General features: G+C 39.8%; 2 protein-coding genes across 6 annotated transcripts; both read right to left on the bottom strand.

Moving 5' to 3' along the window:
• Positions 1-18969: 18969 nt before the first annotated feature.
• Positions 18970-86353, bottom strand: LOC131246225 (uncharacterized). Of its 5 annotated transcripts, XR_009171252.1 has the most exons (11): positions 86125-86353; positions 55932-55957; positions 55705-55789; positions 55386-55595; positions 42670-42792; positions 42533-42590; positions 42124-42197; positions 41236-41324; positions 41082-41154; positions 27574-27638; positions 18970-19511 (listed from the first exon to the last, which is right to left on the bottom strand). XR_009171252.1 is itself a non-coding variant. In XM_058246140.1 (10 exons), exons 1-9 carry the CDS (start codon positions 86215-86217, stop codon positions 41085-41087), a joined length of 828 nt encoding a protein of 275 aa, XP_058102123.1. In that variant the 5' UTR covers positions 86218-86353; the 3' UTR covers positions 37063-37736; positions 41082-41084. The 5 variants fall into 5 exon arrangements, 4 of the variants coding, with proteins under 4 accessions (XP_058102123.1, XP_058102122.1, XP_058102124.1 ...); XM_058246140.1 differs by lacking the exons at positions 18970-19511; positions 27574-27638 and adding an exon at positions 37063-37736; XM_058246139.1 differs by lacking the exons at positions 18970-19511; positions 27574-27638 and adding an exon at positions 37063-37708.
• Positions 86354-96564: 10211 nt separating this feature from the next.
• On the bottom strand, positions 96565-100871 carry LOC131246224 (E3 ubiquitin-protein ligase AIRP2-like). The gene is made up of 6 exons (XM_058246137.1): positions 100732-100871; positions 100456-100630; positions 99956-100118; positions 99703-99769; positions 97998-98232; positions 96565-97184 (listed from the first exon to the last, which is right to left on the bottom strand). Exons 2-6 carry the CDS (start codon positions 100536-100538, stop codon positions 96977-96979), a joined length of 756 nt encoding a protein of 251 aa, XP_058102120.1. The 5' UTR covers positions 100539-100630; positions 100732-100871; the 3' UTR covers positions 96565-96976.
• Between the last annotated feature and the right edge of the window lie 21627 nt (positions 100872-122498).

Below are 122498 nucleotides of genomic sequence, written 5' to 3'. Positions count from 1 at the left end.
GCAAGGAAGATCACTTAGGCCCCGTTTGTTAAATCTGAAGTCTAAAGCCTAAAATGAAATCTGAAGTTGAATCTGAAATCTGAAGTTAAAAAACTTGTTTGGTAATTATGGCTGAAGTCTGAAAATCAAGTACTGAATTTGAAACAACCTGTTTGTTAACAAACGTATGAATTGTCTGAAATATATTAATTTGAGACATTTGCCCCTTTCTCTTATTTGGAAATATTTTACATTATAAAGAAATTATTTTCTATTAAATGAAAATAAAATTATTCTATTTAATTCAAATAAACTATAAAATACTTAATAGAAAATTAAAATGATATGTAAAAAATGAATGAACTAAATGGATGAAACACATACATCATGGGGCCTCACAGCACTGACCATCACCCACCAGGTTGGTGGCGAGGGAGTAGCCAATCCGTTGATACGTGGATATGTGTCGTGCGAAGACGCTCCTCGCTTGTATGAAGGTTTCAAAGCGGATTAAAGTTACATGGGCCCTACAATAATGTATTTATTATATCCGCACGGTTCATAAAATTTTCAAGATTATTTTAGAGCATTGTCCAAAAAATTAATCATATCCAAAACTCAAATGGACCACAACAAAAATAGCAGTGGGATAATGATTTTCATCGTTAAAAAACTCGCAGGGCCCACTATAACATCTATTTCCATCTAATGTATTCATAAGGTCAAAAATATTTGGATGAAGAGGAAAAACAAATTTCATATTGATCCGAAACTTCTATGACCCCAAAAGGGTTTCAACGGTACACGTTCAATCTCCTACTGCTTTTTGCAGTGTGGTCCAGTTTATCTTTATATATGTCTTATTTTTCAGCTCAAGTCCTATGACTAGTTCGTAAAATGGATGGACGGTTTAGATATAACAAATACATCATGATGGGACCCACAGAACTTGTTTACGTCAATACACCAGCCAATCCACTTCCCAATCCCGTCCCTGGCTCGGACCGGGATTCCTCGCGGAAGGCTTTCGCATGATGTTCCTGCGCTTGGAACTTAGGTGAGGCCTAACGTGATGTTTGTGAGAAATCCACTCCATTTATCCGTTTGTGAGTTCATTTTAGAACATAAAGACAAAAATGAACCGTATCTGATACTCAGGTGAGACAAAAATGTGAGTATTAAACGTCAACAGTTGAAATATTTGTGTGGCCACAAAAGCTTTGAATCAGGATAATATTTTTGTTTTCATTTCATTCCAGTATGAATGACATTATAAACGGTATAGATGGCATATAAACATCACTGTCTACGCCAGGAACGTTTCAACGGCAAGAATTTCCCTGTACACGTTTTCCTTTATCACGGCCCATTTGAGTCTTGGATCCTTCTCAATTTTTCTCTCAAGTCCTAAAATGATCTCAAAATATGGATGGATGGGGTGGATTTCTCACATACATCACGGTAGGCCCCACCTAAGTTTCCAGCGCAGGAACTTCCAGCTAAAGCCTTTCGCAGGAAATCCACGTCACCCTGACTCGAGACGGATTGGCTACTCCCTGGGCGGTGCTATTTTAGCCCCTCCATGATGTATGTGTTTCATCCATTCCTTTCATCCATTTTTACTGATCATTCTAGTGCTTCTTCCCAAAAATTATAGGAAAATAAATCTCAGATGGACCACACCATAGGAAAACAATAATGATTGGATATGCATCATTAAAATCCTCCTAAGGCCCAATGTACTGTTTATTTGACATCCAATATTTTAATTAGGTCATACAGGCCCAGATGAAGGGGAAAAACAAAGATCAGCTTGATCCAAAACTTTTATGGTCCCCAAAAGGTTTTTAATGGTTGACGCTATTCAACACTGTTTCCTGTAATGTGGCCCACTTAAGATTTTGATATATCTAGTTTTTTTTCCTATACCATGAAATGATCTAAAAAAATATATGGATGGCATGGATGAAACACATACATCATGGTAGGGCCCACAGAGCACCGACCATCAGCCACTGGCCGGTGGCAGTGGGAGTAGCCAGTTCGTTCCCGTAACGGAATAGGATTTCCGGCGAAAGTCTTTAGCAGGAAGTTCCCGCGCTGGGAATGCATGTGGGGGCCACCGTGATGTTTATGAGAAATCTAACCCATCCATCCGTTTTTCTAGCTCATTTTAGTATGTGTGACTGAAAATTAGGAGGATATAAGACTCAAGTGGGCCATACGAGATGAAACAGTGGGAAAGGAATGTCCACCGCTGAAACCTTCCTAGGCTCCACCTTGATGTTTATATTCCATCCAAGCCGTTTATAAGGTCATTTTCACTGGGATGAAGTGAAAATATAAAAAATTAGACTGAGACAAAACCTTCGTGGCCATATAAATGTTTCAACGGTGGTCACTAAATCTCCACTGTTTCCTCTCGTGTGGTCGATTTGAGTTTTGAATATACCTTATTTTTGGCTGCATATCCTAAAATGATGTTTAAAATTGGATGGACGGTGTGGCTTTCTCAAAAACATCTCAGTGGGCCCCATCCAGATTCCCTAAGCAGGAGCTTCCTGCAAAGGCTTTCGCAGGAAATCCGCGTCCGTGTTTAACGAGGACGTGGATTGCGTACTAGTGTACTACCCCCGCCCATACCTGGCTCCGAACGGGCAGTTCCGTGGGTGGGTCCACCGTGATGTATATGTACATCCAAACTGTCAATCCCTTTTCTCACATTATTTTAAGGCATGAACATAAAAATGAGGTAGATCCAACCCTCAAGTGGACCACACCAAACAATAATCTTGGTTGCATTAAAATGCACCAGTTGCATTAAATGCAAGAGTCATCTGTGATGTGGTCCATTTGATCGTTGGATTTGACTCATTTTTGTTTTGGTGCTTTTAAATAATATGAGAAAAGGGATAGACGGTTTGGATGTACAGATACATCACGGTGGGCCCACCCACAGAACTGCCCGTTCGAAGCTAGGGACGGGCCGGGGGGTAGTATGCAATCTGCCTCCCAACGGTTCAAAGAGATCAAGGTTACATGGGCCACTTTGATGTTTTTTTTACCATCCAACCTATTCATTAGGTCATGTAGACATGGATGAAGTGAAAACACAAATATCAGCTTGATCTGAAACTTCTCCAACTCTCAAGAAGTTTTTAACGGTGGACGTTCAATTCCCACCTTATGGTCCAATTAATCATCGAACCTGCTTCTTTTATTGGATCACATGTTAAATTATCTGAAAAAGTTGATGGACAGTGTGGATCAAACACATAAATCATGGTGGGGCATAAAGAACTTTCAGTTGATTTTGTATTGCGCAAACAATTGAAAAGAAAAACTTTACGTAGTAACTTGAAAATGGGTACTTTTGGAAGGAAAAAAAATTTTGTTTAATGAAAAATCACGGAGCACATTCTGCGTTCACCATTAAGCCAGACTCCTATCACTGAAAGAATTCAGTGAAAAACCACTTAGCGCTTTCCGTCTTTCGCGTTAACAACGCATTAACAAACACCACTAAACACGGAATATTTCCCCATTCCGCGTTAAGTGCAAAAATTCAGCGTTAACAAACACGACCTTAGTATTGAATGAAAGGCTGTGTGGCTTTCCTGCTTCGTGCTAGGTGATTTCGTTAGCCATCTCGTTACGAAGTTTGATCAACACCAAACGATGAACCGATAGTCGAATCGCAACTGTGTCGCCATGTGCTTGGTTCCCACTAATTCTACGAATAGATTGTCACCCCACTAACTATCTTGCTATGAAGCTCAGTTTTTAACCGAGTGATGAATAAATTGTTAAAGTCCATCCTTCATCAGCCATCTTAGCACTTAATTTAGTTTTTTATTCAGTAATGAACAAATGACTATCCTGCACCTCATGATCGTCTTGCTATGAAGCTCAGTCCACAATTAGGTGACAAATGAATTGTCATCCCTTAAAGCTAATCGTGAGTGTTCATATTGTAAAACTTGTAATAAAATACTTTCAGCTTTTGTATATATTTTTTTATTGTTCTGTCATTGAATTACGACTGTAATCATGTGGATATTCTACAATCTTAGCACATCTATGCTTTTCTATAGCTGATATCAACACCATAATTTGTAAAAATCTCATGCACAATATCTCTTGGTCTACATTTCAACAACGACCTAAGATGACTAACATCATGCTCACTATTTATCTTACTGCTTTGCGACAAGCTCTACCCCTCCCCTCAGAAGTTGATTGGCCATGACCTGACCCCTCATAAGACAAGTTGCAAGTGTGTTTAGACTTGTATTTCTTTATTTTGAAAATTCCAGTGCCGTCTACTCTCAATGCGTGGACCCTTAAACCGTAATTTTCATGGAGACACTTAACCATGTATCTCTGCTTGTTTAAATACAAGATCTTGTATTGAAAGTGGTTTCACATCACATACTTGCTAAGAATATTCTATAGCTAGCTCTTTTCTTTGCACATTAGACTGAGAAATATTTCATTGGGGTTGTATACCACCTCCTGATATTTCAAAAGATTCACATTAACATATGCATCATCATCTAAAGCTATATGTTGATTATTGGTTAGAAAGATAGAAGATAATGTGACTACGATTTCTAGTAGAGTATGTCTAAGTGGAGAAGTTAATGAGTTGGGGATATCTTCATATTCGTGTTTGCTTAGCTGATCATGTCTCGATTGAGAGGAAGATGACACAATGAAATCAATCGATGGATCATGTCTCCTTTGAGATTATGAAGGCACAATGAAGTTGACTGATGGATAATGTCTTGGTAGAGAGGATCGATGACACAATGAAGTTGACTGATGGATTATGTCTTGGTTGAGAGGATAATGTTGCAATGAAGTCGACTGACGGATCATGTCTCGGCTGAAAGGAAGATGACCCAATAAAGTCAACTGATGGATCATGTCTCAATCGAGAGGATGATATCGTAATGAAGTCGACTGATAGATCATGTCTTGATCGAGAGAAAGATGACACAATAAAGTCTACCGATGGATCATGTGTCTATCAAGATGATAATGCTGCAATGGAGTTGATTGATCGATTATATCTCGGTAGGGAAGATCATGGTGCAATAAAGTCAACTGATGAATCATGTCTCGATGAGAGGTTAGGATCTCATCTTATATGGTGGGATCTGGCCAATCTTGACTATCTAACTAGTAAAAAGTTATAATTTTATCTTGTGAGGTGGCGTAAGCAAATTCAAGCCCCCAGATTAGTATTCACTGTTAGTGACTACTCATTCAACCTTAAGAACATGGGTTTATGAATGGAAATAAGTTTAGGGGTAGTCTGATGAACAGACTCGGTAACTCAATGCATAGTGTTATAGTGACGATACATGTGGTAGAAGGGTGTGCTCCTCTATTGGACAATAGTTACACACACCTCACATTCTCTATAAATAATGGCATAATAATATTTGAAATCTGCCTGCCAAAATTGACAAATGTCAAGATATTTTCGTCATTATTGGTTAGAGGGAGTGATTTGCAACTATGCCAAGAGCATCGACCTTGATTCTGACATCATATTCCTACGGTGGTCTTCATGATATTGTGCATTTTAGATATGTGCTCTTCGTATTTAATTACATTACTCACAACGACACATTTTGAGTTCCCACCCTTATATGAGTATTTGTCATTTTCATGTACCCAATTCCAATAATAAAAGTATAGGAGGGTTTTGATAGACATGATATGTAAAAATGAAAATAAATAAAAAATAAGTTTATTAATTATAAAAAAACAAAAAAAGAAGAACGGATAAAGTAAAATATGAATCACGGTTTGAACATGTGAGAGATCGTGGCTCGAACAAGAGGGCGATTGTTGTTTGTATGAGTGGATGATCACAATTATAACGTTAGGATGATCGCTGTTTATATGAGTGGGTGATCGTTTTTCTAACCACCGAGGGATCATTGTTTATACGATTGGGTAATCGTTGTTTATAGTTAAGCAATTGTTGCAGAAAATTATGTCACAATTTAATGATTTTTTCATTATTTTCATAACATCTACTAAAACAAACTACAACTACATATATTCTTACCTGTTTATACATATAGAGTAGTTATGTTTGCCGGTGAGTAGTCAGACTGAGTACAAAGTAGCCTACTGGTCTTTCTGAGAAATATGATACCACAAAAGAAAATTGAGGAGTGTAAGTCTGCGGAAGAATTGTGATTGGACTTATTATGCCAAAAAGGGTAGTCTAAATTGTAGCTAAGGCAAATCGAGAGAGCTTTGATGAAGATCTCAGAGCGTTTTCCTTCCTCAAAGTAAAAAAATTCAATTTTCTAGATTCGGTCACTATCCATGGGGCCTGCTAGACCTATTTAGTCATTAGGATGTGTAGCCTACTATTGAGGTATGTATCAAATCTACATCATCCATCTGTTTTGGCTTTTAAAGTTAAGACATGGGGCAAAAAGGAGGGGAGGGGGGAGTTCAAATCTAACTTATAGCTGGCCCCACACCACAAGAAACAATATGGATTTAACAACTGTTGTTGAGGTCTTCTTGGGAGCTAAGGAGGGTCTAGAGCAAGCTTAAATTTGAGTATTTCCACCATTAAAGTCTGTGGGACCTTCTAAACAGTTTGGATGACATCATACATGGACCACATGAAGGTTTCAACAACACAGTAATGTATGATGTGGCCCCAACAAATCATCTCTATTGATGCTTAAATCTGGTTGATCCTGCCTCACCTCCTGCAAGCCATTGAGTACTTATAATTTAATGGGGAATAAGAGAATACACTGGGAGCACCGGTTAAGGCCAAAGCCCCTCCGATGCCTAAGTCAGGCGTATGGACTCGCAGTAGGTGTAGTAGAATCGGTATATTTGTGTACCTTGTTCCATGGCAGGGGGCGATTTATGAGATCTCTTGATCACTTATATGCAGTGTTCGAGTTGTCAGTATTGTTACAAGTTTCGTTGGCCGGAGATAAAGATATAATATCGTTATCGTCGATAACCGGAAATGCAGGGAAAAATGGAGAAAATTTTCAGTAAAACTTCAGGACATGCCTAAATAAATATATTTACATATTCAGGAATAAAAAAATTTCAAAAAGAATGCATTAAATTAGAAGTTTCCATTTAATGGGGGCCAAAAGGCATGCGTTGTCATAAGAAATCACTCAAATAGTAACCAAAATGAGTTTATATAATAAAAATGCAAGCTTACAACAATTAAAATATGCAAAAGTAAATGAATTAAAAAAATATACATTTCTGGCCATATTTCATCCCCACAGAGTGACGAGGTGGCTCGTAATTATTGTCCGGATCCTGTGGTAGTTGAGAGTAGTACCGTTGCCCAACATATTGGCAGTACTATTCCCAAGTCATCCTCTGTTCGTACCAATTGAGGAACTCTCTTATGTACCTCTGATAGTCATCCTCCCCAAACTGTACGAGTCGCCTAGACGTGAGAATTGAGTAACATACATTGACGGCATTTGCTGAGCAAGGTGCTGAGGGAACAGATTAAGTTCAACCCCGACTCCTTGATAGTATTGCTGCTAGTCGTATGAGTACCCTGAATATCCTTATGTTAAAAGGTCATGACTTGAAGAACTATCTTTCGAGTGCCTGTATCCATGAGTAGATGAGAGTGACTGAATGTCAGAGCTGTCATGGCCATACCCATGATATCCCCCATGAGCATAAGGTGAGACAGAGGTGGAGCTCTCCTAATCTGAACTTATGTCTATAGATGACAAGCTGCGTGTGAGAACATCAGCCGCGGCGTGTCTGGCTTTCTTCTTCAAACGACACTCGAACATATATGTGGGCTCTGATGCTCTCGCCTTGGACGGTGGACGAGATCCATGGTCCTTGTCCTGAGTGGCATTAGGGGTGTACACAAGTCGATCCGAGTCGAACCGGCCTAGTCACCAGCCACACCCAGCCCGAACCTGGCCCGGCCTGGTCACCGGGCCAACATGTCCAGCTCGAACCCGGCCCGATCAACAATCGGGCGAGTTCGGGCCAGTTTCGAACCTTACAGCAAGTTCATGGGAAGGGCTTTGGTAGGTAATCCGCGTCCCATTACAAGGCCCTCGATCAACAGTTTAGATAGTTAAACCATAGACTCCACAAAAAATTTAACTAGTCAGGACATTATAATTCATTTTTGTATTTTGATGAATCTAGGTCGTTCAAGTTATACGTCTGTGAGGTGGATGAGTCTTGTCACTTCAAAGATGGGTGACGAACTATCCCAGAAGGGTAAAGGGGAAAGGGATGGGTAGGGTTTTGAATACACACACACACACACACACACACACACACACACACACACACACACCCGCCGAGTCGGGTTTTGGGTCGGGTTGGGCCGAACTGGGACCTATCCGAACTCGGCCCGAACTCAGTTTTGGGTTAAAGAAAATGGCCCGTCCCGACCCGAACTCGGTTCCGGGTCGGGCCGAGTCGAGCGAGTTAACCGGGCTACCCTAGTTCGTGTACAACCCTAAGTGGCATGGTTAAAGCTCTGCTCCTCAGTGAACTGGCCAACGGATCATTAGCTATGAGCCATCGTGTACCCCTACCACTGTCACCCCCACCCCCACTAGTACCACCTATACTAGTGTTGGTGCATCCATCCCCTCCCTCATCACCGTTGTCATCATCATCATCGTCGTCCCCAGAGCCAGTGTCGAGTGGGGGTTGAGTCTCATCATCATCATCACTCACTATGACTTGATGATGGGGAGGGGGCCTTGAAGATGCTTCATCACCCTCATTGGAATGAGCCAAACTTCTCACCAAAGGATCAAAGGAGTCAGTATCCGCCTTCTATTCGATTACTACCTGATTGACATCGATACCCAAAGACGCTACTCCCTCGGCTACCTGTGGAACAGGGCCTCCCTCCGCATCATCTAAATCAGCTAATTTGACCCACTCATAAAGCGGGTCCTCATCATCATCACCTATATGTGCCATGTTACTTATAGACAACAGGTCCAACGGGTCCTGATTTTCCTCCAGTCTCAGTCTACTCGCAACTGCCTCTCTCTTAACTTCATATTATAGTGGCAGTAAACGAGCTTTTATAGCTTCTCATATGCTAGCCTGTTCCTCTTGCTGGTGTGTATGAGTGACCATATGCTCCAATTCCTCTCACACGATGAGGAGGATATAATCTGTGCGAGAACACGGACTGCTAATAACTGCAGTGTGGGCGTGTTGACTCCGTACATCGCCCACCACTCACCTATATATCAATGAAGAGCTTGTTTTAGTTTGAAGTTTAAATGAAAAATGCAATTACCTAATTATGTTACCATACTCACACGACATCATCGTTTCAGTCGATGCTTTTGCTAGTGTGCATGAGAACGTACCCTTCGCATCCCTAAACAACAATAACTATAAATACGGATTCACAGGTCATTATTTTTAATCACCCATATTTTTAGAGGCTATAGGGAAGAAAATTTATTGCATTACCTGGTTACCGAAATTTGCTTGCGCTGTCAATTCTGGGAACAATCATTTGAACGCCTCGTGGACAGCCATCGTTAAATTTTAATTCTTATGAAGTTGATATTTATAATGAAATTTGTGATTCAGGTAGTATGCTGAAACCCAAATATTAGTTGATAAGTTGTATTAACATGCAAACAGAAGTGATGCTTAAAGTACTCAATTGTGTTAACAAACTTACCAGCTTGGTGGAGTGGATGCTCAAAAGTCCCGATCCATCAATGATCGATGATACTGATTGCCCACTGATACGAACTAGGGATTACAGTCATTATCCCCTCTCATAATTCTTATAAGCTCATACATTGACTCCATCGAAGGCTACATTTCATTATCTACGGCTCGTAGGACCTTGTACATCAGATGCAGGAAAGAAACGACGTTGTGAACTTTATCCCAGAAGGAATCGGAAAGCACTATCTTCGAACAGGTCTTTGCACCCTCAGTCTTCCTCTGATTCAACTCCATGTATTTCTCGGATCTGAACAAATTTCTCAGACCCATGCGGTGCCTATATAAGCTGTCGAGTGCAATGAAGTTCATGGCGAACCGTGTCGCGCCTGGTCTAACGATGTCCCCTCCACAACACTTACGCATTGTAGCCAACAACCATGAGTGATTGTATATAAAGTTTGTCACTCTCCTCGCATCCTGGATAGTCTTCTTGACAGAATCCCTCTGGCCTATCTCTTTAAGCATTAAATCAATGTAATGTGCTGCACACGGGGTCTAATAAAGATTGAACTTGTTCATCAATTTCTTCCCCGCCTTAACGAACGCACTGCCATTGTCCGTCATAACTTGGACAACATTCTGGGACCCAATATCTCTAATCACTCATTTTAGGAGAGCATATATGCATTCGTGATCTTTTATTCTGGCCGATGCATCAATGGATTTAAGGAAAACTGGTTGTCCTCTACAGTACACTATAAAATTGATAATGGACAAATTCGTGGGTCCCGTCCACCCATCACACATGATTGTCACCCCGTACTGCTTTTAGTTCAGCTTGAGTCCACGTACTCAAGTCTGCATCTTCTTGTGTTCCCGATAGAGGTAGACGCCAAGAATCTCCTATGGCGTGTGAGGCTTCACGCCGGGCCTGGCACGCTGCACCTCCTCAATCATATTTTTGAAGTGAGGACTGACTGCTGCATTTGTTAGTACATGGCTCGAGATGAACCACCTAGATATAGCATCACCCACTTCCTCCCTGAGCCCCTTGCTCCACATATTTTTTAATCTTTTTTTATTAACACCTGTGATGGGTGCATCTGGGACAAGAGCGCTTTGCGTGCATTGTAGACCATGCCCGTTACTTCCCTCAAATCGTTTGCTGCTCTCACCAGCCTCATGTCGGGACGTCTCAAACGACTGCCTACTCTCATCAAACCATCTTCTTTGCTCCCCCTCCCACTCTGAAGCTCGAGACTCACGAATCACTTGTCTAAAATCACTCTTTTCTCGAGCTGTAACACAGTCATTAGGGTATGCGATCCCCTCATCGTCATCATCACCGTGCTCGTCGATAGCACATAGGCCCCGTCCAGTACCTCGTAGCTCCTCTCTCACATCCCTCTCCCAATCCTTTTGCTGCAACTTGCGTGACTTCGCTTCAGTTGACACTCTTCTCATCTCCTCTCTCACTAGCCTTATTACACTTGGACAGTCTTTCGCATTCTTGTATCCCCCTGCTAAATGTTCCTTTAGCCTAGACACTCACCCACTCCATATCACTTGGCTACAATAGTTGCATATGAATCCATATTTATTCCCCTCCATTGGCCGTCCATGTTTCCACCCAATGTCCCTTGCTCCTCCTTTTCCCGATCTAGATGACATTTTGCTCCCTATTGGTATATAAATTTGCAATAATCGACAAAAAAAAAGCACATCGGCTCGTATTCAGTATAACAAGCCCAAATTATTTCAAGGGCTAAGATGTTAGATCAAATCAAAATTTCATATAAGTTACGATTGAGGAAAGAGTTTGCAGATTCCATACTGAGTAAACTTTATAGGGCCTATTGTGATTTATACATACAACATGATGTGTCCGTGTAAATAAAGGGTGGACGTTATCTCCCAACTTGTTCCCTCTAGTGTATCCCATTCAATTAACTAATAATCCTGATTTTTGGGAATTTGAAGTAAAATTCACTGTTTCATAGGATGGACGGGTTGGATTTTACTTTATGAATGCATGTGCATGATAGCCACATGGAGCAACGGTAGAGGATTAGGTGCGGCCCCAGCCTCATGCACGACAGTGCAGTCCTTATCGTGGGGCCCACCTTGATGTACTTATTCCATATCCACACCGTCCATCTATTTTTGTATTTAGTTATAGAGTACTGGATAAAAAAATGAAACAGATATAGTCTCAGGTGGACAATGCAAAAGGAAACAGTTGTGATTGTACGGTCCACCATTAAACACTTACTAGTACCCACCGTAATGTGTCCATAATGTTTATTTTCCATCCAACCCGTTGAAAAGGTTACATAAATTTGGATGAAGTGAAAAAACAAATTTCAGCTTTATACAAAACTTTGTGGCCCATAATAAAGTTCAAGTGGAACAGTGACATCCACCGTTCAAAACTTCTTAGGGGCCAGGGCCATAGTAGTTTCCGAAGAAGTTGATATTTTTGTTTTCACTTCATCTATCTCTATGTTAACTTATGAATAGGATGGATCTAAAAAATACATCATTGTGGGCCCTATAAATGTTTCAACAGTGGGTGTGATGGCTCCCACGGTTTTCTATGGTGGGTCCACTTGAAATTTAGATCTACCTCATTCTCTTTATAATCCCATAAAATGATGTCTACAAATGGTTGGACAGTATGGATACAACACATGCATCATGGTGGGGTCCACAGAGCTTGATGACTCACTTCAGTAGCGATTTGGCTACTGACCTTGGCAGTATCTAATCTGCGCCCGACTCATGCTGGTTTAGAATAGGTTCTGGACTTGGGTCTTGGGCTATCGTGGTAGATCAAAATAGTATAGCTGTGCGTATTGTGGCAGATCAAACCTGATTTTTGCCATCGACCCCATGGCTGGTGGTCGGTGCTGTGGGCCCCACTATGATGTATATGTTTCATCCATTCCGTTCATCCATTTTTATAGATCATTTTAGGGTTTTATACCAAAAATGATAGGAATATAAATCTCAGGTGGACCACACCACAAGAAAATAATAGTGATTGGATATCCACCATTAAAATCCTCCTAAGGACTTGTATACTATTTATTTGACATTCAATCTGTTGATTAGATCATACAGACCCAGATGAAGGGAAAAAACAAAGATAAGCTTGATCCAAAACTTTTATGGCCCTTAAAAAGTTTTTAATGGTTGAAGTTCATTCAACACCGTTTCTGATAACGTGGTCCACCTAAGACTGTTATATACCTCAGTTCTAGTCTCAATCTATTAAATGATCTAGAAAAATAGATGGACAACATGGATGAAACACATTCATCATGGTGGGGCCCACAGAACACCGGCCACCAGCCATTGGTTGGTGGCAGGGGGCGTAGCCAATCCGTTTCCTTTGGCTACGGATCTTTTCAGTATCCAATCCACGCCCATTTCAATAGCAGGGCGTTCAATCTTGATCCGCGGGACTCGGATTTCCTTCCTTTGCTGCAAGCTCAGGTGGGGCCCACTGTGATGTTTGTGAAAAATCCTCCATGTCCATCCGTTTTGTGAGTTCATTTTAGGGAACGATGCTAAAAATGAACCGTATCTAAAGCTCAAGTGAGCCTAAAATGTGATAATGAAACATCCACAGTTGAAATATTCATGGGGCCATAGAAGTTTTGATTCATGCCAATATTTTTGTTTTTAATTCATCCCAATAGTAATGACATTATTAACGGTATGGATGGCATCTAAACATCACTGTTGAACCCAGGAAAGTTTCAACGGTAGGAATTTCCCTAACCACATTTTCCTTTAGTACGGCTCACTTGAGCTTTAGATACGGTTCATTTTTGGCAACAATTCCTAAAATGAAATCACAAAACGGATGGACGGGGAGGATTTCTCACAAACATCACAATGGGCCCCACCTGAGCTTGTAGCGCAAGAGTACAGGGCAAGGCTTCCGCAGGAAATCCGCATCCTTGATCCACGCCACTGCGGAAATGGATTGGGTACTCCCCTTGCCGTGCTCTGTGGGCCCCGCCACGCGGTATGTGTTTCATCCATGTTGTTCATCTATTTTTATAGATAATTTTATGATATGAGAAAAAAAACTAGGAATATCCCAATCTTAATTGGACCACATTACAAGAAACAATGTTGAATGAACTTTGACCATTAAAAACTTTTTAGGGGCCATAAAGGTTTCAGAACAACCTGATCTTTCTTTTCTCCCTTCATCTGGGTCTGTATGACCTAATTAACAGATTGAATGTCAAATAAACAGTACAGTGGGCCTTAGGAGGATTTAAATGGTTGATATCCAATCGCTACCGTTTTCTCGTGGTGTGGTCCACCTGAGTTTTAGATCTACCTCATTTTTTGGATAAAGCTCTAAAATAATATTTAAAAATTAATGGACAGCATGGATACAATAGATGCATCATGGTGGGGCCCACGGAGCACCGACCTGCACCTCAAAGCCCCACCCGATGGAAGCCGATTGCGTACTGAGTAACTCAGTACGCTAAACGTACTGGGTAAACTCTGTGGGGTCCACTGTGATTTATGTATTTTATCCACTCCGTCCATCCATTTTAACAGATAATTTTAGGTCTTGAGCCTAAAAACGGAGTATATCCAAACCTCAAGTGGACCACACCATAGGAAACAATATGAATTGAACATCTACCATTGAAAATTTCTTAGGGGCCATAGAAGTTTTGGATTAAACTTCTATTTGTGTTTTCCATTCATCCATGTTTGTGTGATCTTATGAACAGGTTGGATGAGAAATAAACATCACTGTGGGCCTTAGAAAGGTTTTAACAGTGGAAGTCATTATTCCAATTGTTTCCAATGATATGGTCCACTTGATCTTTTGGTATGCTTAAATTTTGGTCTCAACCCCTAAAATAAGATGGAAAAATGGATGGATCGCATGGATAGACCAGATACATTCTCGGTGGGCCCAATAGAATGTACTCAGTACGATAAGAGCGTATTAAGTAACTAAGTACGCAATTCGATTTCACGCCCGACCCGATCCTAATTTTTCAAAATTTCATCTCCTTCCCACCAATTTTTCCATATTTTCAACCCAAAAATCTCTCTCCCTCAACCCAAATTAAAAAAAACCTCTATTTTCCAACAAGATCTCAGCCCGCAAGCTGATTTGAGAAGTTGTAGAGGATTTTTTGACAGAAAAAAAAGATTTTTTTGGGGTTGAATCTTATTGGAAAGTTACTGATTTGCACTCAACAGTTGTGAATTCGCGTCTTCCTCCAGATCTAGGTGAAAAAATAGGTATTTTTTTTTGTATTTTTTGTGATTTTATCGCCAACAACTACCTCCTTTTATCGATAAAGGTGGGTTGTTGGCTACAGTTCCCACTCGTGGTTGGTGGGAACAACGAAATATCGGCGAGATTTTGAAAATACAGACAATCTAGCGAGATTATTAGTGAAACCTAGAACCGACACGAATAAATGGGGTTTCGATGTCGCCAGTGCAGCGACACCGATATTATCGGTGATATTTTGATAATATCGCCGACAATTTAAACACTGCTTATGTGTTTATGCTGGAGGGCTCGTATTGGAGTCAAACTTTAATTTCAAGAATATCTCTGACTTTACCTCGATCAACATGATTTTCAGATATAACCTCGTCGGATTGATCATATCTTTATATGTTGGAAGATTCTCTCTGGATATTTTTTATTCCGAGGTCGAGGTCGGTACTTAAGGTTGGTACTCAAGGTACCTGAGGTCGAGGTCATCTTTTGAAGTCGACAAACAAGGCTGACCTTCAAAGTCATTGGTCAGCACCTAAGGTCGGATCAATACTCCACCTTTCTTTGAAGAGTTTCCTATGATCCATTTGTTTTATTCCTACTCCATCCTTCTTTGGAGAATTTCCTACGATCCCTCTGTTTTATTCTTGATTGTCGGGTCAGTCCGATTTCACCTATAACAGCTGCCCCTTACTTCCGAGCGCTATCTCCAAGGGCTCGGGAAGTAAGTAGTTTTGGACTGACATGACCTTGACCTATCGTGTGAGCAAGAGGCTTTAAGTGTGCGGGAGGTCGGCTCACTTGGTGTGCACCTCCTCATTTTACCGCCCGGTATTTACTGTGGGGGTAAGGACGGGCCTGCTGCGATGATCGAGGAGGATATTACGACAATATCTTCGTACAAGGAGTTGTGCACAGTGTGGTGAGCGTTGTTTTACCTTCATGTGTGGGTGGTCGTGTATGATGACTTAGTAGATACAATAGTTGAGCATGTAGGTTTTTAGGTCGCATAACTTGTAGACAAAATATTAAGAACGAGGAACCTTTTCCCTTTAGCTGAGTGAGCTTCCTCATGGTCAAATGTGTAAGTCGTGAGCATAGTAAAGAAAACCATAGGAACGAGAAAGAGCACCTTCCTCCCTTTAACCGGGGGAGGTCACTCACAGTCGAGCACATAGTAGATAGGATGAGGGACTTTTTCTCTTCAACAGAGGGGGGTTCCCTGCGGTCGAGCACACAGGTTTAGCAGACCAGATGGTAGAAATAAAGAAATACTTTTCCCCTTAACTGGGGGAGGTTTCCTTAGGGTCGAGCTTGCAGATAAAGATGGCAGACAAGACAGTAGAAGTAAAAGAGGAGACCTTTTCCCTCAATTGGGAGAGGTGCCTAATAGTCGAATACAAGTAACCTTTATTGAGGCGACCAGTCGAGCATAATTGTTTAACTTGTCGAATTTTCTCATGGGCAGTAGATCTTCAAGTGCTCGGCGTTCCATGGGTGAGGTAAGAGCTTACCCTCCATGTCTTCTAGTTAATACGTCCCTTGTAACACATCCTTATCTTCTTATCGATACGTCCCTTAGTACTAAGGTCGAGGACGGGGTTGGCCGATGAGCCTTATTACCGAGCTTAGTTGATTGGTTTAAATCGATCATCAAGTTTCCTTCCTTAACCTAACTTTCCTAAGCACATTCTCCAGTTTGGTGTTTAAGGGAGTGTACCAATGGAAGCGACTTTCCGGACGTCGGTTGGTATACTGGTCTTAGTTTTGGTCGTCCCCCCCCTTTTTTTTTGGCATTAGCGGTAGAAGCATCCCCTTCTTCCTTTCGTTTCCTATCCTTAGCCGAGTTGTTTTCTCCTCGAGTAGCTCTTTGTGAATTAAAGAGCTTCTCAGTGTTAGAATATTTTTTAGCTCTGTTAAGTAAGTTGACGAGGGTAGTTAAGGGGTTCTTACCAATAGAGAAGAGAAACTTTCCTTGTCTTAAGGCCGACTACCATGACGGCCAGAGCTATCTGGTCGGAATAATCGTCGACCTGGACAACTTTAATGTTGAAACGAATGATGTAGTCTCTCAGCAGCTCGTCCTCCCTCTGAGTGATTGTAAGGAGGTGGGTTGATGGCTCTCCCGTCTTTCCCACCAATGAACTGAGTGATGAAAGCCTTGCTCAGATGGGCAAAAGAATTGATAGACTTTGGCTTTAGTTCTCTATACCACTTCCATGCCGCCCTTGATGGAGTTAAGGAGGATGCTCGACACATTACGAGTCGGATGCACTGTGAAGCTCCATCCAAGCCTTGAAGGAGTTGAGGTGCTTAGTCGGGTCCCCGGACCCAGAGTAGGGAGCGATTTGTGGCATCTGAAACCTAGACGAGATCTGAGCCCCCATGATGTTGTCGGTGAACGGTGCTTCGGCTTCCTCAAGCATGGCTTCCACAGAGGTCGATCCTTGGGCTCGAGATGCTTGTTGAATGTTGTCAAGCTAGCCCCGGATCTCCTCGAGTTCTACCTCCTATGAGACCTTGCTCTCTGCGACGTCTTTGGGGGCCTTTCCATGCCTCATCTTTTCTAAGGTGTGGCGTGGGTCGGAGTCTGCCAGCACGGTCGTTCTTGCTGTATGTGCGGAGGCTTGACCATGCTGCCTTGGTTGCTGCTTTACTATGTATGAGTCGTGAGGTGCTTGGGTAGGTCGAGATAATTCAGTTGCCGCAGCTGCTTCCGCTTCATGGTTGGGAGGCGGCTGCTAATTCTCCAGTATTTGCATTATGCAGTCTACATTGCTGGCTAGGGCCTCGACTTGGTTTTTCAAGGAAATGAGTTGACCATCTCTGTTGCAGGGCCTACCCAAGGCCATCGCTGGAATATAGTCGGTATGATGTTCTAAAGGCGATTCCTCAAGCTGCTCATCTGGTGCGGGGATTGGCGCAGTAATGGCGGCCAAAGCCCGCTTTCTTCCTTTAACAATGACTAATCAAACAAAAGGCTGATGATTCTTTTGATGTAAATGGAATTTCTAAGGCGGCTTTATTGTCATTCTCATAAACGACGTCAAACTGTTGATGCTCAAATTTGATTAATCATGCCTCACATCTTGTGAGCCTCTGAGTACCTACAATAAAATGGAGAAGAAGAGAATACACTGGGGGCGTTGGTTAAGGCCGGGGACCCTCCGATGCCTAAGTCAGGTGTATGGAATAATAGGTGCAGTAGAATCAGTATATTTGTGTGTACTTTATTCCATGGCAGGGGGCCTATTTATAAGATCTCTCGATGATCACTTGCATGTTTTGGTTGGTTTAAGGATATGCTAGAGGGCCCGTATTGGATTTAGACTCTAATTTCAAGAATATCTCCAACTTTATCTCGATCGGCGTGATTTTTGAAAATAACCTTGTCAGATCGATTAATTTTTATATATAGCAAGATTCTCTCCGAATATTTCTATTCCGAGGTCGAAGTCGATACCCGAGATCGAGGTCGGTCGAGGTTGGTGCCTGAGGTCAAGGTCATCTTTTGAGGTTGGTGAATAAGGCCGATCTCCAAAGTCATTGGTTGGCAACTGAGGTTGGGTCGATACTCCGCCCTTCTCTGGAGAGTTTCCTATGATCCCTCTGCTTCCGCCCTTCTTTGGAGAGTTTCCTATGATCCCTCTACTTTATTCCTGCTCTGCCCTTCTTTAGGAAATTTTCTATGATCCATCTGTTTTTTTCCGTAATCGTCAGGTCAGTCCGAGTAACATTAAATTGCGCAAGGCTCAATGCCAAGTTTAAGGGCATTTTTGTCCCATAAAAATGCAAAAAGCTGTCTCAAGTCTAATAAAATAATTATTTGTAAAAGGGTATTATATTGAAAGTACCTCAAGTCTACTTGGGAAGAAGCCTTCTAATCATATGCCAAATGGGGAATAACTCCCCAACCTTTTGGGCATGACCCAAAAGGATTCTAACAGTCCAAATGAGGAGGAATTGCAAGTATCTCAGTTTGGCTGATGGGAAGTGTCTGGAGGAACATGTGAATTGAATTGCAAACAGCCAATTCAATCAATATCTAAAATGATTTAACAACCTAGTATTCATAATTAGGAAGCAGACCACATACTGCAACATCAACATAAGAGGTTTGGCAGACAATTATTGTTTCAGATCATGGTTTGACATATTAGTATAGCCCAAGAACAATCCGGCTGCATTGGTCCCAAACTGAGTCGTAATGGTGGTGACCAATACAGTACTACACAGAAACGGATTTGCAATCCTTGTTCAAATAGGCAGTCCGAGCCAGTAAAAACCAGGCAACAGCACCCTTTTCCACATTTGGGTAATCTTCTTCAGAGGCCATCACATCATTTGTAAAGCACATGTCCTCAACCCAAGATATTGTATGGATTCCTCCGGTGTTGAGTTCCTATGCGTGGGGCCGACCATTTGGTGATCCAAACTGATCTGATGAACCCACCATGGATGGACCATTGCCTGCACTTCTCCCTAGATGTCCAAAAGCAGATCACTGCAGCAACTTGTTTCCTTACTGTTTTGCATGCCACTGCTTCAAGTATGATTGATTATTCCATCATGTGAGATAATCATGCTGGGATGTTTACAGAGAAGAGTATTAAAGGGGCATGCCTATGCAGCAAAAAGCTGTGGGGCCACCCGTGATGTCCACTCTGGCCATCTGCGCCACCTCATGTTAGGACGTAAGCCCAATAATCAGGCTGATCCAATGCTCACGTGGGCCACACCACAGGGAACAATGGGGATGGCGAGTGCTCACCATCGGAACCTTCCTAGCCTTGCTGTGATGGTTATACATCATCCAAACCTGTTGATAAGGTGAGTGCCACCAGGATCAACGGAAAAACCAAATAGCAACCCGATCCAAAGCTTCAGTGGGCCCCGAGAAGATTTCAGTGGTAGGCGTCCTCATTCCCACTTTCCTCCGTGCTGTGGCCTACTTGAATTTTGGTTTGGTGTTGTTTTTGGGCTCACATCCTAACATCAGCTGGTGCCAATGGTGGGCGAGTGGATGTCGCACACGCGCGCGCACACACACAAAATGGTGGCCCCCACAGTTTTTTGTTGCACTGTACAACTGTTGTAGGAAATTTGCATCTGGCAAGAAATAACTAAAAACACCCACAAAGAGTAAGCTTAAAAACAGACCTCAACGCATGAAGAGGGAATGAAAACCTCCAGACCACCATTTTTTTATCCCTTTTAAACTGTCATCATGGTACAACTAAGAGAAGCTTCAAAAAGCATTCCATTCCACCAAAGTAATGGGTACACTGGCAGCTAATCACAAATTTCAAATGAATATGGCATTTTTGAGCTTTCATTAATTACTTCCAGCCTTTACTCTTCAGTAGGTGGCCCAACCCTGCGATCCAATGGTGGGGAAATTGGGGTCCGTCAGGTCTTCAATGCAAATGTCTATGGAGGATCAATGCATTTCGAATGGAGCTTTGACCACCCAAACACAATATTTAAGTTGAGATGGATCCTGTTCTTTCAGAGGCAAACAAGCATTCCATTCACTAACAATCACATCCCTTTATCAACTTATGCCTTTGGGGACCACCAACACAAAAAAAAAAAAAAAAAAAAAAAAAAAAAAAAACACAGAAACCTTCTTTGTCAATGATGTTGGTCTCGTAAGAGTATAACGAATGAGTAACAGCAAGTGTTAATGTTTTTGCATTATCAAACACCATTGTTTAAAATCCAAAAACTCAACTCGACTTTCATTCGGGTCAGGTCAACTCGAAGACTCAATTCGATTCGATATTTTTTTAATGATTTGTTATATAACTATATTAATAATTATAAATTATTATATTTCTAATTATAAAGAATTTTTAAAATAGTTAAATTTGATATAAGTACTAGAAAATAAGAGATCTAACATCAAAGTTCCTTGTAGCTAAGTGGCAGCTATTGCCCCCTACAACAGAGGATGTAAGTTCAATTCTAGGTACCTTTGCTTTTTTACCTAGAAAAAAGAAAAAAGAAGATGAAAAAAGAAAAAGAAAAGAAAAAAAAAAAAAGTTTCACAAGCTGAGTGACTCAGCTTGAGTCACCATGATTTGTGTTGAGTCGACTGAGTTTCTGAGTCGACTTGACAAGTCTTCCTGAGCCTGGGCGGAGTCAGTCTCAAGACCAAGTTTCATAAAGAGTTGACTCGAAATCTTGCTGAATTGAATTGACTCGGCCTAGTTTTGAGTCAAGTCAGCAAGTTTTAGAACTATGTCAAGATTCAAGAACTACTGCCATAGCTGCATTGCATGCACTAGTAATAAAGCATTTAAGTTTATTATTGTGCAAGGACTGAGTATGAGCTGAAATGCATGCTTTCGAGGGAACTTAAGAGTAGCACCAATAGGTAACAAGTTGGAAGGAAAGAAGACTTGGGATGGTTTGATCATGTGCAACAGAGACCAAGATCCATGCTGTAAAGGAGTGAGTTGGTGCAAGTTGAAGGGTCTAGAAGGGGAAAGGGAAGGCCTAGAAGGACGAGGTATAAGAAGAGACTTGATGACCTATAGTCTAACTGAAGTTATGGCCCTTGATAGAGTGGAATGGTGGAAAAGGATTTCTATAGCCAACCCCAATTAGATGGCGTAAGTCTTAGATGATGATGATGATGATGATGATTGCGTGAGGAGCGAGCATATCAAAAGTTGGTCTAGGATCTTGGGTGGTTTAATGTAAACAAACACTTCCAGCTTTAGACAATCCTCTAAAGATAACTTAGGTCATGTTTGATTACCATGGATTCCATGCCAAACAATGGAAAATCAAATGAGTTCTCCCTTGCTGTCACAATTTCTATTGTTTGGATAGTAAAGAAAGGATGGATTTTTTAAAGCAATAATTACATTTCCATAATTTGGATTCTTGGCACAAGAAACTAGGTGACAGCTGTGAGGACTATGAGATTTCTAGTTGCTATCCAAATAAGAACTCTAAAATCAGAATACATGTTTTAGTAGTGCTTGTGGAAATCATTACTGGATAATATTATTATTTGCTCCTTTCTTTTCTGTTGGATTCCAAGTATCCAAACATGCCCTTAAGGAATTTTGAAAGAGTTATAGGATTCACCACACAAGGCTTTTGATGAGGACATCACTTCACGTACACCCTTGCATACGTATTAGAGGATGAAGCGGGCCACACTAATTTTCCTGTGGCTAGGCGAGTATCCGTAATCGTGGTGAAGACCCTATGAGCATGTGCAAGCAATGTTTTCATTATCGACGAGAAATCAATAATATCGGTGATATTATGTGTGTTGCTAAACCAGCGATACTGAAACCCCAGATTTTCGTTTCTTTTCCTAATGCTGACGAAATATTGGCGATATTTTCAATTTTATCGAAAAAAATAGCGATCATTCTCCCTATTATTGGAAAAAAAAATTGAAATCGATTGGATTTAGTGGGCCAATCGCTGTTGATTGCTTCGAATTTTAGGAGATACGAAAACCCTAAATTCCCCCCCCCCCCCCTTTTTTATTTTCTTCGAAGAGAATATTTGAAAGAGAACCCAATTTCTCTGAGGTTAATAGGGATTTGGGTTCGGATTTGAAAAAGGAAAGGATAAATTTCTAGGGAGATTTTCAGATTTTTTAGGGAAAAAGATCGAAATCTCATCGTATTGCAGGTTTTTTGGAGAAGACGAGAGACTATCGTAAAAACAAAAGCTCTCTCGCTCTTAACTCTTAAAATTTTAAGGAAGTGAATTCCGCGTGACTCCGGCTTTACCGAAGATGGTGCAACCCTCACTGTGGGGCCCACCTTGATGTATTCTTAATAAATCCATGCCATCCATAAGTTTTTATAGGTCATTCTAGGATACAAGCCCAAGTATATCTAACTCTTAGGTGGACCATATTCTAAGAAAATGTGTTTGTTAAGCCTCCACCATTAAAAACTTCCTAGGGCCCATTGTAATATTTTTCTAATGTTTATATGTCATCCAACCTATTGTTAAGGTCACGTAAACCTGGATGAAGGGAAAAGCATAAATATCAGGTTGATCTAAAACTTTTGTGACCCATGAAAAGGTTTTAACAGTTAATCACCACTCTTTCTTATGTGATGGTCTGCCTAAGATTTGAATCTACTTAAGTTTGACTCGTATCTAAAATGAAATGTAAAAATGGATAAGTGGCATGGATATACAATAAATACACCAAGGTGGGCCCCACCATAAGTGGTGCACCATTCCATTGCCACACCTAATCCCATCAGCTCCGGCCTCACGGCCTAGAACCTACTGTGAGGGTGGGATTCTGTAGGGCCCACTTCAATGTATGTATTGCATATCCACGCCGTCCATTTGTTTTTACAGATTATTTTAGGAAATTTCCCCAAAAAATGAAGGAGATACAAATCTCAAGTGGACCACACTAAAAGAAATAGTGGTCATTGAACAACCACCAATAAAAATTTCCTAGGGTCCACTGTAATGTTTATTGACCATCGAACTTGATAAGTTCATATCGATGGATCACCGTTTAATTTTACTTTTTAAGTTTATCTAAAATGTGAGTTTTTCCCATTTAAAAGCATGGGTCACCACTATTTTGAATAGAAATAAAACTAAAAATTTAGGTAACTTTTAAGTTACTTTTATAACGTGAGTTCCACACCATGTAATTAAATGCCATACCATTAAAAACTTCCTAGGGCCCACCTTAATGTTTCCATAACGTTTATTTGCCATCCAACCTATTGCTAAGGTCACATAAACATTGATGAAGGGAAAAAGGAAATATCAACTTGATCCAAAACTTTTGTGGCCCATTTATGGTAAGTCAGCATTATTTCCTATTATAAGGTCCACTTGAGAATTGGATCCACTTCATTTTAGGTTCATGCCCTAAAAGGATCTTGTAAAACATATGGATATAGAATATATAAATCAAGGTGGGGGTTATCATCTTAGGTGAGGCCCGCACCTAATCCACTCCTAATGGTTAGATGGTTGGATGCATGGATGGAATGGGATGGGATGGATGTTTGGATGGATGGATGGATGGATGGGTTGGTTGGATGGATAGATGGAATGGATGGATGTTTGGATGGATAGATGGGATGGGTGTATGGATGTTTGGATAGGATGGATGGGTTGGTTGGATGGATAGATGGAATGGATGGATGTTTGGATGGATAGATGGGATGGGTGTATGGATGTTTGGCTAGGATAGATGGGATGGTTGGATAGATGGATGATTAAATGGTTAGATGGATAGATGGAATGGATGGATGGATCTGTGATGATTTGATGCGATGGATGGATGGATGGATCTGTGATGATTTGATGCGATGGATGGATGGATGGATTTGTGATGATTTGATGTGATGGATGGATGAATGTTTGGGTGGTTGGATGGATAGATGGAATGAATGTATAGATGTTTGGATGATTTGATGGCATGGATGGATGGATGGGATGGTTAGATTATTGGATGGATGGATGATGGATAGTTTGATGGATGGATGAATGTTTGGATGAGATGGATGTTCGGATGATTTGATGGGATGGATGGATGTATGAGATGGGTTGGTTGGATGGATGGGATGGATATATGAATGTTTGGATTATTAGATGGGATGGTTGGATGGATGTTTGGATGATTGGATGAGATGGTTGGATTATTGGATGGATAGATGGGATGGATGGATGGATGGATCGTCATGCATATGTATTTTGTTTATATATTATATGCTTATTTATGCATGGCTGTAAAATGTATGAATGCATTATGCTTGTTGATTGGTTTAATGAGATTTGAGTGATTGTTGTGCTACTATTGGACTGATTTCTAACGACAACACATGCTTTTAAGCCCTAATTAAATGAAAACTTATTATGTATCCATTCTTTTTATAATTTTTTGATTCCTAAGTATGCATATATGTGTATTTAGGCATCTCTTGAAATTTCATTGAAAAATTCCACCATTTTCTCACGTTTTCCCCGCATTTCCAGTTATCGGCGATAACGATATTATATCTTCATCTCCAGCCAGCGAAACTTGTAGCGATACCGACAACTCGAACATTGTGTGGAAGCATCTAGAAGACCCCACACTGGGAAGATACACATCGGCTGTTTTATAGAGTGATCCAGGCCATTGGATCAGAGGGACGTGGCAATCGGACCGTTGGATCACATGATCGGGGCTTTGATCATGGATTGTCCACATTAGTTTTTCTCAGCTTTTATCGATTTATAGGATTTAGTTTTATTTATGTTATGTTTGGACACCATTATGAGTGTTTTTAGATGACTTTACTTAGACTAAGTCTATTTTCGTCATAATTCAGAAAAAAGGGTGTTTATTGTAATTTTCGAACTTTTTTGGATCTATAAAAGAGGGTGGGCATGTGACCTTCTCCCTCATTGGATTTTGTGATAAAAAAAAGAGAGAAAAGCTCTTGCTTTCTTCTTTCATCTTTCATGCAATTTGAAGATACTTCCATGCAATTTGGAAGGGAGATTAGTGCGATGCTAATCTTCATCAATGGAGGTACGAAGTTTCCATCCATCCCCACACCATCTTCTCTTTTTTCTCCCATCCAGGTATTTTCTTCAATTCTTCATTCACTCATCCCAGATCTCCGTCTTCTCTCAAACCCAACTTTCCCATACCCATCCACAATCCAAACCCTAACTGACCTAAACCCATCCACTCCTCATCACCAAAACAACGCACGAGATCAGCAACAGAGTTGCATTCATTATATAAATATTCAAATTTTGCATTTTAAAAAATAAATTTGCTGGAAAGAACATGAACCAATGTTCTCTAGCATCAATATGGGGATAACTGGGGATGTCACGGGCATTGATCTAGTGGGCCACTTCGTCGATGGGCTATAGCCTTGAAATCATAGACAATCTATCTTAAGCCATCCACATCGTTGACCTAATGAGCCCCATTTGTGTTTTGGGCTTGCATCCACGAATTTGGTTTCCTGCTTTGAATGAGTGACCAAGAGAGTCATTAGGTCTTGTTTTTTGCTATTTTTAATAATATTTTGTTCTTCACCAAACAATTCAAAAAAAAAAAAAAAAAAATCCTCCAAGGGTGGAAGGGCCTAGTACCTGAAGGTGTAGCCTAAAACTAAATGATTATGGATGCAATAGAACAGTAAAAAAAAAAGAAGGCCAGAGATTGGATGGTTAGGATCTAACCATTTTGAAGACATTTGGTGAAAACTCCCTCTATGGTGGGCCCATCAGGTCAACCGGTTTAGATTGATGAACCATGGGTTCCATTCAGAACAATGGGAATAACGGGACACTATTTGTCCAAAGTCATGAAGAGCCTGTAAATTTAACCAATTATGTCAAAGGATTTGCAACCCATGATTGCTGAAAGCACATTAACTATGGGGTCATCCACATTGATGCTGATCATTTCACTCTTTGAGAGATTACCTTCCCGAAGATGCCTCAAAACAACGTAGGATGCATCACAACTGTAGCAAGAACTCTCACTCAGTATCACAAAAAATCAGTGTATTGTTGGCAAATTGTAATGCAAAACGACTATACCATTTGTACCAACTCTGAAGCCTTCAATAAGCCCCTCTGTAGCTTTATTCAAAATTTTACTGACGGCTTCTGTGATGAAAATGAAAAGGGGGAGAGTGGGTCTTCATGCCTGATGTCCTTGGATCCTGCAAAGTAGCCTTTCAGAAACTGTTCACCAACACAGAGTATCTTGCTGATGAGTCGCGTTCCAGCATCCACCCCCTCTACCTGATTCCAAAACCCATTCTGCATCATGTACTCTAGAAGTCCCAATCTACATTATTGTAAACCTTTTCCAAATCGATCACAAATCACCCCGGCTTGCAATCTCTCAATCTTTGATCATAAGCCTTTTCCAAATCGATCACAAATCACCCTGGCTTGCAATTTGGAATGGCCACTAACATATGGCCCTGAGCATCTCTAACCATTGCCCAATAGACCACACTAATGGAGTCAAGGAAGAAGGATGAGAAGGTTTTGTTCATGATCTACCAAGAGGTAGATGAGGCGAACTTTGAAAATATCTCAGATGCCAATCATCAAAGCAAGCATGGAATATTTTGCAAAAATCCACTCAAAGGAGTGGAAAAGGCAAAAAAGTTATGTTTACAAGCATTTCGGGTCGAATTCGACATAATTCTCATGAACAAGAATGACAAAATCACTGATTACTTTTCTCGAGTTCTAGTTATTGCAAACCAGATTGAAAGGAATGGTGAATCTGTGGATGATGCACAGGTGATGGAAAAGATCTCATGATCTTCGATACCCAGGTTCCACCACATAGCAGTGGCAATCGAAGAATCCAAGGATCTCTCCACTATGTCCATTGCTAAGCTCATGGGCTCACAAGGACCAACAGAAACTCCAGTGAGATGCTACATCAAGCCCTACAAAGCAAGCTACCCATCTGGAAAGATTATCAAAGTAGCGGAGGATGTGAACAGGGATTTCGTTGACAAGGCGCATCAAGAGGATCAAGTGGCTGAGGAAGAGGTGCGCACATTCAAAGGAACGACAAGTCATGCATCCAGTGCAATTGCAAAAGGTACAGTCATCTAACCTATGATTTACCAAAGTGAGCCGGCATATGAAGTTGAAGAGAAGTCCCACTTCACTGCAAAGGAAAGATGAAAAAGATCAATCCACATTGCTGCTCATGTACAAAGGAGAAGGAAACAAGCACGAGAACACGTAATACCTTGACACAAGTGAGAACAATCATATGTGCAGGAAAAAGGAACTGTTTACTGAATTGAATGAGTTGGTAAAAGGTGAAGTCACCTCCATATATTCTTTGAAAATTCCAATAAAAGTCAGAGAAGATTATGATCCAGACGTAGAAGAGAGATAATGACTTCATCTCCAACGTCAACTATGTCCCAACGGTGCAAAACAACATCCAAAGTCTTGGGGAAATGGGTGATATCCATCTCAAGGACCTCGCTCTTATAATCAAGAATATGGAAATGAACTAATTGTGAAGGTAGACATGTCTAAGAATGACTGTTTACCTTGAACATCAAAACCGATCTTGATGGAGTGTTCCGAGTCTATTCTAAAGGACAATTGTCTATCGCATCTATGCTATAAGCATCTTGATTCACTGCTCGAATCTACTGCGGAAGGCAAATATTGTAGAAGCTCTATAGAAATTAACTACCTAAATGAAATATGTGAAGGGTGTATCAAGGGAAAGCAACACAGGAAGAGCTTTGTAGTCAGTAAATTAAAGAGAGCCTCAAAACCTTTACAACTTATGCACACTGACATCACAGGACTATTTGGCATCACCTCACAAGGAGTTAAGAGGCACTTCCTCTCTTCTTCTTCTTCTTCTTCTTCTTTTTTTTTTTCTTTTTTTTTGCAAGGTAACGAAATTTTTATTAAAGGAGGCAGCGAGATGGCACCACAAACAAAAACCACAACCCAAAGAAAGCAAAATTACAATCCTTCAAAGCATCTATACAGGAGACCCACTCCACAACATAAAAAGCCTTACTCTACCATAGACCTGCTGTGCTTCAATGCTCTCATTCCGAAAGCATCTCCCATTCTTTTCCCCCATATCGCCCAAAGGCCAGCCAACAAGCATAACCTTCAAACTACCCTTGCTCACTTCCCCAGCTTCACTCTGTGCAACCTGTTGAGGCCGGCATTGTCTAAGACATATTGAAACCCTTAGAAAGCCATTCCACACCTTCCTCACAACTGAGCAATGAAGAAAAAGGTGATCAACTGTTTCAGCACTTGCCATGCACATAAGACAAACGTTCAAAATCATCATGAGCCGTTCTTTGCAGATTGTCTGTAGTCAAAGCCCTTTCTCTTCCAACTAAACACCCATTCTAGGCCGCAATGTTCAGGAGGTCACCATAAAACCACACATGTTGTGTCTGCTCAACAAAGCTCGGAGTAGTTAGTAGAAGGACTGGACCAAGAAGCACCCCTACTTGTCTTTCCGCCAAACCATCCTATCCTAATCCCCTCTAACCGGGTTGCAAAGGTGGAGGTGATCCATGAGTGAGACATATTCCCCTCGTCATCAAGGAAATACTTGCGACAACGGAGCAACCATACTGTTACATCTCCATTGTACGAGAAACAACTTGCAACGAAAATGTTATGATCTAGAGAGAGGTGCACAATTCTTGGAAATGCGGACAACAAGGGCATTTCCCCTATCAACACATCCTCCTAGAAGCAAATCTTCTCCCCATTTCCAAGAGAGAAATCAACTCCTTCCAAAAACTTGGACTTTATGGAAGCAACCCCTTTCCAAATTGCAGATGCCCTATAAAGTTAAGTGCCCTTGGTCCACCAACCCCCATCTTGGCACCCATACTTGCTGGCAATAGCCTCTCTCCATAAGGCCCCCTCTTCCAGCCCAAACCTCCAAAACCACTTCCCCCAACAATGGTAGATTCATAGACTACAAATCCCTAATGTCCGCTCCTCCCTCTTTATAAGATTTGCATGCTTCTCTCCAATTCAACATATGGAACTTCTTGTCTTCCAACCCTAGCCATAAAAATTTGAGCCTCAAGCTCTCCAATCTAGACAACACAAACTTCGAGCATCTAAACAAGGACATGAAGTATAGCGACATGTTTGACAGAGCTACTTTGATTGGAGTAATCCTGCTACTAAGGGACAAGTATTGGTTCTTCCTCTTCAATAACTTTTTTACAAACCTTTCCACCGCCTTGTCCCACAAATGTTTGGTTGGCTTCCCAATGCAAAGGGGCAACCCAAGATATGTGGAGGGGAATGATCCTGCCACACACTTGAATAGCCTCATCAACTGCTCAACCTCCTCCAAGTGCAGATAAATGATATTCATCTTCAACCTTGAAACCACTTCAAAGCATTTGATAATCATTCTCAATTTCTTCATCATAATTGCAACGGCCTCACATAAGAGAATCATTTCATCTACAACTAAAGATGTCGCACCAGAGGAAACGACGCCACCCACCTCGAACCCACGAAAGAGACCAACCTCCTGACCTCTGCCCAGCGTTCTTCCCAAGGAATTTGCCATAACCACAAGGAGAAAAGGGAAAAGCGAGTCACCTTGTCTCGAGCCTCTGAAACTACTGAAGAAGCCTTTGGGGGACTTGCTAACCAGGACTGAGAATCTTACTAAGTTGATACACTCCCTAATCCACCCTCTCCACTTCCACACCTAATCCAGCCCAACAAATAATCCAGAAATCCCCAATCTACATGGTCATATGCCTTTCCAATATCTAGCTTGCATACCACACCTTTCAAACCATCCTTGTACCTTGAATCTATGCACCTGTGAGCTAAAAGAGCACTGTCCAAAATCTGTTACCCTACCACGAAAGCACACTGATTCTTAGATATGACACTTGCAAAGACCATGTGAGATCTCAAAACCAAGATTTTAGTGAGGATCTTATATGGCCTACCTATCAAACTTATAGGTCTGAAGTCCCTCAAGCACTCTACCCATGAGACCTTCGGGGCAATAGCAATGAAGGATGCCCCAAGATTTGCCGATAATGCCCCCTTCCAAAAAATTCCAACATGAAGCTTAAAACGTCACCTTTCACAACCTCCCAAAACAGCTAGAAAACGCCAAAGGGAACGCATAAGGGCATAGGGCTTTATCCCTCCGTAGGGAGTCCATAGCCCACTTCACTTCATCGGAAGGGCCTCTCAAGTGTTTTTGAATCCTCCCTTGAGAAGCTATTGAAGTTTAAATTATCCAAGCTTGGTCTCCTCCACCCTTCCCTAGACAATAGCTATTTATATAAGTGGACTACCAAATCGTGCACCTGACTTTTCTCCTCAAACCTTCCGCCACCACAACGATGCTACGTATCTTGTCGCATGTGGCCAGTGCACTTGCAATGCCATGAAAATATCTCATGTTTCTGTCGCCCTCCTTGAGCCAAGTGGCCCTTGAACGTTGCTTCCACTTGATCTCTTCATTTAGGCGGCTAGCATAATCTTGTAATAACTTCACCCAAAAACCCTTCTACATGTTAGTGCCTCGATTTGTGAATAACGTGTGCTAGTGTTAGTGTGTCTTGAGTCGGTTGAGCCCCCATTGAAAGATGAAGACGACCGAAGACTTGAAGCATCAAGGCTTAAAGATACAGGTAAATTGAGGTCCCTTGGTGAACCTAGCCTTAGTTCCAAAACAACCCACCTCTAGATGATTAGATTTAATAGGAAAACACTTGTTTGATCATCCCAAGCCTTAGGGATGAACTTGAACAAGTTCAGCTAGGCTTCAAGATATTCCAGGGATTTTAGATTTGACCTAGACTAATTTCAGTCCGACCGCAAATGACCAATAGAGTCTAGCAAGCAATCAGAAAATTCTGCACATTTTCAATCCAACCTATTGAACCTTCGGCTCAATTCGGTCCACAATCGAATTATATGTTCAGTCCAATCAAAAGTGTTGAGTTTTGCCCAGCAACCTTCTGGACTATCCCTAGCTACTTTCGGTTGAACCAAACCTACTTAGGTCTGACCGAACAACTAGACATCATAGATCCGTTGGGGCCTTTTTCTTATAAAATGGGCACTCAGACCTTGGCAAATCAGATGGTTTTTTAGTGGTTTTAGAGGCTCTACTATACATTTAGACTCTAAACCAAAGAAATTCATGTCATCTTCCTTGTGATTCATCACTTTAATGAGAATTTCAAGCTCCATTTGAAGATGCACATGTTCTCTTGCATTCTCTAGAGGTTATACACCAATCCTATAAGTAAATCCTTGTCTATCATCCTCTAGAATGCGCATATAAGTGAATCCCCACTTGGAACTAACTATCCCACTAGTTGTAGGAGATTCCACCATCATCTCATTACTTTCACATCCTCATAGGTACATCATTGCAAGGTTGCCGATCGTTGGAGCTAAAAAGGATGCATATGAAAGAACGGGGGAGTTGAAGAGAAGCTACATCAAGATTAATCGAGCATATCAAGAAAGACCTATCAACGGAGCTCATCCAAACTAGTAAGAGTTTATTTTAGAGTCCATTGTATACTCAATTCTTGTGTAGATTTGAGTATAGAGTTTGAAACCCAAACTCAACCAAGTCTCCGTGTGAGTCAACACAGGTGTCTACGTGTAGGTTATTGGTAAGCCTAAAGAAAACAATTGTAAGTTTCTGTGTGAGCCACTGAAGGGTGCGTATGTAAAGATTATTGATGAGCCTACAGAAAACCCTTGTTAGCCTGTGTGAGCCTTCGATAGGAATGTACGTAGTCTCTGTGTGAGCTTTTGATAGGAATGTACGTAGTCTCTGTGCAAGCCTCCAGTGGGAGTGTACGTAGTCTCTGTGTAAGCCTCCGGCGGGAGTGTACATAGGTCCTTGTATAGGACTGCAAAGGTTAGTGGTGAACCTATAGAAAACCATTGAGATAGTGAAATCCGGAACTCAAACGCTCCCCCCCCCCCCTCGCGGTGCTTTTATAATTAAAAATTCGGAATTAAAATCCAATATAATTACAACTATGCCACTCACTTAAGTAAAATGGTCGGTGGCCCATCATCCAATATAAGAAAACTAAAACGTATATTATCAATTTCAACCATTAAATAACTTCTAAAAATAACAAAAAACATAAAGAAAGCAAGATGAGAGTCCAAGGGGCCAAGATCTAAAAGATCTGGTGGCCCAATGGCCTAATCGACAAGATCCAACAGCCGTATCGACACGAAATAAAAATTCTATCACTAAAATTATCTCTTAAGCAGCCCACATGCATCATCCCAAGGTGAGGTCTTCCTGATGCACGTGGGGTCTTCAAAATGGCCTGGCGGGCACCATCTGGAACTTGTCTTCCATCCACGAAGAAAGTTACACTGATGTGTGTGGTCGTCTCCGTCTCTGGTACACCTGAGTAGGTCCTCTGATGTCCCCATCAAGGTACTTAATGCATTGCACACACTAGATATTCCTATCTCACATCTTCGACTACTTTGCACATTTAGTTGTATATTTCATAGTCTAGGATCTTGGACCCATTTAGCCTTGTGGCTTAAATAGTATTTAATTAGCAAATAATTTTAAATGGTCTTATTCACCTCCCCCCTCCAACCATAATTATAAGCTCCGTAAGCTTCCGCCCAATTTCATTACCTTGATGTCCAGGGTGTGAACTTCATTGGGAATGCTTTTCGTTTCGCCTCTCAACTTCCCGAGATCTCTCTTTCTAATTTTTCCTTTCAACATCTTCAATTTTTATGTAGCTTGAAAACATCAAAACCCATTATGTAACATCAAAGGAAGCCTACCTCTCTCTCACTAGCTCAGAAAACCCCTCCACCTTAAGGTTTAGGGCCCCAATTTTTTTCCACCACCTCAAGGTTTAGGGCCCAATTCTCTTACCCCTCTATCAAAATAGGGCAATGATTAGAGACAGGTTTTGGCAACCCATGCTGCAACATAAGTGGGAATTTTTCCATTCAACTTGTTGACACTAGGAACCTATCAAATCTTGAGATCACGACCCGATCTTGCCCATTGGACCACATGTATTTGCCACCACCAATCGGAAGATCAATCATCTTGTGCGAACCACCTAGTCTGAGAAAGCTCTCATACTGCGAGTGATCCTCATGCAATTTGACTTCAAAGGAAAATCTAGTGATGTCAAAATCGCCTCCAACACACAACAGGCAGCTAATCTTATTGCAGACCGAGGTTAACTCTTTCCAAAATTCACATCTTCTTTTGCCAGATTTGACCTATATACCACTGTGAACATCCATCGAAAGTCAAGCAGCTCCTTATCGATGGCCGGAGCCTTGGTTTCCTAAAATGTAACCACCTAGGCTTTCGCTCTTTTGCAAACATCCCTAACCTGCCTCATTTTCAATTTGCAAGCCACACCCCTCACCTTCTAACTCAAGATCCTCATTTGGGAAATGATCTTCCCCTTTAGCCCTTCCTTATCCCCCCTGACCTTCTACCAGAGTCATAGTTGAATTGAGAGGGAAGACTTACCAATTCTCTGTTAACATTGGTCGATCGTAGAATCTTCATTTGTGAGGCAGGATGCTACTTCTAACTTCCATGTTTTTCGATGAACTAGAATAAAGCATAGTAGTCTTCATCGCAATTCCCAAATGTAATCCCAATCAACCTTCTAATGCAATTCAGGGCTTCCTTGATCCACCATTTTCCCTTGACCACTGCAACCTGCTCTGCCCTCCTATCATCCCCTTGATTGCAACCACCTGAATTCCTTGTCATGTAGTAGCTTCCACCATCAACGGAGCAACCTCAAGGATTTCTCTGTCTCCCTTCAACCACCCTAGCATTTTAAAGCTCTATCTCAAAAAAGTGACCCCCCATCTTCATCTCGCTTTCTTGGGCCATAGTCATCGGCGCATGCATCACTACTTCTTTGGGCTCATCTCTGTTAAAGACTACTTTGTCTCCCTCTCCCTACTCGGACTCTCCTGTAGTCACTGCTTGAACGTGAGGACTGGGTTCAAAAAGCCCTCATATAACTAAGGAAATAGAGCCATCTTGCTCGAAAGCTTGTCACATGTGCGAGGTCTATAAGTAAGAGCCACACAATCTGAGTCTGGTAAGAGATTCACATGTGTTAAGAAGTTTGTATGCATAGAACTCCTACCCAAAAAGACATGTGGAAAGCATATTGGCTTGTGTAGGACGCTTCGTGACATCGCCAAGGCACCTCTCACTTGAACCTACCATCACCAGCTCAAGGCATTGCTCCGAAGCAACACTTACCCCTGCCTGAGATCCAGAGTCCGAAGCTTGCCACCAACCACACCACGTGCCACCCATCTCCTTGATTCATTGACAATCGAGGCGTAGACTTCTAACACCATGTCAGACGAGCCATCAACACTTGCCTCCACTCCGGACATTACACCACCTGGCCCGTGATAAATCGGGAAAGGCTGCTGCATGCCCCCCTGAGAGCACGAAATCGGTGCTCCATCTTCACCTCGATTCAAAATGGAACCCACCACCCGTGGCCTTCCACCACCTCCCACAACCCTTATTTTCACCGATGATCTCAGTAGAAAGACGTGGGTCTACTTCCTAAAAGAAAATTCAAAAACGCTTGATGTATTCAAGCAATCCAAAGTGATGGTTGATTAGATCAAGGTTTGTAGATCTGACAGAGGTGGCAAGCATACCTAAAACACTTATCCAAGGAGCAATTCAAGTTACCTCCATCGTATGGCTACAAAATCACTTTCTATTGCATGAAACAACACTCACAACACTTGCACAAGAATTTATGAATTCTCTACAATCACCACACTATAAGAGAGTCACCACATACCACTCTTTAGTACACCTTAATGAAGATACCACACTATAGAGTTAAATCTTGCAAGACACCACACTTTTTTCCTACAAACTCTACACCCACACGTTTTTGTACTTGCCCATCCCTAAACACCTATTTGTAAGGTGTGCACAATTGGTTACAACTCTTTAAAATATCCATTCACCGACTTAGCTATCTTTACAACTCTTTAAAAGATCCATTCACCGACTTAGCTATCTTAGAAACATCCATTGACTACTACATCGACACTAATAAATCTCCTAGGTTTTAGGGATTTTTCCAGAACCCTAATGGCTTTACATATTCCAACACTTCCCCTCAAACCCGATTGGTCATGCCAAGATTCTTTTTAAATTTCTCGAACACACAAGTCCTCAGTGGTTTTGTGAATATATATGCAACCTGGTGTTTAGTTCTACAGTAAACAAGTTGAACTTTGTTTCTCTTCACTTAGTCTTAAATGTAGTGATACTTATGTGTAGTGCTTGCTTTTACCATGAGAGACCTGATTCTTTGTGAGTGAGATGGTAGACATGTTGTCAATGTAGATCTATGTAGCTTCTTATTGTGGATGATGCAATTCCTTTATTAAATTTCTTTATCAAATTGGTTAACATGCACATGATATTGTGGTAATGTGCTTGGCTTCACATGATGAGAGAGCAACTACTGTTTGTTTCTTTGATGACCATGAAAATGTCATTGATCCAATATGGAACGTGTATCCAGATGTGATTTTCCTTTCATCTGGGCCTCCTCCGTAGTTACCATCTGTATAGCCTACCAGCTTCGAGTTTTTAGAAGATGTACAAAGTAGGCCATCATTTATGCTTCCTTTGACGTACCTTAGGACTCTCTTCCCCACTATGAAATGTTCTTGCTTCAGTGTCTCCACGTATCTACTGATCAGGCCAACGCCATACATGATGTCCACTCTAGTGAAGGTTAGATATTGAAGACTTACTACCTACTGGGCCTTTGACTAGTGTAGGATCCACTGGCTCTCCTTTTCCATCTTGTCTTCGTTTCTTGCCCGTTTTCACATCTGTTCTCATCAGCATGCAATTACTCATCTTTATTTTATCGAGTATTTGCCTTGCATTCTTCTTTTGTGAGATAAAATCCTACCTTCTTGATTCACGTCAACTCCAGCGTCCAAGGAAGTAAGACATTTGTCCTATATCAGTCATTTTAAATTCCTTGGTCATTGATCTTTTGAAATCTTCGAATGTGCTCGAGTTGTTACCTATGAAGATCATGTCGGCCACATAAAGACAAATGATCATAATGTCTCCTTCTTTCCTTATGTATAGAGCATGTTCATACAGGTACTTGGTGAAGCCATTCATTTGAAAGTAGGAATCAATCCTCATGTTCCAAGCTCTTAGAGCTTACTTTAGCCTGTGCAGAGCTTTCTTCAATTTATATGCCTGATCTTCTTGCCCTCTCTTAGTACCCAACCAGTTTGTTCAATGTGTACTTCTCCTTCCTAAGTAACCGTTAGGAAATGCTGATTTCATGTCCATTTGATAGATCTTTCATCCATTCCAGTGTTTTAAATAGCGGTAGTGTGCAGTGTAGTGTTCAACCCTTTGTAGCATGTAGCGTAGGCCACACGATACTTCTATTTTTTAATTTAAAAATAGAAAAAATATGATTAATAGTATAAAAAAATTAATACAAAAATGCTTAAAAGATGATTCAAAATTTCAAGTATAAGCATGTTCAAACAAGTTATTAATCATCATTTATCAAAAGCCAATTCACATACATAAACCAAATCAAATTATTATCACATCAACAACTTTTTAAGCAAACTATAATTAATAATGTCTAATTGAAACCACAAGTCACAATTATGAAAAGAAATTCAAATCCCACAGGTTGAGAGTATTAAGTACAAAATACAAACTACAATTACCATTTATTAAAAAAAGGCTACACACGCTACGCGCATGCTACATACGCTACAGACACAACGACACTACATACGCTACACATATGCTATATATGCTATGCATATGCTATGGCCCCTATAGCGTACGCTACAAGGGATTTATGCTATTTGCTAACACTACGTAGCGTTTTAACCACGCTATGGGCACTATTCAAAACAATGATCCATTCTGAGCAACAAGAGCAATAACCAGCCTGATCATGTTGATCCTTGCCACTAGTGCATACACCTCTTCATAATCAATTCTTTGGCATTGCTTATAGCCCTTCGCAACTAACCCAGTCTCATACTTTTCAATTCTTCCTTTTGTCGTAGTATCATAGATCCACTTTACTCCAATGGTTTTGCACCCCTTCAGCAAAGTAGTGAACTCCTATGTGTCATTCTTGTTGATGGCTACAAATCCATGGTCATGCTTATAGCCCTTTGTTAAGACAACCATAAAGCACAACCGAAGTGGTTTAAACTAAATTATGATCATGGATTTTTGGTGCAATTATTAAAAGGGGTTTTTGTGGATCCATACAAGGAATAGTGATTTCCTTAAAAGAAAATTGTGATTTCTTAAATGGATAAAAGTGGATTCATTGTGTGTGCGATAGAAATCTCACAGGGGTGGATCATATTGGCGACCCATGTGGTCAACTGATCTGTGTATATGAATAAAAAAAATCAACACAAAAAAAGTTGGATTTAGCAAGGGGCCAAGGCAAGAAAATTAAGAGAGGACACCAATTGAAGATTTGAAATGGTGTGAGAGTGATAAGAAGATTGACACCATTCAGAATTTGATCCACCCTTGATCATCCAAGATTGACACCATTCAGATTTTGATCCACCCCTGATCATCCAAGATGCTTTGATGAGAATGTGTGCAAGGGTTGGAGGTTAGCAAATCCACATCATTAATTAACTTGAGTAGCTGTGTTGCGTTGTTTATTGTAGGTTCATAATAACCTACATGGATGGTCAACTGTCTTCATGCAGAAATGGAGAATCGAGTTAAAATTTCCATTCTGTTTAAGAAAGTATTGCAGAAAGTAAATTGCAAAGTGCATCTTATTGACATACTATACTAAGGATTGGACCAAATGCCAGTGGTTGATTTTTTATTTTTTTATTTAAAAAAAAAAAAAAACATTTTGGCCACACATTTGTAAGTGCACCAAGACAATGAAAGAAGGAAACAGAGCAACATGCATCTCTTTGATGGTTGAAAGGACGACATCAAAAAGGAATTGTGAAGATCGATGATGTTAACGGAAGCATGCCGGATCCGAATGCATCTTCAGAAGAAGAAAAATTGAAGAAAACTACCATGTTTCTTGAGCAAGAAAATGAGAAGCTAAGAATAGCAAAAGAAATTTTCCGAAGCAGTGTTAAAAGAAAGAATCGAACAATATCAAGAGTGTGTTCGAGTTGCGGCAACAGAAGAATCAATTGGAAGCTGAAATGCAAACACATTCATGAAAACTAAAATTTAAGTTCTTTAAAATTAAGGGGAAGTTTTGTCTTTTTGTTGGAAATAACTTTGAAAATTAAATGGAGTGGCCACATATTTAAAAAGCATAGGAAGACAGACAATATTAATGAGTCATGGAACCATGCAGTCTTCATTTTTGTTTTGGCTAAATTAGTTCAGTAGTTCGGTTATAAATGTCTCTTGTAAAACCGAATTGTAGATAAGTAGTGCAACATCGAGTGGTATTGTAGAGTAGGAGTGTCGTAGAAAGAAGCAAACATCCTTGACTTTTCATTTTTCCAAACTCATTAATATTGTCTTTTCGTCTTCCTATGATCTTTGAATATCTATGCCCACTCCATTTAATTTTCAAAATTAATTCCAACAATAATGCTTCACTTAGGGCCTAGACAAGGGATAAGTGGCGCAAACACCTAGGCATGCGCCTGGCATGCCTCTGACTACACTGTGGGCGTCCCTTCATCAGATGGGGCATTCTAGATGAATGGATTGGATGGTATATGAACATTGCAGTGGACCCCACAAAATTTAGAAGGTTTTAATGGTGGGAGCCCCCCCTCTCAATTGTTCCATGTGGTGTGAACCACTTGAGTTTTGGATTGGCCAAATTTTTGGCACAGGGACAAACATGGGAAGGGTACTTGATGGAGGGCATGGATCTCATGCATAAAAGTCATTCCCTCCACTTTTCCATAAGTCGCACCCTTGTATGCCTTCATGAGTCACGTTTTTGTTCCATGTTTTTGTATCATCATTGTGTAATGTATCACACCCTTGGGATATAGATACATATTGGTTATCGCATGGGATACATTGGTCGTATCGTGTAATGAATAGCCATTGTTGGGAAACATTGGGAAATTGGTCGAATTTTTCAATGAGACTTCAAGGATTGTTAAAAAAAAAAAAAAGAATCAAAACATCACAAAAACAAGTGCACATAATAGGTTTCCTTTGTACGGGGTCCTAATCTATGTGCTATATGACCGAACTGAAGCAAGTATATTCAAAGTGACAAAATCTATTCATATAATTTATAAATGTAAGAAGACATGTATGGAAACACAACTAATACATTCAAAAGCAAAAGAAGAAATAGAAAACTAGAAATATGGCTGTGAATAGTGTGTGTGGTTGTGGCTCAGACACACATACGCGTGGCTCAAAATCATAATCTCTATCTTGATGAGGTTGAGCTTAGTACTGCTGCTTCACAAATTGACAATACTATGCCCAGATCATAGTAGAATGATACCAATAAAGATACTCTCTAACATATCGTTGATACTCATCCCTCTCTGATTTGAGAAAAATTTGGAAAATTTTGAATTTTCTCAATTTTTTCGCAAATCAGCCCATCTTCCCCCAAATCCGAAAATTAGAGTATATGTGATGATAATTTCATCAAAAACTTTTGAATACTCTAAAATGGGGGCCAATTGATCATGGGTTGAAGTGGAATTTTGAAAAGTAAAAAAGTTTTGTAACATTTCTAACTAAAACTAATAATTTTTTTCCCAAAAAATCCCCAAATTACCAAGAATCGCTAGATCAGGTTACGTGTTTGATTTTGTGTTTGGACACATTGCTACCGATTTGCGAGAAATTGGAATTTTTTATTTTTTATTTTTCCAATTTTTTGCAACCCGGCCCATCTCCCCCAAATCTCAAAATTGAAGCTCCAAATTCATGGTTTTTCATGCAAAACATGAAGAATCATGGATTTGTACCCATTTGACATTGATTTAATATGATTTACAACACACACACAAAAAAAAAAAAAAAAGGATTGAAAATTGAAACACCGAATCGAACTAGTGGGATCAATCGGCTAGGTGGGATACAAGTTATATCGTGGGATATATTGGACAATATCGTCGATACTGAAATCATTGGACAATCCTACTGTCCCCCAAAACAAGAAAAATCTCAACCCTAGGTTTTAAAGCATAAGGCTAGGCCTGGGGTGGCATGTAATCATGTAAATACCCTTCTATTTGGCTTAAACCTTTTGTATATCCTCAAATTACACGAAGTTCTAGCCATGCAAAAAACTAAGTGCTGGGAAAATCCTGCCCTTGGCTACTCATGTTATATATAGTAGAGATGTGCTTTGCAGCATGCACTCAACTAAAGCCTATAGGCTAGGGGAGGCAACCGCCTAGGAGAAACGATTACTTCGGCTGTCATGCCAATCTTGATCTGACGAGCGGACAACCAAAACACGCAAAACTCCTTTCTGTAAATGGTAAAAGGGATTTATGGTTGGTAAAAATGAGAAAGTACCAACTAAGAAGGTTTTGTCTTGCGGCCTGTTTTTGAAATTCGCTTCAGGTCTTGGACACCTTTATTCATTTCTCTGCAGCATATACAATTAAACGTCATTCCACAAGGCAAAATGAATTCTGAATGAAGATTGAAATGAAAGAAAAATCAATACCTTCGGTACAAATAAACAATGAGATAGAAAATAGGCAGCATCATCAAAGTCAGTATACAAATGGCAAAGTAGAATACATTTGTTTGCTTCTGCACATGTGAAAAAAAGCCAGCACAACGACATCAGCAATAAACATAACATCACACATCACAAAACTCTTTTAATAGTCATCTAGAAACTGCACCAATTCGCTGTTGATGTTTTCCTTCAAAAATCAAGGATATGAACAATATACTCATGTTTTCAATTTGCAGAAACAGGACCCATGGTCCAGGAATCCAGCTCCAATTCACTGTTGATGTCTTGCCTTCAAAAATGAAGGATATGAACAATGTACTCATGTTTTGCACAAATAGGGCCCATGGTTCAGTAATCCAGACCATGAGTCTATTAGGCCCCACTGCAGATGGCCATCCCAAAAATCTCCCCGATGGAGCAACACTAACATTTCAATTTAGACCTGCAAATGGATGGTTGAGAAGAAATATATAAAGTTGTGACCAGCAAATGGATGGTTTAGGAGAAAGATATCAATTTGTAACCTGCAAATGGATGGTTGAGAAAAATATATATTAACAGTCCACATTCAACAGAGAATAGCCAAAGAATGGTAGCTAGGATCTTCCAATAATGGATGTTTGGATCAGGGTAATTAGGGGGCCCAATAGATCAATGGTCCAGATAGATGACACTGGGCTCTACTTGCACAAACTGAAAACCAAAGTATACTGCACATCTCAGACAAGGATCCTTTTAGTCCTCTCCTACCAATGGAGCTTCATTCCCCCATATAATTATAAGCAGGGAACCCAATGGCACAGTAGATTACATCTTTATGAAGTAATGCAAGCTTACAAAAATCAGCAAAATTAGTGGGAGTGACCTTACCTTGCCTCCTATGGCAAAAGGCTTCTGTCTTCCGGTACAAGTGTGGGCATCACAGAATTGGCGCAGGAAAAATTCTGTTGATTAATAGTATCAAATAACATATGATAAGATAAAATATGCTGTCTTATTGGGTTTTAGGCAGCAATTCAGTGCTTGGAAGTTCTTGTATCGTATTTTTAAGATCATATATCAAATGTATTCTTCTTAAGATCACATTTCTCCTTAGCCCATCAAAAGGCTAATGTGGTGACCTGTAGGCTCATTAGAGATGGAGCTATGCCAGGATCACTATGGCTCCTCTCTGTATTCTTCTTAATTGCTTCTATTCTCCTTCAGGTTTCAATAGAACACCTTTTATTTATTTATTTAAAGGAAGCTTTTAGGATAGGATAAGTAAATGAAAATATACCATGAAGTCGGCTAGCTGACAGTCCTGTGTTGATGGGAAAGCAACTATCAGCAAGACTCTGCATTAAAATCAAAGGAATAAGATAAACATACATTACAGATACTGATTCAGGTAGAGATAAAGGAATAGGAGGCGACCTCACAAAGATGGCGATTCCTCGCAGCAGCTGCGGGATTGCATTTACTCTTTACCAACTTCGACTCCATAATTAGGTCGCAGTGCAACGCACCACATAAATCTGCCAAACACTGGCCTTGACTCTGGAATCAGAAACAATTTCGCATGTTTTAAAATTTCAGAAATGATTATTCTAATGATGAAAAGAGCATAATTTTCCAACATAAATTTAGACAACAAGAAGAAGATACAGGTCACTTTAATCTGAATGTTCAAGGGTATTTACTAATTGACCATATGAAATCCGAGATAAATACTGAAAGTACGATTCCACATTGACAGAATATAATGAAAGATGAAATAGATTATTTTTCATGGCTGGGAAAGTAAAGTGTTGTCAGCAGTAGAAATGATATTTTTAACCCCAGGATAAACGAAAACAACAACTTCCTTGAGGGTAGTACATTCTCATCCAAGGAGAAATTTACTGCTGCAATGAAATACGCATTACAATCCCAGTGTAATATCAATCATTTCCCTTGGAGCCTTTTGCCAGATAGCGTTTGTGGAAAATACGATGCTATCCACTGTCTATATCCAAGTTACAGAAATGACAGATTCAACACTCTTAACTTGCTAGCTGGGAAGTTCATATATGTTCTCAAATTTCAGGGGAACTATAGAAGCATCTGAAGGTTACCGTAGGGCCAGTTTTTCAACATCTTGAGATAAAGTTCTTATTTCTCAAATGATGTATGTGAATAACTCTTTCTCCTTACATTAATTATTAAGAACAAGGTAAGAGATAAACAAAAGAGAAACAAATGGTAAACGTAAGTGACTGATGATAATCTTTTATTATCACAAACATGACCCACTCTTTATAAGAGAGAATTCGCTGCAGCTACAAGAGCTAACTTGCCTTCTAGACTCAACATAATGATCTCGCTCCTTTATGTAAAAAGAGTTTGGTTACATTTTTTTTTTTCTGTTATACAATACAGATCTAAAAACTTATCTATACAAACATTTAAATGCTAATTGTTAACCTGACTTGGGTAAATATTTTTTTGAAAGGCGACGATTTTATTATATAAGGCCAAAGCCAAAAAGAATACAATTTACAAAACAAAGAGGAGAAGAAAATATATATATATATATATATATATATTAACCCAACAGCTTCAAAAAGTCTTCACCTATTCCATTCATTGTTCGAATTATCCCCAATATTATCAAAATATCTCCGGTATTATCATTATCTCCAGCTCAGCGATATCAATAACACTACTAGTATCAGAAATTCCAGGTATTAGCAATGTATCACTAAGTATCACCAACGTATCAATATCGCTAATGTAATTGCCAATATTTTCAACTGCGTAAATTTCAGGTGTCGCTCGTATTGCCAATGCATCAATATCGCCAACGTATTGCCAATATTTTCGACTACGTAAATTCTAGGTGACACTTGTATCACAAGTGTATCGGCGATATTTCAATAATATCACCAACATATTGATATCATCAAAATTTTGTTTACGAGAAAAATTTTCATTTCGAATTTTTTATTTATGGATGCATGGTTGTATATAGTGTTCAATTTGTCATTAATAATATCAATAATATCTTGATATTATCATTATTACAACATGCGCTATATTGAGACCACAATGTTTCATTTCCTTTCCAGTTATTGATGATTTCTTGGTGAAATATGTGTTGTTGATATAAATAGACTGGATGGGATGATTGGATTGATTTCTTACGATGGCACATGCTTTTAAGGTTTTTTTAATTTCTAAATATACAAATATGTCTATTTTAGTATCTCTTGAAGTTTCACTAAAAATTCCACCATTTTTTCAATGTTTCCCCACATATCCAGTTATCAGTGATAGTATCAGCGATATCAATATTGTTTCCGTTTCCCTAGACAATGAAACTTGTAGCGATACCGATACTTTGAGCACTAATTTCATTACATGCATTTTATCTCTCTTGAATATTTCCACTACCCACCTACTTTGATTTTTAAAACATCTATTGTTATTTATTCCCACAGAAACCAAATTCTGGCCAGAAAAGCTATCCGCCAATTCGCCTTATCTTCCCTCCCCTCCCCCCCCCCCCCAAAAAAAAGTCTTTTGTGGAACTTGGTATGACCCAAGATACACCAGAATCTCCAATTTTTTAAATTTATTTATTATTATTTTTAATCCTAAACCTAATTTGCAAACGATCAATGGATGAAAAGATGATCAACCGACTCTTCATTTTGCATGCACATCAAACATACGTTTGGCAACACCATCCCTCTCAATGGTCAACACATTTTTCCTTCCCACTAACCAAGCCAAAGCTACTACTTTTGGGGGAGCCTTGCAGCACCATGGAAAAACTATATGATTGATTTGACCAATGTTTTTTGTATCATTATTGTGTAATGTATCACCCCCTTGGGATACAAATATATATTGGTTATTGCATGAGATATATCAGTTGAATCACATAATGTATCGTTGTTGTTAGGAAACATGGGAAAACATTGGGAAATTGGTCGAATTTTTCAATGAAACTTCAAAAATTGCAAACAAGACATCAATACATGTAGAAATCAAAACATCATAAAAAACAAGTGCACATAATAGGTTTCCTTTGCATGGGGTCCTCATCAATGCGCTGTTTGACTACACCGATGTGTGTATATTTAAAATTAATTCATATGATTTATAAATGTTAGAAGACATGTATGGAAACACAAGCAATACATTCAAAAGAAAAAAAAAAGTAAAAAACTAGAAATGTACCTATGAATAATGTGTGTGTGGCTTGGACCCACATGGAGCTCTATGGTGACTAAAAATCATCATCTCCATCTCAACGGGGCTAGGCATACTACTGCTCCACAAACCAAAAATACTATGCCCAGGTCGTAGTAGAATGATACTAGTGAAGATACTCTCTAACATAATACTGGTACTCATCCTCTCTAATTTGAGAAAATTTGAAGAAATTTGAAATTTTTCCTAATTTTCTGCAAATTGGCCCATCTTCCCCCAAATCTCAAAATTAGAGTATGCGAAACAATGATTTCATCAAACACTCCTAAATACTCTAAAATATGGGCCAATTGACCTCTGATTGAAGTGGAATTTCGAGGGAAAAAAAAATTAACAATTTTTTTTTTTTTTGTATTAATAAATTATTTTTTCCCTGAAAAATTCCCAAATTGCCAAGAATCAATAAATCAGGTTACATACATGTTGGATTTCATGTTTCGAAACTAAGATTGCAACCATTTGAGAAATTTTTGATTTTTTCTCAATTTTCGCAAATCAGCCCATCTTCCCTCAAATCCTAAAATTAGAGTGTATGTGATGATGATTTCATCAAACACTCGTGATTATTCTGAAATGGGGGCCAATTGATCGCTAATCAAAGTGGAATTTTGAAAAAAAATATATTTTTAACATTTTTAATTGATTTTAATTAAAAATATTTTTTTCCTGAAAATCCCCCAAATTACCAAGAATCACTAAATCAAATTTACATACATGTTTGATTTTGTATTTTGACACAGATTGCAACTGATTTAAGAGAAATTAGGGAAATTTAGTTTTTTTTTTTTTTTTTCAATTTTCCGCAACTCAATCCATCTTTCCCCAAATCTTGAAATTGAAGCCCTAAATCCATGATTTTTCATGCAAAATATGAAGAATCGTGGATTTTTAACCATTTGACACTAATTTATCATGATTTACAAAAACAAAAATGGACCGAAATACTCACCAGACAGAAAATGGCTCGAAATCAACTTCGATCTTGATTGCAGCTTGAAATTGGTATTTTCTTCTAAGTAATCCACAAGGATGGGTCAAAAACCACAATAGATCTATTTAGAAGTGGAGAGAAATCAAGAAAATGGGGTTTGAATGGAATTTTATTTATTTTTGCTGCACTCAGACCCCCACTTCTCACACAATCATGCGACATCTGTTGATATCAACAAATACCGTTGATACAAAGAATTTTTTGTAAATGACTAGTCGCAATATCTGCAATACATCCTGCGAGATGAAAAATTTTAGACACTACCTGTGTGTTTCGTATCACGCAGGTGGGATATAAGGTATATCCTGGTATATGTTAGTCAATATTGTCAATATTGAAAACATTGGATTTGACTAACTAATGAAGTCTCGGAGAGGAAAGTGTAGAAGGATTTAACCAAGAATTTACCAGATTTTACTTTAATCCACACCATAGTCTCTCTCATCCACCAATGGTGACGCCTTTTGAAGCAACTCCAACAAGATGAGCATCTCTTCCTCTTCTTCTTCCAACAAATTCCTTATAAAAAGCAGGGTCCAATGTGTCTCATTCCCTACATTAGAGAAACAATGAGCAACTAAGATGTTCAGATCCGCCGATAGTCTAGTCAACCAAGGTAAAATATCTTTAAGAGGTTTATCTCCCAGCCAAACATCTTACCAAAAATGAATGCACTGACCATCCCCCAAAGAAAAGCCTATCCCCTCCTTCAACTTGTCCCACATTCTAGATATGGCTTTCCACACCCCCGATGATTTATATAAAGAGGATGTTCTCATCCATCTACCCCCTTCCTCTAGCCCGTATTTCTTGACTAACTCATACCAAATATTATCTTTTCTCCACCCTAAATCGCCAAATCCATTTCCCCAAAAGCGCAGAATTTATAACTCCCAAGTTCCTTGCCTCCTGAAATAATTTGCACACCTCTTCCCATTTTATTAAATGGAATTTATGCTTCTCTTCCGCTCCTTGCCATAAAATAAAATGAAAACACTGTTCTAATCTTTATCTAGATGATCCAAAACTGATTTTGGACATCTAAATAAAGACAAAATATACTGGAAGATTAGACATGGCCGACTTTATCAACATCAACCTAGCCCCAAAGGACAAATGTCTTTTTTTTCCAACTAGATAATTTCCTTGCAAATCTTCCCACCACCTTCTCCCACATTTTTTTAAAAGGATGACAATTTATTAAAGAGGCGGCAAACTGCGAAAAATAAAAAGAAAAGAAACAAAAATTACAGCGCTAACCAATCTAGGCCTAACAGATTACAACAACAGAGCTTAGCGCTCGCTGCAACCCAAACTAAAACCAAGGGCTTTGCTTTAAAGAAAACACCCTTAGCATTCCCAGAAATATCTCTAAAACACCTGCTGTTCCTTTCACCCTGAATAGACCACGGGCCTGCAAGGAGAGAACCTCCAAACCACACGACCCGAGGCTCCAACCCCTCCACCATGCCACTCACCAAAAACGTCTACAACGAAGTTAGGCATAACCCAAGCCACTCCAAAATACTCGAAGAATCTATCCCACACTTCCATAGAGAAGGGATACTGTAAGAAAAGATGAAGAACCGATTCCTTGTAGCTCAAACAAAGGGGGCAAGCATTAACTAGAATTAATCCTCGTTTCTGCAAATTGTCTATTGTTAGGACTCTCTCCCACCAGGCAAACAAGCAAAAGCCACTACCTTGGAGGGAGCCATGCAAGACCACAAAACTGAAGAAGGCACTCTCCCGTCCCCAACCAAAACACCAGATATGGAATAGAAGAAGGATTTTACCAAAAAAATCCTGAGTTGGTCTCTTTTCACCACACCGAATCCAGCTCCTCCAAAAGGGCAACTCCAACTAAAAGATTTAGCAATGATATCAATTCTTCTGCTTCATTATCCAAAAGATTTCTTCAAAACAGAGGCAGCCAAACCCCTAGAAGGGAAAGATCCCAACCGGCAACCAAAGATATCTGCATATTCTACCACCTCATCCTTAGATAAATGAACCCCCAACACTTCACACTTGCTAGTGTCCACCTTTAAACCAGATATTGACTCAAAAATTGCAACAATCTTTTGCAAATTATCCACCTTTGTTGTTGCTTTTGTATTCTCAAGATTCCCCCTTAAACACAATACAACAAAACCTTGACATTTGCAATCTGTGAGGCTCAGTTCAATAGAGAATCCTGCAAATTTGGGATGAAGCCTAATACTGATTTTTGGCAGGCCCATATCATCCACATTAGATTGTGTCACCAATTAGACGCTTCCACTCAATCACAAATTTCAGCGTATTTACTATTTTCTAAAACTTCCAAAATTGTGATTTGGGCAGAAGAAAATGCTTTAGCAATGTGAATTTGATGTGGATGATTTGGGGAATGCCAAAATCGAGAATAGGCTTAATCCCAATTTTAAGCAGAAGAAAGCGCTTTAGTAATGTGAATCTTACATGGATGGTTTGGGGAATGCCAAAATCTGACATGGATGGCTTAATCCTGATTTTGCAAGATCCACTACCCAAATGGAGCAATCTTTGATGTTCAATCCTGACTTCTTCAAACTTAGTTGACCCCCGAAGAAAATACATCTTGCCAATGAGTTGAGAAATACTATACAAAACAAAGTGGCATGTATACGAGAGGTCCCAACTTCTGTTGGGTATTTCCCACCATCTTCTAAGGCTCCTGCCTCTACAGCAATGGACAGTCACATCATGATTTACACATGGTGTGCTCAAAGGAGGGTCAATGTTAATTAAATGGTGACCCCAAGTGACGTGAGCAACAGGATGCAAGGAATGCTCGACGTTAAAAGAGCACGCCCGATTCTAATTCTAACGTGTCAAGATCTAGTAAAGAGGCATTCCATGAAGCATGAGATGGGAATCATGGTGTGCCATAAAGGCCGTCACGTAAAGGTAATGGTGGCAACCGTTACGCCTTAGAGGATCATAAAGGCCGTTATAGCCGTTATACCAGCCCATTATGCCCCTCGTAAAGGCCGTAATGGCCCTGTAACGGTCCTTTATAGGGCCGATACATGTTTTTGTTGTTTTTTTTTTTTCAATAATATAAAAAGAAGACCGTAACGGCCGTTACACCCTGTATTGTAAAGGTAACGGTGGTGGCCATTACAGTCACTGTCACCGTTACGGAATACCTTGATCGGAATAGAATGAACAGTTGTTCAAATGGTGCAGGGAGATGAACATACACAGAAGTAAGAAGCAAAACATGCACACACAACAAATAATTATTTTTAACATGAATAATTGGCACCGATATAAAGAGTTACTTGGAACTACATATGCTACACCATACTCTTTCTACACACAAACACAGAGAATAGTTGGTAATGCCATTTGCAGACAATATAATTCCTGAACGGTCAGCTACGCAGGTTCCCTTCTTTTTTCTTTGTGTGTGTGTGTGTGTGTGTGTGTGTGTGTGTGTGTGTGAAAGATGACAACAATTTTATTAAAGAGAACACAAAAGCTCAAATGTCAAAATTACATCCCAAATAGAAACAACCAATCATTTTGGTCAAAATCCTTCGTACAAGAAGCCCACCTATTAATCCATTTTGGCCCTTTTATATACATCCACCTCCGATGTGCTCTTGTTTTGAAAGCATTACTAAATTCCCATCACTTCAGCACCCCCTCATACACATCACACAGCAATTAGGAATTACCAACGATCTCTTCTGGAGATCATCAATAGTAAGGATCTTGTTCCTACCCACCAACCATGTAAATGCTGCTACTTTGGGAGGAGCACCGCATGACCAGAAGAAAGAGAAAACACTGGTTCTCTCACCTGAGGATGGTTGCCTCAACAGCTTATAGAAGGTTCAGACCTGCTTCCCTCACCTAAGGATGGTTGCCCTAGCAGTTCTTGTAGGTTCCTATCATGGTGGCATATGTATTAATGGAAGAGGTGGTGATGATGACAGATTTAGGGTCTTGGAAAAGTTCTGGTGGATATAGTGGCCCTGGTGAAATGGGAAGTTGCAGTAGTAACTTCTCTGGTGATGAGGAGGACACTTATTGCAGAAACTGTTAACAAACTTGTCATACGAGAGAGACGTGTTGGAATTTAATTGGTTAATCCCCCAAAGAAGGCCCACTTTGGGGGATGGTGTGGCTGGATCAGATCGTGTGTGGAGTCTGCGCATTTTTCTATCCTCTTAAATGGCACCCCAAAAGGCTTCTTCCCCTCATCGAGAGGATTACGTCAAGGTGACCCTCTCTCCCCTCTTTTGTTCCTTCTTATTGGAGAGGCTTTGTCTCAAATGATCCTTAAAGAGCAAGCTGATGGGTTGTTCAGAGGCTCATTCGTCGCTGAGACCGTGACCCCCATCACGCATATCCAATTTGCCAACGATACCCTCATTATGATCGAGGCAGATGATAATTCTGTTCACAATCTGCATACGACCCTACGATGGTTTGAGGTAGTTTCAGGCCTGAAAATCAATATGGCTAAATCTAAAATTTACGAGGTGAATGTTTCGGATCAGGAGTTATATGTTCACGCTGGTACTTTGGGTTGCTCTCCGGCTTCCTTTCCCACGACGTTCGTTGGCCTCCCTCTTATTGTTGGTCCCCCTCCCACGATGATGTGGGACAAAATCGTTGATAAAGCTTAAAAGAAACTTGCCTCCTGGCAATGTCGGTACCTTTCGCTTGGTGGCAAAATCACTTTGATCAAAGCCGTGCTTTCCAGTCTCCCTCTCTATTATATGTCCCTTTACAGATGTCCGGCTCCTGTCCTCTCTCGGATCGATGCGCTCCGAAGAAATTTTCTGTGGAACAGCAAGGAAGATCATAGGAAATTCCATTTAATGGACTGGAAGGAAGTTTGCACTCACTTCAGGAATGGGGGAGCTAATATAAAAAACCTGAAGACTATAAATGTCTCTCCTGGAAAAGTGGCTCTGGCGTTTGGGCACTGAATCGGAAGCTCTGTGGAATATCGTCGTCAAAGGAAAATATGGATTGTCTCCAGGGGGTTGGTGGACCAGTCATACCTCTAATTACAGAGCTTCTTTTATCTGGAAAGGAATCCTTCGCCATAAAGCAACTATGGTTTCTAATATAGGTTTTATTCTGGGCAATGGAACAAGAATTCGGTTTTGGGATGATCACTGGCTAGGCAATTATATTCTCAGAAGCAGATTTCCGGGCATCTATAGAATTGCTGTAAACAAAGATAGCACGGTAGCCAGCAATTTTTCCTACTCGGGTTTGAGTGGGGTTTGGGAAATCATTTTTGTCAGAAATTTGCGGGATCAAGAGGTGGTCGAATATGTTGATATGCTCCAATGTTTATCTTCTGTCTCTTTGGATCTCTCCTCTCCCGACAAGCTGATATGGAATCGTCATAGGTCGGGTAAATTTACGGTGAAATCCTTATATGCTAGCATGGCTCCCATTTCTTCCTCCGCGCGTCAGACCTCCCCTTTCATTTGGAAAAATGCAGCCCCTCCCAAATTCATTTGTTTTGGTTGGTTAGCTGCTATGAACCGGATCCTCACGATTGATAATCTCAGGAAGCGTGGGATGCAGATTTTTAATATATGCCAGTGCTGCATGCGCAATGAAGAGACTGTTGACCATCTTATGATCCACTGCCCCTTTATCTCCCAAATTTTGAGGGACTTTTGCTCCAGATTCAATTTTGTCGGTTGTTTTCCAAATTCAGCCGCGTCCTTGCTAGCAGCGTGGCAGGGCCATAAGATTGGTAAAGTGAAAACCAGAATTTGGAGAATGGCGATCATTGCAATATGGTGGGCAGTGTGGAAGGAAAGGAACGAGAGAGTTTTCAATGATTCTCAGGCTACGGCTAAATCAGTGGGATCCTTAGCCAAATCGTTGATCTTAGAGTGGGTCACGAATGTAATGGGTTTAAAAGATTATAATCTCTTTTTTTAAGGTTCCTAGTCGTGCTTTGTGGCTGCTATCTCAGCAGTTGATCTGTACTTTGTTTTTTTTTTCTTTTAATGCATTTTCATCGTTACGTTTAAAAAAAAGAAGAAAAAGAAGGCCCACTTTGATATGTGACTGCAAAACAGTCACATGATCCGATGCTTCAGAATCAATGATCCATGATGGAACAGTAGAAGATGAGGAATCAATGAGCATGAGGAATCAATGAGCAGAAGCAAATACACCTGACTGATCAAAACCTGACTGGTCTAATGAAAAGCCACCTTCCAAAATGGCCAGACAATGAGTGAGCCCTGAAATCTCATCTAAGGGTGACTTGAGAACAGTACCCGAAGAAGACACATCATGAGATTTAATGAGAAACACAATGAAATTGACCGCAATATCCTTCACGAGAAGGTGACTTCAACGGATATTAAGATGCCATATAAAAAATCTGAAGACCAGTTGGCAGAGTTTTTAAACAAGGGAATTGGTCATCATCGGCTTCACCAAACATGTTACAAGTTGGGCATGATTGATATTCACACTCCAGCTTGAGGGGGAGCATAGAGACATGATACTATAGTCATGTGGAGTGCTATTTTCATCATTTCTTTCTACTTTTTTTCTTCATTATCATGTGTACTTCTGTAGTCATGCGGTGTACCGTATACCATATTGGACTCCACTTATTATTAATAGTAGTATGTTAGCCTCATTAGACTAAAACGAGATTACATACCCTAAACTAATCCCTCCTCTTCTCTTCTTCCCTTTCTCTTTCTTCCCTCCAAACACTTCACCATCATGGATCACATCTGGATTGGATTCCTGCAACCTACGTTCAAAATGGTTGCAAGTATGTGCATGAGTCATCATACTTCCATAGGGTATACCTCATTTTGCTTCCCTCAAAACACATCACTGGATCACATCTGGATTGGATTCCTGCATCCTACTAGCACAATGGTTGCGTGGATGTGCATGAGTAATCATACTTTGATAGGTACAACTCCTCGTGCTTCTCATTTTTCTGCTGAGTTCACTCATCTCTTGCATGATCACCATGTGGTTGATCTCACCATTTCACAAGCTACATTCCACAGGTCACATTGATTGGAAATAACATTAATAATATAGTGATAGTTTACCATCATTTTCTAAGTTGCAGTGTCTCATCCAATGCGCACATGCAAATATGCTTGTCAATCCAGACCATCCAAATAGCACGGCTGCTATGGGTGGAGCATACCCCAAAAGTTACACTAATAAAATGGACTTAACGGTGGCCATCAACTGGATGGTTAAAAATAAAATGGTCAAATGTCCAACTAAATGAACAAAGACAAGATAGTTAACAACATTATATCAGTGTAAATTTCAGGCTATGACCAACCCAGTCCGTGGTTTGGACGGTCCAAGTTGCCAGTTGTTAAAAAGGATGAGAGGTTCGGAATCTGCATAACAAGGACACAAATTTTCTGAAACAAAGGTCCTAAACTCCTAGATCTGGTCATATGAAAAACTACTTTTCATCTTAATCACTATCATATTTTATTTGTGGGATATTTTTTATACATATATAAAAAAAAATAAAATCCATTTATTATTTTTAATAAATTAATTAATATTATTATATCATCAGATTTTTTACGTCTAAATAATTATGATATACTATTAAAATAATACTTTTATTACTTCAAAATATTTATATGGAGATTTAGATATATCCAAAGGTTAAAAGTCACAACAACAACATGTGCTGGCGTGCAAGCTAATTGGGAATTAGTTTCTTGTTAAGGGCTAAGAAGTAATTTGTCTTCAGGGGACATGAGACTAAGAGACAAATTTTATGATATGTGACTGAATTCCTCTGCTGAAAATTTTTTGTGAGCAACTATTTTATCTATTCTTGAAGCTAAACTTCAAGATCTAGAGGTATTTCCTACTGTTCTAATTGATTTCCTTCTCTATTCTGATTCTAATATGGGATTCTGTGATTATGCTTGGTTGTATTGTGAACTGGTGGACTGATTTACAGAAATCAGCCAACTTTTTGCACCAATGTTTATGCGTGAGTCCATCTCCAAGATACATAGGAGAAGCAAATAGTTTCAAAATATCCTCAAGAAATTGAAATAAAGACATGGCAATTTACAATGAGAATGTCTAACATTTAAACTCCACTAGGCAAGTCTCTGAACATCTAAAAACATATCCGTCAGCCAAGAGATAAAATATTTGCCTTCATGAACAAAGTCTGCATATCAAAAATCAGTAAGGAAAAAAGAAAAGAAGAATTCAAAGTTCCCATATCACATGAACATATTGTGACAATGCTTCAAAGAATAAAGGGCTAGCCATAGAGTTATGTAAGGCACTGTTTAGGATCAGGGAAATGGGAACATGGATTTGGTAAATCCAAAATTTTATCAATTCATGGATTTGCATTTGATTTGGATTTGCAAATCCCAAGCCCACTGCTCGGCAATCAAGCTAGAAATCCATGAACTTGGGGAGCATTTATAGTGATGGCAGAGCATTCATCGGAAGGGCCTAGCTTTTATTGCTTTTGAGACTCTTTCATTTTGTGGGTTGCCAAATGTTTTAATTCTTTTTGGGGATTTGGATTTGACCCAAATCCATGAATTTATGGGGCTATGGATTTTGGAAATCCACGAATTTCGCTAATCCCCAACAAAAACAAATTGGTAAAATTTTAAATCCCGTGAATTTGACAAATGACTGCCCAAAATCCCTCACCCCAAACAACCCTAAATGCTCATCCATACTCATCCTGAAAACGGTTATTCAAAAATCTTTAAAAGGGGGGTGGGACAAGTTATTCATATCATATATCCATGAAAAATCTATCAATGCATTCTTTCTCAAACAAAGAGGATAAAGACATAAAGAGTATGCTAGGGCTGATTGCAACAAATCAGAAGGCACATACATCATTCAGTAGATTGTAGTGCCTGTTGTCAAAATGCTGATCAAGAAACCTCTCTGCACGAAAGCTTTTCTTACAGAACCCACAACGCCATTCATTTATATCCATGTGAATCTTGTGCTGCTCTTGCTCTCTGAACATGTCATTGTCAGCATGAAGCCTACACTTACTTGAGATTTGATACTGTTCTTGCTCCACAAATGGTGTTAAATACTGCACCAACTCTTAATGACTTTAGGATATATGAAACAAAATCAATGATAACTGACTAAATATTAAATTTGACCAGGCTAGTAACATCTCAACTGTACTTTGTAGATACCTCCTCAATAATTTTCCAGGCTGCCCGACTCCTTTCTCTGGAACAATGTACTTCAGGACTGTGCCCTGGATCTTGTTTAAGAGTTCTGAAAATTAAATCAATTTGAAATCTTCTTCATTATGAATAACAAGGGTAATTTCCTCACTATTTGAAAATTTGTTACAATTCAATGCACCAGTGAATCTGAAACACAGCTTATGCTAGTCCGATTCTATAAAGGTTACTACCTTGCAGCAACAGCTTCTTCTAACACCTGGAGTGAAAAGGGAAAAAAAAAATGAGGATGGTTTCATCAGGGAGTATGGTAGCAAGAAAGCAAGTATTCAAACTATTAAGAGGGCCAAAAAAAAAAAACTGAATCAAATGGAATTTAAGAGTTTTGCCATCCTAGAATGAGGAAGATGGTGGATGGGACCAGCAACAGGCAGTGCAGTAATGCAAAATTACCACATTAATACATTCAAAGAAATGATAGCTAAATAGCTAAATACTATTTATTAGAAGGTTAAAATACAAATCGGTATCCAAAAATGAAAGTGATGAGGTCAATCATTAAGTAGGGAAAGATTTCAAAGGTGATAAGTAGTGTTCCAATTATCAATGATATCACCGATAATATCGGTATCATGGGGTAGCAGTGTTCATATTATCGGCGAGAAATCGATAATATCACCAATAATATCAGTGTCGCCGGAGTTGCGACATCGAAACTCGCTTCTTTCGTTTCTCTTCCTATTATCGGAGAATTTTCGGCGATTTTATCGTTTTTTTGCAAAAAATACAGTTGTTGGTGAGAAATTGTTGTAGCTACCTACCCTGCGACGAGATAACTGTCGCAAATAACCCCTTTTTGAGGCCAATAATATCGGGAGACTGCGTAAATACCTAAAAATAGAAAGAAAAAAAAATGAAGAAAAGGGGAAAAAAGGGAAGAAAAGGGGAAACTTTTTGGATTTCGTACCTGTACAAGAGGATTGCTGATCGTTTTTTCGAATAAATCATAAATTTCAAATGGAATGACAGTTTTAGTGAAGAATCTGCGAAATCTCAGGGATATCGGAGAGGTTTTTTCGGGATTTTAGGGTTTTGAGGGTTCCCGTCTGGAACCCTCCTATTTTTCAAAAATGGCTTCTCAAAGGAGTGTGGATTAGATACTGATATCCAAATCACTGCTGAAGTGACGTCACCAAGCTCTGTGGACCCCACCATGATGCATGTGTTGTATCCATACCGTCCATCCAATTGGAGAGATCTTTTTATAGCATGAAAAAAATAATGAGATAGATCTAAAGTTCAAGTGGAGCCCACCATAGAAAATAGTGGGGACAGTGACATCCACCGTTCAAAACTTCTTAGGGGCCACAGAAGTTTTCGATCAAGCTTATATGTTTTTTTTCACTTCATCTATGTCTATGTTAATTTATGAATAGGTTGGATCTAAAATCCACATCATGGTGGGCCTTATAATGTTTCAACGGTGGGTGTGACTGATCCCATAGTTTTCTGTGTGGGTCCACTTGAACTTTAAATCTATCTCATTCTTTTTCTAATGCCATAAAATGATCTCTACAAATGGTTGGACGGTATGGATACAACACATGCATAATGGTGGGGTCCACAAAGGTTGGCGACGTCACTTCAGTAGCGATTTGGCTACTGACCTTGTCAGTATCTAATCCGCGGTCTTTTACGGGGAGTGGATTAGTTGGTAGTGTGGTGTGTGGGCCCATCATGATGTGTTATATTTTATCAGTACCGTACATTTATTTGCTGGATATAATTTTAGGGCATGAGCCAAAAAAATGAGGGAGATTCGCTTCTCAGGTGTACCACACCAAAGGAAACAGTGGTGATTAATGCCCACCATTAAAAACTTCGTAGGGCCCATTATAGACTTCCTAGAGCTATTGTAATGTTTTTTTGCCATCCAATCTCTTGCTTAGGTCACACGAACTGGGATGAAGCGAAAACACAATTATCAACTTGGTCAAAACTTTCAGTGGGCCCCTAAGAAGTTTTTAATGGCAAGATTCAATCAGTATTGTTTCATTTGGTGTGTTCTACTTGAGATTTGGATCTACTTCATTTTTTGAGACTATGTCCTAAAATGATATGGTGAAACGGATAAATGGAGTTGATTTCCCAAAAGGATGATAGTGGGCCCCACGTGGTAATGATAATACCCACATGTATCGGGTAACATCTAATCCACTCCCATGGCCTACTGATACTTATAGCAAGTAGCTAGTGGACGGTGCTTTGTGGGACCCACCATGATGTCCGTGCTTATCCATACCATTCATTCATTTTTTCAAATCATTTTAGGACATGAGCCAAAAAATTAGGCAGATCTAAATCTCATGTGGAGCAAACCACATAAATCAGTGGTGATTGAATGCCCACCATTAAAAAATAAATAAAAATTGCGGGTCACAAAAGTTTTGTATAAAGCTGATACTTGTTTTTTCCTTTCATCTAGGACTTTATGAGCTTATCAACAGGATGGATGGAAAATAAACATTACAGTGGGCCTTGGGAAGTATTTAATGGCGGGCTTTCAATCACCACTGTTTCTTATGGTGAGGTCTAGTTGAGATCTGGATCAGTTGTATCTTTTAGCCCAAGCCATAAATTAATCTTTAAAAACATATGAACGGTGCAAATAAAACACATAAATCTCGGTATTGGTTAGACAGATCAAATGATCTGTCTCACCAATACAATGCATACATTAAGGTGGGCCTATGGTCAGGTGCCACCCACATTCCTATCCCTAGAAAACTTGCCAAGGTCTACCATATTGTTATATTGATCATCCAAACCGTTGATAAGGTGTCACAAACCATTGATCAAGGCCAAATCCTATTGGGTGAAGCCATGCCCACACGCTACACCTAATATGGTCTCATTGCTTAGATAAGGTGTCATTATTGGAGTGATTTCTTACGGCAATGCATGCTTTTTGGGTCCTCGTTAAATGATTTTTATGTAATGTATTCTATTTACAATTTTTTATTCCTAAATATCCATATATGTGTATTTAGGCATGTCCTGAAGTTTCGCTGAAAAATTATACAATTTTTCCCATGTTTCCCCATTTTCCTTCACATTTCCAGTTATCTCCGATATTATCGGCGATAACGATATTATATCTTTATCTCCGGCTAGCGAAACTTGTAGCGATACCGACAACTCGAACACTGTGGGGTAGTGATAACAAAACACCGAGTAAACTAAAAATTCCCACATATCACTAGTACTTCCGATAATATTGGCAAATATCCAGGGAAGGTATCATTTTACCAATATTTTGGCTTGAGATCGGAGTAATATCTCCCCACTATCATGATACCAGCGATGTCATTGTCAATACCAGGGAAACACCCAAAAATTCATGAGAAAATCCCAAAATTTTCCAAAACTACAAAATTTCATTGCTTGTTGCGGATTTTTTATTTTTTATTTTTTGGAATTACATCTTTAGGTGGTTTTGATCACTACTTATGGTTTTTGTGGAATCAAAGCTTGGACTTGGGGGTGAAATCTCAACTGAAAGTGGAGATGAGCTGAAACTAAAAGGTGACAAAAAAAGCCATGAAAAGTTCTTTTTTTTTTTTTCTATATCTTAGCATGTATTTGACATGGAAATCCATGTCTATGCTCAATTCTCATGCATTATCATGGATTTGTGGTGAACAAATCAATGTTTGAATGGAAAAATGGGGAAATTGGGAAAATCCTAATTTGCTACATTACCCCTCTAATTGAGAATGGATATGTGCAGATTTGACTGTTCATTAGTGAGGGCCGAGCTATCAATTCACCATAAATTTTTATTTCTTCAGAAAAGAACTGCTTTTTAATTATTCAAAAATATAAAAAGAATCCATATTGCTTATGTTTTATTACTTGCATTCTATGGTATTTTAGCGACATGAACTCATTTTGTTATAATTCCACTTTTTTTTTTCCAAAAGCACATAGTTTAAGCCCCTAGTAGAGATGGAAACTTATTTGCGTAGTTGTTTTTTTTGCAATATGTTGATTCCTAAATGTGTAAGCATGTATCTTTTAACTCCTCTTGAAGTTTCAGTGGAAAATTCCACCTTTTTCACAATGTTTCCTTAGCGATATTTTCCAGGTATCAGCGATATTAGATACATGTCTATATCCCTGGTCATCAGTACGTCCGTGTAACGTTATTGACACTCTGAACACTGGTTACAACAACATTCCAAATCCGAGAAAACTGACCTTCTTGGAGGGGTTGTTTCAATGTGCTAAGCCCTCCACTTAAGAATTCAAGGTGTATGGAACTTGAGGGATCCAACATTAGGATCTTCCAGGGTTAAATGAAACTCTACAATTAAGTTCACAAAAAAGGCCTAATAAAAGAGAAGACAAGTTCTTTAAAAAAAAAAAACAGAGAGAGAGAGTAAGACTTCTCTTTCCATGGAACTCTGTTCATGGAGTTCTCTTCATGGAACCAAGGAGGAGAATCCCTTGCATCCAAATAACACTTAAATGGATATCAATTCTTTCAGAAAAGTATAAACTCTCTTTTCAATTTTCATGGAACTCATGAGTTCCATGTAACTAAACAACACTAAGTTCAAAGGACCATGAGAAATGGACAGAAAAGTTATATGTCACTCACTAGCTGCAAAAGAACTCTTGTAATTCTTGAAAAGGAACCACTCTTTCATTCAATATTGGAAAACAAAAGTCTCCTTCAAGTATAATACATGTCAGCTAGATGCTTGGGTCATACACAGCCCAAGCCAACTATTTCATTAGCTGGATGCAGTTGAAAGACCTAAAGTTCAGTTATCTCATTTTTCTTTCACAACAAAAACTCTATTGCAAAAAATATGCAAGGTATTTAGGGGGTGGATCCTACATACCGAATTCAATTAACTGACTCTCAAAACTGTGATCTAGTTCAATTGAATAAATTTGCAGTTCGAATTGCTTAACATTGACAGAATAGATCGAGCCAGTTTGATCAAGTTTGAGGGAGGATTTCATGCTAATATGGTTCAACTTGCGGATCGGATCAAATTAACTCCTTCTAAGAAGAATAGGAACAGAAGAAGATGAAGGACAAACTATCAGAACCCATGTACTCTGTCCAGATTTTTGCTGCCCACAGACTCACTACATGTCAAGATTGAATCAATGGAAAAAACTGCAGACCCCACCTACACATTAGTGGAGTCGCAGTTCTGCAACTAGGAAAGAAGAAAGGGGAGCTGTTTGATACTCTGCAAGTGATGGTACATACACATGCTGTCAAAGCCTTGAAGTTGTACTTGTCACATGTATAAATTAAATTAAACCATTGAAATCCTAGCACCCATTGAAGATAGGTAATAATCTCAAAATCAGATTGACTGAACGATCTTAACCTCAGATTAATGACCATTTGTTTGTTGAATTTGGACTGTGTATCTTACATTTACCTGTCAATTAGATGTGGACCAATTGGCCAGTTAGAACATTTATGTTAGTGTATTTTTCTTGTTAATTAACCAATCAGAAGTAGGGGCCACAATTTGGATGGTTCAATTTGAATTATCTACATGCCACAAATACAATTTTGTGAGTGCATGAGCATGAAGCATCACGCTATTAAAGAGTGCAAGGGTTTTCTAAGAAGAAGAGGGGGGAAAACACTAAACCTTACCAGCATCTAACACACAAGCAAGACTACAGTGATAGTTCACTGCCATTTGTATATATCAACACAGACAATCAAAAGAGAATGATCCATTGTAGATGGAGCATGGCCCAGAAGTCGCACTGATAAAAAAGATCCTAGCTTGGTGGCTATGAAATGGATGATTAAAATGAATTACTGGTGGTCCAAATCAAACAAGCAAATCAAATGGTTAAGAGCATTTATCAATATAAATTTTGGCAAATGCTCAATCGATAATGAGACAAATGATTTGGACAATCAAAATTGCTGTACTCATATACAACACTGGTAACAGTTGATTCCACAACTACAAATATGGCGGTGAACTATCATCAGGTAGACTGCTGCAATAGTTCACTGAAGTCTTTTATGCTGTATGATCTATCCACCATAAACACGAATATGACGATTAGGTCATCCAAATCACGGGCTCATTGATTATGGATTACCCACCAAATTTACATTTATTGAACTTCTAATTCTACTTGCTGAATTGAAGGATCCAACACATGGACATAGCCACTGCATAAACATACATTGATCCAAACCATTCAAATTGCAGATCCTACTATAGATCCCAAACCACACCAAGAGGATCCTATCCAATTGGTGGCCATTGAATGGGCAGTTAAAACAAAAAGTAGTGGTTGGCTCACGTTTGACGAACAATTATCATTTGCGAAAAGTCTGAATCATTCAATCAATCTGATTTTGGAGTTGCAAAGCTTCAATTGCTCTGTTCATGAAACTTGATAAAGGGGAAAGGGAGGTATGTTTTTTAAAAAATAAAATCAGCTAAAGGGGTAAAAGCATAGAGAAGTGAAGAACCTGAATCCCCCATCAGTTACAATTGTAGAAGCAATACACTCCAAAGTTGAACATCTGAATAGGGAGAATTGGCACAAGAGGACAAGGAAACAAGGTGAACCCATGACGATCATATCTTTGAAGAGAGGATTTGGAAACAAAGTAGAAGGCTTGTGGTGAGCAGTGAGAGCAACATTTTAAAGAAAGGTTAAGATTAAGTCATATCCTATCCGTATTGATCACCCCTAACATGAGATGCAGAGGTGAACCTGTCATTTAATGGGGGGAAAAAGGGTTGTATCAATTTGTATTGGTGCTGATATGGCTGATATGGGCATAAAGCCTTTGTTGAAGTTTTTATTTTCAAATTTCCTCTTAATTAATCCACTTCTTTCTTCATTAGAAACATGGAGGAAGCTTGACTAATTTTTAGACCTATGTTGAAGATCAAAACATAAGAGTTGAGTGGAACTCAACAAATTGAAACAAGTGAGGACTATTTTAAGAAGAAAAAAATTCCTTTCGAAGAACTGGAAAGGCAGGCACAATTTCCACTTGGTGGCTTGGGGCGAGGATTGCAGGCCCGTTAAAGAGGGGGGCCTTGGAATCAGGCCAATCCATGACGTCAACTCTGCCCCTTTGGCTGAATGGTGGTCAAGATGAAACACTTATTCTGAAGATGATCTTGGAGTCAAAAGTACGGCAGGGAGAGTAATGAGTGGGACATCAGGGCTGGAAGGGTAATAGAGGATCTGGAACTTGGAGAGCAGTTTCAAAGCTATATTAAAAAATAATAATAAATAAATAAATAAAAATCATGAATTACATCAAATACAGAATGGGGGATGGAGCAAAAACCCAATTCTGGAAGGATCCATGGTGCAATAGCATCCCTTTGTAGTATATGTTTGAATCATTGTTACAGATTGCAGTTGATAGTAGGGCCGAAAGTCAGGTGGGTTCAACCCGACTGACCCGGGACCGACCTGACTTTGGGTTGGGCTCGGGCAGGATATCTCGGGTTCGGTCTCGGGCTTGGGCCGTAGAAACACCAACCCGACAGAATTTCGGTCGGGCTCGGTTTGAAGTCTCGGGTTGCCCGACCCAACCCGAACCCAATAAGTATAATATAAATATATAAATTTATAATCAGCCGGATCGTTTTATGTGCCTGCATATTTCCGATGAAGGATTTCTCTCTCCCATGCACCGGATTTTTCTCTTTCATGTGCCAGAATTTTCTCTCCCTGAATACGTGGGACATGGATCCGCTGTGAAAGCCTTTCGCACGAGGTTCCGCTCAAGGATATAATGTGGGGTGCACCGTGATGTTTATGAGAAATCCAACCCATCCATCCATTTTTCTAGCTCATTTTAGAACATTCAACCAAAAATGAGAAGGATCCAAAACTCAACTGGGCCATACAAGATGAAACAGTGGGAAAAGTAATTCCTACCGTTGAAACCTTCATAGGCTTTGCCTGGATGTTTATATGCCATCTAAACCGTTTATGAGGTCATTTTTACTAAGTTGAAGTAAAAACATTAAAAACTTACTTACAAAACTTTTGTAATCATATAAATATTTCAACGGTGGTCACTAAATCCCCACTGTTTCCTCTCGTGTGGTCCATTTGAGTTTTGGATCCATCTTACTTTTGGTCACATGTCCTAAAATAAACTCAAAAAACAGATAGACGGTTTGATTTCTAATGAACATCGCAGTGGGCCCCACCCAGAATCCCTTCACAGCAACTTTCCAGGTCCGTTTGCATTCTCTCATGGCAGCGGAAACAGATTGGTTGGTCGGTGCTCCGTGGACCCCAACATGATAAACATGATGTATGTGTCTCATCCATGCCGTCCATCCATCTTTCCAAAAAAATTTATGGTATCAACCCAAAACTGAGGCAAATCAAAATCTCAAGTGGACCACACCATGGGAAAACAGTAGTGATTGAAGATCTACCATTAAAAATCTCTTAGGGCCCACGGTAATGTCTATTTGACATCAAACCTGTAGATTAGGTCTAAGAGACTTGGATGAAGGCAAAAAAAAATAATATCAGCTTGATCTAAAACTTTTGTAGCCCCAAGAAATTTTTAAGAAGTTTTTAATGGTGGGAGTTCAATCAACACTGTGTGGCCCATATGAGATTTTGATCTACCTCATTTTTGGGCCAATAGCATAATTTTATCTGAAAAAATGGATGGACGGCATGGATGAGACACATACATCATATTGGGGTCCACATAGCACCAACCACTAGCCATTGGCTAGTGGAGAAGTCAATCCGTGTCCCACGGCACAACTTCTATCTAGATTGTGTGATCCACCGCATGACTTTTAACATGTGGTGGTTCTTTGGCCCCACAATGATTTGTGTTTTACATCCATGCCGTCTATCAATTTTTATGGATCATTCTAGAGCATGACCCCAAAAACGAGGCACATTCAAAGCTCAAGTGGACCACACCACAGAAAACAATAGGGATTGAACAAATTACCGTTGAAACTTTCCTAGGGCCAAGCTTGAGGCTAATTTTCCATCTAACCTGTTCATAATATCACACACACTTGGAATAAGTTAAAATACAAATATCAGCTTGATCAGAGTCTTTTGAGGCCTCAAAAATTTTCAACGGTAGCAATTTAATCCCTGTTACTTTCTGTGGTGTGGTCCACTTGAGCTTTGGATGTGTCTCATTTTGAGGCTCATGCTCTATAATGATATGTAAAAATTGATGGACAGTGTAAGATGTAAAACCTAAATCATTGTGGGCCCCAAGAAGTTTCACATGCTAAAAGTCTGGTGTGTAAGGCCATTTATTTTGGAAAGAAAATTTCAAGTGTACGAGAGAGAGAATCAAAGAGCCCTTTTGTGCAGGAGAGAGATCTTTGGTGCTAGAGAGATATTGAGAGAGAGCATCTCACTAGGTATGTAACTACGTATCACCATCAATCTATTATTCTCTCTCTCTCTACATCATACAAAGGTTGGTTTGATCATTTTCCTTTTTTTTTTCTTTTCTTTTTGTTTCCTTGCATTTGTAATTATTTTAATATTTTTCACCGTCATGATCAACATATGCATGCAACACATGTAAAGATTTAGTTTTTTTGATAATCATATTATGAAATATGAAATGCACATGATTAGTAATATTGATGACCTATTTTCTACATGTCTCTTATGTACAGAGTTTTCTTTTATTTATTTATCAGGATATATAAGTGGATGTCTGAAATGGGTGATAGTAATGCTCCTGTTGATATTACGGATAATTCTATGGTTAATGAACAAGTGATATCAAAAAAGAAAAGGAAGACGACGGCGACACACAATAATGTCTCAGGAATATGGGAACACTTTAAAAAAGTTGAGAAGCCATAAACAAAAGAGGAGAGCATTTTGCAATTACTGTAATCAAGAATATCAAGCTGATAGTAAGCAAGGCACTACTGCACTTTGGAGACATTTGGATAAATGTAAGAAATATCCGAATAATAAAGATCCAAAACAACGGGCATTGGCAATCTTAGTGGAAAAAGATGGTGGGAGCAGTGGGATTATAAATTGGAGTTTTAATCAAGAAGCTTGTAGAAAAGCCCTTGCACGTATGATAATAGTTGATGAGTTGTCGTTCAATTTTGTCGAGCATGAGGGTTTTAGGAACTTCTGTCAAGTAATGCAGCCGAAGTTTCAAATTTTGTCACGCATCACCTTAAGGAAAGATTGTCTTGAGTTATACAAGTGCGAGAGAGTTAAGTTGAAGAGTGAATTTGAGAAATCGGTTCAAAGAGTTTGTATAGCCACTGATATGTGGACATCCATTCAAAATCTTAGATATATGTGCCTCACTGCACATTATATAGATAAGTATTGGAAGTTGCAGAAAAAAATTATTAACTTTTGCGTGATTCCGATGCCTCACAGTGGTGAATACATCGCTAATGCAGTTGAGCTTTGTCTAATAACATGGGGGTTACAAAATATATAAACCATCACAGTAGACAATACAAGTTCAAATGATGTAGTGGTTCGTTCATTGAAAAGAAAACTAGCTAAACGAAATGGGTTGTAGTTAGATGATGAGTTCCTTCATGTGCGTTGTTGTGCACATGTTTTAAATTTGATTGTAAGAGATGGTATTGATGAAGTTAAAGAAGCAATCATTCGAATCTGGCATTGTGTACAGTATGTTAGAAGTTCACCTTCTCGACTTCAAGATTTCAAACGTTGTGTGGCAAAAGAGAGAATAACCAGTAAGAGGGTTGTTTGCTTGGATGTTGCTACTAGATGGAACTCTACTTTTTTTTTATGTTAGAATCCGCTTTAGTGTTTCAAAAGGCTTTTGAGAGAATGGAAAAAAATGACCAGCAATATCAAAAAGACATTGGTGAGTGGATGCCTACAAATGCAGATTGGGTTAAAGCAAATGTATTATGCAAGTTTCTAAAAACTTTTTATAATGTCATCAAACGTCTATCTAGTTCGAAGTATGTTACTGCAAATGCATACTTTCATGAGATTTATACGATTGAAGGACCCTTATCTTCGTGGTCTGTAAGCGAATATTTGAGCTTTCGTGATATGGGATTAAAGATGAAAATGAAGTTTGCAAAGTATTGAGGGGACTTTGATTGTGTTAATATATTGTTAGTGATTGCCGTGGTTTTGGATCCTTGTTATAAATTAAAGTATTTGATGTTTTGTTATTCCAAGTTGTATCCAATGGAAAAGGTTAAGGAGATGATTGAAAAAGTCAAAGATACTATGAATCGTCTCTTTGAGCAATACAATTCTTTTGCAACAACTCTAGATTCAGTTGAAGATAATGCATTAACGCAAAAAAAAACATTGATACTCCTTCTGATAGAGTTGTTGGGCATATTGTGGATGTTAGGCAAGAATATCTCAGATTTTTGCAAAAAGAACAAGTTATTGCCACTAAATCTGATATTGATCGATATATTGAAGAAGACATTGAAGTAAATCTGTCCAATTTCAACATTTTAGATTGGTGGAAGGTAAGTTCTTCGAAGCATCGTGTACTCTCACACATGGCTCGTGACATACTTGCGATTCCAGTATCTACCGTTGCTTCAGAGTCGGCTTTTAATACTGGGGGTCGAATTCTTGATCGATTTCGGAGTTCATTGACACCTGATATTGTGGAATCTTTGATATGTACACAAGATTGGTTACGAATTTCATTAATTCCAATCGATATTGAAGAAAAATTGGAAGAGTTAGAAGATGATGAATCAAGTAACTAAACTAAACTTTTACTTTAGTGGCGTTTTTATCAGTGTTCGAAATATCGGTATCGCGCAATGTATCGCATCCTTGGGATACAGATACGTATCGGTTATCGCATGGGATATATCGTTTGTACCGTGTAATTTATCGCACTTTTTGGGAAACATGGGGAAACATTGAGAAAATGGTTAAATTTTTCAATAAAACTTCTGGGATTATTAAAAAAGACTTTAATACACACTTTTAAATCATAAAGTTTCAAAAAAGAAGTGCACATAATAGGTTTCCTTTGTATAGGGTTCTAAGCTATGCGTTGTCCGATTGAACTAAGACAACTATATTCAGTATCTACCCCGTCCATCCGTTTTTCCATATCATTTCAGGACATTATCCAAAAAAATAAAGCAGATCCAATAATCAGGTAGACCATGCCATAGGAAACAATGGTGATTGACCATTACTGGGCCACAAAAGTTTTGGATCAAGATGATAATAGTTTTTTCTCTTCATTCAAACTTATTTGAAGTTTTCAGCACATTGGGGCCTATAGTGATGTTTATTTTTCATCTAACATGTTCATAAGATCACAAAGATATGGATGAAGGAAAAAAAAAAAAAAACACAAAGATCATCCTGATCCAAAACTTCTTTGGCCCCCAAGGATTTGTTAATGGTAGACGTTCAATTTGCAATGTTTTCCATGGTGTGGTCCAATTGAGATTTGGATATGCTTAATTTTTTACGCTAAAACCATAAAATTATCTAGTAAAATGGATGGACGAAGTGGATAAAATACACGAATTATAGTGGGCCCACAAAGCTTAATACACTGCTGACTATGCATCCGTTTCCCACCACACTGGAGCGCTGTCGGACGCGGATTCCTGCTAAGTTCCTGCGCTCGAAACCTAGGTGGGGCGCACTGTAATGTTTGTAAGAAATCTACCCCGTCCATCTATAGTTTGAGATCATTTTAGAACTTGAGAGCAAAAATGAGCAGGATCCAAGACTAAAGTGGGCCGCACTAAAGGAAAAGGTGGGTAGGAAAATTTCTACTGTTGAAACCTCCTTGGGGTCAACAATGATGTTAACATGCCATCTATACCGTTCATAACGTCATTCCTACTGGGATGAATTGAAAATAGTCAAAATACAAATATTAGTCTGGTTCAAAACTTATATGGCCCACGAATATTTCAAGTGTGAATGTTCAATCCTCACGTTTTTGGCACACTTGAGTATCAGATCCTACTCATTTTTTATCCCATGTCCTAAAATGGTCTCACAAAACGGATAGACAGAGTGGATTCCTCAAAAACATCATAGTAGGCCCCACTAAGGTTTCGAGCACAGGAACTTCCTGCGGAAGGCTTTGGCAGGAAATCCGTGTCTAGCGCTGACGCTACTCAAGCTCAAGTTGTACGAACATTTCAAAGTTACATGGCCGCACAATAATGTATTTATTATATCTACACCGTTCATGCATTTGGAGAGATCATTTTAGATCATGAACCCAAAAATGAGTCATATCCAAAGCTCAAGTGGACCACACCACAAATAGCAATGGGGTACTGATTCTCACCATTAAAACATTCGTAGGGCCCACCATAACATTTATTTCCATCCAATATGTTAATTAGGTCATACAGACCTGGATGAAGAGGAAAAATAAATATCATATTGATCCAAAACTTCTATGACCCCCAAAAGGGTTTCAATAGTAGACGTTCAATCTACCACTGCTGTTTGCAGTGTGGTCCACTTGATCTTTGGATTTGCATTAGTTTTCGGCTCAAGTCTTACGAAGAGCTTGCCAAATGGACGAACAGTCTGGATATAACACATACCTCATGATGGGACCCACAGAACTTGGTGACGTCAGCTCGGTGGTGTGCGGTACTCAAAGGCTCGAATGCTCAAAAGCCCATTTTATTTTTGGGAAAGTAGCAGCCGAGCAGAGAGAGGGTTTCGGGATTCCGAAACCCTAAATTTCCACGAATCCCGCAAAGAAAATTGGCATTTGAATGCGGAAAGCTTGGGATTCCATTTTCGAGAAGGAGATTCAAACGACGTGAAGCTTTGATTCGAATGGCCCACCAAGTGAAGCTTCCGATCAGATCCAACCCCTTTTCAGGTACCAAATCCTCCCTCTTGAAAAATTTTTACTCCTTTTTTCTCTGATTTTGTCGAATTTTTACTATGGCAGGTGGCTACAGTAGCTATCGGCGAAAAAACCGCGATAAAAGTTATAATATCACACGATTTTTAGTGATATCATGCGATATGTAGGAACATCGGCCGATATTTAGCGATATATTGATCGAAAATAGCTATTCATTGATTTTTTTCCCCTAAATATCTTTCGGATGGTTTTGTATTGTAAGAGTGCGATACTGATAATATTGGCCGATATATCGGCCAATAGTATCGATATTGCAAACACTAGTTTTTATATTAAAAAAAAAAATTATCTTTATTGATGAATTAATATAACATTTATTTATTGTGTTTCAGTATCTTATGAGCCATCCACTGTTGGATTCCAAAAGTAATCATATATGTACAACTTGGATCTTCTATTTTTTAGAGGTATGTTATTGTCCATATAGTTTCTACTGTGTTTTCTTTCTTATTTATGATATTATTTGAAAATTGATATGTTGTTGATATTTGATAATACTTGAAATTTGATATGCTTGAGTGTTAAAGGAGTAATTGTCTTATATTTGAGCTTGTTTGTTTAGAAAATAAAATAAAATTTTGTGATAAATAACTACATATATAATTAACCAAATCACATGTATAAAAAATAAGGCGTGTATTGAAATATAATAGATTAATGTAATAATGAAAATATTATCATGTACCAACCCGACCAACCCGACTGAGCCCGCTTGGGTTGGGTTGGGCTTGGGTTGAGAATTTCCAACCTGAAGTTGCGTTGGGTTGGGTTAGGGTTGAGGTATAGGAACCTTGGGTTGGGCTAGGGTTGAGCACCAACCCGACCCAACCCCCCCAACTTTCAGCCCTAGTTGATAGAGACGCTTTGGTCTCTTGGTTCTTTAGAATTGCAGCAGGGGCATGATTGGGACTCCAAGATATAGGCACAATTTAAAGGATGATAAGATATCGGTTCTATCCCAGCTTCTATGCATCTTGGAAGGGTATTATATTCCTCAATCGGGCATAGATCACAAAATTTGGCTGCCAGAAACTGATGGGGCCTTCAAGGTCAGGTCATTCAGAGAAGGGGATCATGCCGATGATCATAGTCATGCCGATTGGGGTGCAGCAGTTTGGGACAGCAGGTCTGCCACAAAAAGTCAATGCCTTCAGCTGGCATGCATATGTATTGGTAAAATTTTAACAGTTGAAAATTTGAAGAAAAGTGGAATGATGATCTCTAGTAGATGTAGTATGTGGAAGAAAGCAGAAGAAAATCCTGCTCATTAATTCCTTAATTGCAACTTTGGTCAGAAGGTTTGGGCTACCATTTTTGTTAAATTTGGGTTTCAGCAGGTGATGCCAAGATCAGTATTGGATTTGTCTGTAAGTTAGAAAATTCAGCCCTGAGGCAGCACAGGGAAGACTTTGTGAAAGCTGATTTTTGGTCCATTCCTTTAGAAAGTAACAACAGGATATTGCATGGCTCCAGTAAATCTGTTGGTCTGGTTCTCAGAAAAATCCTATCATTCACGTTGCATTGGGAGAAACAAGCAGAAGTGCTGGCCAATGGTCTACTTTCCTTCTTCATTTCAAGTGGGATGAAAGCATTTGCAGTAAGCTGTCCAAGTTTATAGAAAGATGGTGTATCCCTCCAGATGGATAGTATAAGCTTAATTTCGATGGCTGTTCTAATAGTAATCCAGGACCAACTGGGTTTGGAACCCTCGTGAGGAACAACGATCGGAGGTTACCGTCAAGTTCTCGGGTCCACGGGTATTGGCGATTCTAATCTTCCTGAAGCTCTCACAGAGCTCCAGGGGATACTTTAGCAGTCCGTTTAAGTCCAGCCAGATAATAATTGAAGGGGACTCAACTAATGTAATTAGGTGGATGAAGACGGGGAAGTTTCCTTTAAGCTTAGGTAGTCTCCTAGAAGAGGTCAGAGCTAAGCTACTACCTTAATGGTGACTTTTTATCATGTTCATTACTGAATGGGCAAATAGGGCTGGTTAAAGATGGGGCATACCATAACGAGCATTGGCCTTGGTTTCCCAGCAGTGCTCATCAGATAAGGATGGAGAACGAGAAATGGTTTGTTTTGCTTTTTTTGTTTTATGCAAGCTAGATCTGTTTCTGCTATTTCTACTGTAGTTGTGTATGTGTTGAATCGGTTTGGTTGTGTATTCGCTCTGTTTTCTTATAAAAGTTTTTCATCACCATTCATTAAAAAAAAGGACTATTTTGAGAAATATTGGAAGAAGTGGCAAACCAACACTTTTTTCTTGTTTTTCATCTCCTTTTGTTGTATTCAAAGTATCTGACTCAAATATACCAAATCACACTTGATTTGTGTTCCATTAGGGCCTACTCAGTTGGCTTGCAGCAGGTAAAGCTGACAAACAAGATTCTTATCAAAGAATAAGAATGATCTAATACACCACTGAAGAAGAAAAAAAGAAAAGAAAAAAGAATGATCTACTACACTATTGAATGCATGCTAAGAAAAGGATAGATTCTGATGTTACAGTTTTTCATATTTCCCAAATATTTTTCAGGATGTTGGGCCAAAATTAAAAAGAAAAAGAAAAAAGGAAAAAAAAAGAAAAAACAGAAGACCAATACAGGCACATATCGTATGATACAATCTGATATTCCCTATATTGTATCATTTTTTGGCCAAACCATTATGGCTCCCAATACCATTATTCAAAATCTTGGTTGAGAGATGGTGGCAGAATACACATTTGATATTGTTTGTATGCATTAATGGAAAATGGATTAGTTATAGATTATACCAGTTCCGACCAATAGGGCAGGAGTAAGGATTGGGTCCCCCTAAGTATTAGGGGTTCAGCAGGAGAGATCATCATAATATGGTATTCTTTCATTGTGAGCACAATCTCTGTTAGGTTTTCATATGAGAAACAAGGAGTTCGATCGCTCCTTGAGTACTTGTATGGCAGATTTCTCAGGATAAATTAATAGACATGAGTGGGTTGACCGACTTTTGAATAGTTCTAGCACACTTAGATGAATAACAAAGATAATCCTGTTATGAGCCATCTAGATTGTTTGCTCATTATGGCATTTTGGGAACATCATTCTATGAACGTGATTCAAGTGGTGATTCTTAGACCAACTTCTAATCACATGCCAATTCTTCTCAAGTCTAAAGTATTACTTATGGATCCTGGACATTCAAATATGAAAACACTATTCAAATTAGAAAACATGTATCTTGAGATCCCATCATTTGCTGAAAACATGAAAAATTGGTGGGCTGAATCTTGGAAGAGAAAGGTCCTACAGTGTTGTCCAAGAAGCTTAAAAGATTAGAGCTGAAAAAGGAGTTTGAAGATATCCTCAGATGAAAAGAAATCAGCTAGGAACAGAAAGCTCACTGGAAATGGATGAAAGAAGGGGAACAAACATAGCATATTTTAATCGCCCAGATAATGTGAGGAAGAAGAATTTCATTTGCTCTCTAAGGTGGAGGGACAGCTTGTAGAAAAGCCATAGGAGATTGGGGAGGCAGTTAGAGCACATTTCAAGAAGTTGCTCACTATTCAGGAAGCAAGGGGATCATCCCTTGATGGCTTCAAGTTTGTAGTTCTTTCGAATGAAAATGATGCTATGGTTGCACATCGAGATCCAAGAATGAAGACTGGCTGCACAACCAATGTCCTCCACACATTGTCCTTTGTGAAGCATAGCAGCCGAAGTCATTATTGAAGGCGAGAACAACATGAACATGCTTTCCCAGAGAATTGTAGCTTAGCTGAGGATTAAAGTAGAAAGTCACCCACCAACACACAAAATTGCTTGAGTGAATGATGAGAATCTTCCAGTGAATCACCAATGTTTGCTTGGGGGAATGATGAATAACTTCCAATGAGTCACCAAATGTTTGCTTTGGTGAATGATGATTATCTACCAGTGAGCAACCAGCCTTTTGTGAACTATTCATTGGGACCACGTTATGCTATGTTTATGGTGTGACTTTATTTGGATTAAAGTTTGCCATATCCTACTCAGTCGTCTGTGGATGTATTATCTACACATGCAACTTCGCCACCACATGGTTCTAGAGAGTGTTTGTGTATAGTGTGTGGTTAGTGGCTCTTTTAATGTAAGTGCATGTGCACACTTTCCTCTTTTCCTGTAATGTACTATACGCTCTATTCTAATAAAACATTGTGTGTTAGGGCATGTTAGCTAACACACAAAATTTCCCACAAACTCTCTTCTTTCCTCTTCCTCTCTCTCACTCTTCTCCACTTTTCTCCACACCATAATCATCAAATCATCTTCTACCTAGTATCAGAGCATAAATTAGGGCATTTTGCATCCAACAAGTTGAGAGGCGACACGTCACCTTGCTGACATCAGCAGCGATATAGCTGAAGTCAGTGTTGTACGGACGCATGGACCCCATTGAGTTAAAAGTTTGGGGGTTTCATAGATCTTGATTTTAGAAGATTTGTCATGATTTTTTCAGAATTTTTTAGACCTCCTTTCATGGTGTTTTGGTCAAAATAGAGAAATTTGAAAATCAGGTCCTTCATCCGTTTTTCTTCAATCTACCTCAAATCGGTAAGTTTGTCTTTAGTTTCTTTGCTCAAGATATACCGAAATCTTCCTCCCAAGCTACTCATGGAGGATTTTTTTAGCTATGATTCATGTTTGAGTGGGTTTTAACCTCAAATGGACGTGCGGTTGGGGTATTTTTCACTCGGTTGCATCAGATCTGACTGGATTTTTTGTTATTTTGGATGATTACTAATTGTTTGAGGTTTATCTCTCATTCCCTTGAAGGATTGAGTGAGAAAAAGTTGTTTAAATCAATTCTTCTTACTTGGAGGCTCCTATGGACGATAAAGGGCCCTCATCTCTTGGCATAGGCTCTCTTGAATCCAACCCCTTGCAGATTACCTCCATTAAGTTGAATGGTGACAACTATCTTTAATGGGCACAATCTGTAAAAGTGTTCTTAGGAGCCCATGAGAAATCGTATATTTTGGATGATCCTCCAAGCTCTACAGATGCTACCTACAAGTCTTGGATAAAGGAGAATTATCAAGTTATTGCATGGCTGTTGAATAGTATGGATTCTTTAATTAGCCACTCACTGATGTTTTTATCCCCGGCTAAAAGCATTTGGGATGTGCTTCATGATATGTTCTCAGAGTCCCAGAATTTTTCATGGGTATTCCAGCTTATTCAAGAAATTGGTCGGTTCTAACAAAACTCAAGATCATTAAAAGATCACTATTCGATGCTTCGGGGCATGTGGCATGAGTTGGACCTGTATTAGCCTCTTCCTTCCAAATATAAAGAGGATCATGAACATGCTCATAAGCAGTGGGATGGTACTCATATCATGCAGTTCCTAGCTGGGTTGAACTCCGATTATCTTTATGTTCGAGATCAGGTTATTGTAGAGGATCATCTTCCCCCATTGACGACAGTCTATGCCATGTACCAACGTACTACTGTCCTTGCTTTTCCTTCCCATTCATTTGTACCACCAGAGCGTTTGGCACATCTTGTTGGCGATCAGTCTTCTCTTCTTCTTGGCCTTGGGCACCATCCTTGAGTTCAGGGCACATTTTTTGTTATGGTGGTCGTGATAGAGGCCGTGAGGGAAATCGCAGTTATGGCGATAGTAATCTTCATAGCCGTGGTGGACGTGGACAAGGACGTGATGGTTCCAGCATTTGTTCGCATTGCGGTGGAACCAATCACACTATTGATTATTGCTGACAGCTCTATGGTCATCCTACTCGTGTCGCTGCTTTTGTTGCTTCTACAATTGCTCCTGAGGGACGATCTTCCACCCTGATAAGTTGAGTAGTCTTCTTCAGGGAAGTCTCTCATCATTTCTCAGGTTGGATATGATACTCTTCTATCCTTCTTGCAGGAGCATGGTATTTTGTCTTGGACATCATGTGCTCTCACACCTCAAAAAAATGGCATCCCAGAATGAAAGAATCGTCATCTTTTTTAAGTTGCCCGCGCCCTTCTCTTTGGTATACACCTACTTAAACATTTTTGAGGTGATGCTCCTCTAACTGCTACTTTTTTTATTAATCATATACCCTCACATATCCTGTCTTACAAATCTTTATTTATTATATTGTATCCTCATGACAATCCATTTCCTCTACCACCTAAAGTTTTTGGTTGCACATGCTTTATTCAAATTTTGGATGGATGTAATGATAAACTTAGCCCCAGGGCAATTAAATGTGTCTTCTTAGGGTACACTCAGAGTCAGAAAGGATATAAATGTTATAACCCCTCGACTTGCAAGAAATATGTCTCTGCCGATGTAACCTTCTTTGAGGATGTTTCTTTTTTCTCAGCTCCAAGTTGATCCCTCTGTGATCCTCTTACGAGTCAGGAGGAGCATGACCCTTATACTCTTCCTCTTTCCACTAGTGATCACGGGGAAACTCATCTCCCCTCCGTTCAACATCCTGTTGGTGATTTGGGTGGCCCTAAGCCTCTGCGGGTGTATCGTCATCGAGATAAATCTCCACACGCTCAGCCATCCACCCTTCCACTCACTTTGGATGTTGACTCAAGTGACTCTCCTACATCGAGTTTAGATCTCCCCATTACCTTGCGCAAAAGGGTCACGATCTTATACTCAACACCTCATTAGTAATTTCATTTCATATGACCATCTTTCACCGTCTTTTCGATCGTTTGCAGCTTCATTTTCATCACAAACTATTCTTTGGTCTCTCTCACATGCTCTTCAAAGTCTTGACTAGACAAATGCAATAATAGAAGAAATGCTTGCTCTTAAAAAGAATCATACTTGGGAGCTTGTGCCTCTTCCTTTAGGGCATAAACTTGTTACATGTCGATGGGTATACACAATCAAGTTCCTTTCAGACGATTCCATTGATCGCTACAAAGCTCGTCTTGTTGTGAGGGGCTACATGCAGACTCATTGTGTGGATTACTTCAAGACATTCTCTTTAGTGGCTAAGCTGAATTCTATTCATGTTATGATCTCCTTGGCCGTTAATTTATCCTGACCCTTGATTCAACTTGATATTAAGAATGTATTTCTCCATGGGGACCTCACAAAGTAAGTTTACATACATCAACCTCCTAGCTTTATTGCTTCCCACAACCTTGAACTGGTACATCGGTTGAAGAAGGCTCTTTATGGACTCAAACAGTCCCCGCGTGCATGGTTCAAAAAATTTAGTCAGGCACTCGTGGAGTTCAGCTTTGTTTGTAGTCATATTGATTATTCCCTCTTATATGTCGTCAATCGACAGGCATTATGGTTCTCATAGTGTATGTGGATGATATTGTTCTGTCCGATAGTAATTCGGTTGGAATGTAGGAGGTCAAAGAATTTTTTTAAGACCAAGTTTGAGATCAAGGATCTTGGTCCTCTTCGCTACATCCTAGCAATTGAAGTTGGTCACTCCTCATTCGTGTTGCTCTTGTCACAACGAAAATATGCGCTTGATCTTCTTATGGAGACCGGCATGTTAAGATGCAAACTCGCTACCACTCCCATGGATACTTCGCAAAAGCTTCGGCCAGATGATGATGCTCTTGTTTTTTATCCCGGGATGTATTAACGACTTGTAAGCCGACTCATTTACCTGACTATTACTCGCCCAAATCTCTCTTTTACGGTGGGTGTTGTTAGCCAATTCATGCAAGCTCCCCGTGCTTCACATCTCACAGCTGTATACTGCATACTTCGGTATCTAAAATCAACCCCAGGTCTTGGCCTTTGCTTTGAGTCGAATGGTCATCTTCATCTTTCTGGCTATTTCGATGTTGATTGTGCATGTAGTACTTATGATTGTCGCTCTACATCCGGCTTATGTACCTTCCTAGATGGCAATCTTATCACATGGAAGAGCAAGAAGCAACCAATTATTGCTCGGTCCTCGGCTAAAGCAGAATATCTTGCTATGGCTCATGCGATGTGTGAGCTCATGTAGCTTCACGCCCTTCTTGAAGAACTTGGCTATCCTCCTTGAGCTCCTATTCCTCTTCATTGTGACAACCAAGCGACCATCCATATTGCCTATAACCCGGTTTTCCACAAGTGAAACAAGCATATTGAGGTCGATTGTCACTTTATTCAGGAGAAAGTTGCCTGTAAAGAAATTAACACCCTTTTGTTCGATCCGAGGATCATCTTGCTAATATTCTTACAAAGTCCTTGAGTCAAGATGCTCTTCATCGTGTTCGTGATAAGTTGGGCATGATCAACATCTATGCTCCAACTTGAGGAGAAGTCTAAAGAGTGTTAGTGTATAGTGTATGTGGTTAGTGGCTCTTTTAATGTAAGTGCATGTGCACACTTTCCTCTTCTCCTGCAGTGTACTATATGCCCTATTCTAATAAAACACTGTGTGTGTTAGGGTATGTTAGCTAACATACAACATTTCCCCCAAACTCTCTTCTTTCCTCTTCTTTTATCTCACTCTTCTCCTTTTTTCTTCACACTATAATCATCAAATCATCTTCTAGTATATTTTCATGCACAAAGGGAAAAAAGATCATTCTTAAAAAACGAGATATGATCCACCATAGGAGGACGACAAGACAAAGGCCATAGCTATGAAATAGGAGAGTGCCAGAGATGGAGACAAGACTGCAGTCACTGCACAGACTATGAATGAGGTGATCATACTAGATGAGATGCAACAAACTAGAGATGAGACATAACCTTTGCTGAATATGAAGGAAACTCCCCAAGAGACAATAAGTACCAGAAGGTGCAAGTAGAAGAGAGAGCATGATATATTAAAAACCATGCCTAGCTGATAAGGGAGATTTCACTATCAACTTCTACCAAGGTGGAAGAAAATTCCCATAAAGATGTATGCCATGTTGAGGATCGATGCCAGCATCCAGCTCGAGGGCAAGTTCTTTTCAAGTCAAGTGGATTTGATGCAGGCCATGCATCCATTAGTTAAGAGTCCCAGATGGATCATACAAACTAGTTGATCGAAGATTGAAGTAAAAGAGATCATCCGATTAGACTATGGGTCCACAAATCTAATCAGATGGCTCAAAATAAGAGCGGATTGGACTATGGGCCCAAAGGTCCAATCAGGCAGCATTAAAGGTCCATATATATCAACTGGATTCCAAATAAGGCCTGAATATGCTATCGAACAGCCTGTACAGCTTGTACAACCAACCATATAGTTGTACAGTAAACCATACTGCTTGGATAGTCCATACGGTTGTAAATATAGACCTCCACAGATGAATGTAAAGAGACAAGTAGGAGGAGGATTCTTTTGTAGCATTAAATGACCTACATAGCAAGCAATTGGCTAACTGCCATTTATTATTATTATTGTAATTTAAGGATTTAACTGCCACTTATATACCAGCACCATACCCAAAATTGCCATATTGTTCTATACAGAGTTTTAGCTTGATTTACATTCAGTTATCTAGTTTCTTCTATAGTTTCCATGCAGGATTTAAATAGCAGTTGTGGAATCTGACAAGTTTAGAGAGTGAAACCAGTATGATTCACCCAGAATAGTTCCATTTTTCCTGTTTCTGTTGATTTTGGTCCCGTCTTGGTTTTGTAACTAGTTTCGTTGCCCATTGAAACCAAGATGGACTAGACATACCGAATGATATTTTCAAACATGCTTATGCCACCCTTAAGTGGACCAATAGGATGACATTTAATCCTTATTGGAATTGCTGCACAAATAGGTCTACAATAGACGACCCACAGCCACATTTATGAACCTTACGATGATGATCATTGATTTGAATACAATTTTCTTTTGATTCTTTAGCATGTCTTTCTTCCATCTTCTTTAGCATGTGTTGCTTCTTGTTCTAGTTCCTTTTCCAGTGAATCACATAGAAGACTTTTGTTTACATCAACAGTCCATTAGTCGGGCTTTATTGTCAACTATGTGGCAATTTTACAGTGGATTTTATTCTTTTAATTGCATGTCTTTTCAATCAAATGGAATCCATCTTATTTTGCAGCATCACCCCATGTTAGAAGGGCCATATCTGGAAATTCTCACTGATTGAACAATCATAAACCTCATATTGGAGAATCTTTTAGTAAAATAATGGACAGTCAAAGGAACTTCGGTTGAGTTTTTTTTACAACCTTATATTTTCTTTCCCTACAAGTCCTCCAATAGAGTGGTCAGGATGGTAGGTCAATGTGATTTTTGAGCTATGAGCCATTCAAGTTATCGCATGCCTAATGATTGGTTTGGGCTTCGTCCACATAGTCAAACCCTAGTGAAAAAGATCCTAGCATGCAGCATGAACTGCAAGGAACTTCTATGTAGTACTGATGCATGACCGATGCATGAACTAAGTAACATGTGAAATTAAATAACCGAATTAAGATATTTAACAAAAAAACACAAACGTCGCTATATCCATCACAAATATCATGAAAATTAAAAGAAAATCATGCGTAATCCTGGCCTAAGCTACGAACATCGTAACATAAGATCATTAAATAAAACGAAACTAGGATCTAATGGATGTAGGGACATCCAATTAGCATAGGTTATAGTCTATTTTAAAATAGGAAACCTCATACATCATAGGGTGAAAATTAGGGTTTGGGTGATTTGGGGAAAGTTAGGGATTTTAGGTTTAGGGTTAGGGTTTCAAGGATAGAGGAATGTGGTTTTGATATAATGACGGTGGAAAGCCAAAGGGGCAGGTGGGATTCACACGTGTGGTCTTACAATCACAGTGTGGCGTGGGAGGATGGATTTAGGGCGGTTGGGGTTTGGTTTGTAGATGGGTATGGGAAAGTTAGGTTTTTGAGAAAACAAAGATTTGATATGGGAGAATTAAGAACCTGAAGAGAATACCTGAATGGGAAAGAAAAGAAAAGATGGTATGGGGATAGATGAAGACCTCGCACCTTCGTTAATAAAGATTAGCCTCGCACCAATCTTCCTTCCAAATCACATGGAAGTATCTTCAAATCGTATGAAGATGGGAGAAGAAAGCAAGAACTTTTCTCTCTTTTTTTTTTTTTTAAAATCACGAAATTCAATGAGGAAGAGGTCACACACTCTCCTCTTTTTATCGATCCAAGAAGTTTCAAAAATTACAAAAATCCCTGTCTTATGAGCTTTAACGAAAATAGCCCTAGTCTAAATAAAATCAACTAAAACATCCATAATGTATCCAAATATAAAATAATCAAAAACAAAATCCTAAAATATGATAAAGTCTAAAACTGATATGGACGATCAACGATCAATGGCCCGATCATATGATCCATGCGATCCAATGGCCCGATCGTTGCGTCCCTCCGATCCAACGGTCTGGATTACTCCAAAAGGCAGCCCATGTGCATCTTCCCAGTTTGGGGTCTTCCAGATGCTCGCACATACACATGGGGCCTTCAGCACGATCACGGGTACTTGCCTAGCCACAGGGAAAGTGGTGCAGCCTGCCTACTCCTCTGATACGTATGAAGGGTGTAGGTGACTTGATGTCCTCATCAAGTACCCTCCCCACAATGCACGTTGCGAACATGTAATGATTGGAGCTGTTAGAAATGAAGCATGTGCCGCATACTAGCATCCCGCTTTGAATACTAATACACAGTATCCAATAATGCATATAAATGATCTTAGATTAGTAAGTACTGACATAGAGATAAGGTGCTTGCTGACTATAGTGCCCTCGTTATAAAGGAGGAGATCAAATGGGGCCAACACTCTCAGGCTACCTGGCTTAAAGATGGTGATAAGAATACCAAGGTTTTTCATGGCATAGCCAATGCCAGATCCAGGGTCAATTGCATCTCTTCTCTCTTGGTCGAAGGCTCTAGGATGTCTCCCTAGAAGAGTAAGATTCTCTCCTAGAAGAGTAAGCTTCTCTCCCTAGAAGAGTACGCTTCCCTTGTTGGAGGGTAGAATCACTCTGATCAAAGCCTCCCTCTCCAACCTCTCTTCATTTGCTTTTCCTTTTTTGCTGCCCCAAGTCAGTCATGGATAGAATTGATAAACTTAGAAGGGATTTTCTATGGCGTGGTGTTTCATCCTCTGGTAAATTCCATTTGATGAATTGGAAAGAGGACTATTCTCCTCCCCCTGCTGAAGGGGTGGGGATTAAGAGATTGGAGGAGGTTAACTCGGCTCTACTAGGTAAATGAATCAGGAGGTTTGGTAATGAAGAGGAAATGTGCCATCGTTGCTAAATATGGCTCTACCCATATGGGTTGGAGGATTAAGGAGTCTATTTCATATTGGGCCTCTCACATATGGAAATTTATCGCCAGGATGACCCCTATTGTTCAAGAGGCTATGGGTTTTGCACTGGGTGATGGATCTCGTATCCACTTCTGGGGAGGACATTTGGTGCGGTAACACCCCTCTTTGTGGCGTCTCCCCTTCCCTCGCGGCTATTTGTGTTGTTCCGGAGATTTTTATAGCAGAATGTTAGTGTGGTTATCAAGGATAGGGGAGTGTGGGATCCCCCCTGCCAACAGAATCACCGAGACGATGAGGCCGATCATCTAATCTCCCTTCTCTTGTGCTTACAAGGTTTCAGACCTATTATGAGAGAATCAAATTCGTTGATCTAGAAGTTCCACTCATCTGGCTCTTTTCGATAAAATCCTTTCATGTCAAGTTATCGCATTCTTCCTCTGAGCCCCCCAACTGCCATGCCTTGCCAACTTGGTTCTCTAGTGCTCCTCCAAAGGCCTAGCTGGTAGAAACCGTATCCTTACCTTAGATAATCTTCGCAAAAGGTCTATGGTCCTTCTCGATGTATGCATGTTATGCTACAAGGATGTTGAATCAGTGGACCACTTGTTCACCCACTACTCTTTCACAAGGAAAGTTTGGTTCAATGTGCTTCAATTGTTTAAAATCCATTGGGTTATGTTGGGATCGATTAAAGTCTTATTCCGCTCTTGGGTCTCTGAAGGTTGGAAGAAATACAGGAAATCTAATTGAGATTTCTCTTCTAGTTGTCCTTTGGTGCATCTCGAAAGAACGCAACAACCACTGCTTCAATAATAAAAGCAGTTCAGTCTTGGGGGTTTTCAATGGGGTTCTCAATTCTGTGGGAGTGGAGCAATTCGGTCTTAAAGGGGTTTTTAACAGGATTCTTAGTTTTGTGAGAGGGTGGCTTTCTAATTAGCTCTAGGTTGTGGGAGTCTTTTGGACTTTGTATTGTATCCTCTCTTTTTTATCTCCTGTCTTTATTGTTCTTTCCTTTTTTGGGGACTTTTTGGGCGTTTTGAATATATTTAGTACCTTTCACACACACACACACACACACAAAAAGCTCTCAGATTTTTTTATAAGGATGCTATTTGTGAGACCATTATTGATTTTTATTATTCCTCGCTATCGGAGGAGCCCTGGCAGCAACCAAGACTAGATAAGTTGGCCTTTGATTGCTCTCCTCGGAGGAGGCTGCCTCTCTTAAGGCGCTTGTTTGCAAGGAGGAGGTTGAGGTTGCGGTTATGGATCTAGAAAGGGACAAAGCTCTAGGTCTTAATGGCTTTCTTCCAAACCCTTTAGGACTTGATCAAGCCAGATTTAATGGGCTTCATTGAGGAATTCTTTGGCTTAGGTTGTTTGCCAGCTGAAATGTATTGCTCCTTTATTGCTCTGATCCTAAATATTCAAGGAGTTGAAAGCTTGAAAGATTTTATGCCTATAAGAATAGTGCTTATAAAATTGTTGCTAAAATCCTTAATCAGAGATTTAGGTCCGTTCTCCCTAAGGTTATTTCCCCGATCTAGATTGCCTTCATTGTTGGGAGGCAAATTCTCGATAGTGCACTTATTGCACACGAGCGTCTGGGTTCCTAACACAGAGCTTGCAATCAAGGCATTCTGTGTAAATTAGATATGGGAAAAGCGTATGACCATGTTGACTGGTGCTTCCTTGATTACATGTTAGCACATATTGGGTGTGAGGCCAAATGGAAACTATGGATCAAAGCTTGTGTTTCTTCGGCTAGATTCTCAGTCCTTATTAACGGCGCCCATTTTAGGTTCACTCATGCCTCCAGGGGTCTTTGTTAGGGAGACCCCTTGTCTCCCTTTCTATTTTTGGTGGTTTCAAAAGCGCCAAGTAGGATGTTGATCAAGGGTCAATCTACCAGGCTTTTCGGGATTTTGAGGTCGAGAATGTTCCTCAAAGAATCAGCCACGCAATTTGCCAATGATACCCTTATCTTCTACGAGACTAAAGCATCTATGGTGGACAATCTTAGGAAAATCATCATATGCTTCAAAGTTGTTTCGAGCCTTAAGGTTAATTTAGTGAAAAGCGAGATGCTTGGGGCTCACATGTCTGAGGAGGTCGATCAGTTTGCCGACATCTTTGGATGCCAAACCGGATCCTTTCTTTCTTATTTTGGCTTGCCTTTGTGCTTAGGTAAACTAGCTAAGCATCTTTAAGAATCAGTGATTCAGTGTATGAAGAGGAATCTCTCGTTGTGGAAAAGTAGACTTCTATCCTTAGGAAGTAGAATTACTCTGATTAAGGCGGCCCTCTCCAACCTAACTCTCTACTTCATGTCATTGTTGTTGTTCGCAAGTTTGATAAGGTAAATTCAACCCTCCTAGGTAAATGGGTTTGGAGATTTAGAGTGGAAGAGTGTAGTTGGTGGAGATCTATTGTTGTCAAGAAATACGGCTTATCTGTTAGGGGCTAGTGGATAAAGGAATCGTCTCTTTACCATGCGCCTTTCATTTGGAAAGTTGTTGCTTGTTTGGCCTGTTTAGTGTTTTTTAGAATTTTTCTGTAGGGGATGGGTCGAAGACCAAATTATGGGAGGATATATGGTGCGGAGATTCCTCGCTTCATGATTCCTTTCCTTCTCTGGCCCGCCTTTGCCCTATCGCCAACATCTAGGTGGCCAGTTGCTTCTTGACTTCTGGTAATTGAGGTATTTGGAGTCCCCCTTGTCGTCGAAATTTGACGGATTTTGAGTTTGATGAGCTGTCGATTTTCAAGTGCAAGGAAAATCGAGGACTTTCTCGGTGAAATCCCTCTATAGGCTCGTAGCTCAGCACAGGAAATCTAAAGCCTATTCTCATACTAGTCATGTATGGTCCTATGGAACTCCTACAAATGTGGCAACATTTGCGTGGCTTGCAAGTAAGAATACTATCCTAACCATCAACAACCTTCGCAAAAGGGCAATGGTGTTGCCTAACATCAACCTCCTTTGCCTTGGAGATGCAGAGTTGGTGGAACATTTGTTCATCCATTGTCCTTCTGCTTCGAAAGTTTCGGACGTTGTTCTATCCTCTTTCAAGGTGTTTTGGGTGATGCCAAATTTTATCAAGGACTTGTTTTGGTCTTCGCATGTTTGCAGGAACGGTAGACGGAGCTCATCACGATGGAGGGTTGCCCTCCTATTTGTTCTTTGGGTGATTTGGGGCAAAAGGAATAGCCATTGTTTTTGCAATATGAATAGCTTGCCTAGGGGTTATTAGTTGGGTTTATTTGTATAAGGAGATTGGTTGCCCTAAGTGGGTGCCTTTTTCTCTTCTTTTTTTTTCTTTGTTCTGTTTTTCTATTGTCTTTTGTTAGCTTTTTGACCTTTAATAAATTGCATTATCTTTCAAAATAAAATAAAATTATACAAGGTATACACTGAATCTAAATCATTCACTGGAATTACCCATCAGGCCATACGTGTGTGTAAAAGAAATTGTCATATCTACCTAGTAGGACAATAAGTGGCTATTTACCCAGCAGATTAACTTCCAACATGCGTGCCACATCCGTATGTGAGCAACATCCACCCCATCCAGTGGGTTAGCTCCAACAAGAGGATCACCTTTAGTAAAAATCAACCCTATCCATTCATTAGGTCGACAACAACAACAACAGCAACAGTAGCAACAAAAGCAGCAGCAGCAAGCAGTATGGAGAGAATACCAACAAGCGTTATGGTGAAATGTGCAATGAGAACAACAATAATAAGTAGTATGGTCTGTGTGATGAGATGTCAAAGAGTCAACTCGCACATCACCTGCCCTGAAATCCATACCCTTCATATTCATATTCCCACGGTGAACATTTAAAAAATAATAATAATAATAATAAATTTTTTTAAAAAGTCGGGCAGTGCCACTCATCAGGTGGATTGCATCTGTATGAGAAGGAAACAGATGTTTAGGATAAAAAATTAACGCCATCAGTATTCAACACAAACGTGTTGCAAAAGTGATTAGCGGGCTCGACTGATTTTTGGGCAGGGGAAAATTCACGTGGGAACCACGTAATGGGTGGCACGGATTTAGCACATGTTTTCTGGGACGGTATGTGTATGCAGCGAATTGCCTCTTCAATATCTCCTCTCGATAATGAATTTCCTATTTCTCAGGTTTAGTTACATGATTCAATACAAAGAACAAAACAAAAACAAAATTCAATTTCATAACGAAAATTCGTAGAGAGAGAGAGAGAGAGAGAGAGAGAGAGAGAGAACCTGAGTATTTTTGGGAGGAAGGGAAGAAAAGGCTCCAAGAAATGGTAGGAGATTTAGAAGAAGAAGAAAGACGATCGCTTTAGCTCTCTCCATTCCTCCACTCTTCGACCTTTGCTCGACTGATTTTCAATATCCTCTCTCCGTCTTCCCACTGCTTCGTCGCACGGGAAATATGTGCGATCTTGTCACACGTGTGAGAGAATACTCTTGCAGGATCGGACCAACTCATCAGGTAGTGCTCCTGCCTGCCACCAAACCATTACGGAAGCGGATTGCCTGTGACCCGGGCACAGACAAATTTCCCGTGCGACGGGGCTGTGTGGGGCCCAGAGAGATTTCTGTGACAGATTCACTCCGTCCATCTGTTTTTAAAAACCGCAGTAGGACAGGATTCTAAACATCAAGCAGATCCAAAACTCAGGTGGGCCACACCAACGAAGAAGTAAGAACAGAAACGTCCACCGTTGAAACCTTCCTGGATCTGACCATGATCTTTATATGCCATCCAAACCGTTCATAGGATTATTACCACTCAGATAAACTATAGGAACAAATATGATACTAATACAAAACTTCTGTCAGCCCCAGGCGTTCAATCCCTACTGTTCCGTGTGGTATGGCTCACATGAGTTTTGAATATGCCTGATTTTTAGAATCTAGTACTGTTGTGATATTTCAAAACAGATGAACGGAGTGGATTTCTAATGGACAAACTATGGGCCCCATATATCCTCAGGCACAGGAATATTTATGTGCCCTGTCAATCCGCTCCGAAGTCCTAACCCTTTCGAGTCACTCGGATTGGGTCAACTTGTGACCGATTGAGTCAGTCCGAGTCGCCAGGTAAAAAATTTTAAAAAAAAGTCATCTACTCGTACCATGACCGCCAGTAAATGTTTTCATACCCACCGTCCCTATTATCCCATTCTCAAGTATCAATGTTTTTATCCTCTCACTTTTTATATTTTTAGAGTCTTTTACCATTGTAAAACCCAGCGGCATTTCTAAATGCTCATGAAATTTACTTTTCAAAACTGAATTAGTCACACGAACACGCTATTTGAAGACGAAAATACTATTGCTTCATTAGATATACTCGTGAATGCCACCATTCAATACCAGAAAAGGGGCCAGATGCCATAGTTAAAGAGATATGGCTACAGGTTATAACTGTAGCCACTTGTAGCATAGCCATCACTTCATCAAATTCTTAGTCATTAGTGCTATGGCTACCGATCTAAACCGTAGTCATTGCTTCTGTAACGAAAATTACATATAAATATGATAATTGAGTGAGCCTAACGTGAAATTAAACAAGCCTAACATGCCTAAAATGAAATTGAACGAGCCTCGAAGGAAACCAAGCGAGGCAAACATGAAATTTAACGAGCCTCAAGGAAAATTAAGCGAGGTAAACAAGAAATTCAACGGGGCTAACATGAAATTGAGCGAGGCAAACTACATATTCAGCGAGATAAATATGAAATTCAATGAGGCAAACTGAAAATTGAGCGAGTCTAACATGAAATTAAGCAAGGCAAACTGAAAATTGAGCGACGCAAATATGAAATTGAGCGACGCAAATATGAAATTGAGCGAGACAAACTGAAAATTGAGCGAAGCTAGCATGAAATTAAGCGAGGCAAAAAAGAAATTGAGCGAAGAAAATTGAAAATTCAGCGAGGCAAACATGAAATTGAACGAGGCAAACTCGAAATTAAGCGAGACTCCGAGGAAATTGAGCGATGCAAATTGGAAATTGAGCAAGACAAACATAAAATTGAGTAAGGCAAACTGAAAATTAAGTGAGGCAAACATGAAATTCACCGACGCACTGGAAATTTAGCAAGGCTAACATGAAATTGAGCGAGGCAAACCGGAAATTGAACGAGGCTCAAAGGAAATTGAGCAAGGCAAATATGAAATTGAGTGAGGCTTAGAGGAAATTGAGCGATGCAAACTGTATATTGAGCAAGGCAAACACAAAATCGAGCGAGGAAAATATGAAATTCAGCAAGGCAAACTAAAAATTAAGCAACGCAAACAAGAAATTGAGCGATGCAAACTCGAAATTAGTGAGACAAAAAATGAAATTCAAAGAGGCAAATTGGAAATTGAGCGAGGCTAACATGAAATTGAGCGAGGCAAACTGGAAATTGAGCGAGGCTAACATGAAATTCAGTGAGGCAAACATGAAATTTAACGAGCATCAAAGGATATGAGGGCATTTAGTGTTTGGAGCCTCATTGAATTTCATGTTTGCATCGCTCATTTCCTGTTTGCCTTGTTGAATTTCATGTTTGCCTTGCTCAATTTCTTTTAATGCTTGTTGAATTTCATGTTTGCCTCGCTGAATTTCGTGTTAGCCTCGTTGAATTTCTAATAAGCCTCACTTAATTTCCTATTTGCCTCGCTCAATTTCATGTTAGCCTCACTCAATTTCCAGTTTGACTCGTTGAATTTCATGTTTGCTTCACTGAATTTCTAATTTGCCTCGCTCAATTTCATGTTTGCTTCACTCAATTTTCTTTGAGCTTCGCTTAATTTCATGTTTGTCTCGTTCAATTTTAAGTTTGCCTTGCTCAATTTTATGTTTTCCTCGTTCAATTTCTAATTTGCCTCGCTCAATTTTCTCTTTGCCTCACTCAATTTCCAGTTTGCCTCGCTCAAGTTTATTTTTGCCTTACTCAATTTCTAGTTTTTCTCATTCAATTTCCTATTTGCCTCGCTCAATTTCATGTTAGCCTCACTCAATTTCCAGTTTGCCTCGCTAAATTTCATGTTTGCCTTGCTGAATTTTCAATTTGCTCGCTCAAATTTTAGTTTGTCTCGCTGAATTTTCACTTTGTCTCGCTGAATTTTCAGTTTGTATTGCTTAATTTCCAGTTTGTCTCGCTTAATTTCATATTAGCCTCACTCAATTTTCAGTTTGCCTCCCTCAATTTCATGTTTGCTTCGTTCAATTTTCAGTTTGTCTCGCTCAATTTCATGTTTGCTTCGCTCAATTTTCAGTTTGCCTTACTCAAATTCCTCTTTGCCTCGCTTAATTTCCAATTTGTCTCGCTAAATTTCATGTTTGCCTTGTTCAATTTCTAATTTACCTTGCTCAATTTCCTCTTTGCCTCGCTGAATTTCATGTTTTCCTCACTGAATATCCATTTTGCCTCGCTCAATTTCCAGTTTGCCCCACTCAATTTCCTTTTAGCCTCGCTTAATTTCATGTTTGCCTCACTCAATTTCCTTCGAGGCTCATTGAATTTCATGTTAGGATCGCTCAATTATCCATAGTTATATATACTTTTCGTTATAAAAGTAATGGCTATGGTTTAGATCCATAGCCAAAGAAGTAATGGATATGCTACAAATAGCTACGGTTAAAATCTGTAGCCATAGTTCTTCACCCATGGCCTTTGGCCCTTTTCCTGGTATTAGACGGTGGCACCCTAATATCCATGTTGCCACCATGGATAAGATAAAGAGTTCCACGATGCCACCATGAATGTAAGGGTATTTTCGTCTGCAAATAGTGTGTCCATACAAAATGATTTAATTTTAGAATGTAAAGTTTGGGAGAGTTTAGAAAAGCCATTGGGTAAAAGGTGAGGTTATAGTGGTAAAAAAACTCTTCTTTTTTTTAAAAAAAAAAGTAAATTGTACATTAAATAGGAGGCCCCTTGGCACATGCCTTCCAACCCACACATCAAGTAAACTTGATCATGATAACAGATGCAGTAAAAATCAAACAATCCAATTAATAGGTAAGCCCAGCTATAGAAAACAATGGATAATCAATAAAAAGCCTCAAAACTCACCACATGGCTCATATGATAGACTTATATGAACTTTGATGATCCACATTTTATTGGCAGTTCTGATTGCTTTTAATCATGTGAGTGTGCTAGAATTGATATGGAAGCTCAATACAAACCAATCAATTTTAATCCCAAGCGGCAAAATAAGTAGATACATCCAATATAAATGTATATAACAAATTCTGAAAAGACCAATCACTTAGTCAAACACTTGTAAAATTTGATAACGATCACGTGATAATTAAAGAGTGTGATTCTTCTTTCAAAGATGGATTACTTTGTGTCTTCCGCAAGAAAGGACTTTAAAAAAAACTAGTGCAAATCAAACAAAAGAAATAACTCATAATCGATCACCAAAAGCAAATGTAATATTGCATCTCTTAAAAGAACTTGCTTTTAATATAAGATAAAGAACAAATTCAATGTATGAGTGTAGACTTATATTACAACTAAGGACTATAATTAAGAATGACTGTGACTGGATTATTGCTACTCCTAAGATAAGTTGACATAAAGGAAATTGATACGATATATTTGATTGATTTTGAGATTTGATTGTTATTGGATTGAGTTGTCTTACTCTATTGAATTCCTCTACTATTAATAGATTTCTATTGTAGCTTATCCTTGCAGATTATTATTCTATTATTGCAATAGTTACAAGAGTCAAAAACCTCTCTATAAATCCTTAATGTGGGCCTCGAAAAAATAGAGCCAATCATGTAGAACCCACCAAGTGAATTTATAGGTTTTGGGTTGTTGTTTTCTATAATGTTACTCACCGGATGATTAGATAGGATCGATATTAGGATCGGTGTTTGGGGCATTTCATCACTATAGTTAATCTCACTTGTTGCTTGAGTTGAGATGTTATGCAGTCTATACCCTATGAATTTGTAGGTTTTTGGGTTGTTTTCTATAGTGTTATCCACACAATGATTGGATATGATTGATTTTTGTAGGTAAGTACATAAAAGTTCTTCTCATTGAACAAGTGGCAAATATTTTTTTAAGATCAAGATTGTTGATCTAGTGGGTTGCCATGTTAATAGCCAATAAACCAACATACCAGTGATCGGACAACTTTGATCATTCCTTTGTTATGATTTTTAATACGGCCTGTCAACATAGTAGCCAATTAGAACAATTAGTGTGAAGATTATTATACAATCCTCTACCTATGTTGTATATAGAGAAAATCTAGCTTATGAAAAGGGTAAAAATAAAATAAAATTGAGACCATATGATAAGATCCGTGACGGTTCTTGATAGAGTGGAATGGAGAACAAGATTTATATAGCTAATCTGAATTAATTGGGATAAGGCTTAGATGATAATGATGATACTACAAGATTCAAGATTCATGAGAATTGGTACTCAACTAGGGTTGTTTTATTTTTTATTTACCAGTGTAATCCATGGTAAATAAGTCATGGCTATTTACACATGTAAATGCAGCAGTCGGTCTTAATGCTGACGTTGATCGGGAGCTTGTTTAATGCATGACGTTGGTTGTTCGGGAGCTTGTTTAATGCATTCGCACGTAAAAATTTTGGGGGCCAGTATGATGTATGTATCTTATCCACGCCATCCATCTGTTCTGCCAGCTCATTTTAGAGTATGAGCTTAAAAATGATGCAAATCCAAAGCTCAAGTGAACTACATCACAAGGAAATGGTAGAAATTGAACACCCAACATTGAAAACTTCTTAAGGGCCACATAAGTTTTGGATCCAGTTGATATTTTGTGTACCTTTCATACATGCCAATGTGATCTTATGAACGGGTTGGATGATAAATACACATCCTATAGGACCTAAAAAGGTTTCAATTTTGAATGGTAGATATCATTGACCCCCCACCTGGGTTTCTGTGGTGCGGTCCACTTGAGCTTCCAGCTTGCCTTAATTTTTGGCTCAAGCCCTAAAATGAGATGCTAAAATGGATGGACCGCATAGATCACACACACACATCACGGTAGGGCCCACATATTTTAACAAAACTCAATTCCTAATTGATTTCATGCATTTTGACACTGAGGCTTAATTATACAAGTATTTTTCCCCTCATTCAAACACCCTTCAAAAGTAATTATTAATTATTTTCCAACATTTACAATTGTAATTATTTTTTTTACACATGCACGCACACCCCACACACTCATGCTAGTGGAATTTCACCATATATGGATACTCGAACCCTTGACCGGGTGTTGAAACTCCTGAGAGTCTACCACCCGAGCAAGAGTAAGGATCCAACATTTACAATCGTAATTGAAAAACCAAACAACCCCCTAACAAATGGGAGCAACTCTAGTTGTAATAGATTAATTCAATCATTTGACATGGAAAATAGGTTTGATTTGTCAGAGTACCACATGAGTGAAAAATCTAGGGCACTCATCAGTTGAATTCTGCCATGTCAATATCTTGGCTCAAAAATCATTATTGTGGACCACCATGGCTGTTAGATGGGACAATACTTTTTACTCACACTTGTGATATAAACTAAGTGGCATTCAAAGTAGTATCTAACAATGGTGGTGCATTATTCCTTGCCTATCTAGGCCATGTTTCAACCATCCAAATTGTTTATATGATAGACCTTATCGTAGGGGGAGGATACACAACAAATTTCTTAGATTGGACCATTTCAAACCTTTGATCATCTAAATCAAGGTTGGCTCTAGATGGACCTGGACTTATACAAGGCCAGTGATTAGGTGGCCCATTGCAACCCCTACCCATGATGGGGAGGAAGCAAGGGAGAAACAAAAATTGGATGGAGAAACCCATGTGACTAATTTAGGTCTTGTGGGCATGCAACCTATCTCTGGGATTGTACAAGTGGGCCCATGGTTCAATCATCCAAATCTCCCATCATTTTATTTTCTTTGAAACCTGTAATCTAACAAATTGAAGGCCTTCATACTCACCCCCAATAATCAGCCATCCTTCTGTTTTCGCACCAAACACATGTTCTTCAAACTAATCACAATCTCCTTTAGTCCAGGGGCAACTCCTTCACCCAAATTCATATAAACTGAATGTGGATGGTTCAGTTAGAACTGATATTTGGAAAGAAATCTTATAAATCTACATAGAACGAATAAACAAAAATGCACCTAAGAACAGCTAATCAATCCTATTCGTCGAATAAATTTTAACCGAACCACTTCATCAAAAAAATTTCAATCAAATTGTACAAAACATCAATTCGTCAATTCGTCGGGCCACGGACAATCGAAACAGATCACTACATTTGACATCTATTTCCTTCTTCAACGAAACCAATGCTCCTTTTCTTCTGTTTGCCCATTTGAATTCATAGTTAGAAAACCCGAAAATTCGATTTGCCATGCATCTGAGTTGGGTTGAATCGGGTTAACTCGAAGATTCAACCTGACCTGACTTGATAGTTAATAGCTATAAATAAAAATAATAGGGATAGTAAAAAAATATATATTTACAGTAGTTATATTCATATGATTATTATAGAATGGAAATGGAAATTCAATTAAGCAAAAGGAACAATATGAGAATGCACTTTCAGATTCTTAAAGAAAATGCCTGTATGACCTGAATTTTATCTATTATCTCACCTGTCCAAACACCTCCACTGTTTTTCAGTCAGCTTCCACCACTTATGCACTACCATTCATGAATGCATCTTGAAAAAGCATCCTTTATTGAAGATTACAGCATTTCAATGGGTGTATAGATGAAAAATAGATTAGATCAGTAAAAGCAAGATCTAGAAGTGGCTGAGACATTTGAAACAATTCAGCAAAGAGTAGAAACCATCATTATGAGAAAATTTATAAAGCCCACAAACAGTGAATTCAAATTAGAGCTTGTTGAGAATCTTGACTGCGTTTGGATGTTTGATTGGAATAATTCAATTCAATAAAGAGTCAATGATCAAGGGTTCACCCAAATCTGTTGCAATTGCTAGTTGTTGAAGTAGAACTTGAAATGTGTGGAATTGCAATCAGGGGTTTGGTTAACATCACAAATCAAAATACTGTCATCTACAATTTCAGTTCAATGAGATTACAAATGCATTCTTCAGGAGCTAATCCTCTGCTTCTGGAAGCATCATTGCACCTCAAGAGCATGTACTATTCATGTGGCAACTGGTTGATGGTCTGAACCAGGCCTCCTGTGGGCTCTGTCATTTTCTACTAATAAAATTTGTTTTGATTGGACTACATTATCGATCTAATCCTCTCCCAGGAATGTGATCCATTTAAGACTCTTTAAAAAAAAAAAAAACCTTTTACAGCATGTTTGGTAGCAGCTCTCTAGCTCTCCTGCGACAGAGAAGGAGAGAGATAGAGAGAGGTTTGCAGTGATCCATTTTCTCCTTCTTCGTTGATTCTTCTTCTTTGTTGAGGTTTTACAAATGCCTGTTGGAAGGTGAAACTTGGGCTAAAGGGGTTTCATGGGGTGCTGTATCACGTGGCCGGTTCAGATCTTGTATTCATATCACAGGAGATGAGTTCTCAAAATTTTTTTGTAGAGTTGTGATTTTACTTAGGATTTTTTCTCTCTCTCTCTCTCTCTCTCTCTCTCTCTCTCTATCTATATATATATATATATATATATATATATATATATATATATATATATATATATATAAGATACTATGCGCTCGACCTCACGATTAGCTCCCGTGAGGTCGAGCTGTGTGGGCTCCACCGTGATGCGTGTCGACCATCAACACCGTGAATTTGATGGGTACCCTCTAAATTATGGGATATCCCAAAAATCAGCTGTATAAGGAACTCAGGTGGGCCATACCATCAAAAATCATGTGAAACACCGTTAAAACATATAAAAGCACCTGGTGGGGCCCACCTGAGTTTTGAATGCTACTGAAACTTGGTCTGAACCCTCATGAAAGTGGGACACACATAATGGATGGGTTGGATTTGCAAACCACATCTCGGCGGGCCCAAAAAACTGATTATGAATGTTTTAATGGTGCACGGCCCCTCCCCACTTCTGTACGTGGTGTGACCCACATAAGTCACGGATTGACTTGATTTTTGATACCTAGACCCACGATGGATTGCTGCATCTGACTGATGGGTTAGATGTTTGAAACGCATCATGATGGGGCCCACACAATTCGACCTCACGGGACGGACTCGTGAGGTCGAGCGCATAGTACCTTTTCCCATACATACACACACATCTCTCTCTTTTTTTTTTTTTTTTTACACGCGCTCTCTCTGAACCCCTTCACTTATAATCTTTTTTTTTTTTTTTACACACCCCCACACACTCACGCTGGTGGAATTTCACCACCTATGGGTACTCGAACCCCTGACCGGGAGTTGAAACTCCTGAGAGTCTACCACCCTATAATCTAAAACATGCTTTTTTGTCATGTTTGAGGTTATAGCTAAAAGCCATAATCCGATTACAGCTTGCAATTTGTTTACAGACAAATACACCGATCCAAATGCACCATGTAATCTAATGACCTATAATTAGATTGTAACTCAAAGATTTTACGGGCATCCAAACACCCTTAAGTAGAATCCATTCTACACTTTGGAATGGAATATTTTAAAAGAGAAGCTGTCAGAAGTAGCCTCTGCTTACCAAACACACTCTTTGTTCACTGGCATGCCACCACAGCCCAGTCGCTAACCAATCTATCAAAGAAAAATTTTCAATCTAGCCCGTGTGTGCAGCAATGACCTGCAGCAACAAATAAGATGTGTGATTAATTCTAGTTTGCTCGCGGCTTCTTTCTGTTTATTTGGCCTCCCCACTGGTCAAATATCGCAGCATCTAAGGCAGATTTTAACCAGATAAATTATACATTCCCTATCTTATCCACTTATCGAAAAGATGTAAGAAACGTTTTATCTTGCACAGGTTGTCTAGAGAAGGCAAGCTGTCCATAGTTTGCCTCACCCATTTATACTTCGTTGAGTGAGGAAAATAAGAACAGGCTGTCCCTGGATAGTGGAATGAAGCAAAGGTTACATGTCTCTTGAAAATGTGGAATGAAGAAGAGAACTTATTCCTAGATTGGCGTATGCAAGATACTTAGTTTTATGAACATGTGTCACATGTGCAACTACCCATGTTCAAGTGCTCCAAATGTGCCATTCATGCCACCATCAATCTTCAAGAAACCTAAATGTGCCACATGCAATGCTTTCCATATCGTTATCACGTAATGTATCGTAACCTTGGGATACAGATACATATCGGTCATCGCATGTGATATCGGTTGTATCGCATAATTTATTACTATTGTTGGGAAAATTAGAAAATCGGTTTTGTATCACCTTGCTACAATAGCTGACATATCGTAGGGTCTATTGGTGATATCGCATGATGCTGAAAACATTGGCCACATGTGTCAAGGTGCGCATGTGTCGTACGTGTTACATTTTTTTTTTTTTCTTGAAGAATTTCATAAGTGTTACATGTACCACCATCCATCTTAAACTCCCCACATGTGCCACATGCACAACAATCCATTTTTATTCCCTATTATAAGATGTTTGACTAACACCAAACGTAATAGCTAGTCCAAAACATCATAACCTCTTTAGCCCCTAAGGCCATATGAATGCCATATAATTCATAATTGATGCTACCCATAAGAAATATTTGTAGGGTATATACATTGATAGTAAAATTCAATTGTTACTGTGGCTGCCTTGACAGTATTCTTCTAATTCTCAGGTTTCGAATAAACCGAGAGTGAATGCTAAGCATACCTTGTCGAGTACACATCTTACATTATATACATAGCTTTCTGTGCATACTAATCCCCTGAAGCTTCAGTTGCATGCTCTTTGAATTTCCTTCAGTAAAACACGGGCAAATCCGAATTCATTTCAGGAGATGAGGTTACTATATACAATCACACAAACTCCAGGCAACTACACCATCCCATTTATTTCTCTCGAAAGAACAAGGACCCATGTGAATTCTCCAAGCCAGACACTACCTACGAGGGGGAGGGGGCTGTCGGCTTTTTATCTACAACCGCCTTCTCTTCTCCACAGATCAGATTATATAATCATATACATAGAAAAATGTCTCTGGCATTGTGAGAGGCAGGCCATCGATGTAGATATAGAAACGCCTAAGGTTCTCCCTTGCTAGAGTTGCTGGGTCAATGACATCGCCGTTACTGGTGAGAACCCAAAGGTCATCGGAATTAACTCTCTTTAGGCTACCCCTGCAAAAGGGGCATGATTGCGATCGTGTATTCCTGTAATTTAAAGTAAGAAACAAAATGCTACCGATCAATCTTCATACACTGGTTATAAACTTGATATAAATGGGATGACAATTTTCATCTATATTTTAAACATGAACTGGAACAGGAACTGTTTGCTTTAGTTGAAAAGGTCAGGTCAATAGCATTCTTCATGTTTGATTTTTATTTTTTAGGTTACTTTTGGGGTTTTCAGATCAACATCTATGCCTACGAACATCAAGTGGTGGCAACCGGTACAGAAAATCTTTCCAAATAATCATGGGAATTCTTGTTTTAAAGATTCGTGAAAAATCCGATTCTGCATAGCTGTGACAAAGCTACGATAATGATGAATCATGGAGGAAACTGAACTGCTGAGGTCTCTCCATAGGATAATATTAAAAATGGTCTAAATTGCGTTGATAGGTTACTGACAACTTTTATATCGTGGTGACTGAACACGCGCAATGCAATCTAGACCATTCAAATCGTATGTGCCATTGTGGATGGAGCATTACATGAATTGCATTCTGGATAGAGCACAACCCGAAATTCACAGTGATTGAAAATTCTTAACCATCCGAGTTGCTCATTGAACTAGGACCATTGACAGCTTTAAACATTCATGTGATGGCCAGCAATTGGAAGTTAATAATTGTTCTCAATACGCAACGGGTCATACAATTTAGACGGCCAATATTGGTGCGCTCTTATACCATGTCTATGGTGTGGATGAAATGCTACAGCTTGAAAAATGGTGGTGAACTACCACCATGGTCTTATCCATTAAAACTGTAACAGGGGAAAATGGTGGGCTGTGATTACCAGTCATGGTAGCAGCGGTTGCACATAGCGTGGCCGCAGTCAGGCAAGACCATCCTGGTGCAAGCTTCCATACAAATCCCACACTCGTCGTCTCTCTCCGAATCCCTGTCAGATATCTGCCTCCTCTCTTCCACCCTCTTCCCGCTAAACATCTCCGTACATCGATCTCTCTGCTTAGTACTCTCCAGTTCTGTTAAGTCGCCTTCAAGTTGTTGAAGAGAAGGATATATAACAGCTGCAAGATATTCAAAGTTAAACAACAGAAAGGCAAAGATGGTACAAATGAAGATAAAATACAAAACCATGCACATTGATAGAAGAGGGTACGTTTGGTTGCACCACAAATCATGAAAATTTATGATTAATTAGTCTATTTTTGTGCAAAATTTCTTGATATTTCATGAATTTTGGTGCAACCAAAAATAACCAAAAGGTTGTGTTTGGATTCGCACTTTGCTGGGGTCCCTCCTCATGTGTAGGTGGGGCCTACATGTGTGAGCTTAAGTGGTTTTTTAGACTACATGTGTGTGGGGACATTTTAGTCTTTTAGCCAAGTAAATTAAAATGAGAGAAAATGGGCTCTTTTGCTAGGAGAGGGTTCTAGCAACACAAAGGGTTTTTTCCTTTCTTGGAAAAATGGAAGGGAAAGAAGAGGAGTGAAGGGGTTTTGTAGAAGAGGAAGAACAAGATCCTTCTACCATCGAAATCTTCACATCTACGTTCATGAGAGTCCATCCACAAAGATGGTTTCTTCGATAGTCTTCTCCAAGGGTTGTGTTGGGGGTTTGTACAATCCGTAGTTTGTGAGATATTCCTTTCCTTCATTGTTGCTTGTAATCCACCTTTGGGTGAAGTAGTTTGAGTATCCAAGAGAGGTCTCTTGATAATTGTACTTCCATTATTTTTATTATAGTGGATTTGTGCCGGACTAAGTCATCCCGTGGTTTTTCCCTTCACATCGGAGGGTTTTCCATGTAAAAAAATCTTTATGCCTCTTGCATTCTATATGTTTGATGATTTGCTTGCATGTGTAGGAAGTGATTATCATCCATTAAATCTTTTATATTATTAACCTCATTGATTTGCACATAGAAGAAATGTGTGTGGTTTCCCAACAAACTTTAATTACGATATTTAAGTTGCAACAATGTGGAAGAGGAGATGAATTATCACAGTAATTTCTTAGATTTCTCTTGAAATTACTGCAATATATTTTTGTTCCAAGCTTAAGGGTGCATTTGGTGGACCAAATGTCATGATATTTCATGGTTATTCAGTCTAATTTGGTGCAAAAAATCATGATATTTTTTGCAACCAAACACACCCTAAACTAAAATGACAGTCACAGTTTGAAGCTGGTAATCCACTCTGAAGACGTGGTATTTTAACATTGACTAAACTTAATCAACTTGGTATTAGTGAAGAACGAGATAAGGTGCTCCCTTCAAAAGGTGCACACTTCCGAGTTCTGACTGAGTCAGAACAATTTCAACTGAGTAGGAATGAGTTTGAACAAGCCATATTGGTGTGGTTATGGGCTAGTTGCAAGCTGAAATCGATACTTAAAACCATGCTTTGATAAAGAGGAACCAAGCGATTTGTATCTTGCTTCATTGCAACTTAATTATCTCAATTAAAGTCGATTGCACATCCAAACACGCCCCAAATTACGATTAAAAAAATAAAATAAATCAAAAGTAGAGACCATAGAACTCCCTGAGGCTGGCTTTCCTTTCATTGGAAGATATAGCTGTCTTCCCATCGACATGTACCTGGATAATTCAAGAATCAACAGAGCAAAACCCACAAAGTATCATTTTTACAACATCCCAAAAATTTCAAACTTCAACTAGATTATTAAAAAATGAAAAGAAAAAAAAAAACCATTAACAATTTCAGAGACCTGGTTCAAATTTGCACTAGAAAATTTGCAAATAATAATAATAAAACCAGCCCACCTTGTATACAAGTATGTGAAGAAGGCCCAAATAACTAGGAAGTTCATATGTACAGCTGCAATCCATCCACTGGATGAAAAAAAGGAATATGGGTGCAAAAGGGCTGTAAGATAACCTCATCTGAAGGCATGCCCCACCACAGACTCTTGGAATAGCAGCTGCCCTGCACACCCAACTCGCACAAATTACGCAAAAATCAACATCCGAACCCAAATCCAAACCTAACGCAATTCATCTGTAGAACCCAAAACCCATCTAAACCTAATGCAATTTATCTGTAGAAACCAAAACCCCATCCAAAATCAAAATTCAATAGAAAATGCAGAACATTAGATAGTACCACTCAAATGGGTTCTTCATTTCATTAAATTCTATAAGCAAGTGTCACAGAAAGCAAGGGGAAATACCCCGCCCCATACTGAAATTTAGAGAGAGAGAGAGAGAGAGAGAGAGAGAGAGAGAGAGAGAGAGAGAGAGAGAGAGAGAGAGAGAGAAGTTACAATGAATTGGCATGCTGTATGTCAGTCTCAAGGCCTTTGATGGTATCTTTGTAAGATGATCTGGAGTGGTGTTTTTGCAACATCTCTTTTACTCGCTTTCTTTTTCTCTTTCTTTCTCACCTTTCTTGGATGGGAAGAGAAAAGGAGGAGAGAAAAAAAGGGAGGAAGGCTTTTCCTTTTGGGGTAGGGAAGTAGAAGAGAAAGAAAGGTCTTAGGAAGAAAGAAGACAAGTGTGAAGAGAATTTAAAAAGGAAGGACAAGGACCAGTTCGCTTACAGTTGAAACCTTGCCCCAGCACCTCCGCAAAAGCAAGGGATGACTTCCCTTTGTCATGTTCCCCCCCTTTGCTTCCCGCTCTTCCTCTTACAACTGTGGGGCCCTTCCTTTTCATGATCCAAGTCGTTTGTATGTTGGGCCCCATCCATGGCTAGACCATGTCGGGGGAATCTTCTTCATGGTTCAATCGTACACTCTCTAAGATAAAAGACAGTGGGCCCATGATCCGACCCTTAAAAGGCCTCCTTTTTATTTTTTTATTTTATTTTATTTTATTACTTGGGAGATTTTGGGCTTCATCCATATTCTATTAGGTGGAAGCTGATTGAGTACTGGCTCTGTGGGGCCCACTGTAAAGTATAAGTTTTATCCATACCGTTCATCCATTTTTCTAGATGATTTTAAGATATGAGCCCAAAAATGAGGCAGATACAATACTCCAGTAGACCACACACTAGGGATTGAACGCCTGCCGTTAAAGATCATTGTAGGCCCTAAGAAGGTTTCAACGGCAGCATCATTATCACCTAAGCTTACTGCGTTGTGGCTCACTTGAGCCTTTGATCTGCCTCATTTTTGGGCTCTAAATGGATGGACGGTGTGGATGAAACACATACATAATGGTGGCCCTATGACAGGGAGAGGAAATCCACTTCCCTCTTAAGTTGGATGAGTGGGCAATCCCAATATTGGGACCGGGGCTCACATGGTGTATGTATCACATCTAACCCGTCCATCTGATTTGTTCCCTGGAGATATCCTTAGGTCCTGAAAATTCAGCTAGATCGACAACTTAAAGAATAACGTGGGAGGGGATTCTCAACCGGGCCACCTCTGTTACAGAACAACAAACTCGGATTGCGTTGTGTAGACGGTCGTACTGTGTTGACGCGGTAAAGTTCTTTGACCCCAACGATGTATGTATTATAAATTTTGAACCATATCATATCATTAAAGTGAATCTGAAGTTCAAGTTAACCATATCACGTAAAGTAGCTGGACAATAACACCCATCGTTGAAACCTCGTAACGTTTATGTTCCATCTAAGCTATTCATGAGGTCACATTGATCAACACAAATATCAGCTTGAAGCATAAATTATGCAGTCCCCAACCAAGAAGTTTTCAATTGCAGGAGTTTAATCCTCACTGTTTTTTATAATATGGTTCACTTGATATTTCGATCTGCCTCATCTTGGATCTCATGCATTAAAATTATCTAGAAAATGAATGGACAGTGTGGATATAACACATACATCAAGATAAGGCCAGCAAAGCATTGCTGTGTTAAACTTGGTGTCGTGTTCGCAATCCAAATCCAGAATAACCTGATTTTTGCTTGACCTTCCAACAGTTAAGCATCTACACAGACGCTGCCGTTAGTGAGGTGGCTAATTTTGTATTGAATGCTGTATAGATTGGTGTATATAAACATTTCTTCTTATTATTATCGGTATTGGTTATGTGAATAAGATGGGTCGTAGTTGTCTTGCACTTAGGCTCGTGGCTGTAATGTTATATGGCTCGTGGTTGTAAACCACGAGCCTTTGTGGATGGCAACCACGATCCATAAAGCGTAACAACCATGAAGCATATTAACTGACAATCACAATCCATGCAACACGACATCCACGACCCATATAACGTAACAATTAAGACTCGTATATCATTACAACCACGACCCATATATAATGACAACCACGACCCATATGACATAACAAACACGAACCATCACAACTGACAACTACGACCTGTATAACATGAAAACCACAACCTATTTAACATTACAACCACGACACCTATATAACTGTGAACCACGACCCATCTAACATGTTAACCACAACCCATGTAACATGTCAACCATGATACAACATAGTGGGGCCAATGAGTTAGGGCTTTAATTACAAGAAGAACAGGATAAGGAAGAAGTTGAATTATAAGAAGAACAAGACAAGGAAGAGGAAGAGTGCCAGGATGAGAGTTATAGGTTGGCCGATTTGAGGGCTTCAAGTCTTTTCGCGACATCAGCTTTCGCTTCCTTTGCGGCGTTGCACCTCTCGATCCAGTGCAGCCTTTTCTTATTAAGATCCTGCTTGCGAGTATAGTGCAGCCTGTTCTTTCAGCTGGTTCAGAGCGGGCTGACAGGCGAGACAGCAGAAGAACACAACTCGATTTCTCTGTCCGCCTCCGAGAAATTATCTCTGAGTTGCTGGAGTTCTGAAATTGTCTTTAAAATTTCCTATGGATGCCGTTGATCTTCAGGAAGATCGTCAACATCCCTGAGGAAAGGGAAGGGATCACCCATAAAGGACGAACGCGAGAAGGATTCGATGCCTTCTTCGAATATCTCCTCTATTAGTCTGATTGATAGAGTAAAGAAATTCATGAATGCTTAAGGTGTTGCAATAAAGATTCTGGTTCGGATTGGCTTGTGAAAGTAATTTGAAACCCAAGACCACTTTTATAGGCTGGTGAACCAATGGTTAATGTGATTAGGATGCAATGCGACTATTGGTTTTTCGATGCTAGGAATACAGTTAATCGGGATTACGGGGAAGTAGCGACATTAATGCGATTTCCTAAAAAAGAATGTGGCGCTATTACCGAAGGGTCGTGGATATCATGAACAATGGGTTGTGGTTGTCATCCACAATGGCTCGTGGTTGGGAACAATGACCTAGTGTGTATGACAACCATGACCTTGTTGTGTGATCGTGATTCACATTCACCTTGGATCGTGGTTGTCAGCCAACGTTGGATCGTGGATCGAGGGAAAATGGATTGGCTACTCCCCCTCTCACCAGCCATGGGCCCAACCATGATGTATGTGTTTCATCCATTCAGTTCATCTGTTTTTACGGATCATTTTAGGGCTTGATCATAAAAATGAGACGGATATAAGTCTAAGGTGGAACACACCATAGGAAAACAATAGTGATTGGATATCCACCATGAAAATCCTCCCAAGGCCCACTTTACTGTTTATTTAACATCCCAACTGTTGATTAGGTCCTACAGACACAAATGTGGTCCACTTGAGATTAGGATATACCTCGTTTTTGGACTCATACCATAAAATGATTTGCAAAAATATATGGATGACATGGATGAAACACATACATGGTGGTGGGGCCCACAGACCATCGAGCACTAGCCATTAGCTGGTAGCACTACGTGCCTTTCGATCTTAGGAATACCGTTTCTCGGGATTACGAGGAAGTAGCGACATTAATGCAATTTCCTGAAAAAAGAATATGGTGTGGTTACCGTAGGGTTGTGGATATGATGAACAATGGGGTGTGGTTATCATCCACAATGGATCATTGTTGGGAACCACGACCCAGTGTGTATGAGAACCACGACCCTGTCGTGTGATCGTGGTTCACATGCATATTGGATCATGGTTGTTATCCACGCTGGATCGTGGTTGTCATCCAACGTTGGATCGTGGATCAGGGGAAAATGGATTGGCTACTCCCCCTCTCACCAGCCATGGGCCCAGCCATGATGTATGTGTTTCATCCATTCCGTTCATATATTTTTACAGATCATTTTAGGGCTTGATCCCAAAAATGAGACAGATATAAGTATAAGGTGGAACACACCATAAGAAAACAATAATGATTGGATATCCACCATTAAAATCCTCTTAAGGCCCACTGTACTGTTTATTTGACATCCACGATCTAATGGTCGGGGTTTGTACATGGGTCGTTGTTGTCACGGTGATGGTTGGGGTTTCCAACCACGACCCATATTCCGTAATAACCACGAACCATAGAACATGACAACAACGACCCATAACATCTAACAATCACGACCCGTGTAACATGAAAACCACAACTAATATAACATGTCAACCATGATCCATTGTGCATGTGAACCATGAACCTATGTCTGGGTCGTGGTTTTACATCATGTAGGGTCGTGGTTGTCAAATACGAAGGGTCGTGGTTGTCACTGTCAATTATCGAGGTTTGATTTCTTGAAGGGTGGAAGGTTTCAAAACGTGAAATCGTGGTTTATGCCACACCTAATCCACTCCCCTGAAAAGCCTGCATTTGCTGCTTATGCCATCAATCAAGAATAGTGTGATATACAAAGTTTTCCTACATTACTGTCGTATGGATGAGCATGTTACTTTTGCTGATTTGTATAGTATGGATTCACGTGCATACGATCTAAGCCGTATATCAGGTGGCCCGCCAAGTATTTATATAGGGAATAAAAAATTAGAGTAATACAACATTCATATTTTCTACAATTGAGATTAGAAATATCAACATTAAAAGGAAGAATGCACGCAATCCAATCTATTCATCCGACCTACACAAAAGGAAGAATGCGTTTCCTGAAGTTATAATTGCATTAAATGCTCGTGTGTGCTTAAAAAGTGAATTTAGAGTTTTTATAGGTGATTTCACACTTTTCCCTATGAAGTGATACAAATGAATATTATATTTACATCATCTATAGGATACATGGCAAAAATATTATTCCTTGTCAGCTGGATGGAATGGATCTCATATAAATATGTTTCGATACTCATTTATGTAGTTCAAGTCACACCATCATCGTGCGTATGATATATGTACCATATGGCAAGTCACGAGAGTGAAGTACCATGATATATGTGCCATCTGGACGTTAGAACAGTCAAACACATCAATGCTACAGATGGAGGCTAATTGATTGTGCACACAGATATTCCTATGCCCCTTGTTGTACAAAGCTACTGGGGGCCACAGATATGCCCGTAACAAATCCAATCCATCTAGATGACAACCACGATCCACTGTGCATTTTATCTAGGAGCTGCTGATATGTAATATCATCACTCACAACAAATCCTTTTGAGTCTTCACCATTGTAGGTAAACATTCCCTTGTCATATACACTCTCTCCATCATAATAGCATAATATAGGCCTACGACCCACTCTTCTAATATTGGTTAATCTGCGAAAAAATTGAATGGGTACAAGTTGTTAGAAATGGAGGATACTGATTGTCATCTGTCAAGGATCATGGTTATCATCCACATTGGATCGTGGTTATCATCCACATTGGGTCGTGGTTGATGACCACGACCCATTGTGGACGACAACCGAAAACTACTCGAAGGGTTTAGATTTTCAACCAAAATGGGTCGTGGTTGGTGAACCACGACTAGTTGTGGATGACAAGAAGGCAACAAAGACCAATTGTTCGTAATAACCAAGACCATTGTGAATGACAACCATGAACCGCTCAAAGGGTCATGATTATGACGAACAAAGGGTCGTGGTTATCATCCACAGTAGGTTGTGGTACCTGTGTGAATGACAACCATGATCCACTGGAAGGGTTGTGGATATGGCGAACAATGGGTTATGGTTATCATCCATAATAGATCGTGGTTGGGAACCACCACCCAGTGTGTATGACAACCACGACCTTGTTCTGTGATCTCGTGGTTCACATGCATATTGGATCGTGGTTGTCATCCATGTTGGATCGTGCTTGTCGACCACAACCCCTCTAGATGAAACCACGACCCATTGCTAAAAAAGGCCTTGATCTACGTCACATTCCCAGGATTTTTTAAAATAGGTAACAACTTCTGCACTCTAGAAATGTACAACTACTGATCCAAGGTCAAGGGACATTTTCATCTGAAACATTTTATAAAGGTTGTCAGAAGGCCACCCTCAGAATATTTGAGAGGTAGGACCATGAATCGAGGCCAGTACGAAGGGTTATGGTTATGAAGCGTAAATGGTCCTGGTTGTCATGGAAAATAGGGCGTGGTTCAAATGCACTATGGATCGTGGTTGTTATGTTACATGGGTCGTGGTTATGATGAACAATGGATCGTTGTTGTATCCGGTGTGGAACGTGGATGCCAACCACGATCTATATACCGTGACAACTATAACCCATGTAACATGACAACCACGACCCGTGTAACATGAAAACCACTACTCGTATAATATGACAATCACGATCCATAACAACTGGAGGCCACGATCCATACACCGTGACAACCACGACCCATATAACCTGACAACCACGATACAAGGTTATGGGTCAGACGAGTTGGGCCCTGCACAGGGCAGTGAAAGGCACGATCCTTATAATATGACGACCACGACCAATATCATTTGCCAACCATGACCCATGTAGTCACCAAGTTAGTGCAAGTCATGCCATAGCCATTCAAACGATATCTGTATAGTAGCATAGGTCACATCAGGTGGTTGTAATGCGGTAAGGGTTATGGTTGTAGTGTCATAAGTGTCACGCCCCAAACTCGGAAAACGGGCTCACAAAATTCCCGATCGCCGAATCCGGCGCTGACAGCGTCCGTAGTGCCCCATTCTCGGATCTCGACACTCGCATGCCAGATTCCAATCCTGGGATCTTACAAGGAGGATTTTCAGTATGATTTTTTTTGTAATGGAGCATAACCACAAGCATAACCAAGTTACAAAATAACATCAACATATATCCACTATGTTAAAAACTTTTAGTACAATGCGGAAAGAGAAATACAGGGTGATCAAAAAGCTCCAAAATGATCAAAATGCGCGCTTTAAGCTCCACACTGTTGCAACCTAACGCTACCTACATGCATCTATCGTGCATAAGCTTACAAAAGCTTAGAGGGTGGTGTAAGTGTGTGCGCAAGGCAAATGCCAAATATATAATATCAAAGTAATGCGGAAAGATGCGGTAAGTCCATGAATGCTATCAGATGTACCAAAGCTATGTGATACAAGACATGAATACTATCGGCCATACCAAGGCCATGCGATGTGAGGCCTATGTAGCCAAATGTCATATGCGAGATGCAAAGCAAGCATGCCAGTCCTAATCAAGTACACATATCAGTATAGTTCCTCTCTGGATATCACCGGGGTCTAATACACCTCACATTGACTGCCTCCTCCCTAGCTGCACAGTCAAGCAAGTGGAAGAGACCACACTATCCGCCTGACTAGTAGTCTGCCAATGCCTACCCGGCTCGTCGATAACGGACTCATTTGTGAGCTAGTCAAACTCAGCCTATCTTATAACCCCTTCACTCTAGCGGATAAGGCCACACCCCCTCCCAACTGACCACGACACAGTGGGAGACGCGGCCTACTGGTATTCGGCACTCGGGGGCTCGTGTATCCACTCAGTCTAGACGTTGGAGCATCTCCTGGTACCAAAAAGGTTCTAGAATTTTCACCCAAAGACATCCTAAGTGCCCACAATGCTAGAGCCAATATTTTTAGTATCCCATACGACCATCCACGATGTGCTTGTGGAGGCCACGACCCTGATGTCGCTAGGGCCTGCAGTGATCAAGTCACATATATCCGAGATGCATGAGTCACACCGTACAATCATGCAGCAATCCTGCGTGTACCACGCGATCATGTGGGGCATTCCGTCTCATAAGGAGTCCCATAAATGTCTCAGCCCAACGACTTATGCTATGGTCAAACATTCCTCATATCAAGCATACATATGATGCGTATGTGCATGAATTATGGAACTATACTAAGCATGCTATAAAGCGATGAATTATTAACAAGTATGAGCCTATCAATGGGCCCTAAGGAGAGTTACAATCTGGACATTTAACCAACATTGTACTTACAATGTGGATGTCAAACCAACATTGTTCCCTAGGCACTACTCGCCATAAAACATCATTATACTAACCATGGGGGAATCACACATTGCAATGGACCCTAAGGACATCCTGTTGGGCCTCGACCCATGGGCCTTGGATACATCAAATGGGCCGCATCATCTGGGCCTTATATAAATCAAGTGGGCCGCATTGCAATGGGCCATATGTACATTGCAATGGGCCATATCCCATGGGCTTTTGAAAACATCACAATGGGCCTTGTAACATGGGCCTTGTGTACATCAAAGTGGGCCTTACGTATATCAGATGGGCCACACCAATTGGGCCCCATATGTACATCAAATGGGCCATACCCAAAGATGAGTGGAAACCACTATGGCTCTTAAGAAGTTTGAATGGTGGAGGTCACTGTCCACTATTTTAAATAGTGGGGTTCACTTTAACTTTAGATCTGACTCATTCTTTAGCTTATGCCATAAAATGAGTTTTCAAAGTGGATGGACGGATTGGATGCAACATAAGTATCATGGTGGGTTCCATGAAGGCCCACCAATTAAATGGACGGTTTAGATGCAGCACTGCATCATGGTGGGTCCCACCGTCCAGGTGTGGATGGTGTGGATAAAACACATAATGGAGAGAACACATACACCAGGTGGGTTCCATCGTCCCGTACTAGGGACGGTGTGAATAAAACACCTACATCACTGTGGGTCCCACGTGGGGCCCACCATCATGTCTATATGCCATCCAATCTGTTGATAAGGTCACACATAGCTGGCTGAAAGGGAAAAATAAATTTCATCTTGATCCAAAACTTCTGCGGACCCAAAAATGGGTTTCAATGGCAGATAATTCAACCCTACTGTTTCCTATGATGTGGGCCACCTGAGCTTTAGATGGGGCTAATATTTGGAGGGAGCCCACTTCAGGAAGTGGCCCACCCTTTGAACGGTTTAGATGACAAACATACATCATGGTGGGGCCCACGGCTAGGGCTGTGGGTTTGCTGTCGTCCGCCACCAGCGCAGCAGTGTTCTGCTGTAGTGTCAACTACAGTTTTTGAAATCACAAAATATCACAGTTTTTCGTGTATAGGGCCTGCATCAGTGGAATCTGACCCTGCCCTTAGTCCCCATAGCTCAAGACAAGCCAAACAAGCCCAATATTGAATATATTTTGGCATATCGAAATATTAGGGGGGATTTAAATGGTAGACACATTGTTTTCAACACTATGACCCACCAGATGCTCAGATCAACCTCATTTTTTGGCTCAATGCCTAAAATGATTTAGGGAATGGGATGGACGGCTTGGATGAGATTGATACATCAGGGTGGGGCCTACACAAGCGGCCCACCCAATAAGCTTTGGAAAAGCTAATATTTTTGCTTTCTTTTCACGTCCAGCGTCCCTGGACGCTGGACAGTTTATGCATAACACATGCATATGAGGTGGGCCCTGCTCAGGTGGGTGACCAAATAGCTGGATGGCTGGGTAAGACACACATATAAAGTGGGCCCCACCCGTAAATGGCTTGGATAAAACACATGCTTCACGGTGGGGTCCATCCAAGTGGGCCACTCAACTACACCATCGCACAAAAGAAAGAGAGAGAGAGAGAGAGAGAGAGAGAGAGAGAGAGAGAAGTAGAGTGGGACGCGTGTGATGGAGGGCTCCACCACTATGAGCCCTCCCTTGCAAGAAATCATACATCAAGCGGTTCCCAATACATGTGAGCCTACCAAATCAAGGATCAACGGTGGAGATCCCTTCTCCACCCAAAATGGATGGTCTAGATGACCTCTTTCATGTAAGGAAAATAAACATCATGATGGGGTCCATGGAAAGTGGCCCCATCATGGAATGATCATGAGCATCAAGGTGGGCCATCGACCACACTTAGGGTCCAAAGTGAGATCCATTCCATCAATCGGTAGGCCTCACTTGGCCCATCATTAAAACATGAAAAATCTAGCCTAATGAGCACCCACTGTTGATCTTCTCGGTCCGTTGGAACGTCGGTCTCCTTGTGTCTCACTTTGATGGTGAAAGATGAGGTTTAAATGACTAGGATGATGGATTTGGGATGGGAAAGTGGGCCACACAAATCACATTTTTCTTTCCATGGGAAGGCTTGGATGTGTGTACCTCTTGCTGGCCTGGGAGTTGTGTTGAGAAATGAGAGAGAGAGAGTTATAAGGAGAGAGTGATGGATGTGAGTGATGGGTGAGGTGATGGTGTACTTGACATGTATGGGTGTGTAAGAGAGAGGGTGAGAGAGAGTTGACTTGGTGGTTGCTTGGGGATGGGGTGAAAGGTGATGTGTACTTGACATGAAGTGATAGATAGATAGATAGATTGATTGATGGGACATGTTGTAGAGATTCTCTTGGGATTGCAACGCACGGTGTTTTTTTCGAAATAAACGCCGGCCCACATCTTCCGGCCAGGGTATCGCAACGGTGCGTGAGTCGCGGTGTTGGAACCACGGCGATGGTGCGGTCGCAATAATACAAGTCTCGGATTAAGCCGACTTAATTCTACAGGATACGACTTAGGGTCGCGCGCAAACGTCGATTATAGGTCACGGATTGTAGGAATTTGTCGGGAAGGATCGCGGGAGTTGACGGAACAGTACAGGCTAAGATACGGGTCTTATAGTAAGCGTCTTGGTTGTCATGATATATGGGTCGTGGTTATCATGAGATAAGGGTTGTGGTTGTGTACATTTTATAGGCCAACACTCCATGGGAAACCACTACCCATATAACTTAACAACCACAACCCATATAACGTAACAATCATGACCATAATTACAATACAATATGAAGAACAGTTCTCTTTAACGGGCACCCAGCGAGCTGAAAAACTCTGTTGAGAATGTCTTCTTTGAGCCAGACCATAAACTGTAAAACCATAAGTCCATGGGAAACGAACAGTTCTCTTCAACGGGAACCCAGTGAACTGAAAAACTCTGTTGAGAATGTCTTGTTTGAGCTTGACCATAAATTGTAAAACCACGACTCCATGGAAAACCATGACCCATATAACATGACAACTACGACCATAATTACAATACAATATGAAGAACAGTTCTCTTTAACGGGCACCCAGCTAGCTGAAAAACTCTATTGAGAATGTCTTGTTTTAGCTTGATCAAAAACTCTGTTGAGAAGGTCAGGCTTAAACAAGACATTCTCAATAAAGTTTTTCAGCTCGCTGGGTGCCCGTTGAAGAGAACTATTCTTCATATTGTATTGTAATTATGGTTGTGGTTGTTACGTTATATGGGTCGTGGATCTTCACTCTCTAGCAGTTGGTCTCTGAATCTTTACTTTTTTAGGAAAACGAAAGAAGAAGAAGAAGTTTGTAAAAGGTGAATAAATGCGACATTTGGCCCTTCCCAAGCTCATAAATGCTTTCGTCCACGCCATGGGGCTAGTGCTTGGTGTTCTGTGGGCCCAACCATGATGTATGTCTTTCATCCATTTCGTTCATCTGTTTTTACAAATCATTTTAGGACTTCATCCCAAAAATGAGAGGGATATAAATCTAGGGTGGACCATAACACAGGAAAACAGTAGTGATTGGATTTCCACCATTAAAATCCTCCTAGGGCCCACAATACAGTTTATTTGACATCTAACCTGTTGATTAGGTCTTCATCTGTTTTTATAGATCATTTTAGGGCTTCATCCAAAAAATGAGAGGGATATAAATCTAGGGTGGACCACAACACAAGAAAATAGTAGTGATTGGATTTCCACCATTAAAATCCTCCCAGGGCCCACAGTACAGTTTATTTGACATCCAATCTATTGATTAGGTTGTACAATCCACTGTGGATGACAACCATGAACCACTCGAACAGTCATGATTATGACGAACAAAGGGTCGTGGTTGTCATCCACAGTGGGTCGTGGTACCTGTGTGAATGACAACCACGATCCACTGGAAGGGTCGTGGATATGGCAAACAATGGGTCGTGGTTATTATTCATAATAGATCGTGGTTTGGAACCACCACCCAGTGTGTATGACAACCACGACCCTGTCCTGTGATCTCGTGGTTCACATGCATATTGGATCGTGGTTGTCATCCACGTTGGATCGTGCTTGTCGACCATGACCCACTCTAGATGAAACCACGATCCATTGCTCAAAAAGGCCTCGGTCCACATCACATTCTTAGGATTGTTCAAAACACGTAACTTCTTCTGCACTCTAAAAATGTACAACTAGTGATCTAAGGTCAAGAGACATTTTCATCCGAAGGCCACCCTCGGAATATTTGAGAGGTAGGACCATGAATCGAGGCCAGTACGAAAGGTCGTGGTTATGAAGCGCAAATGGTCCTCATTGTCATGGAAAATGGGGCGTGGTTCAAATGCACAGTGGATCATGGTTGTCATAGACATTGAGTTGTGATAATGAAGAAGAATGGATCGTTGTTGTAGCCAGTGTGGATCGTGGTTGTCAACCACGATCCATATTCCGTGACAAGCACGACCCATCACAGCTAACAACCATGACCCGGGTAAGATGAAATCCACAACCCATATTACATGACAACTACGATCCATAACAACTGGCAGCCACGATCCATATAATGTCACAACCATGACCCATGTAACATGATAACCACGACTCATGTGTATGTGAAAAGCACGATCCTTATAACATGACAATGAAGATCCAATGTGCATGTGAACCACGACCCATCGTCTGGGTCGTGGTTTTGAGTCATTGAAGGGTCGTGGTTGTCACCGTTAGTGGTCAATGTTTGAAGACATGAAGTCGTGGTTTTCTACTATCAACGATGGAGGTTTGATCAAGGTGTGCCTTACAGTAAGATCCCTTTCACATGACAACCAGAATTCTCAGCTTCTCGACTCTGATCTTCCTTTACCTTAGCAAATGCCTACAGTAAAATAAAATACCAACCTCTTAGTGGAAGAGGCTTTCAGACGAGAGAAACAACTAGGAGAAACAATGTCCCTCTCTGGCAGTTGGTCCCTGGATCTTCACTTTTCTAGGAAAATGAAAGAAGAAGAAGGTCTATAAAAGGTGAATAAAGGCGACATGTGGCCCTTCCCAAGCTCATAAATGCTTCCGTCCGCGCCATGGGGCTGGTGTTCGGTGCTCTGTGGGCCCAACCATGATGTATGTGTTTCATCCATTCCATTCATCTATTTTTACAGATCATTTTAGGGTTTCATCCCAAAAATGAGAGGGATATAAATCTAGGGTGTACCACAACACAGGAAAATAGTAGTGATTGGATTTCCACCATTAAAATCCTCCCAAGGCCCACAGTACAATTTATTTGACATCCAATCTGTTGATTAGGTCGTACAGACACAGATGAAGGGAAGAAACAAAGATATGCTTGATCCAAAACTTTTATGGCCCCCAAAAAGCTTTTAATGGTCTACAACGGTCATTCAACATTGTTTCCTGTAATGTTGTCCGCTTGAGATTGGAGTATACCTCGCTTTTGGACTCATACCATAAAATGATCTGCAAAAATATATGGACGACATGGATGAAACACATACATGGTGGTGGGGCCCACGGACCGCCGAGCACTAGCCATTGGCTGGTGCCCAGGGGAGTAGCCGATCCATCACTTTCTTGGGGTTGAAATAGAATGTTACTTCTATTTCACTCCAGGACCGTACGACATCTGAACCAAGGATAGGGGCATTTTCATCTGAAATAATATTTAAAAGATGTCAGAAGGCCACTCTTGGGATATCAGGAACGTCGTAGCTCCCTAGGTAATTTGACCAAACTTTGAGGCTAGTACGGTTAAAATCCCTTGTATTATTCATCTTCCCTATAAGTTCTAGCGCTGATATTAATGGCAGACAACCTAGGTACCTGTCCCGATCCCTTCTTTCTTCTCAATGTAGTTCATGACGATTCAAATAAGGATTGCATATGGTATCAGAGCTGATGGTGCATTGATTACAAAGATTCTGGTGGATTTTCCTTTTAGCATTTCTACCTTTAATCATGTTGATCTTTCTTTCATTTTCAACATTAACACAGAGGATTTTCTTTTTTACCATTTCTACCTTTAATCATGTTGATCTTTCTTTCATTTTCAATGTTAGAACAGAGTTGGGGTTTTTCAAAATTCAAGTTATGCTTGTGCCTTGCATAATTAGCGATTATTAAGATTGAGGTGGTGGATGATAGTGTGTGTATTGTTCATGGCTATTGCTATTCTTTCTGACCTCCACAATGGCTAGTTGTGATGTTAGAGGTAAAATCCATGTTCGAAACCCTATAGTCATAATGGTGATTTATTAAGAAAAATGTTAAAAAAGAAAATTTGTGATTGAGGATGTTAATTGAATTTTGGAATAAAAACGTATGACACATGCTTGTGCATTAAGGATTAATAAGATACTGTTTTTCTCTAAACAGATAGTGTTTAACTTAAAGGGGTTCATCATTTGGTAGGAGCCAAATGAAGTGGGTGATCAAAGCAAACCCTAAGTACACGACAGTGATGTAGTTTTACTCGGTGAAACCGAGGTAGAACCCATAGGGATGTTTGTGGTGTAACACCCTGAATTTTAGTGGTCCGAGTCTGTGCTTGTCCCATGAATTTTAGGCATTAATCTTCATACATATTGTCAAGATCGTACGATTAATGACCAATTTACATACCTCATTAATAAAATTAGGTATTCATGAGAATATAATTGACCGTGTTTATTATTACAATAAAGTAAAAGAGTTCAACCAAACTTCCTAATGCCCTCTCAATGGGGGCTTATTACATCATCTCAAAGTAATCAACAGGAACATAACCAAAATAAATAGAGAACTAAATGAATTGCAATGCTATCCTTCTTCATTCGAACGCATCTTCCGCAAAATGACTATCGTCCATATCATCAACTTGAAATTCACTTGCAATATCTGTATGGTTTGAGAGGGTCAATGCCCTACTCATAGTGGTGGTTGTCATTTAAAGTTTACAATGACTCAAGTGATTCATAAGAATAACGAAAGGGTCCCGATACATCTGAAATGCATGCCTAGTAAAGTATGTGTGATCCATCACACTCAGTGATCATCACAATGTGGAAAGTAGTTTAAAGATACCTAGCTCGCCCTGCATCCCATACTACGGAGATTCGTCAGCATGTCCAATGTTAACGTGGATTTATGTGAACACCTCAAGGTGGAACAACACACGGATCAGATGAATTACATGACATGATTTATTCATGGAGTGACTATTTGCGACATCCAATCCCAGAAGTGATGTAACACACATTACGAATTACTTACATTGATTTGTGCACCATTACCCAAAATCCATGGAATTACGTGTCAACCAAGAGGGTCACTACCCAAAACGTATTACGTCCACGATAATATATAAATCACCAGGGTGGGATTTCCAACATGATACTTACGTGACAAGGTAATAATGTGGTAATTTAAATTGTGCAACAGTCATACATAAGGTGACGATTCACAAAAATAAAACTTGAAGCAAGTAAGAGTAGGGTAATCAAATCAATTCAATCGCATATTCTAAAGGAAGAACCCTCACCTTTGGTTGCCTTGTTCGTCTACTACTAATGTTAAATGCCCAAAGACACTTTATGGTTCAACTTTACCCTAATTCATATGTTTTGAACTTGTTAAGATTAAGCTAGGACATAGTTTATGATAGAGTTAGATCTAACTAAATTAATGGATCGGAAAGAAAACCTTGGTTGAGGCATGACTTGGATGTGCTATATACTTTATGAGTTTCAACTAGAAACCTTGGGTTTTGGTGTGTCCTTCCACCGAGTCAACCCTGGTTCGATGTGGTGGAATTCCACACCTTTGTTGTTGGGAATAGAAAAGGATAGAAGAGAAAGGAGAACGAAAAGAAAAGGAAAATAAAAGAAATTAAAAAAACACTTTGAAACTCAAACCTGGACTATTCTCGAGTAGCAACTCAAAGGGCTGTTGCACCTAGCTTTCTTTTCTTCTTCTTTACTGTTGGTGGTGTTGAGTGTGAAATATTGCATATTTTCCCTATTTATACCTTGGTTTTATAAACATGATAGTGCTTAATCGATCTAATTATGCATGTTTTCATATGCGAGGTGATTTCGAGGGCTTAAGGTAAAATCGATGCCAAAAGAAAGATTTATGCTCCAAAGATTATTAAATGAAGATTTGGAGATTTAGAAATCATTAATGAAGAATTCACATGTCAAAGATCTAAGGAAACTAAGTGAGAAATGAAGAGAATCAAAGATTTGAAGTGAAGAAAAGGAATCCTGAAATTGTCCTAAAAAAAAGAACATATTCCTAAAATTGTCTTGAAAAAACATGTTTTGAAACTTCGAGTCTAAAAAAGGAAAGTTCTAGGAGTCTATTTTTGAAAATTGTGCAAAGCGCGTAAATTTGAGGCGGTTTCTAAATTTTTCCAACTCAGTGCGAAAGTTAGAGTACCACAACTATAAATAGACTCTCTAGGATGCTCCAAAGTATCTTATAATGTTTGAAAAGGTCTCAATGAGCATACACAAGGGTGAAGTAGTCGCCAAAGAGTTTTTCTTCTTCCTTAGTTTATTTTTCATGCTTTGTTTAAGAGATTTGGTTTCAATCATGTCTATGGTTGGCTAAATCTCATAGCTAGGGCTAAGAGGTGAAGCTTGTAGCGTGTTTGGATAATTATCTTACTTTGATTCTTATTCTTATTGAACCTCATTGATTTCTAGGTTGATATTAAAGGAATATTTTTAGTTTTCTATAATTTATTGTGACTCAAATTACAATAGATGCTGTGATAGCTTTGGATATCTTCTTTTCATGTTTTGAGATTGTGAGATTGGTAAATCCTGTTGTTCACCATCGTCTCCTGGGCATGGTAGGGTGATAGAATCCATTCCAATCATCACAATTCTCCTCCATTGAGAATTAGGTCAATGAAAAGTTCAGATTTGATTTACATTACTTTATCTTCCAATTGGATAGGATAGGACTCCAATTCTAATTGTGTTCCTTGAATCAAGTAAGGTAGCATCTTGATAGCTACAAGTGGATCCTTGGCACCCTAGTTCCCACCTTTAAATTCATAAGTTTTAATCAACATTATTCACCATTACTCTCAATTATTCAGATTTCAATTTAGATATTTTTCTAGTTTTAGCTATTTTCAGAATATGCACAAGTTTAGTCCTTGTGGATTCGACCTCGGTCTTATCGAGTTATTACTACATCCCGACCCTACACTTGGGGTTGTGAACAAGTGGCTGGCCTGAGTTGTTCCGAAAGGCCAAGATTCTCCTTTGTTGTCGTGGCTGGTCGGTTCTCTATCTCTCTCTCTCTCATTTCTTTCTCTCTCTTTATTTTTGCTGAGTGCATCTTCCAGCAGATGAGGTGTGATTTTATAGCGTTTCAATGCTTTTAGGTGGTTCCTGCTTCAAGCGTACGCTGGAGGTGGCGTGTGGGAATGAATAATGCTAGTGCCGGTTTGCGACTCCACCGTTATAGTCTTTGTATGATTCTTTCTTTCGGCTTTCCGAGGTTGGATTAGTTTCTGCTGGGTCACCATCTGGTCGATTTAAATCTCCTTAAGGTGCAATGGTATGCAGTTTCGAAGTTGTTGTTTGAATGAAGGAGATGGCCCTGATTTTTAATGGCGGATCATCGACCATGGTGTCTCACTTCGATCCGATGATTGTGGGTGATTTAGATGGCCCATAGAGATCTTGTGAGATGTCATGATCAACATTCTAGATTTCTTTCATCGGTGGGTTCTGCTAGACGTCCGAGTGGCGTTTCTCGCACGGGATTTCAAGCCGAAAGGAGTCCGTTGATCTCGACGCATATAGTTTTCCCGTTCCTTCTGGATTTCCTATTGGGTCGGAGTCTCTCCTACTGTGATTTGGGTTGTTTGGATTAGGTAGAGGCTTAGATCGTGAGGAGTTTCAAGTTGTGGAACTCGTTGGTACGCACGGTTTTCACGGGCGTTGCTACAGCGTGCGGGAGAGTCTCTTTTCCAAACCAGTTCTTGAGTTGGTGGGGTCCACTGATGGTAGTTCTATGGGAGATCCTTCCCGACCACTAATCTCGTCTCATCTTGTTAAGACATGGGCTTAAATTTGGGGTGGATCCTTTGATCGAGTGGGCTACACATGGAACAAGAAGATGAGGGGAACCATTAACGCGTCGGGTTTGGTCGCCCATTGTTGTGGTGTGTGAGTGAGTGCTAGCTGTTGGAAATAAGTGGGGTCCACTTGCGATGACTATTCGGAGATCCACACCCTTCATCATCTCCCTTGCATCATGTTGGCCTAGGGGCCAAAGTATGAAGTAGATTCGAGCACTAGGTGGACCGCACGATGGGTCGCAGTATGGGATGACGATCACCACTAAAATAGATTACGTTGGTTACTATGCATAGTATGGACTATATTTACAAATTTACCATCCAATTCTCAACTAACTTCCGACGTTTGTTGTGTCAGATTGCGCCATCCGTTTGCTTTGAAATTGGGCTGCCAATCCTCATTCTTCTTGCTCTTTTCATCGGTTAAGTTTGGGCTCCGATCTCTCGAGGGTGACCAGGGAGTGTTCCCAATGGTCCACATTGTTTAGAGGCCTACGGCGTCTTTCTTATGTCCTTTTAAGAGAAGTTATCTGGTAGTGTTGGTGTGTTCCTCATGAACTTTATGATGTATAGTTCGTTTTCTTGTCTTGATGGTTTATGTGGTGGATCCAACCCTGATGGATGGTCAGATGATGTTTTTATTGGGGGAAAACCATATTATTAACGTTCTGGTCCTATATCGGGATGTTTGTATGGTTTGTTTCGTGGTTCGTTTAGTGTGAGTGGGGTTTTTATCTCGAAATTATCTATGGCTAGTTTTAAAGGAGGGAAGGGAGATTTTACCGTAATAATCCGAATCATCCAGACTTGGTACTGGAGATCCGGAGTGTTACAGTACATTGTTTAGAATACTTTAAAATTAGAACTAGAACTAAAACTAACTTATGGGATTGAATTTTAAGAAGTAGTAACGATTGAAACTAAGAAAAATTTAGTAAAGCAAAACATTAAAGTGCCAAGGATCCACTTATAGTCATTTTTAATATCTAATTCACTTGATTCAATTATATAACTCAACTGGAATCGAAGTCTTATCCTATCTAGCTGGATAATGGAGTAATTAAATCATCATTCATACACCAAAATAGATTTGAACTTCAATTGATTTGGTTCCCACATAAAACACAAAAGTATTGATCACATGAAATTTAAAGCATCTATCGTGCCCTTAGTCTACGACAGATCAATAGATTTTACAGATCAATCCCTTGCAAAATAGATAAATAAGCTTTCCTATGCATCCAATTTGCTCATAGTCGACAATGGATCAAAGTAAACTAAAAATATATCTTCATTTAAACCAATATCAAATCATTGTTTGACAATTAAACCAAGTACTTAAATCAAAGTAAACTAAGACATTAAAAACTACTATAAGCTTTACCTCTTAGCTCTAGCTAAGAAATTTATCCAACCATATACATGATTGAACTAAACTTAAAAGAAAAACATAAAAACGAAAGTAGAACTGAAGGATTAGAGAAGGGGGACTCTATAAAAGCACCGCAACTCCTTACTCTCCATCAGCTATCCTAATTTGTATTTAGAATAACTAGAATCACCCCTTTAATATAGGAAAAACTTACATCGACTTGGAACCGACTTCAATTTTACACACTTATGTTACGCTTCGGTTGCATCGATAGTCACCTTTGTCACACTGAAGTCACCCTGAGTCCAGCTGAAAATACCTTCGGTTGCAACCGAATTTCACCAAAATATGTCTACAGCCTCTTGCTTTTTTAGGTCGCACCGAACCTCCATTCGGTGGCACCAAACATGGCTTCGGTCAGTCCTAAGTGTCTAGCTAAATTTCATCCAAAAATTACAATTTCTTATTGGAGTGTTTTATGCACATTCAGTCGGATCGAACCAACCTTAGGTGGGACGAAACAATATGTTATTTTTGTTAATGTACTTTGTGATTTTTCTAGCATTATCTCTTTCTCTCTTTTGTACTTAGTTTTCTTGGATCTTTGGCCCTTGGAATCTTCATTAATCACATTCAAATCTCAAAATCTTCACTTAGTCATTCTTTGAGCATTAAATCTTCTTTTCGACCGTTCTTTTCATCTTAGCTCTCCAAATCACCTTGCATAGAAAAAATATGTAATTAAATCAATTAAGTGCATCTATGCTTATAAAATCAATACACAATAAGAGAGAAATATATAATATTTTGCACTCAACACCCCCCCCAACTAGCATTTTGCTACTCCCGAGCAAAACATGAGAAAAACTAATCTTCAAAACCCAAATTTTAAACCTCTATCAAAAATAAAATTATGTGCAGTCTTATGTATATGCAGGTAAAATTCAAACATACAGGGATGAAATATAGTCATTCTACAACCTAATATCACTAGTAAACTATTAAAATAAATTCTCTTGTCAATCAATTAATATAATGCATTCAAATATCAAGTTCCTAGTGTGCTTAGTGCATTCCAACTTATAATTCATAAGAGTTAACATTCTCTCCATAAAGTTAATTATGATGATTACCTCAAAGTGCTCAGATCAACACAAGTCATTGATTACGAACCCATCCATTTTTTCACTTATTTTTTCAGCTTTTGATTTTTCTTATCAATGTCTTTCACACCATCATCCTTTTTTCTTTTCTTTTCTTTTCTTCATTGTTTTCTCATTTACGCACATGCAATAGGTAGTCATTTTCGATTCTAACTATTTTTTACCTAGTCTTTTTTTTCTTTTCATACTAAGGCAGATAAGGATCTCCAAGCTTGGTTCCTATCACTCTTGAGTAATCATCATGCTAAAACACTAGGAGTTCAAGTTAACTTTAAAAAATATGAGTCAATTCTCTTGAGGTCCGCAATAGTCCATCCAAGGGCTTTTTTATGTTTTTTGAAAGTAGAAATCAGTATACTCTCTTATTCCTTATCCAAGTGGGAAGAGATCACCACTAGATATGTATCATCTTGACCCAAATAGGCATACTTAAGATCAATAGGCAAAGGTTTTATGTGAGGCACGTATCCTATCTCGTACCATTTCATAGGCTCCTACGGTCATCCCGCTCGAATTCTAGTGACCCGCGATCTGTAATCGGCATTTACGCGTGATCCTGTATTCGAGAGTCAGCTCGACCCGAGACTTGTATCCTTGCGACCACGCCATCGCCGCAGTTTCGACGTCGCGTCTCGCGCGCTGAGGCGATACCCGGGCCAGGAGATGTGGGCCCGCATTCAGTTCGAGGAAAACGCCACACTTTGTAAAACCTAAGAGAACCCTTCAAATCAATCACATCATAGCCCATTAATCAAGTACATGTCCCATCCCCAAAAGCAACCCCTAAAGTCAACTCTCTCTCTTACAACTAAGTACATTCATCACTCACCATCCCTCTCCCATCACTTCTCTCCCATCACCTCTCTCTCTCTCTCATTCTCTCTCTCCATTTTCCAAGCAACCCCAAAGGAGAGAATCGTCCATGGCTTCCCAAAGAGATGAGAAGCTTGGTGTGGCGCACTCCCTACCACCCAATCCAACCGTCCAATCTCCATCATCCTCCGTTAAAGATGAAGCCGAGGAGCTAGGGATTTCATCGGACCAAGAAGAAATGAAAATGGTGGGTGATTTTATGAATGGATTTTATGATTTGAGGGCCCACTTGTGGTGGGACCCATCTTGATGTATGATTTATATCAAACAGGGACCCATAGTGGCGGGGCCCCTCCCCTACTCCGATCTCTCTCTCTCTCTCTCTTTGATGACCGTGTGGCCCACCTGATTTATGTGTATATCTAGCCATCCACTTGCTGGTCACTAGGCTGCTGGCCTAGCAATCCAGCGGCTGAAAAGTGTCATGGGGCTCCATCGTGATGTTTCTGTTGATCCAAGTCGTCCATCTGTTTGGACGGTGGTGGGTAAAGCCACCATGATTTATGTATTTTATCCTTACCGCCCATCTGTTATGGATAGTGGGGTCCGCTGGTATGTGTGTGTGACACTCACACATGGGGCCAGCAACAT

This window comes from Magnolia sinica, chromosome 5 (assembly GCF_029962835.1).
Source record: "Magnolia sinica isolate HGM2019 chromosome 5, MsV1, whole genome shotgun sequence".
NCBI lineage: Eukaryota > Viridiplantae > Streptophyta > Magnoliopsida > Magnoliales > Magnoliaceae > Magnolia > Magnolia sinica.
The sequence above is the reverse complement of the archived record's forward strand: the minus strand, read 5'-3'. Positions and strand labels throughout refer to the sequence as shown.

Bases quoted from the DNA above. Each gene is read 5' to 3' on its own strand.
- LOC131246224 (XM_058246137.1), bottom strand. From the start codon at position 100,538: ATGTTGCAAAAACACCACTCCAGATCATCTTACAAAGATACCATCAAA. The intron at 99,770-99,955 runs GTGGGCTGGTTT...TGAATTATCCAG, and splicing joins TTCACATACTTGTATACAAG to GTACATGTCGATGGGAAGAC. The intron at 98,233-99,702 runs GTCTCTACTTTT...AATATCTTGCAG, and splicing joins CAGCCTCAGGGAGTTCTATG to CTGTTATATATCCTTCTCTT.
- LOC131246225 (XM_058246140.1), bottom strand. From the start codon at position 86,217: ATGGAGAGAGCTAAAGCGATCGTCTTTCTTCTTCTTCTAAATCTCCTA. The intron at 42,793-55,385 runs GTATGTGCCTTC...TTCTGATTCCAG, and splicing joins ACTACAATCTACTGAATGAT to AGTCAAGGCCAGTGTTTGGC. The intron at 42,591-42,669 runs GTCGCCTCCTAT...ATTTTAATGCAG, and splicing joins GGAATCGCCATCTTTGTGAG to AGTCTTGCTGATAGTTGCTT.